Below are 144,179 nucleotides of genomic sequence, written 5' to 3' on the forward strand. Positions count from 1 at the left end.
CTTGGAATTTAAAAAATCCGGAGTGTCACTATTCATCTCAGCGACCCCGAAAAGTATGGATTCGACACTCTTTTAGATTAGTATTATATACCGCTACCCCCTCGGCCCCCACCCGGAAGGCGGCTGAATTCGGACTTAAAAACAATCCGCGGTGTCACTATTCATCTCAGCGACTCTCAAAAGTGTGGATTCGACACTATTTTGGATTGATTTTATACCTCACCCCTGCCCCTGCCCCTACATGGTGCTTCTCCTGATACTAAGTCGTATGTATACCATGTTTTATTGAAATCGCTCCAGTGCTTTAGGAGGAGATGTAATACATACATACATACATACATACATACATACATACATACATACATAAATACAGCGACATGTATATACATATAGATAGATTACATAGACACGCCTTTGCTGGTTGGGAATCCCTAGTTGCTCTTCGTTAGGAGTAGGTGATAACTCGTGTCATTCCACTGTTGATATTCTATATTTTTCACAGTTTCTTCAATATTGTACACATCTAATACACAGCTACATTCTTCAAACAGGGCAGACCTATCAAAGTTGGTCCTATAACGTGAAAGTAAATCTAGATCACGGCATGTTGGATTGCCATTTCCAATTAATAGGCATAAGAATGAACCTCCTATCAAGAAAGGTACTTGGTGAAACATGGCAGCTTGTTCCCATCCTCGCATATACTTTACAGCATTTTTAACGGGACTATCATGATATAGCGTAAGCTGCTACCTCCTAGCGGCAATCTGTTCATCAGTTCGATCCAATCTTGGTGCGGCTTTGCAATTTAATAAAATTACATAAAATTGCTCACAATAATAAAAGTACCTATTCTATTTTGTACAAATCACTTCATAAACACTCTCAGAACTAATAACTAATTTTGAAATTTTCAGCGAAATCGATCCAGTAGTTTTTGAGTCTATTCTCAAATATACCAACATACACTTATATATATATATATATTGTTATTCAGGTAATCTTTGTTATTGGGCAACCTGAAGCTGTTGCGAGAAGATTACATAATGATAACATGAAAATCGGTTTCTACTTACGAGTATACTTCTTCCTCTAATATCTCCTTCTGAACGAAGACTGCCCATCGTTAAGGCACTGTAATTTCTGTTCTGATCTGTTGTATTTTTTGAACTGTCCACTCTAGTAAATTACAGACTCAGGAAGTCCTTCTCCTGACTTTTGCTCTCCTTACGTTGTTCTTCCTTGATATTGTAAGCTGAGGCAATTCATATCCGTCATGCTAGGGACGTGGCCAAGATATGCTCTTTTTCTTCTCAGCGTGCTCTAAAGTAGTCCTTTATTTGATCCTACTTTGCATAGGAATGGCTGGTGTAACAGAGCTGTGAGCTTGCATTCGGGACGTAGTGGGTTCGAACCCCACTGTCGGTATTCTGAAGATAGTTTCCCATTTTCACACCATGAGGTTGAACTATAATTAATTCCATGGTCGCTTCCTACCAGTCCTGTCCCTTCGTCGTCATAAGATCTGTTTGCGATGGTGAGACGAAAGAAAACAGAAAAGAAAATTACTTCAAATGTGACGTCACAACAGGAATACATCCGCTATTTCCAGTCTTCTGTAGGATGCCAATATTACGGCTACATCATAGCTATCATGGAGCCCTCGCTAATCGGCTTAAAAATATAGAACCAATAAAACACAAAATTACCAAAAAGGTTAATCACCTGAAAATATCCACTTAAAACCTTTAGTAAATGCTTGATATAAATATCGGCTGGTTATCAATTTCTTTCTCAGCTATTAAGATTATTGTACGTTGGGATTAGTTCACAACGAATGACATGCCATGCTGGTCTGGTGGTCCTGGTTATGCGATATAATGTAATACACGAACTAGCTTCAGATGATTTTCTACTTCAGCGTGTCAGACTGCATCATAATACATCGATGTGCGGCTCCGTAGCTGAGTGGTCAGAGTTTTAGTGGTCGGTCCTCAGAGTTCCGGGTTCGGTTTCCAGCTGTGTCGGGTGATTTTTCTTGAATATTAATTTCCTCGATTTGCAGACTGAATGCTTATGCTGTCCTCAAATAACTGCAACTCACAAACCACATACAACACATATTTATTTTACAATTTTCTGTACGTCTCACCGGCAACGGTAAGTCTTATGGTGACGATAGGATAGGAAAGGGCTAGGGGTGAAGGAAGCGGCCGTAGCCTTAATTCAGGTACACCCCCAACATTTGCCCGGTGTGAAAATAGGAAACCACGGAATCACACAACACTATCATCCACCACAATAACATGCAGTTCTTTGTATACTGCAGATGCCTTCCACCCGCGTCCGAGGGTCCGCCTTACCAGTGCATTACAAGGCTACGAACAGCCACACGAAGTAATAGTAAGAAAAATAATAATGAGACCAAGAGTTGATTTACCATAAATAACAAACAAAGCTCATGGCGCTACAACTGTGAAGGGCCCTGGGCTACAAAGCGACAACTGCTAAGCCGGAAGGCCTGCAGAGTACTGAAGATAGTTTCCCATTTTCACACCATGAGGTTGAACTATAATTAATTCCACGTATCCTCTCATTCTTGTCCTCCTGCACCGGGGCGCGCTATCTCAGTCAGATAGTTCTTCAGATATTCTCAGGTGGACTTAGTGAACCTCGTGCTAGCCCTAGCCCTCAGGTAAAATGCAAAGCAAAGCAAAGTCACCTCCGCATAGGCCATGAAGGCCCTTGAAGTGGTGGAAGGTAAAGGCTTCCACTATCCTTAACCTCGGCACTTGATGGGGTACGGTAGTTAGCTCTACGCCCGGCCACCTTTGCCCCCAGTAATTAACCTGGCACTCATTTTTGGTGTAGGCTGAGTGAACCTCAGGGCCATATGCACCTCTGGAAGTGGAGATCTCGTTTCTTAAATTTTTCGACTTCCTGACGGGGATTCGAACCCACGTCCTTCCGGGTGAACCGAGCACGCCTTTACCGCCTCGGCCAGGCAGCCCCTCCTAGCCCTCAGATACAGATACAAATTCCTGATCTGGCCGAGAAACGAACCCTGGGATTCATGTGGCACTTTTGCTATCCCTAGACCTCGAGGTGAGTGCTGCTTCAACTATACCCGTGACATGAAAGGAAGAGTTTTGAAATGTAAGGCTGGAGGGGGGGGGGGGGCTTTGCATATACCGTCGCACTCTGTTGTCACATTCCTACACTCCTTTTTCCTTACCTTCACTTCTGGATCACTTGTTCGTTCATTCAGACCGCTGCGTTCTGTTGTACGTCGCTCAGAAGTGAGAGGTTTGACAACACCAATAAACACTAGCCGACCAGCAGTCATGTATCCATGGTAACCGCAGTGTGACCGCCCACGTTTCTATGGCAACCATACATACCGCATACTCTCTTCTCCCAACCCTAACAGGCAGTAAACGGACCTCTCTCTATGAACAGTCAGAACACATCTTTCAATAATACTACTGTAGTCGATTCCATATAGGTTGGTCTAGTGCCTCTCGCTTCTCATCTCCCGTAACGACCAACTTGGCGGTATGTATTTTTGACAAAATATTTCCACCAGATTTGATCTGAAAATTTGTGTAACGAAATAGTGTGATGCATGTGTGACGTGATGTTACCCAGCAATAGTACCTTGAGAGCTGTACAGGCCGTGGAGCTGTATGTCAAGGCCATCCACACATCACAGCCTGCACGGCTGCTAGTTAGCATCACGTCACACATTTTATTGAAGAACTTATGATAATTTTTACGAACGGATTTTTTTTTCATTTCCTCCCAGCAACGTAGCCTTGGGTACAATAGGGCACGCACTTTGTGGAATTCCCTCAATCACATTTCCACCATCCGGCACGTTGCACTTTTTTCATCCTTACTACGTAAATGTTTATGTACTTAAGAAACAACCCCTATGCGTTGCACGTACTAATGATATTGGTTGCTAAAATCTGAAAGCCAGACAATCTTTTTATCTGATGATACAAATATTTTCTACGTTGGAAATTCCTGTCTTGATCTTGAAAAGTAAATGCAGCACCATATAATTTTAATACAGTGTGACTGGATGAAAATAGATTAACAATCATCCTGGCGCAGACAATTTGTATTGCTTTCTCTCACACACCTTGATAACAGTCTTCCACACATCACACCCTGTTACACTACGGTAATATATAATTCGTGCAAAGTCTACGAAATTTCTTGGATCAATTGTGATTGAAACACACTCTTGGGATACTATGTTAAAGTGATTAGTGATAAGTTTATTCCTGGTATAGGTATCGTACAGCGGCTGAAATAGAAGGTAAGCGATGAATGTTTGAAGGGTTTTTATAATGTACTTATTGAGAACCATCTCACCTGCATAATCCATGTTTTCGCATGTGCAGGAAAGAACAATTTGAAAAGAAAGTAAATTGAATGTATGTAGTTCACGAATACGAGCTAAACCGCAGGTGTCCCTTGGACGAATAAATAAATACAAATAAAAGTACCCGAGCTGACTAGCTCGGACTATAGAGCGCTGGCCTTCTCAGTAAACTTGGCAGGTTTCATCCTGGTTCAGTCTGGTAGTATCTGAAAGGGCACTAGTACGTCAGCCTCGTGTCGGTAGATTTACTGCCATGTAAAGTAACTCCTTCGTGACACAATTCCGGTATCTCCGAAATCCGTAAAAGTACTTAGTGGGACGTAAAACCAATAACATATTGTAACGTGTTGGCGGCATAGATAAATGAACAAGAAAGTGGTAGCGTTAAACTTCTAAAATGTATTAAGTAATTACTTAATCTACACATAAATTCACAAAGGCCTATCACGATACTAGTCACAGTACAGATCACACAGTTACATACTTCGCGCTCTTTCCCACTCTCAATTCTTTCTGTTCATTCTCACTCTTCTTCGTCCACTAGCATGCAGAGTCTCCCCTGCGGAAATCCCCACCCCGATTAGGATTCGAGCCTGGAGCTTACTTGGACTTGGAACAAAGGAGCTCAAGTGTATAAGAGAAAAATTCGATGGCTAGCATCTTTGACTCTGCAGCCACTCAACTTCAAGAACTTGAAGTAGCTTTCTAAAGTTTTGTCCCTATGAATAAAGCACATGTATTAAGCCTTACACCATCTCCCTAGTCCTATCAGTACAATATGTAGCCGCCATCTTGTTTCAGCTTCAGCTTCAACCAACCTCAGCATTAAAGCCCTCTGTAAGGTTAAGCATAGGGTCGAATCCAGAGCCTGCGAGGTTAAGTTTGGAGTCGAATCCGTTCCTGTTAGTTTAAGCTTGCACACAGGAGGAGGAGGTAGTCATACGCCACTAAGTCTACGAGGAGGAGGAGCATTTTGCTCCTTTGCCAGGTGAATGAGGAGGAGGAGGAGGGCGTGGTCGCTCAGCTCGAAGACCTAAGGTTGCCTTTCAATGTTACGCCTCTATGAATAAAGCATATGTATTAAGTCTTACACCATCTCTCTAGTACCATGTGTAGCTGCCATCTTCACGGGTTAGATTTCCAGTCAGTTCGGTGATTTATTTTATCTCGAACGTTGGGTGTTTTTGACTTTCATTGACAATAATTTATGATACTCAGCAGTCCATGGGAAAGAGTGCTGAGTTCGATTCCCTATCATATGTTGCGCGACCTTTTTCGGTTCTGTCTTAGGGGTGCAGCCCCAAAGATGCATGCTAAATGTTAAGCCCCTATGAATAAAGTACATTTATTAAGCCTTACACCATCTCCCTAGTCCCACATGCAGCCGCCATATTGTTCCTAGTTCAGCTCTGAGCCCCCGAAGTCACCTACCGATATTACGCCCCTATCGCCATCTTGTTCCAAGTTCAGCTCCAAGACCTGGGAGGTTACGCGTGGTCAGCGTAACATAAGGCCTGCAGTTAGACCGGGTATCGAACTTGAAGGGTGGGTCGGGGAATTTATTCTTTATTGGTGAATCCTGATTAATACGCGAAATCCTGCTAAATTGAGACCTATTCAACCACGCTCTGCTACCACTTGTTACCGTGTTTTAGCGGTAGATAAGCATGAAAGAAGGTGCTGGGTGGTGAATAGGTCTCAAGCTACTAAAGAGAAATTAAATTTTAAAATTTAACAAGGTTATATTTTCTTTTCAAAATTAGGTAACAACAAATAGCACAGGTACTTAGTAGCCGAAATACAACTTGAAATGTACAATTACAGGGATTAAAGAATTTGGGCTTCGAGCCCTGAAAACATAATTCTTGAGCAACTAGCTCAACTTTACGATATACCAATTTCAACAAAAGGGGCAGAAGACCCCACTCAAACCCTGGAGCCCTTGCTCCAAATTACACAGCAAAGCCTCCCCGAGGCATACAACTCTCAGTTTTAGAAAAGAGCCACTCGCTCTTAAAGTTAAGCCTCTCCCAGGCCACACCAAACTCAACTTTCAAGTCGTCCTCAAAGGACATATACACAGGGGTAAAATACCCAACCTACTGAGGTCTATTAGGTGAGAAAAGATTAATACATGACCTCTAAAATACAACTTGAGAGGAGGCGAACTTGCACTCCTAATACACTTTGCTTTTAAAACCTAATCTGGCTCTGGGCCACTAACGCAAGGGCTAATCCCATACTACAGAGGTGACTTAGAGAAGAACACTTTACATTACATAAACGAAGAAAAGTTTGAGAAAATAAGTTCACCTCAAAACAAATGTGAGTGGGAGCTCGAGAGGGTTAGCACTCTCTATCCCAATATGTAACTTTACAAGAAAAGAAGAAAAGAGTAGTTACATTTTTAGGAAAAGGTTACATGATGGAAAACGCTTCGAACCCGCCGCGAGAGTTAAACTGCCGACCTAGCAAGAAAAGAAGATATTAATAGGCCATTACCTGGTAGTAGATCGCTGCCGAGGAAAGAGGCGCTTCCCGCCTCCTGCAATGTACTTAATACACTGAAAGATGGAACAGAAGTGGCCCGGAGACCCCAAAATCAGCAGTTTATATCCTCTCGCGGAAGATTCTAGGCGTTAGGGGAAATAAAACACCCTCCCACAAAATCTTTATTGGTTCGGGAAAAGAAACCCCTACATAGAGGAAAAAGAAACACATTATTGGTGGAAAATTAATTAAAGAAATTCGGGATTGGCTAGATCCAAAATAAGGGGAAAAAGAGGGGTATACAGCCAACTTAAACCATGACAGAAAGAAATTTAACAAAGAACAAACTTTTGAAATAAAAATTTCTCCAACAAAATAGTTCTTTGATTTCGCACTAGGTTGCACTATTGTAATTCTTCAGTAGTGTCCTCTAGAAGAGAAAGTTCACACTTCTTACTTCAAGCGAAACAAAAACACATCAAAAGTGACACAGTTCAAAAACTCAAAATTTTCCACGTGGTGACATCTTCTGAGAAAGTAGAGAATTAATAGAATAGATAAAGTTCAACCTTCCTCCAGAAGAGGAGTTTCAACTGGCGCAACTTTTAAATAAACAGAGTAGAGGTGTACCGCCCGGTACAGACCTCCCCCCCCAAAAGTTCCTCCAAGGGGTAACACAGAAGAACATAAGCTTTGTTTCCAAAATAAGGTCCAAGTTTTGATGTTGATATTAAGATTAATTGCGGAAGCATTTATAAGATTTTAGTAATTTGGTTGGTTGCAATTTCAAAATTTTGTTGTTGCCGGTGCAGTAAAGTTTTTATGTTTGTAGAAGTTGAATTTCTGAAGATAAACCTTTAATGCTTAAAAGGTGAAGAAAAGTTTTTGCAATGTCCACCAAATATTGTTGTTAAATTCCCAAATGTAGTTATCTCTTATAGTAACTGTCCATGTAGTTGATGTTGATGAAGTTGGATGGCCGGACCGGCCGTTGCAGCTTGCGTCCAAAAGGAGGCCGCTCGGACCCCTTAAGTACCCTGAGATACCGCTCGCCCGCACTATGAGGGGAGCAGAGGTGTTGAAGTACGCCGCGCCCGCGGTGAACAGATACAGGCTGCGGGCATGTAGCAGGTCGTGCGCCGCACATCAGCCTTGGCCGGGGGGAGAGCTCCGGCTCGCCGTGCACATGTCGTCCTCGCTGGAGAGGAGGGGGCCCATCCCCCTCCCCAGTCGCTGCACGGCGCTGCGCGGCTGCGGGGGCGCTGAAACATTAAAGCTAGGCGGCAGAATTGTGTTGGACTATCATCTTCTTTGAGGGTACAGGCTTGTGGAGAGGTTGAGGGGCCAGCGGCGTGTAGATATCCATGGCATTTACTATTATGAAGCCACAGTGTAAGGTGAAGCAGGAGACGGGAGCGTGGTAATGGCCGTGGCAAGAACAGGATGGCAGTTTAACGGATCGGGGTGGGTTTTACAAAAGGCTTACATCTAAAACCAAAATATTACAGAAGGGGCAGAATGCCTTAAAAGTGAAACTCAAAAAAAAAATATAACCTTCATATCCTTTCAAAATAATATGAAGCAAGTTAACACAAAATTACACCGGTTTCACCTGGGACAGGTGAACTCTAAATATCCTCTCGGTGGCTGGATTACTTAGCAATAAGGTAACCGGCGTAAGAAAATCGAGAATGATACAAGGCCCATGAAATCTGGGGGCAAGCTTGCCCGCGGGAACAAAATTTTTGACCATAACCTGGTCACCTACCTTCAAGGTGGTGGGTCTCCGTCCACGATCATACCTTTCCCTAACCTTTTCATGAGATACTTTAAGATTAGCTTTAGCCTTCTTCCAAAGATCTTTAATGTTGTCCGGATCTATTGTCTCGGGCAGAATGTCATTCAGAGACCAGAGGTTAGAGAGCGGCGTGTTGGGAACGAACTTAAACATCAAAGAAGCTGGAGTAAATTTGTGAGATTCATGAACCGCCGAATTCAAAGCAAAAGCTATCCAATGCAGGGACGTGTCCCACCTGGAAGGATCTTCATGATGATAGGCAATGAGTGCGGACCTGAGATTACGGTTAACCCGTTCAGCCAGAGATGGTTGAGGATAATAAGCAGATGTAGTTACATGAGAGATGGACAAGTCAAAACAGAATTTACGAAATAAATTAGATGTAAAAGCCTTAGCATTATCAGATACAATATATTGACACGGACCAAAAGAAGCAAAAATAGAATTTAAGCAAGTAATGGTTGACTGAGCGGTAGCCAGCTTAGTCGGAAATAACCAGGAAAATCTTGTAAAACCATCTACACACACAAGGATGAACTTGTTGGCATTGCCCTTTGACTGGGGGAAGGGTCCCACATAATCAATATACAGGCGTTCCATGGGGCGCGACGCTTGATGAGAAGACAAAAGGCCTACTTTAGTGGACATGGTGGGTTTACTGAGCAAACAAGATTTACAAGCTTTTACAAGTTCACGGATTTCACCGTCCATACCTTTCCAGATAAACATTTCACGAATCTTTTCACGAGTTTTAAAGATTCCAAGATGCCCCCCCAATGGGGTCTCATGATAGTATTTGAAGATCATAGGTACAAGAACCGCTGGAACAACAACTTTCATCAACTTATCATGCCTCGAAGGGCAACATAGAACACCATTCCTCAAAACATAAGGGACAACATGTTCCCCAGAAGAAAGGGTTTCCATTATAGGAGCCAGCGTCGGATCTTCACGTTGGTATTTCTCAATATCCCTAAAAAGCATGGGAGCACCTGTTAAGATGGCCTTAACACCAGATAGTATGGACTCGGAAGGTGATGAACTATCGACCGGTTCGTGGGTCTCGACGTCGTTATGAAACATACGGCTGAGTCCATCAGCAACAACATTTTCGGTACCTCTGATATGTCGTACATCAAATTGGAAGGCAGAAATACGGATGGCCCAACGGGCTATGCGACCAGTACGACGCGGCCTACCTAAGACCCAGCTTAAGGCTTGATTATCTGTCTCCAGGTCGAATTTGACATGTTCCAGATAGAGACGGAACTTTTCTAAGGCGAATAAGACTGCCAAACCTTCAAGCTCATATATGGAGTACTTTGCTTCTTGAGCTGACAATGTCCTAGACGCATAGGCGATGGGTCGCCTCCCTAGTTCAGTCTCTTGAAGAAGAACTGCGGCTACTGCTGACGACGATGCGTCGGTTTGGACGATGAATTTCTTCGAGAAATCAGGCATAGCAAGTACAGGGGCATTACAGAGAGCTAATTTAAGATCTTCGAAAGCGGCTTGTTGAGAAGGTCCCCACTCGAATTTGATGCCTTTCCTACGAAGAAGGTTTAAGGGCGCCGCTCTATTAGCGAAGTTAGGAATAAACTTCCTGAAGAAATTCACCATACCAATGAATCTAGCGATACCTTTGATGTCCTTAGGAGGTTTAAAATCACGGATGGCCTGTGTTCTAGAATGATCGACAGCTACACCATCAGGTGACACAATATGCCCTAGGAATGACATAGAGGGCTTAGCAAAGGCAACCTTGGACAACTTAACAGTTAACCCAGCCTTACGAAGGCGATTGAGAACTTCTCGCAAATGATCTAGATGTTCTTCAAAGGTTTCGGAAAATACGACGACATCATCCAAGTAGTGATATAAGTACTCAAATTTGATGTCGGAAAAGACCCTATCTAGTAGCCTAGTGAGCACAGCTGCCCCCGTGGGGAGCCCGAAAGGCACGCGGTTGTATTCATATAAATTCCAGTCCGTGGCAAACGCTGTAAGATGTTTAGACTCTTCGGCAAGGGGAATTTGATTATAGGCCTGATTCAAGTCCAAGATGGTGAAGAACTTGGCCTTACGAAACCATGAAAAGCAAGAATGAAGGTCGGGAAGGGGCACAGATTGCAACACCACCTTCCGATTGAGAGCCCTGTAATCAATGACAGGCCTGAAGCCTCCTTGGGGTTTCGGGACTAGAAAAATAGGCGAAGAATACGCTGACTTAGAGGGCCTAATAATACCATCCTTCAACATCTGATCGATGATTTCTTTCAGAGCCTTCATTTTAGGTGGAGATAGCCTATACGGTGGAAAACGGACAGGAATTGAATCCGTGACCTCAATTTTGTATTCAATAAGGTCAGTAACACCAAGAGTATCAGAGAACACCTCGGGAAACGACTGACACAGTTTCCGAATACTATCAGCCTGCTCCTCAGGTAGATGTCTAAGGTCTAACAACATCTCATCCTGGGTAGGCGAAATAGATGAACATGATACAGAATTACACTTTAACAAGGGAATTCTACAATTGGACGCAAATTTGAATATGCACGACCTACACTGGAGATCGAGCACAAGACCAGTGTGAGAAATGAAGTCCGCTCCCAATATGATGGGGCAAGACAAACGCTTGGCCACAAACAATTTGATCTTCCATGTAAACTTAAAAACCCGAATTTTGACATGTATGGAACCTAGAATTTCTAATGGAGATGAATTAGCCGAAACATATTGAACAGGAGAAGAGACATAGTCAGGGAGTTTACAAACAGATTTCAATTTAGAATACCAATCAGCCGAAATAATGGAACAAACACTGCCTGAATCTAAGAGAGCTGTTATAGGCTCGTTATTTAACTCAATCTTAAGAAAAGGAACAGGTGCGGGGGTATCCGCCGCAATCCTAAGACACTCTTTAGGGCATTCAAAAGATGAATTTGAAGGCTGGTCGTTCTCTGCATTTACAACCTGTTTACTAGGGGCTGAGTCTCGGGAAGATGGATTAGTCGGCTCAGCCGACGCCACTAGTCACTTTTTATTATTGGCATAGCTGGAATTTGCACCAGAAGTTGAGCAGGAGGGGGTGCTATTTGAGTTTGGGCAATTCTTGGCGATATGTGAGAAGGCCCCACACTTAAAACAGCCTTGTGATGACCCTGCTCCATTCCTTGTCCCACTTGACTTGATCAGAGGACACTTATTCCGCAGATGGTCAGGCGACCCGCAAGCATAACATTTACGGGGATTGACTGGTCGGCGAGGTGGAGGCCGAGTGTTACTAAAGGAAGGCGGGGGTTCTTTCGCGACACGCAAAGAATCGGCGTATCTAACTCCTTCCGCTGAGACTGCCAATGCTTCAAGTTCCGAGAACGTTTGCGGGCACGCCGCGAAACACAAATATGACCTATAGGATGGTGAAATACCTTCCACAATAGCTTGTACAATTTGATCCTCAGGGAAGTGAAGAGCAAACACCCTAGTATAAAACTTAATATCTTGGATGAAGTCTGCCAGGTTTTCATCCAAGCGCTGTACCCGATAATAGTATTTCTGAATAAGGGAGGACCTGGCCCTAGCCGGGATGAAGTTAGCTAGCAAATGGGCATGGAAATCCTCAATAGAAGATTGCTCAGCGATGGCTCTAACTATTTTGTCAGATAGAACACCAATAGCATAAGGATAGATAATTTGCAAAATTTGACATGGGGAAAGAGAAAACACAAGGGCATGATCCTGAAATTCCACTAGAAATCTTAAAAATGAAATTACGTCACTGGTGGTGTTGACGGAAAACTTAGAGATACCTCTAAGCAACATTGCCAATGGATGAGGCAAGCTGCTGAACCCAGGTGACATAGTCGTTAAAGGTTTCAATGGCAAAGAAGTTAATTCAGAGCGGATATTACTCAATGACGCACGGCGTTCAGATTCGTTGTTCGATGGGGCAGAGATAGTTTGAGCAGCAACGGTTATCCTATTGACTTCTCCCTGAGGAGGCTCTTCCTCGTTACCTACATTCACCGTGGCGGGTTGATCAGTTTTGGGAGGAGCTTCGCCGGTTAGCAATTGAGTGACCTTATTAGACAATTCAGAAATAGTTTCAAGGAGCGTATTAGCTTGCTTCCTCTGAACGTCATTCACCTTTAGAGACAACAGATCATTAACTCTATTTGCAAAGTGATACAGCCTGCCTTGCACACGCTTAATTTGATTAGGAGATGGATCGTTTTCATCAAAAAAGCTGACTACCGATGCTAGCCCAGTAATATTCTCGACAATCGTGGAAAGAGAGTCGTCAATTTCTTTCTCTCCCAAATTGGGGATGGAAATGGGCAAATCAAGGGACTCTCTAAGCTTGTTAGTGTCTATTGCAACCATGCCTCCAGATTGAACGTTTCTGATAGTTAACTCATATATCAACTCCTCTTTGCGCAAGTAGTTAAGGAGGAGAACATCGCGAGGGCCGGGCATGATGACAGAACAATTTTGAAAAACTCAAAAAATTCCAGCAACTGAGAAAATTGTTAGAGTTCGAATCAAAGCAATGTTTAGCCGTCAAAAGGGGCTAAATTGAGACCTATTCAACCACGCTCTGCTACCACTTGTTACCGTGTTTTAGCGGTAGATAAGCATGAAAGAAGGTGCTGGGTGGTGAATAGGTCTCAAGCTACTAAAGAGAAATTAAATTTTAAAATTTAACAAGGTTATATTTTCTTTTCAAAATTAGGTAACAACAAATAGCACAGGTACTTAGTAGCCGAAATACAACTTGAAATGTACAATTACAGGGATTAAAGAATTTGGGCTTCGAGCCCTGAAAACATAATTCTTGAGCAACTAGCTCAACTTTACGATATACCAATTTCAACAAAAGGGGCAGAAGACCCCACTCAAACCCTGGAGCCCTTGCTCCAAATTACACAGCAAAGCCTCCCCGAGGCATACAACTCTCAGTTTTAGAAAAGAGCCACTCGCTCTTAAAGTTAAGCCTCTCCCAGGCCACACCAAACTCAACTTTCAAGTCGTCCTCAAAGGACATATACACAGGGGTAAAATACCCAACCTACTGAGGTCTATTAGGTGAGAAAAGATTAATACATGACCTCTAAAATACAACTTGAGAGGAGGCGAACTTGCACTCCTAATACACTTTGCTTTTAAAACCTAATCTGGCTCTGGGCCACTAACGCAAGGGCTAATCCCATACTACAGAGGTGACTTAGAGAAGAACACTTTACATTACATAAACGAAGAAAAGTTTGAGAAAATAAGTTCACCTCAAAACAAATGTGAGTGGGAGCTCGAGAGGGTTAGCACTCTCTATCCCAATATGTAACTTTACAAGAAAAGAAGAAAAGAGTAGTTACATTTTTAGGAAAAGGTTACATGATGGAAAACGCTTCGAACCCGCCGCGAGAGTTAAACTGCCGACCTAGCAAGAAAAGAAGATATTAATAGGCCATTACCTGGTAGTAGATCGCTGCCGAGGAAAGAGGCGCTTCCCGCCTCCTGCAATGTACTTAATACACTGAAAGATGGAACAGAAGTGGCCCGGAGACCCCAAAATCAGCAGTTTATATCCTCTCGCGGAAGATTCTAGGCGTTAGGGGAAATAAAACACCCTCCCACAAAATCTTTATTGGTTCGGGAAAAGAAACCCCTACATAGAGGAAAAAGAAACACATTATTGGTGGAAAATTAATTAAAGAAATTCGGGATTGGCTAGATCCAAAATAAGGGGAAAAAGAGGGGTATACAGCCAACTTAAACCATGACAGAAAGAAATTTAACAAAGAACAAACTTTTGAAATAAAAATTTCTCCAACAAAATAGTTCTTTGATTTCGCACTAGGTTGCACTATTGTAATTCTTCAGTAGTGTCCTCTAGAAGAGAAAGTTCACACTTCTTACTTCAAGCGAAACAAAAACACATCAAAAGTGACACAGTTCAAAAACTCAAAATTTTCCACGTGGTGACATCTTCTGAGAAAGTAGAGAATTAATAGAATAGATAAAGTTCAACCTTCCTCCAGAAGAGGAGTTTCAACTGGCGCAACTTTTAAATAAACAGAGTAGAGGTGTACCGCCCGGTACAATTATTATTATTATTATGCGTGATTGCACCTAAGTCGCGAACTTGTGGAAACAATGAACTTTGTATTCCCTGTCTCAGCAAATAAGTTACTTCCAAAGGCAGTCGACTTGCTCGTACGGTCATGGACAATTTTTTTGGCTGACATGTGCATGCTTGGCTAAATGCGAAATACAATGAACTCGTTATTTCCTGTCTCAGCAAGTACTTCCAAGAATAATCAACTTGCTCTTGCAAACATTTTGTTGTAGTTGCTGAAATGTATTTCCTGTCACGAATTTACTTTTGCTGCATTCTCACTCTGTACTAAAACTCCACACTTAGTCTCCAGGATGGGGATTTCCCGCAGATCAAACGTTAAGTGTTTCGAATTAAACAATAGAACTTGAAATGTGTGTATATCCAAGTAAGCTCCAGGCTCGAAACACAACTCGGCGCGCCAGCAAGGCACCGTCTTGTTCCAAGTTCAGCTCTATGCTCCCTTAGGTCGCTTTCGAACCTTACGTCCTCTATGAACAAAGTTCATGTATTAAGCCTTTCACCATCTCCCTAGTCCCATACGCAACTGTCATCTTGTTCCTAGTTCGGCTTTGAGCCCCTGAAATCACCTTCCGATATTACGCCCCTATGAATAAAGCATACGTATTGAGCCCTATAACCGCCATTTTGTTCCAAGTTGAGCTCCAAGCTACCTTAAGTCGTTTTCCAATGTTACGCCTCTATGAATAAAGCATATGTATTAAGTCTTATAGCCGCCATCTTGTTCCAAGTTCAGCTCCAAGCTTCTTTAAGTCACTTTCCAATGTTACATCCCTATGAATAAAGCATGTGTATTAAGCCTTATAGCCGCCATCTTGTTCCAAGTTCAGCTCGAAGTCCTGAGAGGTTAAGTTAGGTTAACGCCTGGTCAGCGTGAGGCTAAGACTGCACATTTAGCTAGGGTATAATATTACGCCCAAGCGGGTGTAAGAAAGGGCAACCAGTTAGGCTAACGCCTGGTCAGCGTGAGCTTAAATCTGCACAATTAGTTACGGTGTAATGTTATGTCCGAGGTGGTGTAAAGAAGGGCAACCAGTCAGGTTAACGCCTGGTCAGCGTGAGCTGAAGCCTACACTGCTATGATGTTAGCCTCGGCATCTAACTCAGGTCTGCAAGGTTAACGCCCTTAAGCCTAGGGTCGAACCCGGGATCTGTGAGGTTAAGCTTGGATACGTGCTTCGAAGTAGGGTCTCTACGTTTAACGCCCTTGAACATCATGTAAGGTTAATCCTACACTGTTATGCGGTTAGCCTCTTCATCCAACGCCCTTAGGCCTGGCCCCGAACCCGGGGTCTTCGAGGTTAAGTCTAGACACGTCATGCCTGTTAGGTAAAGTTGCCCTCTTAGCCAAAATCACGTTGGCTGTTAGGCTAAGCTTGCACATTTTGCATCGAACTTGGTTCTGTAAGGTTAACGCCCTTAGGCCTGGAATCGAACCCAGTGTCTGCGAGAATAAATCTAGACACGTAGCCAGCGTCAGGTCATGTAAGGTTACGAGCACGCACTTAGACCACCGCTCTAGTGAGGTCATGTGAGGTTAAGCACGTTCTCTTTGTCAGCACATTCCGGGTGGAGGAGGCCTCTCTCAGGGGCCGGGTGGTAGTGGTGGCGGCCGAACTCTCATAAACTATACCACTGACGTACGCTGTCAACTCACTCCAGTTAAACTCCATTCACAATCCCATGCCGATACCCAGCGTTCTCTTCCACGCCGCTCCAGTACTCGTTCGCTACACTGTGGCTGGCTAAGTGTTACACACACGGCGACAGCCATACGGAGCAAAAACTCTGCAAGCTATCAACTCACTTTCAGACTATTGGCACTCAACTGACTCACAATGAAACCACAACACCAACTGTACCACTAATTCACTGTTGGCAAGTCTCGCGTGCGTTATATACATGCACGGCCCTTCGAGATACAACGGGCACTAGAAGCCAATGGATATGGAAGGCTCTCGGTTCGCGGTTCTCGTCCCTTCTGCACCCCTCGAGACTTCCAGCGACGTAGCTGCCAATGATGGCAATTGGAGCAGAGTCTGACCAATGCGGGCTGGCTCTCTCCAGTCAGATCGGCTGTGCGGCAAGTAGCTAGGCTCCAGCAAGGTGACTTCACTCGTGGCAGGGCCGTAATGGATCGCCCTCTTGATCTTTAAAACGGTGAACATACCACAATAAAACAAGCCCGTAAAATGGATCTGAAACGCATAACCTAGCGGGTCTGTTGTGGTTTGGTGACCACGACGTCCCTAGATGAGTCTGGCATTACTTCAATTTCCATTTATTTGTGCAGACGCCGCACTGTTGTCTTTCCTATCCGACCTCATTTTATTCTCTTCGTACCGTGGCAGTAGTTCGTTTGCGAGGCTTAGCGTGGGTGTTCGAGGTCCTTCCGTTTCCTTTGCCGATAGTGGACTGTCGTTCCTCTTCCTCTCTCATTACTGTTAAGAAAGGATGGTTGCCCAGTTGTACTTCCTCAGAAACAGTAAATACCACCACCTGCTAAAGATTCAAGTGCTAGTCACCGTCACAACGCATGACACACGGGCAGGGATGTTACGCCAACCATTTTCACCGTATTAAAGCGTTGGACTCCCCCACGTGTAAATATGCCCTCGTCCTGTGTCGCAGATTTGAACAGAGTTTTATTTGATTGTACAACGTACGATGCAGCAGGAATAGTGATGCCCTCACAAATAATTTAAATCGGAACTCCACTTCCAACAAGCGTGCCAGTTTTACTTTCTCCTGTCAACCAGAGTGTGTGAATAATTACAGCTGAATTCCCCAGAAATTGTGACTTTAAAAATATAATAAGTTATATTTTCTCAAATCTTACTCCTCTTATTTAGACAAGCATTTGTGCTGAATTTCTAACAAGAGAGAATACAGAATCGTGAACTGTGAATGTCAGAGCATCCAGGGTATGTGTGTTTGGGGAAGAAACTGTCGCAGATGATGCTTTCTATCTACATTCCTCAACGGCTTATTATAGAACTGTAATTTATTTCAGGTGTCTGCCATATGTATATATGCATTGTTATGTGAATTTGAAATATTCAGTAGTTGGCTGGCTGTATGGCTGGTAGGGCTAGAATACAAACAAAAATAAACTGTCCCTACAATGGGATACAGGAGCACCCAAGAAAATTTGTCAATCCCTAAAGATGTTCAATTTCGACAAGCGCACTGAAATGTGTGACGTTTTTCCGTACATCTCGAGCTATTCATATGAAGTAATTGTGTTGTTAGTGAGCTTCCTCTCTCTTTCCTAGCCTTTTTAAATGTGTATAAATGTTTTTGGGCTTGAAGTCTATCCACTTAGACATAGCGTCATCAATTATCCGACATCACTGTAACCATGGCAACGAGTGTTCGTCAGTAGCGTCACCTATTCACTGTATGCTTTGTTCCTTTAACTAAGAACTTGAGAAAATCTCGGAGCACGTGCATCCCTTTCTACTCCCCAGTCCGGAATTAAAAATCCTTGAACAGGCTGGAAAACGAACACAGTCCCTTTCGAATTCTCACTGTGCGTTTTCTTCCTCTAACTAACAGCTTGAGAATATCTCGAATCAAGTCAAACCCATTCTACTCCTTAGTTCAGAAATTAAATCCTTGACTGAATACAGGGCCTTCGAAATGTCGCTGTGTGTTTCCTTTCTCTAAGCATTCTAGAAAATGTATCAATTGAACGCCGTTCTCGTCCTCAGTTCAGAATTATAATCTATGAACAGGTGGAAAACGAGCCCATGGAATTGGAATAACAGGCAGGCACACTCTCCCTGCACTACAGGGCTGGTTGATGATGATATAAATAAAAACAGCATGATATTTACGAGATTTAGAATGTTTTAAATTTTTAATAATCCGTGAGACATACCCTTCTTTTGCGACTACAACTAGTTTTCTTTATCGGAACACTTTATCTGCCCTGTGGATTGATATCAACGGATGAATGATCTGTACCTCCTACATTTCGTAAGAGACTATTAAGAGAGGAACAACCAAGTATCTGTACTCGCCTTCTCATCTTCTAAAGAATAAATATCGCCTACCTATTTTATTATGTGTTTCAACCAATTGCCTACAACCGCTAACGAAATGACAGGGTAATTTGATAACAGTCCGAATGTGTGAAATAAGCTGGAATTCTAAACTTCCCCGTAGTACGTAGACAAGGGGATTGTATACTAATGAGTGATGGTTTCCAAACCATATTTCCCTTTCCCTTTCTCTGAACACGCACAGTGTAACAAATATCTTCTCATTAGACGAGGCATATGTTCCCTCTGCCTTGTGGATCGTTAGTTTCCATGAAATTCAGTTAGAATTCAAGCATAGATAAACTATAACTTGGATTAATGTTTCACGGTATGATAGACAATCTCGCCGAAATAGGATCAACTTTCTCTCAGTGCAGACCGCGATACTTTTCTCAAGTTCTGAAATTGAGGAGAACCTTAGAAGTAGAGATGAGATATTCTTTTTTACTTGTTTCCATGGACCGCTGAGAAAAGTCTGTACTCGTTTGTATTTTTATTTATTCGAGTCACAACAAACAAAATATGTAGATTAGACAAATGAAGTCACACCACGGTAGACCAGTGACGTGCAAACTCAACAGCGTTTGGTGTCGCAAGGAGAATATCTTCTACTGTACAAGATACCTGCCACAGGATATGTTAAATGGTCTGGGGTTCTCCGCAGTCTTAGTTAACTTGTCGATAGGGAAGTGCCATTTCTTGAGACTGCTTTTGTGTCTTCCAACTACAGAACGACTTGTCTCCGCTTGCATTCCGTTCACAACCAGCATATCCTTCGGGCTTTTCAACTGGTGCTGGAGTGCTAGGCATGTTTTCTGACTGAGTACAACATCAGTCCGGTCCCGCGGTGTAGTGGGCAACGCGTTCGATTGTCACCCGGTGGCACCGGGTTTGATTCCCAGTAGGGTCAGGGGTTTTTAATTTTAAATGATGAATATATCTGGCCTGAGGACTGGGTGTTTGTGTCGTCCTTAACGTTCCTTTCCTCACATTCATCACTTTACACCTGCGCAATTACAAATACACGCAGGTTCAAACATATGGTGCAAGTGGGGGCAAAAGATCTTTCAAGGTCGACGCCCGGAACTAATAGAACTTTCTTTAAAAAATTACCCCATCATTTGCATAGAGAAGCATCGAGGGGTGTAGTGACTGCATGTCAGCTGATTTTAGGATCAATACGGAAGACTAAAAGTGAAGCAGATAGCAGAGATCACTGAAAGAAGTGAAATAATGGTCAGCGAAATCGAACCATGGTTGTGATATCCTCACAGACAAACTGGACCCGGCTTACGCCACTGGGCCTCCATGGCAGCAAAGGCCTTACCAGATAAGGTCATGCGGTACTTGGTTTTGTGCTTGTAATAATTGGTAAGATAACATAATTGTGATTTACGTGCAATATCAATATAATAGAGTTAACTGATGTTCCATATATACAACTTCTTTGCTCATTAATGAAGTGTAAGGTTGAGCAGTATAATACACGGTGTAACTATAAGGTGGGCAACCAATGAGATGGTGCGTGGTTAGGGGCGCGCGGCTGTGAACTAGCATTCTGGAAATAGTGGCCTTAATTAAGCTACAGCCCCAGCATTTTGCTGGTGTGAAAATGGGAAACTTCATCGCTGCCGACAGTGGGGTTCGAATCCACTATCTTTAGAATGCAAGCTCACAAGTTGCGATTTTAACCGCACAGCCAACTCACCGAGTACATTTAATATTGTTAGATCCTGAATATGTATATGTACAGTATGCAGCCATATAGTCGCCATTCATGTAAAAGCACTTGTTTCAATGGTACATCAATGCATCGAGACCGGGATGGAAGGAATCTACTTCCAGTCTCTGAAGCCACGTTATGATGGCGTCTGGATAGGTCGTATCGACGTTGAGTCGCTTACCACCCAGGTACCGGAACTGGTCTGAAGAGATGGAAACCATCGGGTCGCCACTTTATGGTGGACGATCCAGTACTTCCCTCCAGAAGCGCCATAACAATTCACACGTGCTGTTGTCTACACTTGTTGGGAAACGTCTACGTCGTTGTCTGCAGATTACTGCCCGCAGGCACTTGAATGTGCCACTGTAAGTGGCAGGATCCACTATCGCTCCCCTAATGACGAAAGCAGCCGGCAATCATTGTGCACCAGAGAAATATCTGTTATCATTCTCTATACGCTAGCAAGGGGCTCAATCACTAAAAACCACGTGGTCCGTGAGATGAGCTAGAATGAAGTTATCGTCTTATTTCCTTGCGTGAAAAACATTGCTCCGAAACGAACTCTAAGTGGCAATCTCCTGGGAAGCCCGGGGACAGGCGTCGTTAACACGATGTTTCATGTAATTTTTACCCATCGCGCTGAAGTAAAATAAGGTGATGTAAGTATTCCATTAAAATTACGCTTTTATAAACGTGATCTGAGTAGTGATCACACTGGGATAAATATTGTAAATAATTGGTTAATTCCCGCTGTAGGTTGCCAATATTTATATCCAACTACCTACGTAGATGGTCCACAAGCAGTCTGTGACTTGGGGTGGACGAACGACATTATATGTGCAAGTGTCAGAATTAAATATTTGCTGTTAATAAAAGAGATACATCATATTTTCTGAGGTTCATACATTGAAATTAGGTAGTTCACAGTCGTGTACGCGTTGAATCATAGTAACTAAACGGTCATATACATGCTTTAGGCTAATTTCCATAGGCCGAGTTGCCGTTCAAGTTACTTAAACGAGATCGATTTGAAACATCCACAATGCAATCAATAGATGGTATCCTCTCATGTACAGGCAGTAAACTGTACACACCGATAATCAAGGTTAAATCTAACTCTATGAATGATTTTATTACGGAAAATGCCGCAGTCACTTATTTTGTTCAGTATACTACGTTAGCTTTGTAACTCGGGTTTTCATCCTTCACAGGACGCCGGTCTCCGTCGTGGTTGACTTTTTCCAAAAATTGAAGGGAATGTAGTAGGTGTTCAAATTCGCCGAGTTATATGAAGAATATAAGTATAATGAATATGTCCGTCGTTTCCTTCTTAACTTCTATTTAGTCATATTCTCCAACATATCACATATACTGCTATTCTGGGATAAAACTTACGAATGTGGCTGCGAAAAGAGGTTAGGAATCCAGCGTAGTGAAGCTCGTATGGCGTAGCAATACACTGCAAAATGTTTACCAATGTCGATGTGACACGACCTTCGGTCTGCTTCGGTTATGCTAGGTCCTAGATTTGTATGACAAAGAAGTAGTTCTGAGTACGTTAAGCGCCTACAATCCTCCAGTATCCCCTGGGAGAGCAGCGCATTCTTCCTTCGAGGGTAGACATAACTTGAGTTTATGAGAATTGACTAACATCGTGGTTTCCTTATTTTCATTGAATGTGGCAGCCCTGCGTCCAGACCCGATGCAAACTCAATTGGAGACAGTAGGAAACATAGAAAATGGTAACATTTCCATCATTTACGTAGTCTACCTTTCCCTCTTCTTTCTTTTCTACCGCTTTTCCCACACCTTGCAGGTTCGCGGGTGCGAACTCTACCGTACATGTGGATTTAGTCCCGTTTTACGGCTGGATGCCCTTCTTGACGCCAAACCTACGTGGTGAGATGCATTAACTGTAGCGAGTTTCTGTGGTTGTTGGCAGTTTTGTGTATTTTCTGAATATCAATAGGAGAGTGCTGGAACAAACACAAACAACCAGTTCCCGAGCCAGTAGAACTAATCACACGTGATTAAAATCTACAACCTGGTCGGGAATTGAACGCGGGATCCTCTTAACCGAAGTCGTCAACGCTGATCAATCAGCCAAGAATTCAGACACGTAAGCTCCGATCTAATATTTATATATAAGTAGCCGGGCTGAGTGGCTCAGACGGTTAAGGCGCTGGCCTTCTAACCCCAACTTGGCAGGTTCGATCGTGGCTCAGTCTGGTGGTATTTGAAGGTGCTCAAATACGACAGCCCCGTGTCGGTAGATTTACTGGGCACGTAAAAGAACTCCTGCGGGACTAAATTCCGGCACCTCGGCGTCTCCGAAGACCTTAAAAAGTAGTTAGTGGGACGTAAAGCTAATAACATTATTATTATTCTATATAAGTAAGAATACTTGTTGGGGTGGATTGGAGAGTTCTGCCAAGCATAAAGGATGGATCTCTACTCTCTGCTACTTCAGAAATGATTTTACATCGTATTGATATGATTTTTCTCATGCCTAAACATGTACCTGATACAAATGAATGGATTAATAAAATACTTTCATTACTTCAACACTTGATTTTCCTTACTTGCTCAGGTAGCTTGGAAATTTACTTAGCCTTTCAAACAAGCCTTAATGCTCATGTTGATTCCATTCATTTGAGAAGTTCCTATCAAGAAAACATTCTTATTTATAAATTCTTTCACCCTTCGAGTCCAATATTTTCACTAATTTTGGCGCAATTTTGGTACACACCTATTCACAGACACGTTAAACTAATTTACCTCTGTATGATTCATGTTTAAAGGAAGCTGGTCAGCTGACACTGAGGAATGCGCTACAGCTAATTGAATCTTGTTCGATGTGAACGTGATGCAATCCATCTAAAAGCAATGCGGTGGTTTATAAAACCACGCGGCAATAATTTAATAATGAGATTACCGCGATGATCGAACTACCGCGTCACACCGGATTAGCGAGGAAATGAACGATTAAATTGATCGCTTTTTAGTTACGTGGTTTCATATCGATTTCCAAAAAATGTAACTTTTATTTTGTTCCGCACCACTTGGCAAATAGAGGTACAGTTAATTACAGCGATTTGTCATTTGGTTGATGAAATACAAAAAAAGTAGCTGTAATGAAATGTGTGCTGTTTCTATTGGGTAAATGACCGAATAGCAGGACAGGAACTGATGTCTGCGAGTCTCATCTGCCTCGTAGTTCACCGTCCAACTTACTTCTGTTGGAATATTTCATTTCTATATCGTCGGTAAAGAAGCAATACCTCGTATTTCAGAATGCTCTTTCTATCCATTGTTTTCCTTAAGACTGCTCACGCCTCCACGACACACACAATACGTAGGCAAGTCAATAAATGTCTGCAATTTTGCTGTAATTATCTTTATGTTGGCTCTATGACGTGTGCTCAGCAGCCCCTAGATGGTACCGTTGTCTACGTCTGTGGTAGGTTTCAGTGTTATCAGATCAGTATAGCTCGCTCTGTTGCGACGTAAGATTGGCCGCACCAATCTCTGTTTGTACCAAAGAAGGACAGCGTTCTGTAATCCGTTTTATGTGGTCTGAGGATGTACCAGAAGCGGAAATTCGTAGAAGACTTTGAGCACATTACGAAGGCAATATTTTTTCACAGAGAAGTATTTATCAGTGGATTGAACAGTTCAAGAGACGTCACAGACGAGTGACTGTTATATGAATTTCAGCTCCTGGTACACCCTCAGACCACGACAAACGGATTACAGATCGTTATTCATGATTGGTGCAAACAGAGATTGGTGCGGCCACATTTACGTCGCAACAGCGCAAGCTGTACGGATCAGATAACGCTGAAACCTACCACAGACATAGACAATGGTACCATCTAGCGCTGGTGAGCACACAACGCCATAAAGCCAACCTAGAGACAATTAGAGAAAAATTGAAGATACTTCTTGACTTGCTCTCGCAGCACACAGAACAACGTACATTGTGTTCATTTTGCTATGCTCGTGTGTAATGGACAGCCAACCTTAAATACAGTACATCATACTGTAGGAATACGTCACAGAAATATACGGAAACATATATTTCTACAGTGTTGTTGAGTTTTATTTACACATATGGACAGGAAAATGAACACAACGAAAATTGTCTGATGGACTAACCAATCCATACGTGGCTGGGAAGCGTGACCTGCTTCAAGATAAATGGTGTATAGGAAGAGCATTGTGGCATACGAATTTTTTTCCTTGAACGACAATATTAATTTCTCGTGTCTTTATGTACCCACAAAACAGGCACTCCCGAGATCCCCCAGGGTCACCTAGTCTTGCGCTAGATATAGCGTCACTTCACTTTACCTTAAAGCAGCCTCAACAGTTTGTTTCCGAGAACCTACTACGCTAGCGTAGCAGGGGTAGAGGTGATACTCCCACGTGGCGCGTCCGAGGTGGCGGATATTGGGTTCCTAACCGGATTGCCGGCGGACATGAGCGAAATAAAATAGCTCTCGCGAACCAAACAGACATCCCCCTGTGGATGGGGGACGCAGACGAAGAATACACCAACGATATCCCCTGCCGGTCGTAAGAGGCAACTGAAAGGGGCGGCCAAGGGATAATCGAATTAGAACCATGAGACTACTTGTAATTGGTACTATCACGCAGGGAACACCATGGGTCGCTTTTACATGCCCGTAATACCACTAAGTTAGGTAGCGACACTGTAAGAATCCGGGTGGGTTTTACAGTATCTGTGATTAGTATCACTATATGAGCGACACCATGGGGTCTGCCTTGCCAATGATTGGTACCTGCTATGTGAGGAACACATGGGATGGTACGATTCCCTGTGATTAGTACACCCATGTGAGGAACACCATAGGTATATGTTACATGTGCGCATTACATTACCTGTGAGTAGTACGATAGTGTATGGAATACCGCGAGTCTACGCTACTTCTGATTGGTACCGCAACATGACAAATAGCATGGTTCTACTTTCCTAGCGATAAGTACCATTATGAGGGGTCGATGACCTGGATTTTGGACCCCTTTAGGGCCTATACTAAAAGTATCATCGACTCAGTATTGTGCTTTAGAAGCAGTCCCTTGGTCAGTAATACTATTGTTTAATGCTAGTTTCTGGGAATGTGGGGCATTGCGGGCGGATCCACTGATTAAAAAAATATATATATCCATTTATTCTTCATCATCACGTTTTGAAATCTGGTCAGTGGATGATTTGGGACTTTTAAATTGTCATTACATTTCGTCTCACTTCTTACCATTAAGGGCCGATGACATAGATATTATGCCCCTTTAAACAACAATCATCATCATCAACAATTCGTTTACATATTGTCTTAGGGCGTCCACTTTCTCCCTTCTGTTCTCCGATGGTTAGAACTTTCTGTACTAGATGACGTTAATCACGTCATTTCACGTGACCATACCAGTAGGGCTGTTTTTCTTCCATCTTGTCGCTGATGTGAACAACTTTTAAAGATCCTCATTGCGAGGTTAGCCGTGTAGATTGACGCCCACCGACCATCGCAAAGTATGTTACCTAGCAACCGGGTAGGCTGTGATGTGAAGTATTTTTGGATGGCCGTGACTGAGAGACATATAATACTTTCATTGATCTGAGGCCCCATCTCGTTATACTCCAGTGGACTGAAGATTTCATTCCTACTAGTTGCATAATCCCCGAGTAAATTTCCCTATTTTGATGCATTGAAGCTTACACTTGCCGACACCATATTTCATTATAGATTTCTCTAGAAAACGATTCGTTGGATGGAAATAAATTAATCGTTAGCAAATTCAGTTTATGTTTTGAAAGACATATTTATGAATTTTTTATTTTCTCAAAGGGAAGTTTTTGCCAAGGTCACACAGACAGTACGTCCAAGGTTAAGGGTTAACCGTATTGGTGCTTTTCTGTTTGGAGATTGCTTTGAATTGTTTTTTCTGTATGTTCCTTTTAAGGCAGAAACTCATCCTTCCTTCAGTGACGCTGATCGAAAGAGTTGGCCGTGCGGTTAAGTCTGCGCAGCTGTGACCTTGCATTTGAGAGACAGTGGTTTCGAGCTGCACAGTCGGCTGTCCTGAATGTGGTCTTCCATAGTTTCCCATTTTAACACCAGGCAAATACTGGGACTGTGCATTAATTAAGGCCACACCTGTTTCCTTCTCAAACCTAGACCTTTCCTGTCGCATCGTCGCCATAAAACCTCTGAGTATCGGTGCGGTGCAAAGAAAATTGTAATATCCTCTAAGCTGTCACGAAGAATCGTCGAGTCATCTTCATACAAGGCGATATTTTGTTGCTTCCTGTTGATCTTAATTCCTTTATCATGTTCGTCAAGGACAATTCGGAAAAGTATTTAGAATATAAAAATAATTGGAGATAAGTATAAAACCGCCAGCCCCATGGTGTAGAGGTAGTGTGCCTGCCTCTTACCCGGAGGCCCCAGGTTCGATTCCCGACCACGTCAGGTTTTTTACCTGGACCTCAGGGCTTGTTCGAGGTCCACTCAGCCTACGTGATTATAATTGAGGATCTATCTGACGGTGAGGTAGCGGCCCCGGTCTCGAAAGCCAAGAATAACGGCCGAGAGGATTTGTCGTGCTGACCACACGGCAGCTCGCAATCTGCAGGCCTTCGGGCTGAGCAGCGGTCGCTTGTTAGGCCAAGGTTCTTCAAGGGCTGTAGTGCCATGGGTTTTTTTTTGAGTATAAAAGCTTTTCGCCCCCGACCTCCTTTTTTTTTCTCTCTTAAGTAATAGTATTCATTCTAACAGCGGAATGGAGACAACAGTGATCACATGTAGCACGACAGTAGTCTTTGTTAAATGCTCTAGTCGAACAAATTATTAGGACAGTCTAGGAAGATTGACTGAGGATTAACGTATATGGACATACCAGGTGATTGAATATCATGGGGTTACCACTGTTTAATAAGATCATAATGAGATAAATTGTAAATAAAAAATTTGAATAACATTTGAGAGTTGGAGCAGGCGTAATACGATGGAAGGGAAAGTTTAATAATTGATTCAATACTGCTTGAACAACAAATGTTAGCAGAAAATGAGGTCAAATATCTCGATAGAAACTTTAGATTGTTTTAGTTTGTAATAACGAAGAAGGTCGTGGAAACTGATACAAATATTATTTCACCAAAAATAAGTTACCTTGAAACAGAGGTGAAGTACTTCATTAGAAAGTTTTAACATAATGAAGTAACGAAGAAGCGTCCACCGTGACTTGACCTGACACGAACTAGGAAGAACAGTTCACTAGTCGGTAAAATTTAGCGATAAAAGAAATTGACGCGTTAAGTCTAGCCGACAAGGCTTGAGTTGTATGTGTTTTTTTTTGCAAGGGGCTTTACGTCGCGCCGACACAGATAGGTCTTATGGCGACGATGGGATAGGAAAGGCATAGGAGTTGGAAGGAAGCGGCCGTGGCCTTAATTAAGGTACAGCCCCAGCATTTGCCTGGTGTGAAAATGGGAAACCACGGAAAACCATTTTCAGGGCTGCCGATAGTGGGATTCGAACCTACTATCTCCCGGATGCAAGCTCACAGCCGCGCGCCTCTACGCGCACGGCCAACTCGCCCGGTAAGTTGTATGTTGAGAAGGTTATTGTAGGTTGATGATTTGAGAAATAGCTAAATAAAGTCTCTGAAAGCTTGACCGATTAATTAATTTTGTTAAAGTACCAGTACTTAATGTATCAGGGGCTGAAGAGCACCGGGAATGTGTCGTTTAAATTTTGAAGTTAAAATTTACATGACGTCTTAAAGATCCAAGTTCGAGCGTCGAAGAATGGACCGCAGACGTGTTGTGCTTAAGCGATCGTCTGGCTGACGTACAGTTGATGACTAGTTGCACCAGGCAGCTAAGAATCGTGACGTCATTTACTTTATTGTGTCTGTGTTTCAGCCTTGGTGAGAGGTATCCATCTAGAGTGGTGGTCAGCTGTTATTGCTAGTGGTCTACTGCCTTTATCTTTACCTTGCAAATTGGTATTTTCTAAATTCCCTCCTTTTCACCTGAAAATGTGGCCACGGAAATGTAGGTAACACTCACTCACACGGGAAGATAGACGTTTCTTGGCACTTTACTCGTTTATAATGCAAAAAGTAGTCACGGAATATTTAGAATTCTCCGCCAACACCACTTCTCAAAGGCATCGATTCGATGTCTGCTATTAGCTTTCACGGTTCAGGCCTCACAGCCATATATAGTGACGGAGAACTCTAGTGATTCAACCTAGCACATCTTCGGGAGCTTTTGATATAGTCCGATTCTGTCAAATCTTAGTGAGTTTAACAAGTGAAGCTCGACCTAGTAAAATACGGGTTAAAACGAGAAAGATGAGCGGGGTATTTTGTGATAAGAAGGTGAACAACAGACTAAAAGGCAAGGCGTACAAGTCGGTAGAGCGCACCGCTATGATGTACTGCGTAGAAATGTGGCCCATTTCTAAGGCCGAAGAAGAGAAGTTGGAAGTAGCAGAGATGCGGGTGTTACGCTGGATATGTGGGATCACAGGTGATGATAAAATAAGAAAATAATGAACTCATTAAGGGAACAGTAGAAGTGGAATATCTAGGGGAGAAAGATTAGGAAAGGACACTCTGTTGGTTTGATCAGGTGCAGGGATGGTAGGCGGAGTAGGCTATGTTGAGAAAAAAGTCCAACATTTTGTGATGAATGGCAGAATAAATCAAGGAGGTCTAGGGTCGAGATGGAAGGACGAAATAACTGAGGATCTAAGACAGAAATATTGGAAACGAGAGAAAGGTGGGACAGGAAAACGTGGATGAAGAAAATTAAAGAATCAAACGCCAAGCCTGTATGACGAGGGATAAGACTGAGATAAAGATTGATAAAGGTTGATTTATACCCAACATTTCCCTATATCTCATAAAGAAGATACCCCACTCCCCCGTTTATCTTGTTTAGTGGCGCATTAATTTTCTCTGAATAATATAACGAGTTCAGAAACGCGGAACATATGCTGTAAGTAACATTACAACTCGCTCACACACGGCTGACTCCAGTCTGCCTCCGACGTACTGTACTTGTCGTAATAGCGTAGCTCATAATAAACAGATTACAAAGGGACGACGCAACTTCACCGTGACCAATATGACGCTAACTCCAAACTCTAAGTAACTTGCATTAGGAAATGTTCTAGCCGACCTGCGACCCCTAACCTGCCAGCCACAACGTGCGCAACACAAAGTTCACAATTGGCCGAGTGGAACAAGTACTCTAAACTCAACCGACATAATGTATGAGGTAATAGCCTTTCAAATATGAACTCTCCAGTTCACTAAACAATTCTCGTATATTAACCATAACGTTATGCTTCCAAACTCAATGTTATTTATTTATTTATTTATTTATTTATTTATTTATTTATTTATTTATTTATTTATTTATTTATTTATTTATTTATTTACTTATTTATTTATTTATTTATTTACTTTTTTGGTATGGCACATAACGATAACGGCACATATGAAACAGCATTTTTTTTACATCTGAGTGCAGAATAAGTAGCAAAGTAATTTAAGATAAATTTCCAAACAATAAAATATAAAATAATTACAATAATTAATCAGAATCACCAGAAAGCAAAAGATCGCCAGGCTGAGTGGCTCAGACGGTTAAGGCGCTGGATTTATGAGCACAACGTGGCAGGTTCGATCATGGCTCAGTCTGGTAATGTTTGAAGGTGGTCATATTTATCGACACATAAATGAACTCACACCTGAGAAAATTCCGGTGCGTTCGCGTCTCCGAACACTGTATAAGTAGTTAGTAATACTTAAAAGCAGTAACGTTATTATTAAGTAAAGTATCAATTTACCAACTTTTCTGACGAATGAGGGTCATGATTGTCACTAAGAGGTCCATGTTATGGATGAACATGGTTCCAACCGAGCCAGTTGGCCATACGGTTAGGGTCGCGTAGCTGTGAGCTTGCATTCGAGACATAGTTGGTTCTAATGCCACGGTCAGCAACTCTCAAGATGGTTTTCCGTGGTTTCCCATTTACCCACCAGGCATATTCTGGGGCTGTACTTTATTTATAGTCACGGCCGCTACCTTCCCATTCGTAGCCTTTTCCCATCCTTCCTTCGCCAAAACACTTCGATATGTTAGTACGAGGTTAAACAAGTAGCGAAAGAAAGGAAGAAAGATAACAACACTGTTCCAATAGATGTCTTGATTGTATTGCTCACAAGCAAGATTCTCGTGTGACATAATGTTCCTGATCCGACAATTCGTTATGAAGAACACTATACAAATCACTCTGCTCAAGTCGATCATGAGAGAAACAACGTTGATGAAGGGTGCGTTCTTTTCGTGAGAGAGAAATATGGGGAACGCTACGGGAGCCGTCAGTTTGTCGTTCACGGCCTTCTATTCGGCGCGCTAACAACTTCTTATCAATATGTGGCCCACGTACTCGCAACACTGGGTATTTCATGTCAAGATTTCCAGTTGATGATAGAGAACACCTTTACCGACAACGTGGTATCGTCTACCACCACATTTATGTGATAAAATAAGTTTTTAAAATAATTTACCATGTTTTATTAAATATAAATCAAAATATGCTTTTCTTTTTTTTTTGCCATTTGCTTTACGTCGCACCGACACAGATAGGTCTTATGGCGACGATGGGACAGGGAAGGGCTAGGAGTGGGGAAGGAAGCGGCCGTGGCCTTAATTAATTTACAGCCCAGCATGTGCCTGGTGTGTAAATCGGAAACCACGGAAAACCATCTTCAGAGCTGCCGACAGTGGGGTTCGAACCTGCTATCTCCCGAATACTGGATACTGGCCGCACTTAAGCGACTGCAGCTAGTCAAAATATGTTCACAGAGTATTTTCAGTGTGGATTGAATTTAAGTATACTCTGTCTTGTAACAAATAGATGAATATCTACCTCTTGAAATAAATATTCTCTCTCTCTCTCTCTCTCTCTCTATTGCTATTGCTTTAATGTCGCGCTGATACATACAAGGTTTCCGGCGACACAAGAATAGGAGTTGGATAGGACTGGGAAAGTAGCAGATCTGGCCTTAATTGGGGTACGGCCCCACCATTCGCCTGGTGAGAAGTTAGAAAAGCACAGAAAACCATATTCAGGGCTACCGATGGTGGGATTTGAAGCCACCATCTTCCGAATAAAGGCTCACAGGTACGGAAACTCAACCGCGTGCCATCTTGCTCGATCAATAGGCTACAAATATTTAAAAGTACCACTAAAATCTTCGTATAAAATTAGCACACTAAAGGACAAAAAATATATGCATGTGAAGAATGCCACGTAAAGAGGTTCTTTTAAATTTGGCAGACACATTTTTGCAAATATACAGGTTAGAGTTTATACGTAGCCTACCCAATAAGTCCCAAGGATCGGCATACAATATATTTTCACATTCTCCAGTGAAACTCGCACGAATACACTCTGTTACAGAACAAAACGTTAACCTATTCCTTGTCTTGTTATAGCCTACTCGGTAAGTAATTAACATGTTAGAGTTTTATATTTATCCCAATGCAATCGATCTTAACAGACACTGAGTGTTCTGTAATGTGCTTCCTTTTATGTTTTAAGTAAGTCCTGTCCTACTCGCTTAGGATTCATGAGATTCATTACATTCGTAAACTTAATTATGATTAACGATGTGAGATTCTGAAAATAGCCACAAATTAGAAGAAGAGGTTCTGACTAAAGTCTCAGGCTCCTTAGCGGAATGCTAATCAGGGAACAGGGCCATTCAGTCAGTTGAAAAATGAGCTCAGATGAATCAGTTGAGGTGAATTACGCGTATATACTCTACTAATTTTATTTCAAGAAAGATAAATATTTCGATTCAATGATTTTGATTGGGTCTACAGGCTAGAATATCCATCCCTAAATTATATTTTCTAATTTTTAAAACAGCCTTAGTTAAATACGGACACTAACCATCAGCTGCTTTAGTGTAACCGCGCTTCACAGTCTCTTGTAGTTCCGACCTTTAAATACTGTGACAGTGTACTACATGACCTAGTAACAAGCCGCAGTGCTAGAATACAATACAGTACAAAGGGAAGTAATGGTTACATTCAAACGACCATGGACAAACCTGCCATGATCCAAGTGTACCAGTTGCTTTATGCAAACAGCTCCACCTATCTATCGTCCAATTTATGCTTTTTTCTTCATGCATCGAAATCAATACTCATTCGAAATCACTGCTTAAAATAGTACCGCATCGAATAATTACCTACAGCTGTCCCTTCTTGGTCGACGTTGTGGAACATATTAAAAATTCTTCATCGTCTAAGATGTTTAAGCCAGCCTCTCAAGAATTCTTCCAGAGTTCATAGATGCAGTTGACTTGAAGGAATAATGAATTGATGATGCGTGAATGAAACGAAATATTACGCAAGTATCTTACGTCGGCAGCCCTGGACAGATTTCCTTAGATTCCCATTTTCACACTAGGCAAATACTGGGAATGTACCTTAATTTGGACCTGGGCTGCTTCCTTTCTACAGGGCGAGTTGGCCGTGCGGTTAGAGGCGCGCGGCTGTGAGCTTGCATCCCGGAGAGAGTGGGTTAGGATCCCACTGTCGGCAGCCCTGAAGATGGTTTTCTGTGGTTTCCCATTTTCATACCAGGCAAATGCTGGGGCTGTACCTTAATTAAGGCCATGGCAGCTTCCTTCCAAATCCTAGGCCTTTCCTATCCCATCTTCGCCATAAGACTTATTCTGTGTCGGCGCGACGTTAATCCAATAGATAAACATGCTCCCTTTTTACTCCTAGCCCTTTCATATCCCATTGTCGTCATAAGACCTGTCTGTGTCGGCGTGACATAAAGAAAATCTACGTTCAACTCTTCTTATTGAAGATAATATATAGGTGCCTAATAAAGTGATGTATTAGAATAGAGACATGGTTCCGGACTGAGTATCTAAGGAGGTAAGGTGTTGGACTCTTAAGCTAAAGTTGATGGGACAAATTTCGGAAGCTCGGCGTCTCGTAAAACAATAAAATCAGTTAGCGGGAGGTAAAGGAAATAAAACTGTAGTTAAATGGTTCTTAGTGAACTGAAATTGTAACATAGTATTACGTCGATCATTCCTTGGTAGCCCATATTCAATAGAATAAGTGTTACTTTAAGCTAGATAATAGTTATCGTAGTTAGGATACATTTGTTTTGTTATTAATTTTCCACCTCCGTAGCGTAATGTTTACTTGCCGTCCTCGGTGGCCTGGGTTTGATTCTGGGTACCAAAATTCCGGCACATCGGCGTCTCTGAAAATGTCAAATAGTCAATGAGACGTAAAAATAATAGCATTATTATTATTATTATTATTATTATTATTATTATTATTATTATTATTATTATTATTATTATTATTATTACTAATCCCGGTACCGCCAGAGATTTAACAATGGCAGAATGACTGGTATATGGCTTAAAACGTACATGCAGCTCACCATCTTTGGAGCTGCATCACCTCGCGACGAGTACACGAATAATTATTGTGCCGCCATCGAGAGAACCAAAACTGAGGGAAAAAAAAGAACATCGTGTATCCATCCGCGGTCTTCAGGGTGAGTGTAGAATGAACGGGCTACTTCCCGGGGTTGACCAGGAACTGTCATTACCTTGCCTGATTTAATGAAACTGGATGCCACTGATGTCAACATGTAGATGAAATGCAATGATGATACAATGGATTAAGAGATTCACTGTCCCGAGGAATAGACTACAAGCGAATTACGTCACATCCGGATATTTAACACCTCAGAAAGGAAATAGTCCGCCTCGGTGGTGGAGTGGTTAGTGTGATTAACTGCCACTCCCGGCTCTGCCACGAAGTTTGAAAAGAGGTACGAGGGCTGGAACGGGGTCCACTCAGCCACTCGGGAGGTCAACTGAGTAGAGGAGGGTTCGATTCCCATCTCAGCCATCCTGGAAGTGGTTTTCTATGGTTTCCCACTTCTCCTCCAGGCAAATGCCGGGATGGTACCTAACTTAAGGCCACGGCCGCTTCCTTCCCTCTTCCTTGTCTATCCCTTCCAATCTTTCCATCCCCCCGCAAGGCCCCTGTTCAGCATAGCAGGTGAGGCCGCCTGGGTGAGGTACTGGTCATCCTCCCCAGTTGTATGCCCAGGCCCAGTGTCGGAAGCTCCAGGACACTGCCCTTGAGGGGATAGAGGTGGGATCCCTCGCTGAGTCCGAGGGAAAAACCAACAATGGAGGTTAAACAGATTAAGAAGGAGAATAAAGGAAATAAATTACGGAAGGTTGATGGATTTGAGGTTATGCCCAATTTGTAAATACGTAATAAATCATTTACAACAGCACATATAAGTAAAAAATCACATTTCTGATGTTTAATATTTGAATTCAATTACATTCTTGAAGGGAAATATAATTTTGAAAAGGCAATGTGAAAGACACTTTAATAAAAAGCAGTTTACCTAATTGCAATCTGATACAGGACGAACTCCTTCGAAGTCGGAATTCTCTCTCTCTCTCTCTCTCTCCTCTTTCTTACTGCTGCTCGTATCATTCGGATTTATGGCAAGACGATCGACAGCCATATCGCACAGACCCTTCGATTCCCAGAAACTCGGCTCTTCCATTACCACGTGACAAAAGGCACGCCATATTACAGATGTTTCGCTCAGATGAATCTCGTTAATATTCTGACTTCTACGAGTTTTATTATTTCGCGCAACATGTACGTTTACCACGCTCCACATCAGCTCTATGGAGATGAAGTTTCCACCGAGATGTCATTGTGGTTAAAGATCCAAGACGGTGCGAACGAACGATGTCCTAGAGGCTAGAGATCTAACATGGTGGGTCAAGCATGAGGGCATGGGTCCCCGGCATCCTTCATATTCAATTACTTGCTTATATTAACGACAGTGAACCGGTTCTTGCATATTATTCTCACTGAAATTATTTGAGGAATTTTATTTTGGACATTGTGCATGTAGGATTGCATTATGCTAAGATCTGGCTAACGAACTACTTTGATGTCCCCGCGCAGGCGTCCTGAGGTAGCGTCAACCAATAAACGTTAACATAAACACGTGTTCATTGTTACAGCACGACTGGTTTTCTCGCTGACGGCTGTATAGTAATTAATTTGATACTTTTCTGGAATTGTTTCTATTTATAAATCTTATATTTTTCATTAATTGTAATCGTAATTAATTGTAATATTGATACTCCTTATTTGACTGATATGTTATTGCGATTATATATGAATACGTAATGAAGGAGTTGATAATGGATGACGGGTAGATTATTGGGTGGACAAATAAATAAGTGTCGGCGATATGTATTCCACTCACCAACCCGTAAGTCCCACTAGCTGAGATGATTCTTTCCCGTACGTGCCCGTACCTACACACCCAGGTAACAGTGCTAAGTACAGGTAGATGAAGCTTGATAATGATGATGATAATTTTGATTACTTTATTTTTATTATTAGTGGTTCCTTCGTTCGTAATCTACTTTCCCTCCACGGTCGGTTTTTCCCTCGGACTCAGCGAGGGATTCCACCTCTACTGCCTCAAGGGTAGTGTCCCGGATCTTCATACTCTGGGTCTGGGGATACAACTGGGGAGGATGACCAGTACCCCTCCCAGGCGGCCTCACCTGCTATGCTAAACAGGGGTCTTGTGGGGGGGATGGGAAGTTTGGAAAGGATAAACAAGGAAGAGAGAAGGAAGCGGCCGTGGCCTTAAGTTAGGTGCCATCCTGGCATTTGCCTGGAGGAGAAGTGGGAAACCATAAAAAACCACTTCCAGGATGGCTGAGGAGGGAATCGAACCTCCATCTACTCAGTTGACCTTCCGAGGCTGAGTGGACACCGTTTCAGCCCTCGTACCACTTTTCAAATTTCGTGGCAGAGCCGGGAATCGAACCCGGGCCTCTAACCCCTACACCACAGAGGCGGACATTAATAGTGGTATGAAATGGAATGTAATGTTAAGACCTGTCTGACATACGGTCATTAACCTCATTTTGCCTTCAACGTTGTTAATACAGGCACTTCGTCTGAAAACGTGCACATTTCACACTTTAGTAGACCCTCCTCCTTTTCGCCACTTCTACATGTCTGTTTGAAAATACTACATTCCTGAATGAGGCCTTCTACGAACAAATATGTACGTGGCAGTAATGACTATAAAGATCATTTTCTTTTAAAAAGGAACAATTTGGAATCGATGCCCTGGATCTTGGAATAATATACACTGACTGACAGAGCAAATGCAACACCAAGAAGGAGTGGTCAGAACTTTATGCCAATTGCAGGGTAGACTGACGTCACTGAGGTATGCTCATGATGTGAAATGCGCCGCTGTGCTGCGCACGTAGCGAACGATAAATGGGACACGGCGTTGGCGAATGGCCCACTTGGTACCGTGATTTCTCAGCCGACAGTCATTGTAGAACGTGTTGTCGTATGCCACAGGACACGTGTATAGCTAAGAATGCCAGGCCGCCGTCAACGGAGGCATTTCCAGCAGACAGACGACTTTACGAGGGGTGTGGTGATCGGGCTGAGAAGGGCAGGTTGGTCGCTTCGTCAAATTGCAGCCGATACCCATAGGGATGTGTCCACGGTGCAGCGCCTGTGGCGAAGATGGTTGGCGCAGGGACATGTGGCACGTGCGAGGGGTCCAGGCGCAGCCCGAGTGACGTCAGCACGCGAGGATCGGCACATCCGCCGCCAAGCGGTGAAAGCCCCGCACGCCACGTCAACCGCCATTCTTCAGCATGTGCAAGACACCCTGGCTGTTCCAATATCGACCAGAACAATTTCCCGTCGATTGGTTGAAGGAGGCCTGCATTCCCGGCGTCCGCTCAGAAGACTACCATTGACTCCACAGCATAGACGTGCACGCCTGGCATGGTGCCGGGCTAGAGCGACTTGGATGAGGGAATAGCGGAACGTCGTGTTCTCCGATGAGTCACGCTTCTGTTCTGTCAGTGATAGTCACCGCAGAGGAGTGTGGCGTCGGCGTGGAGAAAGGTCAAAACCGGCAGTAACTGTGGAGCGCCCTACCGCTAGACAACGCGGCATCATGGTTTGGGGCGCTATTGCGTATGATTCCACGTCACCTCTAGTGCGTATTCAAGGCACGTTAAATGCCCACCGCTACGTGCAGGTTGTGCTGCTGCCGGTGGCACTCCCGTACCTTCAGGGGCTGCCCAATGCTCTGTTTCAGCAGGATAATGCCCGCCCACACACTGCTCGCATCTCCCAACAGGCTCTACGAGGTGTACAGATGCTTCCGTGGCCAGAGTACTCTCCGGATCTCTCACCTATCGAACACGTGTGGATCTCCTTGGACGCCGTTTGCAAACTCTGCCCCAGCCTCGTACGGACGACCAACTGTGGCAAATGGTTGACAGAGAATGGAGAACCATCCCTCAGGACACCATCCGCACTCTTATTGACTCTGCACCTCGACGTGTTTCTGCGTGCATCGCCGCTCGCGGTGGTCCTACATCCTACTGAGTCGATGCCGTGCGCATTGTGTAACCTGCATATCGGTTTGAAATAAAGATCAATTATTCGTCCGTGCCGTCTCTGTTTTCCCCAACTTTCATCCCTTTTGAACCACTCCTTCTTGGTGTTGCATTTGCTCTGTCAGTCAGTGTAGAATATTCACATATCCTAGTTCCGAATCGCCTGGAATCATTCATTTCATGACAAATTATTTTATACATGCAAGATTTTCTTATTAAAATTCCCTTTCCTATTACAGTATTAATCATTACAATGACTATTTACACAAAAACTCCAAATTATAGCACTATAGAATTATATTTACTTATGTCCTAGACGTTGACAGTGTTACATAGTCCAGGACAACATGTATCTTGTCCCGCTCCATGGCTAAATGGATAGCGTGCTGGCCTTTGGTCACTGGGCTCCCGGATTCCATTCTCGGCAGGGTCGGGGATTTGAACGTCGTCTGGTTAAATTCTTCGGCTCGGGGGCCGGGTGTTTGTGTTCGTCTTAAATGTATAGGCTAAGTCCAATTCATTAAATCAACTCATAATTAATAATCAGAAATATACAAAATTGTAGTTAGCTAAATAGCCGTTAAGACCAAAAACCAAAATATGTTTTGAAAAGATGTATCTTTCTATTCTTTCTTAATCCGTTTACCGTCCAGGGTTCGTTTCTCCCTCGGACTCACCGAGGCATCCCAAATCTACGGCCTTAAAAGCAGTGTCCTGGAGCGTTAATATTCTGGGTCAGGGACACAAATGGGCAAGTGGACCAGTACCTCTCCCAGGCGGCTTCACCTACTACGCTGAAAAAGGGCCTCATGGACGGGGGATGAGAAAATAGGAACTGATAGACAAGGATGAGGGAAGAAAGTGGGCGTGGCCTTAAGATAGGTATTTTTCTGGAGAGGAAGTTAGAAATTACGGAAAACCCCTTTCGAGGATGGCTGAGTACGGAACTGAACACCAATATACTCAGTTGACCTCCCGAGGCTGAGTGGACCCCGTTCCAACCATCATACCGCATTTTCAAATTTCGTGGCAGAACCGGGAATCGAACTCGGGCCTCCGACAGTGCAGCTAATCACACTAACCACTACCCTACAGAGGCGGTCAACATGTATCATACCCTTATTAATTTGTATTAGCGCAAGTATTTATTTTGTCACGGGTCTGAACGGAGTTAACCTTAACTTACAATAGACATCATGAATTACCTGAATGACTGTATGAATGAATGAATGAATCAAATAATTAAGTAATGACTGAATGACAGAGTGAATTTCATGATTGCATTGTCTTCATACATGCATTAATGAATGCATGAAGAATGAAGGAATAATCACTAATCTCTCCCAGAAACGGATAGCCACCCACTGAGGAAATAGCATTCATTATGAATGAATAATACGAGGGCAAGTCAATAAGTATCGAAATATTGCTCTAATTGTCTTTAGGTTGGCTCTGTGGCGTTTTATGCTCACCATCCGATAGATAGGCCCGTTGTCTACGTATGTAGTAGGATTCAGCGTTATCAGATCGGTACTGTTTGCACTGTTGCGACGTAAAGATGGCCGCGTCACTCTCTGTTTGCACCAAGGAAGGACACGTTCCGTAATCCGTTTTTGTTGTCTGAGAGTGTACCAGGAGTGTAAATTAATAAAAGACTTTCAGCACAATACGAGGACAATGTTTTGCCACAGCGAAGTGTTTACCAGTGGATTGAACAATTCAAACAGGGTCGCACGAGCGTGAAGGATGAGGGAAGATGCGGGTAGCCATCTGCAGCCATAACTGATGCCAGTATTTAACAAGTGCGCGATATGATCCTGAATAACAGACGAGTGACTTTTGATGACGTGGCAAACCATATGCACATTAGCCATGGTTCAACAGGTGAAAGAAATAGTGCATACGTGGCTCTAAAATCCTGTTTTGCAGAGGGTATCAGAAAGCTTATGAATTGGTGGACTATGTGAATTGAAATGCGGGTGACTTTGTTGAAAAATTATATCAATAAATTTGTGTACTCTTTTGTAATAAATTATAAAAATTGTTTGCAGATACTTATTGACTTGATCTCGCAATTGAATGAACTGAATGGTCTCAGGCTACATCTACGAAACTCCAGCAGATAAGGTGAGAACATTTCAATTTCATTAAACCATCCTGTGAATCTAAACATTCCAAGGGACTAATGTTTTGTGCAGTACCTGTTCATGTTAATGTTAGTACGGTGAGATGATTCACAACAAAGCTTGTTCCTTAGACTATGCGTGTTTCCTCAGCCGTATCAAGAGTTAGCCGACTGTATCAGTTCCCGTAAGCCCAGAGTTTGTTCGAATGAACAGATGCAACTTTTGGTTATGAACCCCAAAGGGATTCATCGTTTCGCATGCGAAAGCACCTTCATGAAGGCTTTGCATTACACAGCCAACAATATGTATAATCCGGATCCAATTTCCATGCTCCATTTGCCAAAATAAGCCCATCTGGGAATGTAATAATTCCCTTCTGTACGGTCTTTGGAGTGGCCAACTTTCAATCAATAACACAGTTCGCAGACGATGAGCAAAGACACTGCTGCTGATGAAGATAATGGTTCTGAGATACGTCATCCTCCAACTCCAATACAGCACAAAGGCTTACAGAGCGCTCATTGCGGAATTTAATATCAGAAAAGGAAGATGATATCTCGGCCAATCCCAGAGGAGGGGTAACGAATGTACTGTATTAACCTGGTTTTAGATATATCAGTACAGTTTACGGTAGGTTCTCGAACTGTCTGCAGAAAACTTTGCATCTATTCCTATTATTACTGCTATTATTATCGAGAGAGCTGATCGGAAGGTTAGGGTCGCGCAGCTGTAAGCTTGCATTCGGGAGATAGTGAGTTTTAATCCCACACTCGGCAGCCCTGAAGATGATTTTCCGTGGTTTCCCATTTTCACACCAGGCAAATGCTCGGGCTGTACCCTAATTACGGCCACAGTCTCTAACTTCCCACTACTAGCATCTTCCTATCTGATCGTCACCGTTAAGACCTATCTGTGTCGGTGCGACGGTAAATATTTTTTAAAGATATTACTATTATTATTACTATTATTATTATTATTATTATTATTATTATTATTATTATTATTATTATTATTATTATTATTGCGTATTTCTGGGGTGGTGGGTAGAGTGAGGTGTTATATGTAGATGGAGGTATGTATATTAAGTAGGGCTCAAACGCTTAGTCTCCGAGCAGTGTTAAAATCCCAGGGCCGGCCAGAATTCGAAACTGAGGTCGCAAGAACTGACGCTGATCATTCAGGCAAAAAATCTGGACTGTCAAATTCATGTCCCACTGTATCCCCGTGGTGTGAAAGCAGCGTATCTACCTCTTATCCGTTGCACCGAATTCGTTTTTCGGCCAGGTCAGCGATTTTTAAGCGGTCTGAGAGTTGGATCCAGGTCGACTCTGTTTACATGATTAAAATTGAGGAGTTATTTGACAGTGATGTAGCGATCGCGGTCTAGGGAACCAGAAATAACGGCCGAGTTGATTCGTGGTGCCGACCACACTAAAACTGGTAATGCCTTCTGGCTCCGCAGTACTCGCTTGGTAAGCCAAGACAATTCGGAGCTGTTAGGCCATGGGGATTGGTTTGGTTTGGTAAATATCTGAAATCCTCATATATGCATTTGTTTTACCTGTTTACCCACATCCGTGTGGAACGCGGGTGCGAACTGTGTAGCACATGTAGATTTCGCCCTGTTTTACGGTCGGACGCCCTTCCTGACGCCAACCCTATCCGGAGGGATATAATCACTATTGCGTGTTTCAGTGGCGGTTGGCAGTATGCTGTGTTGTCTGAGTATGAAGGAGAGAGTGTTCGGACAAACACACACAGGCAATCCTCGAGCCAGAAAAATTAACCCCCTTTGGGTGCCAGGCTCCTCACTTTCACCTATACTGTCTGTTCTTCCTTGGCCAACTCTTGTTCTTTTCCGACCCCGATGGTATTAGAGCATTCGAAACCTAGGAAGTCTTTCGTTTTCACGCCCTTCGTGGCCCTTCCCTTTCTTCGTCCATTTTTTAAGTTTTCGAAGTGACGGTTCCCTTCCCTGTTTGTTTTTCTCTCTCTCTACCCACTTCGGGTGGGGTATGCAGACGAATAATACACCCACGGCATCCCCTGCCTGTCGTAAGAGGCAACTAAAAGGGGCGACCCAGGGATGATTGTATTAGAACCATGAAACTATTTGTGATTAGTGCCATCACGCGGGGAACACCATGGGTCACCTTTACTTGCGAGTAGTATCACTATGTTAAGTACAAAATAGGTTTTTGATTGGTAGCAACAGAGGGTGAATCAGTATGGGCTTTACAGTACCCTTGATTAGTACCATGGTGAGAAACACCACGAGTCTGGGCGTTGTCTGTGATTAATATCCACTATGTGAGATTCACCAAAGATCTGCGTTACCTGTGTCACGTACAATACTTATGAGTAATACCATAATATGTGGAATACCGTGACTCTACGCTGCTCTTGATTAGTACCGAAACATGACAAAATGCCATGGTTCTAATTTACTAGCGGTAACTACCATTATGAGGGGCCGTTGACCAATATTTAGGACCTCTTTAGACAACAAGCATTCTCGATTCAGGATTGTGCTTTAGAAGTAGTCCCTTGGTGAGTTTCTGTTTATGGTTTATGAGAGTTTCTGGGAAAGTGGAGTATTGCGTGTCGGCACCACTGATTGTTTTAAAATCATATCCATCCATTCATTCTTCAACAAAACGTTTTCTATTCTAGTCTATTCTTGAACTTTTAAATTCCCATTATATTTCGTCTCATTTTGTACCATTAGGGGCCGATGACGTAGATGTTAGGCCCCTTTAAACAAAAAGCATCATCATCATCACCACCACCAGAAGAGATTAATATATTCCATCCGGCCGGAAATCGTGCCTATGACATTCTGAACCGAAGGCCTGAACGCTGACCATTCAACCAAAGAGTCGGAAAAATCCCCTTTATTATATGGTTGAAATATTTTGATCTCTTCTGGCACCACCTTATTCATCTTCTTCTTCTGCTTCGGTTTCCGGCCGGATTGAGGATTTTATTACGTATGGAAAATTCCTTTACTCGGGGACTGGGTGTTTGTTTTATCTCAATACACTTCTCTTAATCTGAATTCAACACGTGACGCTGCTAACCACCATGACAACATACAATAATATATATAACCCTAAGCTTATGACTGGGGTCAGGACAGGCTATGTAAAACATGGCTTAATGGTAATTAATCTCGATATCGGATAACTGGAAAAATGTGAAAAACTGAAGAAGAATGTATCTATTGCGTATTTCTCAAAATACTGAAGAGAGTATATCGTTGTTGCGCCTGGAAAACCCGCTATGTAAGCATGTTGCGGGAGAAACACTGACCCGCAGCACATGGTAGCTAGAGCGGGAATTCTGTGACAATACTCGCACAATATTGAACCTTAGATGACAGAACCTCTCCGGCCAAGTTTCTAAGCTGAAATATTTTGTTTTTCACAAGCGCAACGAAGACATACAAATTTTCATCGTGGCTTCTTACTCTTCTTTATCTGCTTACCCTCCAGCGTCGGTTTTTCGCTCGGACTCAGCGAGTGAGCTTCAGACTCTGGGTCGGGGATACAACTGGGGAGAAGTACCAGTACCTCGCCCAGGCGGCTTCACCTGCTATGCTGAACAGGAGGCTTGCGGGGGGATGGGAAGTTTGGAAGAGATAGACAAGGAAGAGGGAAGGAAGCGGCCGTGAACTTAAGTTAGGGACCATCCCGGCATTTGCCTGGAGGAGAGGTGGGAAACCACAGAAAACCACTTCAAGGATGGCTGAGGTGGGAATCGAACCCGGTTCTCAGGGGGTGGCAGCTAATCACACTAACCACTACACCACAGAGGCGGTTCAATCACGGCTTCAAGCTAATAAAAACCTACCATTTAGAGAAGATCGTACAAAGTGTTCCTTACTCCTATGCTATGGTATCATATTTATCAGAAATGAAAATAATTATAGGTCAAGCAAACCTGATACCATTGGTATGGAAAGAGGGCAAGAGGTAGCCAAGAGAGGTTGGGTAGGAAAGAAGTAAGTGGGAAGGCTGGCTTACGTAAGCGGAAGAAAATCTAGGCTCAGCTTGGGTTCCGCAGATTTTTTGGCGGTAATAGGTTAGAATGCAAATTTGGTTATTTTAAAGTGCCATCTATTCCGTATTTTAGCAAGAGTAACAACAATTCTAGGGATTCTAGTAGGCTATACTCGTATAATTTACACAAATCTCATAGCACAACCGTTATGCGGTCTCGAGTATACTTGAATACTTGGATTCTAACACATTACTGCATAAATATCCGGACTTGACTCATCATTGTTCCAGGGGTACACCTTCCCAGGTTACGTAAACTGAGCGCCTTCTCTACGGCCATCTATGACAGCAGACATGAACTTTTAAAAACAGTCAAAACATCTCTTCTTCGACGGTTAGATGTCTCTTTTTTAAATGATATTTGTTCGTGGCGTCGACCTATGAAGATCTTTTACCCCTGCTTTCACTATTTGAGAGCAACCTACGTGTAAGTAGGATTGCGGAAGTGTAGAGTGTTGAATGTGAGGCAAGGAACGTTAAGGACGACATAAACACCCAGTCCCCAGGCCAGGGCTATTAATCAATTACAATTAAATACCCCTGAAACGGCCGGGGATCGAACTCGGGGCCGCCGGGTGACAGGTGGACGCGTTGCCCCCTTCTGCGCGGGACCATCTATTTGGTAGCGATATCTTATGGCTACACACGGACTAATAGCTTAGGAAATTTCGTTTTCGTTATTGGTAAACCTTTCTCTGAGGAGTGTTTTTTTAATTTACCGAAGTTGTCAACACTTCGGATGTTTCCTCCATTATTGTAATCTACCTATCACATGCTTGTTACTATGTTCCCTAGCCAATCAAACGAGGGGTGTGTATTGAAATTCAGGCTATCAACCTAATGTATTTTAATTTAGTCAGGAACTTCTCCTACGGAACTATACCAGGAGGGTATTTTAGGGCCGTTTTGTCTGAATTGCTCCAGTTCCTTAGAGTGCGACTTGTTGGAGGCCAGAAAGAGCAAGGGAGGCAAGGTGCGGCCGGCGCGAAGAAGATTCAGCGCTACAAGTGAATGGCAGAATTTACCTAAACATGTGATCGTGCCTGCGGGTATTTCGAAGGGAAATTTTCAGCCGTTTTCTTAATATAATTTTGTCTTTTGGTGGTTGATATGTAAGACCTTCTACTCAGTCTTCGAACACTATTTTTATTCCCTACTGGGAAATATTTAGTGTAAAGTGGTAAGAGTGTTGACCCTCAGATGTCTATCCTTCAACTTTGAGATGGGAGCCTAAAGTTTTCAACCTCTAAGTGTTGATAATCTTCTCTCGTCTTTAATTTTTCTACCTTTAGTCAGTCTTTTTAATATGATATTAGTCTGTGTGCCATTGGGCCTTAATTCCACTTAGGTGGGTAATTATGCCCCTGTGTATTCTTAATAATCCTCAGGGTAACTGTATCTTCATTTCGGTTCCCTTCGGGAACAATAAACTTATTGTGGAGCCTTACATAGATAAGTCCAATATGGGACAACTGGATATAAACACTTTGAAGTGGGGTCGCCCTATGGGTTGCCTAGTGTAATTAAGGGTGCCAAAAGGAACTGATTGCCTGGTCGACGCTAGACTCTTGAATATTGGATCTGAGACTCCTTCAAGTGTACCTGTTAGGAATAATTATGCTCTTTCGTATGTAATTCAACGACTGACAATTTTCTCCCAAGTTATTTTGTACCTAATTTAGGACTTCTAAGTCTAAGGCATTGTTAGAGTTGACGAGCTCGTTGTTAATATTTTTAATGTTCTTTGTGATACTGTTAAATTCCTATCTCTCAGTTTTAAGAAGGGAAAAAATATCAAAATTTGGTATACGAGAAGTTGCTCTAAGTAATCCCTTGCCCAGCCATTAAACTCAGGCTCTTCCTATTCCTCTGTGAGCCATCGAATTTCCGTATAAAGCATAAAAGGACAAAATCGTTTTTATAAACAGTGCTGATGATACACAGTTCGATAAAAGAATAAAAAACGTTTCATATCAGCACAAATTACTTTGTTATGTATCCGGGAAATAGTGAGTTCGAATCCCACTGTCGGCAGCCCTGAAGATGGTTATCCGTAGTTTCCCATTTTCACACCACTCAAATGCAGGGGCTTTAACTTAATTAAGGCCAAGCCCACTTCCTTCCAATTCCTAGATCTTTCTTATCCCATCGTCGCCATAAGACCTATCTGTGTCGGTGCGACGGAAAGGCACTAGCAAAAAAAAAACTACCACCTTTGTTATGTTTTCTTAACCTTTTACATTTAAAGATTTTAAGCAACGATATATTTTACGTAGATTTTTAGATATCTTATAAATTAACATTCGGTTGGTACCGTTCTTGCCTTGGAATGTAGAATCCGGTGGTTAGAACTTTAGAACCCGTGGACGTTGAAACGTAAATTATAATGTGGCGAATCTTGTAATTAGCCCTCTCAGTGTACTGGTCTGCATTATTTCGGCGATGAAGAACTCTTCTGGAATCTGCTGACCTAACTACAACATTTTTTCTTCTTATTCTTCTTCTTCTTTTTCAGGGAGTCCAAACATATACTATTACGTTCTCCAAAAGGAATGTCTCATTGACCATTACATAGTTATATCGTTCAGTTTTTCGAATATTTTCAAACATGAAAAATTCATTTCAGGATACCTAGTCTTTATATTTTCCATCGTTTTGTTCCTCAAGTCTTTACGTCGCAAAAACCCAGATAGGTCTTATGGCGAGGATGCGATAGGAAATGGTTAGGAGTGGAAAGGAAGTGGTCTTGGCCTTAATTAGAGTACAGTCGCAACATTTGTCTGGTGTGAGAATGGGAAACCAGGAAAAACTTGAGTGCTGCAGTCAGTGTGGTTCGAACACACAATCTCACGAATGCAAGCTCACAACTGCGTGGTCCTTACTGCATTTCCATCCTTCTTAGGTTTGCTACAGTCGGTTTATACCATATCAACTGTATACTCTGCAGCGGGGACGAATTTTTGCTTAAATAACATTGCCGTTGCGTGTGGTATCTATTGATAGGTCCTGCAACTTAGGGCTCACATACGTTGCTTAGAATACTTCTGTTGCTATTTTTCTCTACGTTCACTGTGAATGTTCAGTGATTTATAAATACATAAACTATGATAGAATTTCAAGTTGTTTACAGCCTGAACTGAACGCATCAATATTCGGCCGTTTTCTTCCTCTTCTCAATGTTATCACCTTTGTTTTAATACTTGAAAAATCAATCAGCCCGCCTCTGGAAGTTACTAAATGCTAACAACACGATGGTTCGGTCTCTGGAGAATAAAGCCATGCCATTATAATATTTACCTTTGTAATCTGAGTGCTCTGCTGTCGTCATGTTGAAGGCTCAATCGATCCCCTTGCTTTCGGGAGATACTGGAATCGAGCTCCACTGTCGGCAGGCCTGAGCTTTCCGTTGTTTCCCATTTTCACACGATGCAAATGCCGGGGTTGTACCTCACATAAGGCGAAGGTCTATTCCTTCCCACTTTTAGCCCTTTCCTATCCTATCTTCGCCATAAGACCTAGCTGTGTCGGTGCGACGTAAAGGAAACTAAAAAAAAAAGAAAGGGATCACTTTCTAGAAGTTCTATCGTCTGTGTTGGGATCGGTGTGCTAAGAATTCCATCGTTGATTTTCACGTAGATTACATTTAGTATGACTGTCATTATTTGCACTTCGTGATTCAAGTTTTTAAGTGTTCTCTTCTCTGACACCCGTGAAAGTAGTTACTGGAACGTGGAAACAACATTATTCAGTTTTTCTATAATTTTTAGTACGTAGTGTAGTGTGGATACTTCGAAAGTCTTGGCTCAGTCGATGAGCATGGCACGAAGAGAAATAAACGCTGTCCATGAGAGAGCAAGTTAAAGTAGTGCCCCTATTAACGAAAGCTTGACGCGGACCGCCGGCAAACAACTCTTCGCTCTCCGCTGGCTGCTGGTCATCCACTGGAGATAATTCTATTATCACGGTCTGCTGCTCCCGATTTCGTTATCTCCTGGGATATAAGTTATTTTATAGCCTCCGCGCATAGACGATCGTCGCAGGTGGGAAATGTTTATTTTTCTGTTTGATTTAATTCGGTCCTCATTTTTCGTTCCCATTCACGAATTCAATTTCGTTTTTTATATACTCTACCAACGATTTACTCGTTGAAAATATTCTTAACAGATGTCGGTTATGTAATAATACTCCATCCCGTATATTTACGCATCAGTTTCTTGGTTTTATATTGCTTCTGTTCCAGATCGTAGCACACAATCCGGTTTGCGAGATAACATCGGAGTGAAATTTACTTGATGGAACTTCTGTTAAGCAAACAAGAATCCATTAAGTTTAGTGGTGGTCGTAGATTTAGAGCAAAATATACCAGAATATATGAAATAGTCCCCACAGTTCGTTTTGAAATCTCCGCAGACCAGTCAGAGTGCGTTGATAGGGAAATAAGCTGATCTATGAACCTGATCATATGAATATATATATGATTATAGATACATTACAATTGTTGGATTAAATATAGCGGCTCGAAGGACGATTACTCAACTCACATGAGTATAAATTTTGTTTCTGAAGTCGATTTAATTTGGAATTCTGAAAGCTTGAACTCCTATATCTATACCTGTCCGCCATACTGTCGTGTAAATGGGTTTGCTAACAGTCGCAAGACTTGAGCAAAGAGAAACGCCCAGCTTGTTTACGAGCTTAAGTATGATGTTTACGTCCTCTTGTCATATGTTCATCAGGAAGATGGATATGAAATAAAGAAGAAGAAACCTGAAGTGGACATAAAAGTAACAACAGAAAGATGAAATAACGATCACTCGAAGAGTGAGAGGAAAAATATAGTGTTAATTTCCTTTTAGGAATATCAAGTGATCACATATCATAAATACTTCTCATATGCCTCTCAGTGGTGACCATCCATCAACGGTTGCAAGGTAACATGACGTTACACAATCCTTATCGCTAACTGCAATGTGGCGTAGTGTCAGTGTGATTAGCTGCCACAGTGCCACCAGTGTTCCATTTCCGCTCTGCCACTAAATTTGAAAATTGATACTCGAACTGCCTCGGGAGGTCAACAGAGCAGAGGGGTTTAGATTCCTACCTCAGCCTTCTCCGAAGTGATATTTTATTTATTTATTTACTGCGCACTACAGGATTTCTAATCCCAATTACAGTAGCAAATGTTTACACGTGTTTTTAGTGTTTCAATCAGTCTAATATCATAATATCTAAACTATTTTAATATTATATTTTCGTTGAGAAATAAATAATATTACATATCTAATCCTTACAAGAAACAAGTATATAAAACATAATTTCGTATCTAAACCACTCTAATAACCTAATACCTAAACTATTCAAATATTATATTTACAATGAGAAAGGAACACTAGTTAACATCTAGTCTAATTTAATCTTTACATAAAAAAAATCGTAATTTCATATCTAAACTATTATTTTTTCTAGTTCTAAATTTATAATTACATTTATGGGACAGGGCTTAATGTAGAATGTTTATAATACATTTTTTGGTTCAAATCAGCATTACAGAGTTTTCCCACTCCTCCAGGCAATTGGTGGATGGTACCTAACTTAGGGCAACGGCCGCTTCATTCCCTCTCCCTTCCGATCTTCCCATACCCCCAACAAGGTCCCTGTCCGGCATAGAGGTGAGGCCGCCTGTGTGAGGTACTGATCCTCCACCGCAGATGTATTCCCGAGAGGTGGGATCCCTCGCTGCATCTGGAGGAAAAAACCAACCCTGGAACGTAAACGGATTAATTAATTATATCGCTTCAATGACCCCTATGGGTGCCCGGCTCCATGGTTAAATGATTAGCGTGCTGGCCTTTGGTCGCAGGGATCCCGGGTTCAATTCCCGGCAGGATCGGGAATTTTAACCGTAATTGCTTAATTCCTCTGGCACAGGGAATGGGTGTATGTGTCGTCTTCATCATCATTTCATCCTCATCACGAAGCGCAGGTCGCCTGTGAGTGTCAAATAGAAAAACCTGCACCAGACCTCTCCGGAAGCCACACGCCATTTATTTTGTTTACCCCGATCAATAAAACACAGCCTGCACGGTGCTAAGTACACTGCGTTGCACATTTTGTATCGATAATTTCATTTGACCCCTAGGCATAACACATAATATTGGCAAACTGGGTTGGAGAGGATTGAAAGTTTAGGCCTCAAATAGCCAAATATTTCCGAACTGGAGAAATCAAGATGTGATAGCCAACAATGTCCCAAGATTATCAAGAATATTTCTGTTCGTGAAAATTGGAGTCTGGTGATTAGTCCTCGCAAGAGAAATACTTGACTAACACTGCTCGAAAATGATCTGTTACTACGGCAACGATCACAACGATGCCATATTTTAAGGATGATATCGCCATATGGCTTGACTTGGCTTGTTCTCAGTCATTTTTTAAACATCATTCGGAGTACTGTGTTAGTTTTATTGCTTGTTTTGCGAACATTGTTTTTGTCGTTAGTTTAGTTTTTCAGATATTCAGTGGTTAGTTTGCAGTTTTCTTACATTTTTTAAGTGTACCCTTAACAGACGGTATTAAATAATAGAAATATCAATGTGTCAAGTGTTCTGTTTCGCATTATGACATAAATTCGTCATGCGAGTGGTTATAATACGTAGATGGGTGGTAGTTATTGTCTTATGTATCAGAACGGAATTTTTAAAATTGAGAAAAAATAGAGGTATTCCTCATCATTCAGTGCGCATCATCCTTTATTAACTACCGGGCAAGTTGGTCGTGCGGTTAGGAGCGCGCAGCTGTGAGCTTGGATCCTGGAGATAGTGGGTTCGAACCCCACTGTCGGCAATCCTGAAGATGCTTTCCCGTGGTTTCCCATTTTCACGCCAGGAAAATGCTGGGACTGCACCTTAATTAAGGCCACGCCTGCTTCCTTCCCATTCCTAGGCTTTTCCTGTCCCATCGTCGCCATAAGACCTATCTGTGTCGGTGCGACGTAAAGCAAAATAGCAAGCAGCAACCTTTATTAACTCTAATCGGAGAGAAAATACTGGGGCGTCCGACACTTTGTGAAATGAAGGAATCGGTAAAAGAAAGACAAGGGCCATGAAGGACATAAAAATTAAAGACTATATATACCTCAAAAGATATAGACTGGCAGCAATATTTTATATGTTTTTCAATTGTTGACCTCATTATCAGCGGTTGGTATACATAATTTAGTCCAGCTATTCCTAGCCTGGTGCAGAACTTGTAAAGCAGAACCTCCAATGAGGGTGAGCGTCATCTGGCGTGTATGGGAACTATATGTTTTGAGCAAAATATGTCTTATGGCTTGAGGTCACCCAAAAATTTGTGTAACGTGACGCCACAAAACGTGTGACGGGAGTGTAACCATAGCAACCGTGCAGGTAGTGCGGACAATGTTACCTAGCAACCGTGCAGGCTATGTCTTTTAGTTCGTGGTCATCTGAAATTAGCAGCCGTTTAAGAAGGCCATGAGCGGGAGACATATTTACGATCATCTGATTTTCGCAAAGTGATTTATTTTCTGTTAATACCAGTAGGCACATTTTCACATTACATATTCCAATAATTATTAAAATCTGTGTATGGACTACAATTATGAACCCTTGTTTACACTTCATTTCCGTGAAAACCGCACATCACCAGTACATATCATTTCAGAAATACAGTATTTGGTGTGCAAGTTTGGTTGATTCACCTGTAAACATATATATAAGAAAACGTCGAGGTCCAGTAACACTGGCCTGTGGGGAAACCCCACCTTTATCATAACAGATTCAGATACTCTAATACTCTGAGAATTATTTTATAGATGGTCAGTCACCCACTGAAGCACTCTTTTTGTAGTGGTGATGATAGTATGTGTGAGGTGCAGGAATATTGAAAATAGTACAAAAACCCAGTCCCTGAGCCAAGGGAAATTACCATTTAAAGTTCAAATCTCCGACCCAGCCGGGAATTGAACCCAGGGACCTATGAATAGAAGGCGACTATGCTGATCATTTCATCCAAGGAGCCTGACATCAGCAGTTGATCATACTGTTATTGATTACAAAATCTGTCATTTACTGGAAGAAAGCCTCCGTGGCTCAGGCGGCAGCGCGCGGCTTCTCACCTGTAACTCAGTGTGAGTTCTTCCTGTCATCCTTCATTCCAACAAAACTCTCCAATTTAATTTAATTTATTTTAATTTAATTTATGTTAATTTAATTTAATTTCATGTAGGGTAAGGTGGTACCATGTCGATCACTAAAGGCAAATTTCGCTGCCACGGAAAAAATACATAAGCTAGAGTGAATTTCAATAGTGTTACAAATACTCTGAAATGTAGTGAATGTATTCCTACATGTATTATTAGATTACAGTGGTTAGTTTAGATACAAGATTAAGAAACATACTTTAATGTAATTGATCGAAAATGTACCTCGCTGGGTACAATTATGATCATCTACTGGTACAATTTCGATCACTGGCATGTTCCACATACGAAGTGTTTTTTTCCTGTTGCACCAACACATATTTCATGATACCAAACATTACATTTCTGGCAACGAATCCCGTCACCTTTTTTCATTGACTGTACACTGTAATAGTTCATCAAACGAAATCCACACTCATCGTCGTTTGCTGGCGATCTTCTGCTTCGAATATTACTTTCGTCTACACTGGCAGACCCGCGTTTACCCTTATCGTTACTTTTCTTCTGTGTCTGTTGAAAAAGACGTCTCTTGCTTCTGATTTTTTCCAGATTTTCGTCTGAAGTCAGTCGCACTGATGTCTGTGTTTTCCGTTTACGTAATGACACTTTCTTCTCTGGCGTTGGCAGAATAACTCTGACAGCATCTTGGGGTGAGCTCTTGTTTGATGCTGGCGTTATGGTGTCGATCTTGTCTTCATTTACTTCGTTTGATGTTGTGATATGTCCCGTTTCCGAAGTGCTCATACTGCTGGCAGTAGTTGGAATGGTAGTGGATGAAGAAGCTGGAGTTTCAAATGAACTGCTCGCACTGCTGAAAGAGCTGAAATAGATGAGATAATAGGGGACTGAAATAACGCAGCAGGAGCAAACTTTTCTTCTGGAACAGCGTCCTTAGAAAATGGCATTATTCCTGTACACTGAAAACCTTTGATAGCAGATCCAGCTGACGCCGATTGATACCAGGCACTAGAGAAAATAGGGCAGAATCTTGATTTTGTAAGATTGTCATTGGGGTTACGATGAATCCACTCGGTTACATTTCTGTGGTAATGAGCCTTCAGGGACTTAAAGAATGTTCTGTCTAACGGCTGTAGAGCATGGGTACTGTGTGGGGGCAGTCCCAAAAGTTCTATCTCGTTCTCCCGACAGTATTCTATAGGTTGCAGGCTCGTATGGCTCCCGTGATTATCGAGAATGATTAGAACTTTTCCTGACATTTTATATTTCTTGAAGTGTCGAAGCCAGGTCATGAAGAGTTCTTCGTTAATGTACGCCGAATCGCTCATCTCCACGATGGAACCAGGAGGTAGTCCATCATGGAATTCAGGGCGCTTCCTAACTCCCTTAAAAATGACCATTGGTGGAATGTACGAAGCTGATGCACTCACACACGCAACCACTGTCACATTTTCTCCTCTTTCTACATTTGTTAATGAAACAACCTCGCGTTTGCCCTTCCGACTGACTTTTTTAGGAGGTCTGTTGTTGAGAGGAAAGCCGGTCTCGTCCATATTGTATATGCGCTCAGGTTTATCAAACATGTCATTTTCTTCCAGAATATTTTCCAAGTTTTGGAAGTAATGATTTACCTCCTTTTTATTTAACCCTTCAGCTCTGGCTCGTGATAGACCTTCAGGTTTTCGCAGGCTTAAATTTGGATATCTTTTCAAAAAGGCTCGAAACCAATCAATCCCTGCAATCTTATTATCTAAGCTCCAGGGATGTTTGACATTGTTCGTTTCAGGTAAATCAAATGCAGCTTTCCTCACCTGAACAGGCGTCAGACCCAATCCTCGTTGCTCTAGTGATAGAAGCCTCTCGACTAAGGCCCCTTCCATTTCAAGTGTGAGTACCGTTGGGTGACCAATTTTGTCCCCAACTCGTGGGTTTAATCCAGCTTGTATTTTCTTTTTAATTTTTATTTTTCCATGTAGCGTACTGAAAGGAATGTCGTATAATTCTGATGCACCTCGAATGCTTAGATGCCCATTAATTACACTATTCACTGCCGCTCCCATCCCTATCTGATTCCACTTATTATAAATTTTATTTTCTGGTCTTTTCCGCGGCAGCTGAAATAAACGAATACATTCGGGTGAGAATGTGCAGAATACAGCCCTCTCAATAAATTAACCTAATGCTTAGGCTATTTTATTTTATTTTGTGAGTGAAAACGAATAAAATTCCAAACATCGTTCGACCTATGAGTTCATAAAGGCAGTGTTTCTTCTGAATACCATGAAATCATAAATGTGAATTTGAGTTAGGAACCATATTGTTTGTTTCTCAGAGAGTAGGAAGTTAAAACATTCCTTTTTTAAGTCAGTAGAAAATTAGATTCTGAAATCCTTAAATAACAACATCATCCACTTTTGCTTCATAATAAGACGTTTTTGTTTTATCTGATTGTGCCCTCATCCCGAGGTGGTGCAGCTCTTTTCAGGCACACCCCCAATGGAGGTGAGCTGCATGTACTATTTTTACCACATACCAGCTCTCCTGCCATGTATAAATCTCTGGCAGTACCGGGAATCGAATCTAGGCTCCCCGAGGAGGGCAGCTAATAGCGCTAACCGTTACGCTACGGAGGCGGACAAGACTTTTATTGTAACACAATATTGCTATTTATCTGCTTAAACCAATATATTTCCTCTGATTGAAATTGTACTAGTGTATCGAAATTGTACCTGTCTGCTGATCGAAAATGTACTGTTGGTATTACTTTATCTATCGTCACATACTACCCCTGCATGCCAACAGATGGCAGCACATGTCACAGAGGAGTTCCCTGTGGTAGTGCCAGCACACGCAGAAATAAACAGCATGGTTCTAACCTCACAATATCATTGTCTGCCAGCGTATGAAAACAAGGCAGTTTTATAACAGAGCACAAAACTAAGTAAGTCAACTCACCTTGCTACAAGAGAAATATGTATCTCTGAAGCACAAACTGCTGTATTCCTGACACAACCACTAGCAACGCAGTACACCTTCCGCACTGTAACGCCACACTTAGGCAAGTACTACCAACACTCCGAAGTGGAAAATATATGCTAAACCTTAGTTTGATCGAAATTGTACCTATATCTAAATTGTACCACCTTACCCTATCATTCATTAAACATTGGCCCAGAGTATTGCGACAGGCTTTGGCTCCCGACACATTTCCTATTCTCGCTGCGAGATGGGGGCTTCATTCATTTCATTCCTGACCTGGTCAAATGACTGGAAACAGGGTGTGGATTTTAATTGTATTTATTGGCAACTAGCGAATGTACCCGTGCTTCGCTACGGTATTCTACATTGTATTCGGTTATCGAAGTAAATAGTGTACATGCAGTAAATAAGATTGTTTTAAAATTGCATGTCTCTTAGCGTTATCCGAGAAAGAGCATGGGGAGTTCCCCGTACGTTGTTTCCAATGTAAAGTGTTTGTTACGGATTTGTGATATAACGGCAAGCTCACTTACCTACTGACATTCACAATCGAGTTGGGATGATTACGTTATAATTGCAGGCCCCATTGCCTACTACGCGGGCAGAATCGATTTGGGGAGTTTTCGTTAATATGGCAGCCCCCTTTCCTACTTCCAGACAGATTACAGTTGAGGAGTTTCTATTATAATGGCAGGCAATTACCCTACTATCACTCGAAATTGAGTTGTGCAGTTATCATTTTAATGCCAGGCCCATTTTCCTACTGCCAGCCAGCTTACTGCCAGTCACACCAAGTTGGTGAGTTTCCATCAAAATAGCAGGCCACTATGCCTAAAGCCAGTCACATTTTAGATGAGGACATTTCTTTATAATGATAGGCACCCTTGCCTACTGCCAAACACAATCGGGTAGGGGAGTTTTAAACAAAACTGCATGCTCACTTGCCTTCTGCAAGTCAAATCGAGAAGGGAACTATTCATTACAATTGTAGGCTTTCCTTACTAATGACAGTTACACAGGAGTTGGAGAAGGAACCCTTTCCTACTGCCAGTCAAAGTCGGTGTGGGTAGTACTGATTACAATAGCAGACCCACCCTTTCTCGATCGCTAAAAATCGACATCAGTTAATATATATAGATCGACATACGAAAGTATATGCGTGTTTAAAATATTGAAGACCTACATTTACAGATTAACTGCTATTAAACGTACGTCATATAGACAAAGGATTATACCATAAGACACGCCGGATTTAGTGGCCTAAATGGCTGGTCCTATGATATGTCATCTATTCTTGGGTCAGATTGAGTTAGAAACGTGGAACAGGGTAAAGATTTTGTAAGATTATCTCACATTACATTACTTTTCGGATACATACATAGCATTTGGCTCACATATGGCTACTGGATGGGCCAATTTTCGTGAAGAGTTTAATGATTCTGTATTTCATATAAGTAATTGAAAGTATGAATTATGCATGTGAAAATTCCAAATTGACTTAACATCGATTAAAGAGAAAAATCAAACGTAAAAGGGATACAGATACGGCAAAAAGTCATAAGACCACGGTTGTAGATCATTCCAAATTGAACGGAGATTGTGCAATCCGTTATGTGATAGGAATTTCCGAAGGTCTGCACCATCATTAAAATTGCCTGCATATTTCGATATTCTTCGGGGATAAAAAGTGAAAAATTTAATGATCTAGGATGTTTTCCGTTCGTTACAGGCTAAAACGTATAATTTTTTCAAATTTCAATTATATTCTTTTTCTTCTGGCAGATTATGGCGCAATTTGGATTTTGGGCGAGGCGGGTAAAAATTAGTACTTTCAGGAAACTAAACCAAAAATTATGGAGATGGTTTTATTACCCCTTAAACGGAAAGCTGTACGAAAATTTCGCCAAAATAGTCAGTGTAGAGGCACACAGTCGTTACGATTTGATTTATATAGATAAGGAATCTGCTCCATGTAAAACACCTTTTGGGCTATGTCCGCTGGACTTAACCTGCAAAAGTGACCATTCATGATATCTCCCTTAGCAATCCTCCTAACGAAAGAATGCACATGAAAAAAAGGTTTAGAGGTGGAATTCCATCACGTTTGGTCGATTTCCAGTCAGGTTGGTCTTGTTCTGTATATGTTGTGGAAGAGTAAAATCACCATTTCGGTTCCCTATAAACCGCCAGTCCATTCCGGAACATGAAATGTTATTTACGTTTAAAACCTACCTTTGGACAGGTGGATGCTAAATATAAATTTTGGTTCCAATGTCTTCAGTAGTTTTCAAATTGTAAGGAGTGCGCTTTACACGCACCCGCTCGGGAGTTAAGTCCGATGGGACTTGTACAGAAAAACGGTCCGTTAATGATATCTCCCTTATTAATCCTCGTATCGAAATGATGCACATGAGAAAAAAAGGTTTAGAAATAATTATCTACCAAGGTAGGTAGATTTCCATTAAGTTTGGTTGTGTATATTTTGTGAAAGTGCAAAATCACTGTTTCGGTTTCGTATAAACCCCCAGTCAATTCAGGGATTTAGAAACAATATTTGCCCTAAAACCTATCAAGGACAGGTGTATTCTAAATATGAGTCTTGGTGGAAATACATCCAGTAGTTTGTAGCCCTCGCGTACATACGGCGTAATTAAGGAAGAAATAATACAGTTAAGAAAGTTGAAATTAATAGAAAATGGATTATAACTGAGGACAGCCGGATAACGACAAATATGTAAATGCCAAGTGAATGTATTGGAAAATCAAATGCCCCTCAATAAATTATGCTAGTGTGAGTAATGGATATAATAAAGCGGTAACAGAGGAGAAATTTAGGTCAGTGATTCTTAGGTAAACAAATAATAAGAAGATGACTAATGGTGTTATTACTTAATCTATTCGAGGGCGGTTATAATATCCAACGATATTCCGCCAATATCCCGCAGATAGGCCGATTGACGCCTCTCTTGCCTTCTACCCAAGGAACAACCACGAATTTAAAAGCATGATGAGAAAAATGGCAATACGTTACTTCCCTGCTGGCATGCAGTCAGAGACGTTGCCATGGTAACCTGTAGGTTCGTTGTCGGTCTGTCGGTCACTCAATGCAGAGCATGATGCCAGCGGAAAATTGTAAATTTCTCCGTCATGTGAAGAGTAAGGTAAATTATGAACATAACGAAAGTTGTTTATAATGAAGAGACGTTTCACGTACGGTAAACGAAGTTTACAGAAAATCAATAGTATAAGAGAAAATGGAGGAAAACCATTCTGGTTTTCCTATAAACCACCCGTTTATTCAAAGATTTTAAAATAATATGCATATAGAAACCTTCCCCGAGATGAGTATACTCTAAATATGAAGTTTGGTTGAGATCTATCCAGCCGTTTCGAAGTTATGGTGGAAAGACCATTCAGGTTTTCCTATAAACCCCCCGTCTATTCAAAGATTTTAAAATGATATGCATATGAAAGCCTTCCCCGGGATGAGTATACTCTAAATATGATGTTTGGTTGAGATCTATCCAGCCGTTTCGAAGTGATGGTGGAAAAACCATTCTGGTTTTCCTATAAACCCCCGGTCTATTCAAAGATTTTAAAATAATATGCATATCGAAACCTTCCCCGAGATGATTATACTCTAGATATGAAGTTTAGTTGAGATCTATCTAGCCGTTTCAACGTGATGGTGGAAAAACCATTCTGGTTTTCCTATAAACCCCCCGAGTATTGAAAGATTTTAAAATGATATGCATATCGAAACCATCCCCGGGATGAGTTTACTCTAAATATGAAGTTTGGTTGAGATCTATCCAGCCGTTTCGACGTGATGGTGGAACAGACAAACAAACAGACAGACAAACAGACAAACAGACAAACAAACAGACACGAAACGTAAAAACCACCGATTCGGTCTTGAGTTGACCTAAAACGGATAAATATCTGAAAAATTGGCAAAACAAAAGAAATTACAGACAGCGGACCCCCTACAATTTTATTTATATAGATGACGGATAAACATGAGCACGTTGAAAAGTGCAGACTTCCACTCCGAGATTCATATCTCCTAAACGGTTTATGATATTAAGAAACGGTTTGCGCCATCAGACGCGTCATTTATTGCTCTAAATGTTTCTTGCTAAACCATATCCTCATATCTCCCATATTAAGGGGGTAAATTGAGTTCAAATTTTGAATAGGGTGAAATTTGGGTGCATTTTTAACATTTTACATTACATTTTGCCTACTTATGTCTAAGCTAGAATCATGAAATTTGGTACACATATGTCCCTTAATCGTGCCAATGTGCGCACCTAACGTGATGATCCTATCATTCTTATAAGTGTGTCAAACAATGAAATATACTTGTAAAAATCACCCAATTTACGAACAATCCAGAAATACGGCCAAATTTAACGTATAAGGGAGAGAGATACGACAAAATGTCACGGTACCAAAGTTGTAGATCACTCCGAATTGAAGGGACATTGTGCCATCCGTTTTGTGATACGACTTACCGTTTAGCCAAAAAATAGCTCAAAAGGAATGTCTGCACAGTCATTAAAATTGCCTCCATATTTCGATATCTTTGGGGGGTAAAAAGTGAAAAATTTGAACATCTTGGAATTTTCCCGTCGGTTAGGGACCAAAAGCTATAATTTCACCAAATTTCAATTGTCTACTTCGTCTGGCAGGTTGTGCCGCCATTTTGATTTGGGGGGATAGGGGATAAAAATGAGGAAATTCTCGAAAATTTTTAAGCCCACGAAACCTATAGGTTATCGTTTTGGATATACTATACGACTGTGTTCATATGCTGAGCCCAAAATTTGAGCCCCCCCAGCGTGCCCCCTTCAGGGAATTTTGAGAATTTCCGATTTTTCTAGGGATCCTGGGGGCATCAGTTTCCACCGTACCAAGTTTCAAATTTCTGAGATTTATGGAAGTGCCTCATTAATTCACGTCTTTTTTCATTTTTAAATATTTATATATACATCGCTCCAGCCCGACTTGCTTTTATATATATAGATGACAGGTAAGCATGAGCACGTTGAAAAGTGCAGACTTCCACTTTGAGATTCATATCTCCTAAACGGTTTATGATATTAAGAAACGGTTTGCGCCATCAGACGCCTCATTTATCGCTCTACATGTTTGTTTCTAAACCATTTCCTCGTATCTCCCATATTAAGGGGGTAAATTGAGATCAAATTTTGAATAGGGTGAAATTTGGGTGCATTTTTCACATTTTACATTACTTTTTGCCTACTTATGTATAAGCTAGAATCATGAAATTTGGTACACATATGTCCCTTAATCGTGCCAATGTGCGCACACAACGTGATGATCCTATCATTCTTATAAGTGTGTCAAACAATGAAATATACTTGTAAAAATCACCCAATTTACGAACAATCCAGAAATACGGCCAAATTTAAGGTATAAGGGAGAGAGATACGTCAAAATGTCACAGGACCAAAGTTGTAGATCACTCCGAATTGAAAGGACATTGTGCCATCCGTTTTGTGATACGACTTACCGTTTAGCCAAAAAATAGCTCAAAAGGAATGTCTGCACAGTCATTAAAATTGCCTCCATATTTCGATATCTTTGGGTGGTAAAAAGTGAAAAATTTGAACATCTTGGAATTTTCCCGTCGGTTAGGGACCAAAAGCTATAATTTCACCAAATTTCAATTGTCTACTTCGTCTGGCAGGTTGTGCCGCCATTTTGATTTGGGGGGATAGGGGATAAAAATGAGGAAATTCTCGAAAATTTTTAAGCCCACGAAACCTATAGGTTATCGTTTTGGATATACTATACGACTGTGTTCTTATGCTGAGCCCAAAATTTGAGCCCCCCCAGCGTGCCCCCTTCAGGGAATTTTGAGAATTTCCGATTTTTCTAGGGATCCTGGGGGCATCAGTTTCCACCGTACCAAGTTTCAAATTTCTGAGATTTCTGGAAGTGCCTCATTAATTCACGTCTTTTTTCATTTTTAAATATTTATATATACATCGCTCCAGCCCGACTTGCTTTTATATATATAGATGACAGGTAAGCATGAGCACGTTGAAAAGTGGAGACTTCCACTTCGAGATTCATATCTCCTAAACGGTTTATGATATTAAGAAACGGTTTGCGCCATCAGACGCCTCATTTATCGCTCTACATGTTTGTTTCTAAACCATTTCCTCGTATCTCCCATATTAAGGGGGTAAATTGAGATCAAATTTTGAATAGGGTGAAATTTGGGTGCATTTTTAACATTTTACATTACTTTTTGCCTACTTATGTATAAGCTAGAATCATGAAATTTGGTACACATATGTCCCTTAATCGTGCCAATGTGCGCACACAACGTGATGATCCTATCATTCTTATAAGTGTGTCAAACAATGAAATATACTTGTAAAAATCACCCAATTTACGAACAATCCAGAAATACGGCCAAATTTAACGTATAAGGGAGAGAGATACGACAAAATGTCACAGGACCAAAGTTGTAGATCACTCCGAATTGAAGGGACATTGTGCCATCCGTTTTGTGATACGACTTACCGTTTAGCCAAAAAATAGCTCAAAAGGAATGTCTGCACAGTCATTAAAATTGCCTCCATATTTCGATATCTTTGGTGGGTAAAAAGTGAAAAATTTGAACATCTTGGAATTTTCCCGTCGGTTAGGGACCAAAAGCTATAATTTCACCAAATTTCAATTGTCTACTTCGTCTGGCAGGTTGTGCCGCCATTTTGATTTGGGGGGATAGGGGATAAAAATGAGGAAATTCTCGAAAATTTTTAAGCCCACGAAACCTATAGGTTATCGTTTTGGATATACTATACGACTGTGTTCTTATGCTGAGCCCAAAATTTGAGCCCCCCCAGCGTGCCCCCTTCAGGGAATTTTGAGAATTTCCGATTTTTCTAGGGATCCTGGGGGCATCAGTTTCCACCGTACCAAGTTTCAAATTTCTGAGATTTCTGGAAGTGCCTCATTAATTCACGTCTTTTTTCATTTTTAAATATTTATATATACATCGCTCCAGCCCGACTTGCTTTTATATATATAGATGACAGGTAAGCATGAGCACGTTGAAAAGTGCAGACTTCCACTTCGAGATTCATATCTCCTAAACGGTTTATGATATTAAGAAACGGGTTGCGCCATCAGACGCCTCATTTATCGCTCTACATGTTTGTTTCTAAACCATTTCCTCGTATCTCCCATATTAAGGGGGTAAATTGAGATCAAATTTTGAATAGGGTGAAATTTGGGTGCATTTTTCACATTTTACATTACTTTTTGCCTACTTATGTATAAGCTAGAATCATGAAATTTGGTACACATATGTCCCTTAATCGTGCCAATGTGCGCACACAACGTGATGATCCTATCATTCGTATAAGTGTGTCAAACAATGAAATATACTTGTAAAAATCACCCAATTTACGAACAATCCAGAAATACGGCCAAATTTAACGTATAAGGGAGAGAGATACGACAAAATGTCACAGGACCAAAGTTGTAGATCACTCCGAATTGAAGGGACATTGTGCCATCCGTTTTGTGATACGACTTACCGTTTAGCCAAAAAATAGCTCAAAAGGAATGTCTGCACAGTCATTAAAATTGCCTCCATATTTCGATATCTTTGGTGGGTAAAAAGTGAAAAATTTGAACATCTTGGAATTTTCCCGTCGGTTAGGGACCAAAAGCTATAATTTCACCAAATTTCAATTGTCTACTTCGTCTGGCAGGTTGTGCCGCCATTTTGATTTGGGGGGATAGGGGATAAAAATGAGGAAATTCTCGAAAATTTTTAAGCCCACGAAACCTATAGGTTATCGTTTTGGATATACTATACGACTGTGTTCTTATGCTGAGCCCAAAATTTGAGCCCCCCCAGCGTGCCCCCTTCAGGGAATTTTGAGAATTTCCGATTTTTCTAGGGATCCTGGGGGCATCAGTTTCCACCGTACCAAGTTTCAAATTTCTGAGATTTCTGGAAGTGCCTCATTAATTCACGTCTTTTTTCATTTTTAAATATTTATATATACATCGCTCCAGCCCGACTTGCTTTTATATATATAGATGACAGGTAAGCATGAGCACGTTGAAAAGTGCAGACTTCCACTTCGAGATTCATATCTCCTAAACGGTTTATGATATTAAGAAACGGTTTGCGCCATCAGACGCCTCATTTATCGCTCTACATGTTTGTTTCTAAACCATTTCCTCGTATCTCCCATATTAAGGGGGTAAATTGAGATCAAATTTTGAATAGGGTGAAATTTGGGTGCATTTTTCACATTTTACATTACTTTTTGCCTACTTATGTATAAGCTAGAATCATGAAATTTGGTACACATATGTCCCTTAATCGTGCCAATGTGCGCACACAACGTGATGATCCTATCATTCGTATAAGTGTGTCAAACAATGAAATATACTTGTAAAAATCACCCAATTTACGAACAATCCAGAAATACGGCCAAATTTAACGTATAAGGGAGAGAGATACGACAAAATGTCACAGGACCAAAGTTGTAGATCACTCCGAATTGAAGGGACATTGTGCCATCCGTTTTGTGATACGACTTACCGTTTAGCCAAAAAATAGCTCAAAAGGAATGTCTGCACAGTCATTAAAATTGCCTCCATATTTCGATATCTTTGGGGGGTAAAAAGTGAAAAATTTGAACATCTTGGAATTTTCCCGTCGGTTAGGGACCAAAAGCTATAATTTCACCAAATTTCAATTGTCTACTTCGTCTGGCAGGTTGTGCCGCCATTTTGATTTGGGGGGATAGGGGATAAAAATGAGGAAATTCTCGAAAATTTTTAAGCCCACGAAACCTATAGGTTATCGTTTTGGATATACTATACGACTGTGTTCTTATGCTGAGCCCAAAATTTGAGCCCCCCCAGCGTGCCCCCTTCAGGGAATTTTGAGAATTTCCGATTTTTCTAGGGATCCTGGGGGCATCAGTTTCCACCGTACCAAGTTTCAAATTTCTGAGATTTCTGGAAGTGCCTCATTAATTCACGTCTTTTTTCATTTTTAAATATATATATATACATCGCTCCAGCCCGACTTGCTTTTATATATATAGATGACAGGTAAGCATGAGCACGTTGAAAAGTGCAGACTTCCACTTCGAGATTCATATCTCCTAAACGGTTTATGATATTAAGAAACGGTTTGCGCCATCAGACGCCACATTTATCGCTCTACATGTTTGTTTCTAAACCATTTCCTCGTATCTCCCATATTAAGGGGGTAAATTGAGATCAAATTTTGAATAGGGTGAAATTTGGGTGCATTTTTCACATTTTACATTACTTTTTGCCTACTTATGTATAAGCTAGAATCATGAAATTTGGTACACATATGTCCCTTAATCGTGCCAATGTGCGCACACAACGTGATGATCCTATCATTCGTATAAGTGTGTCAAACAATGAAATATACTTGTAAAAATCACCCAATTTACGAACAATCCAGAAATACGGCCAAATTTAACGTATAAGGGAGAGAGATACGACAAAATGTCACAGGACCAAAGTTGTAGATCACTCCGAATTGAAGGGACATTGTGCCATCCGTTTTGTGATACGACTTACCGTTTAGCCAAAAAATAGCTCAAAAGGAATGTCTGCACAGTCATTAAAATTGCCTCCATATTTCGATATCTTTGGTGGGTAAAAAGTGAAAAATTTGAACATCTTGGAATTTTCCCGTCGGTTAGGGACCAAAAGCTATAATTTCACCAAATTTCAATTGTCTACTTCGTCTGGCAGGTTGTGCCGCCATTTTGATTTGGGGGGATAGGGGATAAAAATGAGGAAATTCTCGAAAATTTTTAAGCCCACGAAACCTATAGGTTATCGTTTTGGATATACTATACGACTGTGTTCTTATGCTGAGCCCAAAATTTGAGCCCCCCAGCGTGCCCCCTTCAGGGAATTTTGAGAATTTCCGATTTTTCTAGGGATCCTGGGGGCATCAGTTTCCACCGTACCAAGTTTCAAATTTCTGAGATTTCTGGAAGTGCCTCATTAATTCACGTCTTTTTTCATTTTTAAATATTTATATATACATCGCTCCAGCCCGACTTGCTTTTATATATATAGATGGCATGTTCTGTCTTAAATGCTGAAATAATTAGAAATAATTAGCATGAACTTAGAAAATGTTAGACCTACATATATTATTAAATACTCAGCCTGTATTTACGATTGATGTATCGCTGGCGGATTTAACTATGGCAGTAGTATAATTGGATGGTTCTGGCGCCTCCTCCTCCTCCGGCTCTCGGGAGAGGCCTCCTCCTCCCGCGGGAAATTTGAATTTTGGCGGGAGATTTGAATTTGTAAACAAAGCCACGTGCTTTTTGACAGCTGTCATCGACAACAACGCATCGCTAACCTCAGTACTGCCATCTTGACGGGCCTAAACCTCACTAGTGCCAACTTAACCTAACTAGCATGAGGTAAACAAACCCACGTGTTTTTTGACAGCCACGTGCTTTTTGACAGACAACAACGCATCGCAAACCTCAGTACTGCCATCATGACGGGCCTAAACCTCAGTAGTGCCAACTTAACCTAACTAGCATGAGGTAAACAAAGCCACGTGTTTTTTGACAGCCACGTGCTTTTTGACAGATTTGTAAACAAAGCCACGTGCTTTTTGACAGACAACAACGCATCGCTAACCTCAGTACTGCCATCTTGACGGGAATAAACCTCGGTGGTACCAATTTAACCTAACTAGCGAGAGGTAAACAAAGCCACGTGCTTTTTGACAGCCACATGCTTTTTGACAGCTGCCATCCGCCATCTTTGAGCACCGTGCTGCCCTCTTTCGTCACCTGTCATTGGCAGTGCTGCCATCTTGACGGGTCTAAACCTTAGTGCTACCAACTTAACCTAACTAGCGCGAGGTAAACAAAGCCACGTGCAGCCGTCATCCGCCATCTTTGAGCACAGTGCTGCCCTCTTTAGCTACTTACCTTTGAAATGTGGTGGCGGATAATTTGAAAAATGCTTTTTGATAGCAGCCATCTTGCATCGCAAACCTCAGTGCTGCCCTCTTTAGCTAGATACCTGTGGTGGCAGGCAATTCCACGTGACAGCAGCCATCTTTAATCAAGAGAGCACCGTGCTGCCCTCTATGTGGTGGCGGCAAATTGAAACATTCCACGTGCTCTTGTTTGGAAACAAACTCACGTGCTTTTTTGACAGCTACCATCCACCATCTTTAATCAACAGAGCACAGTGCTGTACTCTTTAGCTAGATACCTTTGAAATGTGGTGGCGGCAATTTGAAAAATTCTATGTGCTCTTGTTGGGAAACAAAGCTACGTGCTTTTTTTGACAGCTGTCATCCGCCATCTTTAATCAATAGAGCACTGTGCTGCTATCATGCGGGCAATTTCGTTAGCTGTCATCCGCCATCTTTAATCCAGAGAGAACAGTGCTGCCCTCTATGTGGTGGCGGCAAATTGAAAAATTCCACGTGCTCTTGTTTGAAAACATACTCACGTGCTTTTTTGACAGCTGTCATCCGCCATCTTTAATCCAGAGAGAACAGTGCTGCACTCTATGTGGTGGCGGTAAATTCCATGTGCTTTACAAACCTATGTGCTTTTCTGACAGCTGTCATCCGCCATCTTTGAGCATAGTGCTACCCTCTTTAGCTACTTACCTTTGAAATGTGGTACGTCATCCGCCATCATGCATCGCAAACCTCAGTGCCGCCCTCTATGTGGTGGCAGGACAATTCCACGTGACAGCAGCCATCTTTGAGCACAGCGCTACCCCTCTTTGTGGCGGCGGGAAATTCCACGTGCTTTACAAACCTATATGCTTTTCTGACAGCTGTCATCCGCCATCTTTCATCCAGAGAGAACAGTGCTGCCCTCTATGTGGTGGCGGTAAATTCCACGTGCTTTACAAACCTATATGCTTTTCTGACAGCTGTCATCCGCCATCTTTAATCCAGAGAGAAGAGTGCTGCCCTCTATGTGGTGACGGTAAATTCCACGTGCTCTTGTTTGGAAACAAAGCCATGTGCAGCTGTCATCCGCCATCTTTAATCACCACGCTGCCCTCTATGTGGTGACGGCAAATTCCACGTGCTCTTGTTTGGAAACAAAGCTATGTGCTTTTTTGACAGCTGTCATCCGCCATCTTTAATCACCGCGCTGCCCTCTATGTGGTGACGGCAAATTCCACGTGCTTTACAAACCCATGTGCTTTTTTGACAGCTGTCATCCGCCATCTTTAATCCAGAGAGAACAGCACTGCCCTCTATGTGGTGACGGCAAATTCCACGTGCTCTTGTTTGGAAACAAAGCTATGTGCTTTTTTGACAGCTGTCATCCGCCATCTTTAATCACCGCGCTGCCCTCTATGTGGTGACGGCAAATTCCACGTGCTTTACAAACCCATGTGCTTTTCTGACAGCTGTCATCCGCCATCTTTAATCCAGAGAGAACAGTGCTGCCCTCTATATGGTGACGGCAAATTCCACGTGGAAACAAAGCCATGTGCAGCTGTCATCCGTCATCTTTAATCACCGTGCTGCCCCGTGACGGCAAATTCTACGTGCTCTTATTTGGAAACAAAGCCATGTGCTTTTTTGACAGCTGTCATCCGCCATCTTTAATCACCGTGCTACACTCTATGTGGTGGCGACAAATTCTAAATGCTTTACAAACCCATGTGCTTTTCTGACAGAGCTGTCATCCACCATCTTTAATCACCGTGCTGCCCCGGTGACGGCAAATTCCACGTGCTCTTGTTTGGAAACAAAGCTTTTAATCCAGAGAGAACAGTGCTACCCTGGTAGCGGTAAATTCCACGTGCTCTTGTTTGGAAACAAAGCTTTTAATCCAGAGAGAACAGTGCTACCCTGGTGGCGGTAAATTCCACGTGCTCTTGTTAGTTCGTGATTTAAAATCTAAGCTAGCTGTAAATCCCCGATTCTCGACAGATTCTTAATCCGAGTTGTCAGGAAGGGCAACCAAGAGCTTAGATACTACTAGTTTTGCATCAGGGAGGGCGACTAGTCTTAAAACAAATTCTTGCGATTTAAAATCTTAGTTTTGCGTCAGGAAGGACATCCGGCCGTAAAACAATAGTTCGTGATTTAAAATCTAAGAAGTGCATCTAGCTGTAAATCCCCGATTCCCCGTGTTAGACGTTGTAAAACAGATTCTTAATCCGAGTTGTCAGGAAGGGCAACCGGTCGTAAAACTATGGTGTATGAGGTTAGATACTGCTAGTTTTGCATCAGGAAGGACAACTCAACACATTCATGTGATTTAAACACATTTTTATCCCCAAGAGAATCGAACCCGAGACTACCGGGTGAGAGGCATGCATACTGTAGGCTATAGATTTGTTCTACAGTCCTCGAAGTATCGGCACAGTCATTCTGAGCGAGTTGTGTGGAATGTGTGTGTTAGCTGAAATTGTACACGTATCTTCCGGCTCGACCTTGAGCGAGGACACTGATAAGCGGCTTGTAACTCGCGAACGTCTTCTTAGCTGAGTACCATTCAAGCTCTTAAAACACAGTACTAATTAAGGTTGTAAAATATTCTGAAATAGTCCTCCTCTGTAGTGCAGTAGTTAGCTGCTACCCTCGGAGGTCCGAGTTCGATTCCTGGCTCTGCCACGGAATGTGTAGCATTTAGCCTATGTAAGTTCCTAACGTAAACTATCATGATTGTACGGAGAGGTTAAAACACACACAGTGCCTACTCCTATCGAAAGAACCTGCACGGTACCGGCATGTAGGCTTCTCCTGGTGAAGGAGCTTGCACATGGTTTAACGCCTCCTATCAACAGCCCTTACTTAATGCTGGCTTTTTTGCACACCCCGCCTCACACCATAGTTTTATACGACCGGCTGCCCTTCCTGACTAGGATTTTAAATCGCAGTATACGTGATAAATTTGTTGTAGCGGGTTTTATAACTAGATATCCCGGTACCGATACATAGCCTACTCCACTGAAGAAGCCTGCACAAGGCTTATTGCCTCCATCCGACAAATGAATCAGCATCAACACTCTTGTACTCAAAAAATCATTTTCGAAGGAGTCTGCACAAGGTTTAACGTCCCCATCAACAGCCCTTACTTATTGCTAGCTTTTTTGCACACCCCGCCTCACACCATAGTTTTATACGACCAGCTGCCCTTCCTGACTAGGATTTTAAATCGCAGTATACGTGATAAATTTGTTGTAGCGGGTTTTATAACTAGATATCCCGGTACCGATACATAGCCTACTCGACTGAAGAAGCCTGCACAAGGCTTACTGCCTCCATCCGACAAATGAATCAGCATCAACACTCTTGTACTCAAAAAAATCATTTTCGAAGGAGTCTGCACAAGGTTTAACGTCCCCATCAACAGCCCTTACTTATTGCTAGCTTTTTTGCACACCCCGCCTCACACCATAGTTTTATACGACCGGCTGCCCTTCCTGACTAGGATTTTAAATCGCAGTATACGTGATAAATTTGTTGTAGCGGGTTTTATAACTAGATATCCCGGTACCGATACATAGCCTACTCGACTGAAGAAGCCTGCACAAGGCTTATTGCCTCCATCCGACAAATGAATCAGCATCAACACTCTTGTACTCAAAAAATCATTTTCGAAGGAGTCTGCACAAGGTTTAACGTCCCCATCAACAGCCCTTACTTATTGCTAGCTTTTTTTCTGCACACCCCGCCTCACACCATAGTTTTATACGACCGGCTGCCCTTCCCGACTAGGATTTTAAATCGATATCCCGACATAGCCTACTCCTACCGAAGAAGGCAGCTTAACGCCTCCATCCAACAATGAATCACACTCAAACACTCTTCAATCATTCTCGCTACTTCGGAAGATAGCGGGTTCGAACTGGAAGCCGTAAATGCTAGGCGAGGGGCCTGCGCGATCGTCATTACATGATCTAGCTTTAGCTCAATACCTACAGGTAAGGAATACCGCGTATGTACCCTCGAGAAGTCGAGGATCACACGCTAACTTTCCAAGGATCGAACTCTTAAATTCTGACACCTCGGTATCAACAGGAGGTTTGAATACGTCAGCCTGCAGGTAGGAGCTCTTGTTTGCATTCGTTCCGACTGTACCGCAGTTGTCAGCTCAGCGATTATCATATCCGCTTGGTAACAAGCAGAATATTTAGCCGCTGCAGTCTGCGCGAAGTGCTCACAGTTCTCTGTATGCGTTTATTACGTACACACACATCTCCCGTCTGCAGTGAATATTATTCTTCAGCCTTTATCTTAAGGTAAGGTAGAACTGTTAATTACCTTTTTTTTATTTGCAAAGCAACTTCTACGCTAGACATCTACATTCATATATGTTTGTTCTTTTTTTTAGGTACCGTTCGAAAGTACGCAACAATTTTATTCATCCGAGTAACAGTCTGCAGCACGTGCATTTTTTAAAAAGGTATGTTTTCGAACTTTGAGTTGTAAAGATAACTAGGTTAGATGATGCACCCTACACTACATTCATATATGTTTCTTCTTTTTCTTTTAGGTACGGCTAGAATATTATCATTCGAGTTTCAGGCTTGAACGCACGCATTTTATACATCTGAGTAACAGTTTGCAGCGCGAAGATTTTAAGGTATGTCTGACCTCTATTCGTTGAAACTTGGTTTCTTCTAAAACATCGTAACTTTAAGCTAATCATAAATAGTTGTTCTCTTTAATCTACATACTATAGACGAGGTGCGTACATAGCTATGTCTGCCCTCAACAGGCTTAAACTTGGTTTCTTCTATAACTTTAAGCTATTCATAAATAATTGTTCTCTTCAACCTACATACTATAGACGTGGTATAATTTCAAACACGCACACATAGCTATGTCCGTCCTCAACAGGCTTAAACTTGGTTTCTTCCGAACATCGTAACTTTAGTCTATTGATAAATAGTTGTTCTCTTTAATCAACATACTATAGACGTGGTATGATTTCAAACACGTACACATAGCTATGTCTGCCCTCAACGGGCTGAAAGTTGGTTTCTTCTGTAACTTTAAGCTAATCATAAATAGTTGTTCTCTTTAATCTACATACTATAGACGTGGTATAATTTCAAATACGTACACATAGCTATGTCCGTCCTCAACGGGCTTAAACTTGGTTTCTTCTGTAACTTTAAGCTAATCATAAATAGTTGTTCTCTTTAATCTACATACTATAGACGTAGTATAATTTCAAACACGCACACATAGCTATGTCCGTCCTCAACAGGCTTAAACTTGGTTTCTTCTATAACTTTAAGCTATTCATAAATAATTGTTCTCTTCAACCTACATACTATAGACGAGGTGCGTCCTAAACAGGCTTAAACTTGGTTTCTTCCGAACATCGTAACTTTAGTCTATTGATAAATAGTTGTTCTCTTTAATCTACATACTATAGACGTGGTATAATTTCAAACACGTACACATAGCTATGTCTGCCCTCAACAGGTTGAAAGTTGGTTTCTTCCGAACATCGTAACTTTAAGCTAATCATAAATAGTTGTTCTCTTTAATCAACATACTATAGACGTGGTATGATTTCAAACACGTACACATAGCTATGTCTGCCCTCAACGGGCTGAAAGTTGGTTTCTTCCGAACATCGTAACTTTAAGCTAATCATAAATAGTTGTTCTCTTTAATCTACATACTATAGACGAGGTGCGTACATAGCTATGTCCGTCCTCAACAGGCTTAAACTTGGTTTCTTCCGAACATCGTAACTTTAGTCTATTGATAAATAGTTGTTCTCTTTAATCTACATACTATAGACGTGGTATAATTTCAAACACACACACATAGCTATGTCCGTCCTCAACAGGCTTAAACTTGGTTTCTTCTGTAACTTTAAGCTAATCATAAATAGTTGTTCTCTTTAATCTACATACTATAGACGTGGTATAATTTCAAACACGTACACATAGCTATGTCCGTCCTCAACAGGCTGAAACTTGGTTTCTTCTGTAACTTTAAGCTAATCATAAATAGTTGTTCTCTTTAATCTACATACTATAGACGTGGTATAATTTCAAACACACACACATAGCTATGTCCATCCTCAACAGGCTTAAACTTGGTTTCTTCTGTAACTTTAAGCTAATCATAAATAGTTGTTCTCTTTAATCTACATACTATAGACGTAGTATAATTTCAAACACGCACACATAGCTATGTCTGCCCTCAACAGGTTGAAAGTTGGTTTCTTCCGAACATCGTAACTTTAAGCTAATCATAAATAGTTGTTCTCTTTAATCCTCATACTATAGACGTGGTATAATTTCAAACACGCACACGTAGCTATGTCTATCCTCAACAGGTTGAAACTTGGTTTCTTCCGAACATAGCAACTTTAGTCTATAGATAAATAGTTATTCTCTTCAATCTTTCACGCTGTAGAAGGGGTTAATCTTATAATTTCAAACTCACAGCCATGTCTGACCTCTATAGGTTGAAACTTGCTTTCTTCCGAACATAGCAACTTTAGTCTATAGATAAATAGTTATTCTCTTCAATCTTTCATGCTGTAGAAGAGGTTAATCTTATAATTTCAAACTCACAGCCATGTCTGACCTCTATAGGTTGAAACTTGCTTTCTTCCGAACATCGTAACTCTAGGCTAGCACACTTACCCTTTTATATCCTATTATTACTATGTGTGATGCAAGTGCTAACGCTACATTTATTCTTTTTAGAAAAACCATGGAGAAGATTAACCAGCTAGGTCATATTTCAACTCCAACTACCAAGCCGTTAACAAGTCTACCGCTAAATGAGCAATTTAAAGTAATTTCACTACGAAGATTAAAAACGAAATTTGGAGAAAGAATTTTATGTGTCTGCGAAGACTTTCAAGTTTTTTTACCTAATAGATTTAGCGTGCTAACTGATTTAGAAATAGAAGAACTAAATCAACGTTCTATTTTCATTATATATCACGGCATAGAGAACAAATCTTGTGTTATTAGTTTTACTGATGCGTAAAAGCATGTGCATACAAGAATTACATCGAGAAAGCAAAAGTATGCAAACATCACTACAAGTAAAATCATTAATGATAAAACTAGTACATACAAGATGTGAATAAATACTGTAGAATTGGCACATTCTTTTATTTTAGATTAGGTATTACCTTCTCCTCCTACTCCTTCCTCTCGAAGAAGAATAAGAGCAAGAAAGAAGATGTTGATTAAATTCGTAAGTATGTTATCGTCTAGCACAGTAAGTATGTTGAGAAGAGATTTTTTTCCTAAACTGTGCTTGATTCTAGTCATGTAATATAGTGTACTACAACATCGCACTATAGTATGTGTATATATGTTTTTTTGAACAGTGGTATGTATTCAAGTCTAAACTTGCACACTCTCGCTTTGCGATGCATGTTCGATAAAGATGTACCTTGACAGAGTAAGTAAAGGTAAAGGAAGTTATACACATCAATTAATGTTCTGATCACATGTTAAGGTTAACGACATCGAGTGCAGTGTTTGATTCTAGTCTTGTTATGTTTTACAATCTTGTTTCTTTTTTGCAATGCATGTTCGATAGAGGTGCACCTTGAAAGAGTAGGAAGAGTTCGATTCTAGTCCTGCTATGTTTGAACCTGATTTAATGTTCTAATCACATGTTTGAAGTTAACATCAAGTGCAGTGTTCGATTCTAGTCTTGTTATGTTTTACAATCTTGCTTTTGCAATGCACGTTCGATAGAGATGTACCTTCACTGAGCAGGAAGAGCAGCTCAGTAAGTATGTTGAGAAGAGAATTTTTTGTTTTTCTAAACAGTGCTTGATTCTAGTCTCGCAATGCTGTGTTCTGCAACATCGAGCACTAGTATGCAGTTCAAGTTGTAATAAGTTTTGAACAGTAGTATATGTGTGTTCAAGTCTAAACATGTGTCACTGCGGGTATGTGAGCGGATAACAGCTGACGAAATTGTCCCGCATAGGGCAGCACGGTGCTCTGTTCATTAAAAGATAGCAGATGACAGCTAACGAAATTGCCTACATGATAGCAGCATAGTGCTCTGTTGGTTAAAGATGGCAGATGTCACCTGTCAAAAAGCACATGGATTTGTAAAGCACGTGGAATTTGCCGTCACCACATAGAGGGCAGCACGGTGATTAAAGATGGCGGATGACAGCTGTCAAAAAAGCACATAGCTTTGTTTCCAAACAAGAGCACGTGGAATTTGCCGTCACCACATAGAGGGCAGTGCTGTTCTCTCTGGATTAAAGATGGCGGATGACAGCTGTCAAAAAAGCACATGGGTTTGTAAAGCACGTGGAATTTGCCGTCACCACATAGAGGGCAGCGCGGTGATTAAAGATGGCGGATGACAGCTGTCAAAAAAGCACATAGCTTTGTTTCCAAACAAGAGCACGTGGAATTTGCCGTCACCACATAGAGGGCAGCGTGGTGATTAAAGATGGCGGATGACAGCTGCACATGGCTTTGTTTCCAAACAAGAGCACGTGGAATTTACCGTCACCACATAGAGGGCAGCACTCTTCTCTCTGGATTAAAGATGGCGGATGACAGCTGTCAGAAAAGCATATAGGTTTGTAAAGCACGTGGAATTTACCGCCACCACATAGAGGGCAGCACTGTTCTCTCTGGATGAAAGATGGCGGATGACAGCTGTCAGAAAAGCATATAGGTTTGTAAAGCACGTGGAATTTCCCGCCGCCACAAAGAGGGGTAGCGCTGTGCTCAAAGATGGCTGCTGTCACGTGGAATTGTCCTGCCACCACATAGAGGGCGGCACTGAGGTTTGCGATGCATGATGGCGGATGACGTACCACATTTCAAAGGTAAGTAGCTAAAGAGGGTAGCACTATGCTCAAAGATGGCGGATGACAGCTGTCAGAAAAGCACATAGGTTTGTAAAGCACATGGAATTTACCGCCACCACATAGAGTGCAGCACTGTTCTCTCTGGATTAAAGATGGCGGATGACAGCTGTCAAAAAAGCACGTGAGTATGTTTTCAAACAAGAGCACGTGGAATTTTTCAATTTGCCGCCACCACATAGAGGGCAGCACTGTTCTCTCTGGATTAAAGATGGCGGATGACAGCTAACGAAATTGCCCGCATGATAGCAGCACAGTGCTCTATTGATTAAAGATGGCGGATGACAGCTGTCAAAAAAAGCACGTAGCTTTGTTTCCCAACAAGAGCACATAGAATTTTTCAAATTGCCGCCACCACATTTCAAAGGTATCTAGCTAAAGAGTACAGCACTGTGCTCTGTTGATTAAAGATGGTGGATGGTAGCTGTCAAAAAAGCACGTGAGTTTGTTTCCAAACAAGAGCACGTGGAATGTTTCAATTTGCCGCCACCACATAGAGGGCAGCACGGTGCTCTCTTGATTAAAGATGGCTGCTGTCACGTGGAATTGCCTGCCACCACAGGTATCTAGCTAAAGAGGGCAGCACTGAGGTTTGCGATGCAAGATGGCTGCTATCAAAAAGCATTTTTCAAATTATCCGCCACCACATTTCAAAGGTAAGTAGCTAAAGAGGGCAGCACTGTGCTCAAAGATGGCGGATGACGGCTGCACGTGGCTTTGTTTACCTCGCGCTAGTTAGGTTAAGTTGGTAGCACTAAGGTTTAGACCCGTCAAGATGGCAGCACTGCCGATGACAGGTGACGAAAGAGGGCAGCACGGTGCTCAAAGATGGCGGATGGCAGCTGTCAAAAAGCATGTGTCTGTCAAAAAGCACGTGGCTTTGTTTACCTCTCGCTAGTTAGGTTAAATTGGTACCACCGAGGTTTATTCCCGTCAAGATGGCAGTACTGAGGTTAGCGATGCGTTGTTGTCTGTCAAAAAGCACGTGGCTTTGTTTACAAATCTGTCAAAAAGCACGTGGCTGTCAAAAAACACGTGGCTTTGTTTACCTCATGCTAGTTAGGTTAAGTTGGCACTACTGAGGTTTAGGCCCGTCATGATGGCAGTACTGAGGTTTGCGATGCGTTGTTGTCTGTCAAAAAGCACGTGGCTTTGTTTACAAATCTGTCAAAAAGCACGTGGTTGTCAAAAAGCACGTGGCTTTGTTTATCTCGAGCTAGTTAGGTTAAGTTGGCACTACTGAGGTTTAGGCCCGTCAAGATAGCAGTACTGAGGTTAGCGATGCGTTGTTGTCGATGTCAGCTGTCAAAAAGCACGTGGCTTTGTTTACAAATTCAAATTTCGCGCTAGTTAGGTTAAGTTGGCAGCACTGGAAGAGGCCTCTGGCTGAGGTGGAGGTGGCCACTGGGAGGCCTCTGGCTGAGGTGGAGGTGGAGGTGGCCACTGGGAGCCGGAGGTGGCGGTGGCCGCCGAACTCTCCCATTATACTACTTATGGCAATGCCGCGCAGTTGGTGCTTAGTTGAGGTGCGCCTTGTAAGTATATTTACAGAGAAACTCAATGAATTTCCGGACATTTTGGATTGCCACGGAGACAAATTTAACTACATTAAATAATAACAAAATTAAATTCGAATAATTAATAACGCCCCTACAATCTATAGCATTAAACATTTGGAAATATAAACAAATGTGAAAAATAGTGTTACTGCTCCAATTCAACAACGAGTTTTCCACAGTTAGTGTCAATACAAACACCGTGATACTAGTAATTATATTATGCTCGGTTGGAAGACGTTCGACGACACACACGACACTAAAGGATTTAGTTAAATTGTAAGTGGCAAAACGTTGCGGTGGTGATGTAGTTAGATCAGATAGCATCTGTTTGCGCTCGCCATTCAATTTAGCCGGTGCGTGTAGGCCGCACAATAACCCCATCTGGTGATAGATTGCGGGAACAGCGGATATCCGACTTGATCATGCAATACATCACAGCTAACTGGGAGGGGTGCTTAATTCTCCCCAGTCATAAACACATGCTACAAACAGTCCCATTGCTGCCATTCACACACCGCCAGCTGATGGAGCACTGATTACTCTCAGAGGATCATCTTACGTTCGAAATATACTCCGAAAATGTCGCTCTAATAAGATTCCATCAGCAGTTATTGGAGCATTTTCACAGCCTGTTTCTACGCGATCTTTCGCAGTAACTTAACGTAAGTAATAATAATAATAATAATAATAATAATAATAATAATAATAATAATAATAATAATAATAAAAATAATTGTACTGTCATTCATTTAAAGTGGGCGCATTTTAGAAGGCCTTCTCTAATACAATCAGTGTTCTGTCTAGCTGAAGAAACTTCGAACTTTACCTTCAGATGTCTCTACTGTCGACTTATGTGCCCCATCTGGTGAGAGGATGGACAATTAATTTTCAAGAGAATTTTGGTATTTATTAGTTTCCTAAACTGAGGCGTTTGTGGATTGTTTTTGTGTTCTTACGTTACTAGCACTGCTATCCTTTTTTTAAATTTTCTACCAATCAGGCATTTTGGATTATTAAATTAACCAATAATAGTCGAGGGTGTGTACAGGCTTCGGCCCCGATAATAATGGAACCTTCCTCACCGGTACAAAAGCTGGGACTTTTTGGGCCATGTTGTCTATTCTGTCGCCCCAGTCAAGAGGTTTAGAGTGTGGTGAGGAGGCAGGGGCAAGCCTTGCCCATCTCAGGAAGGCTCACCAGCTCAAGGTAATGGCAGGCATCTTTTAATCATGTAACTGTTTCAGAAAGCTAACTTGAGGGGAAGGTTTCAACATTCTTTCTTAATGAAAAACTCAGTCTTTCAATGTAAACTTTCAAACAAGTCTATCGTTTTTCCTAACATAGGAAATAAACAGTGTGAACCCATTTTAATTCCCATTCATCGCGGTATTGGGGTGACTATGATTTCGTAAATGGAATGTAAATGTTTCTCTCTAACTAGTCACCTCTGTAGTTAAGGCTTATTCTCTGTGTCTTCGGGTCATAAGCCCACATAGGGTTATTAAGAATTTTCAGGTGGATTTCAGAGGAGTGCAAGAGTTCACCTGCGTGCATTTTAGTTTTCGGCCGATAACGTAAATCTTTTCTGTTGATCAATAAGGCCACGCAGAATGTGCACTTATTGCCTCTATTAAAGTTTATCTTCCTATTTAAATGTATCTTAGGCTGTCGACAGTTAAAACTGTTTATAGTTTATCTAAGATAAAATTTACGTTGCGCCTTGGAGAGGTTTGATTGTAATACGCTTTGGAGAGTAGTCTCCTAGAGAGTTAATTGTGTGGACCAAAGACGCTCTTTTTTAAATTTGTAACTTGGGGGCTTCAAGCTCATTCAGCACCTGATTATTCTTGGGTTTTCTAATACTGTTACTAGAGCTGACAAGCTAACCTTCATCAAGCCAATTGTTATTTGGTGTTGTTTATCTAAGTCAATTCAGGAAAAAAAGGGAAAGAAACAAATTTCAAATTTGAGATCTTTAAATTATACTGTGATCTTTTTCTCTGTCCACACATTCATGCAAACACCTTACACCTCTGTGCTCCACGTAAAGCCCGTAACAACAACAACAACAACAATAACAATAAAAATAATAATAATACGCAAGGGGCGATTAATAATTTTTGGACTTTTATACGGAATGGATGACAACAGGTTAACGTGATTTAAACCTCCGTAGGTTCACGTAGCCCTGAGGCTGATTCAGCCTACACAGAGTAGCAGGTTAATTCCTGGGGAAAAGGATAGTCGAAGCATTTACCTTCCACACTACCAGGGGCCTTCATGGCCTGTATGGAGATGATTGCTCTATTCGTTGGCCTGTTGTAAAGCTACAGTATATTTGCCTTGATGTTTTTCTCTTGTCAGCCTGTGTGGTGTAGTGATTACTGCGATTAGCTGCCACCTCCGGAGGCCCGGTTTGATTCCCGGCTCTTCCACGAAATTTTAAGAGTGGTACGAGGGCTGGAACGGGGTCCACTCAGCCTCGGTAGGTAGAGGTAGAGGTGGGTTCGATTCCCACCTCAGCCATCCTGGAAGTGGTTTTTCGTGGTTTCCCAATTCTCCTCCAGGCAAATACCAGGATGGTACCTAACTTATGCCATGGCTGCTTCCTTCCCTCTTCCTTGTCTATCCCTTTCAATCTTCCCATACCCGCGCAAGCCCTTCTTCGGCATAGCAGGTGTGGCCGCCTGGGCAAGTTACTGGTCATCCTCCCCAGTTGTATCCCCCGACCCAGAGTCTGAAGCACCAGGACACTGCCCTTGAGGCGGTAGAGATGGGATCCCTCGCGGAGTCCGAGCGAAAAACCGACCCTCGACGGTAAACAGATAAAGAGTATAAGAAGACATTTTCTCTTTAATTCCAGCTTTATATTGGTACTAGCAAATGTACCCGTGCTTCGCTACGGTGTTCAACATTGTATTCGAATATCGAAGTAAACAGTGTACATGCAGTAAATAAGATTGTTTTAAAATTGCATGTCTCTTAGCGTTATCCGAGGAAGAGCATGGGGATGTCCCCATACGTTGTTTCCAATGTAAAGTGTTTGTTACGGATTTGTGATATAACGGCAGGCTCACTTGCCTACTGCCACTCACAATCGAGTTGGGAAGTTTACATTATAATTGGAGGCCCCATTGCCTACTGCGCGGTCACAATCAAGTTGGGAGTGTTCGTTACAATGGCAGGCCCCATTTCCTACTCCCAAACAGATTACAGTCGAAGAGATTTTATTATAATGGCAGGCAAATTCCCTACCACCATTCAAAATTGAGTTGTGCCGTTATCATTATAATGTCAGGCCGATTTTCCTACTGCCAGCCAGCTTACTGCCAGTCACACCAAGTTGGTGAGTTTCCATCAAAATAGCAGGCCACTATGCCTAATGCCAGTCACATTTTAGATGAGAACATTTCTTTATAATGGCGGGCACCCTTGCCTTCTGCCAAACACAATCGGGTAGGGAAGTTTTACACAAAACTGCATGCTCACTTGCCTTCTGCAAGTCAAATCGAGAAGCGAACTATTCATTACAATTGTAGACCTTCCTTACTAATGACAGTTACACAGGAGTTGGAGAAGGGCCCTTTCATACAGCCAGTCAAAGTCGGTGTGGGAGGTACTGATTACATTAGCAGACCCACCCTTTCTCGATCGCTACAAATCGACATCAGTGAATATATATAGATCGACATACGAAAGTATATGCGTGTTTACAATATTGAAGACCTTCATTTACAGATTAACTGCTACTAAACGTACGTCATATCGACAAAGAATTATACTATAAGACACGCCGGATTTAGTGCCCTAAATGGCTGGTCCTATGATATGTCATCTATTCTAGGGTCAGACTGAGTTAGAAACTTGGAACAGGGTAAAGGTTTTGTAATATTATCTCACATTACATTACTCTTCGGATAATTATGTGACAGCTACATACATAGCATTGGCTCACATATGGCTACTGGGTGGGCCAATTTTCGTGAAGAGTTTGATGATTCTGTATTTCATATAAGTAATCGAAAGTATGAATTATGCTTGTGAAAATTCCAAACTGGCTTAACATCGATTAATAGAGAAAAATCAAGCGTAAAAGGGATACAGATACGGCAAAAAGTCATAAGACCAAGGTTGTAGATCATTCCAAATTGAACGGAGATTGTGCAATCTGTTATGTGATAGGAATTTCCGAAGGTCTGCACCATCATTAAAATTGCCTGCATATTTTTATATTCTTCGGGGATAAAAAGTGAAAAATGTAATAATCTAGGATGTTTTCCTTTCGTTACAGGCTAAAACGTATAATTTTGTCAAATTTCAATTATCTTCTTTTTTTCTTCAGGCAGATTATGCCGCAATCTGGATTTTGGGGAAGGCGGTTAAAAATTAGGACTTTCAGGAAACTAAACCAAAAATTGTGCAGATGGTCATTATTACCCCTTAAACGGAAAGCTGTACGAAAATTTCGCCAAAATAGTCAGTGTTACACAGTCGTTACGATTTGATTTATATAAATAAGGAATCTGCTCCATGTAAAACACCTTTGTGGCTATGTCCGCTGGACTTAACCTGCAAAACTGACCATTCATGGTATCTCCCTTATTAATCCTCCTGACGAAAAAATGCACATGAAGAAAAGGTTTAGAGGTGGAATTCCATCACGTTTGGTCGATTTCCAGTCAGGTTGGTCTTGTTCTGTATATATTGTGGAAGAGTAAAATCACCATTTCGGTTCCCTATAAACCGCCAGTCTATTCCGGAACATGAAATGTTATTTACGTTTAAAACCTACCTTTGGACAGGTGGATGCTAAATATAAATTTTGGTTCGAATGTATTCAGTAGTTTTCAAGTTGTAAGGAATACGCTTTACACGCACCCGCTCGTGAGTTAAGTCCGATGGGACTTGTACAGAAAAACGGTCCGTTAATGATATCTCCCTTATTAATCCTCGTATCGAAATGATGCACATGAGAAAAAAGGTTTAGAAATTAATTTCTACCAAGGCAGGTAGATTTAAATTAACGTTGGTTGTGTATATTGTGTGGAAGTGCAAAATCCTGCTTCTGTTTCGTATAAACCCCCAGTCAGTTCAGGGATTTAGAAACAATATTTGCCCTAAAACCTGTCAAGGACAGGCGTATTCTAAATATGAGTCTTGGTGGAAATACATCCAGTAGTTTCTAGCACTCGCGTACATACGGCGTAATTAAGGAAGAAAATAATACTGTTAAGAAAGTTGAAACTAATAGAAAATGGATTATAACTGAGGACAGCCGGATAACGACAAATATGTAAATGCCAAGTGAATGTATTGGAAAACCAAATGCCCCTCAATAAATTATGCTAGTGTGAGTTATGGATATAATAAAGCGGTAACAGAGGAGAAATTTAGGTCCAGTGATTCCTAGGTAAACAAATAAGAAGAAGATGACTAATGGTGTTATTACTTAATCTATTCGAGGGCGGTTATAACAACCAACGATATTCCGCCAATATCACGCAGGTAGGCCGATTGACGCCTCTCTTGTCTTCTACCCAAGGAACAACCACGAATTTAAAAGCATGATGAGAAAAATTGCAAAACGTTACTTCCCTGCTGGCATGCAGTCAGAAACTTGGCCATGGTAACCTGTAGGTTCGTTGTCGGTCTGTCTGTCACTCAATGCAGAGCATGACACCAGCGGAAAATTGTAAATTTCTCCGTCATGTGAAGAGTAAGGTAAATTATGAGCATAACGAAAGTTGTTTATAATGAAGAGACGTTTCACGTACGGTAAACGAAGTTTACAGAAAATCAATTTTCAAAGATTTTAAAATGATATGCATATCGAAACCTTCCACGGGATGAGTATACTCCAAATATGAAGTTTGATTGAGATCTATCTAGCCGTTTCGACGTGATGGTGGAAAAACCATTCTGATTTTCCTATAAACCCCCGTATATTCAAATATTTTAAAATGATATGCATATCGAAACCTTTCCCGGGATGAGTATACTCTAAATATGAAGTTTGGTTGAGATCTATCTAGCCGTTTCGACGTGATGGTGGAAAAACCATTCTGGTTTTCTTATAAACCCCCCGTATATTCAGAGATTTTAAAATGATATGCATATCAAAACCTTCCCCGGGATGAGTATACTCTAAATATGAAGTTTGGTTGACATCTATCCAGCCGTTTCGACGTGATGGTGGAAAAACCATTCTGATTTTCTTATAAACCCCCGTCTATTCAAAGATTTTAAAATGATATGCATGTCGAACCTTCCCCTGGATGAGTATACTCTAAATATGAAGTTTGGTTGAGATCTATCTAGCCGTTTCGACGTGATGGTGGAAAAACCATTCTGGTTTTCTTATAAACCCCCCGTATATTCAAAGATTTTAAAATGATATGCATATCAAAACCTTCCCCGGGATGAGTATACTCTAAATATGAAGTTTGGTTGAGATCTATCCAGCCGTTTCGACGTGATGGTGGAAAGACCATTCTGATTTTCCTATAAACCCCCCGTCTATTCAAAGATTTTAAAATGATATGCATATCGAACCTTCCCCGGGATGAGTATACTCTAAATATGAAGTTTGGTTGAGATCTAACTAGCCGTTTCGACGTGATGGTGGAAAAACCACTCTGGTTTTCCTATAAACCCCCCGTATATTCAAAGATTTTAAAATGATATGCATATCAAAACCTTCCCCGGGATGAGTATACTCTAAATATGAAGTTTGGTCGAGATCTATCCAGCCGTTTCGACGTGATGGTGGAAAACCCATTCTGGTTTTCCTATAAAAGATTCCTATTCAAAGATTTTAAAATGATATGCATATCGAAACCTTCCCCGGGATGAGTATACTCTAAATATGAAGTTTGGTTGAAATCTATCCAGCCGTTTCGACGTGATGTTGGAACAGACAATCAGACAGACAAACAGACAAACAGACAGACACGAAACGTAAAAACCACCGATTCGGTCTTGAGTTGACCTAAAACGGATAAATATCTGAAAAATTGGCAAAACAAAAGAAATTACAGACAGCGGACCCCCTACAATTTTATTTATATTGATTACGATATTTCTTGCTCATGAAATCTCCAATCAAGCTTATTTGTCTAAAATTATCATTCCACGCTATCCCTCCACCGACATCTTCGAAATGAAATGGCGTATGGCTTTTAGTGCCGGGAGTGTTCGAGGATAAATTCGGCACGTCAGGTGCAGGTCTTTTGATTTGACTCCCGTAGGCGACCTGCGTGTCATGATGAGGATGAAATTATGATGTATAACAGACATATACCTAGCCCCCGTGCCAGGGATATTAACGAAAGTTGGATAAAATTCCCGACCCTGCGGGGAATCAAATTCTGCGGACAACATCTTGGAACATACCGCTTAGTGGGATAGCTCGTCTTTTCTGCCCTAAGCTTGCAACATTATCGTGACACTACACTACACCGCACTACACGCAAAGTCTTCGTAAAAGCGTTTGTTTGGAGCTTGCATCTCTACAGGAGAGTGATTGATGAATATAAAGAATGATTATTTTGCAGAATATTAGACTTACGATCACGAAATAAATTGTACCTTGTAGAGTAATTTTTTTGCTGCATTCGCACCAAAATACTGTGCATGGACGCAGATTTCCACAATTCCCCAAATTATATTCCGGTATAGAAGCATAAATATTTTATAAACAATTCCATTTCTTAGATTATTTTCAAAATAAAAAAGTACCTAATTCTTACCACTTTATTATAGTTTTTACAGAAACGAATTGCGTAGATAACGTGATTGCGTTAAATATGCACATATTTGGCTCTTACACGTCGCTTCCCTTCCCCTTTATAAAACCATTGCCTATTAGCTGCTGAGAATATGCCTGCGACTCAATAATTTATTGTATTCCTTGTCCAGCAACTTTCATCTCGCTTTCTGGTGGAGTCGACTGGGTAGGATCCCCTGTCAGTGAACACAAGACCTATATGCCTCTCCATAAGTGGAAATGTTAAAAAGTGCATGTACTGTACTCTCTTCGTGACAGGGTATCGAACCCTCGTGCCTTCGACTGAATAGAGCTCGTTTTCACCACCGCTAGGCAGACTGTATTAAATTCAATCACCCGTTCACAAATGTTTCAGAATAGGAGTGTGGTATCGTTTCAAGAACGTCTAACGACGTTCAGATATACTGACATATCGATATTTCATTCTGTGTGGATATTTAATGAAATTATCGATATGTCGACATTATCGCAAAAATTTACGATATTTCTGGAGACCATATAGCACCTTTTTAAAATACGAGTATTCGAATTTATATTGAATTGCGATAAATTTGCGATCACGACAGTTCCATGAGTAACAATAAAATTACGAAAAATAAATATACGGGTCAAAATATTATGTGTAAAATCATGATCAAATATTTGTTGTATTTCCATTGAACTTTACATATTTAGAACATAGTTTACGCACGGTAGTCTACTACCCGAAGGAGCCACTTTCGCAATTGAAACTAACACTCTCGAGAATACACCAACGTAGGAACATTGTATGCGATGAAAAATTCTGATTTACCCGCAAAATAAATGTCAGCAACGTGAAAGAGGCGAAGAGCAAGCAAACTTACGCATGATACACGCGGAATACAAATAACTGAATAGAAGACGAAGAATATAGGGACAAAATTCTTTGTTATTAGTCACTACACTTTTTCTATATTAAATACTTCGTGCCTTTTTTTGCGGTAATATACTACTCATGAAATTTACTTTTAATGATCATTTTGTAAGCATTGTTCGAATAATACGACTATTTCTTATGTTTTCAAACGATGTTTTCGATATCGGCAATGTTATAACATAGTATCGACACAAAAATATCGAAAGAAAATGTCGATCTTAAAATATCTAATATCTATAGATAGTTATCGATATTTACTCATATCGATAACGTTGCGATATCCCTATGCATCCCCGTGTCATGTTCAAAACGTCTTGCAGGCTACGACAATCCCACAGCCCCATATTAGGCCGTAGACGAAGAATCTGTAGTGCCATTGGGTCTGCTCCACTTAGTTCGTTCCTTTCCGCGTTATAATCTTCATCAATTTCTTTCATGTAAAACGTTTATCTGATAAATGAAACTGTTCAATGAACTAGTAAATGAAAAATAAAGTTGACTGCATTTTATCAATTAAATTCTTTCCATTCTACATATCCATTAAATGGTCAAAGTTGGCTTAAAATTAATTAACCTGTTCAGAAATTGAAATGGTTACTATTATAACAAACTTCGTAATTAAACTGATGTCCACTAATTCAAGCATTATTCAATTATGAATTGAATTAATAATCAAACAAATTTATGACACGACTGTGGTAAAGCGCATTGTGTTCAGTGGCTAGGCCTCAAAATCTGCCCTGCAGTGGAGAAGCAAGTGTCTTCACACTCCACTAGATGCTGCAGCTCTTTTCAATGAAGTACCAGCGTCCATGAAAGAATTAAGTCTCTTAAATGAAACCCGAGAGAGTAGCTAAGAGCGTTAAGCGTATTACAAGCGACGAGTTATACAAATTTCCTCCAGGATTATAGATATAGAGTTAAGGGAAATCTTTTCTAAAATTCCTGAAGAAACCTGACGGTTAATTTCTCAGATACGTGATGTCCATGATCATGAATATTGTAATTCAATGGTTGTACGCTGGGCCTATCATAATATCATGTCAGGAGTCATTGCACGTAAATATTCCAAAATACTCGTAGTTTTGAACACTCGTGGCATTATGTATATCACCTTGCGAGAAGGCACACTTCCATCATTTTCTATGGAATTACATATCTCAGAAATGAACCATCGGATTTCCTGAAATATTCGGAAGAGCCCTTTCCCGAGACTGTATTTCAATAATGTGATACTTTTTAAGTGGCTGAAAGAGTTAATGGGCTTCCGTCTGCTTTCCTGTGAGAACAAATCAGATTCAACAAATAGAATTATAAATGTTGTGCTGACTAAATGTTTGTAAGACCCTGAGTGTGATTACGTGCATAACCAATGACGTGCATATACCACTGTCTCCAGTTTCCTCGATTTTAATTCACGCAGAACCTGGTAAAAAGTAATTTGAAATGCATTAATGTGGGCGGTAATTCCGGTAGGTACATAATGCTTTGTCATTTCAAATACCGGTCAGCGGGTTCTATAGAGATTTAAACTCTAATTACATTTCGCTTCAGTACAAATCCATTTGGCTCTAAATTACTTCAAATTGTATTTCAACTCATGTACGTATTTCAACTACGGCATTTAGTCATATTAAATAGGTATTCAGAGTACAGTGATTACACGTTCATTAATTCTTTTAAAACTACAATACAATATGACATTTAATTATATACTAATTCTAATATCCTTCGCTTTTTAGATACGATTTTAATTCGGAATAACCATTTCTTTTAACATTATAAGCATGAAACTTTTAGCATTATATTAGGTCAGTCTATTCAAACCCGGGGAATATTTGAGCTATATTTGTAGTAATTTAATTCAGATGAACGAAGATCACACTGCATACCGCTATAAAATCATTATGATCATGTTCAATACCGATTTCGTGATGGTCATAGTTTATTTCATTTATTTATACACTACTACAGTCAATAAATTCGTGGACTTGCGCCTACAGTGCAGGCAACACAGTGTACACCTGCATATTTTGTACAGTCAATATTTTTGTGGACTGGCGCTAACAGTTCAAGGATCACATAGTCCTTTGACCTGCCTTTTCGAGACTTACTCCCGTCGTGGTGATTAACGCAATTTAGATCGTCATTATACACGTTTCTGTAGGGATTTCGCCTAAGTTTTAGCAGAACATGAAATTTGCCCGTTGCTCAAACTACATACGAAAGTTCCGCCGCTGACATTCAACTACCCTTCACAACAGAGATCGTAGTTCTGCTCATTCTGTATGCACGTTACTGCCTCCTGCTGGGACTAGGGAAGAACTGTCACGGCAACATCCGTTGGGTCAAACTCTCCGCTGTACTGCACCACAGCGACACTAGACGGCCAGTCCTCGAACTTAATTACTCTACTACATACAGGATGTATCTGTGATGATGTTACAAATTTTTCTTGATAATGTAGGACGGGAAATGGATCATTTTGAGATAAGGAACCGTATTAGAGAAATAATCGAGTCAAAAATGAGGAAAATTCTAGTTATTTATGTCCATCTACCTGCACAAGTTTCCCAATCTGCTCGATTTAAAACAAATGTTCAAAATGGCGTCGCCCTGCGTCAAAGCGGTCATGGTATCGTCGCACAAAGTTCTGTCGCGCCCGTTTGAATACCCCGGTGTCGTTTGAACAGCGTTGGAGGCAGCGAGAATTCTTGACAAGAGATCCTCTTCAGTTTCCACAGGTGTCTCCTACACAAGGCTTTCCACATGGTCCCACAAGAGGAAATCGAGTGGGGTGAGATCAGGTGAATGAGCGGGCCACGAAACAGGATGTCCTATTGCTACCCACTGTGCAGGGAATATTTGATACTGGTGTTCACGAACCCTTAGTCCAAAGTTCGGTGGGATGCCATCATGTTGGAACCACAACCGTTGACGAAGGAGAGGCAGGATGTGTTCTAGTAACGTGGGTATCACATCTATGAGCATCAATGCATTTAGGCGTAGAAGAAAAATAAAAGGGCCTACTACGTAATTATTGACTATGCCTGACCACACGTTGAATGAAAGTTTGTGCTAATGGCTCTTCACAACTGCAGCGTGGGGATTCTCCTGGGCCAAAGCATGACTATTGTGACTATTCAACATTCCGTCTCTGGTGAAACAGGTTTCATTTATGAAAAGCTCATAAGCAAGAAAGTGAGGATCGACTGAAAGGCGCTGCGAGACTAATTGGCTGAACACGACTCGAAGTGCGAAGTCAGCGGGATCATAGCCGGCTCTTTCTGTGGATGGTAGGCTTGGAGCTGCATTTCTCGTAAACTCGCCACATAGTCATATGCGAAACATTCAGTTCACGCGCAACTGCTCGAGTACTGATTGCAGGCTCCTCATCCACGCGAGCAAGCACTAAATCTTCTAAGTCGGGAGTCCGTGTTATTCTTCGTCCTCTTCGGTCATTGTCTTGTGGTACCAATTGCCGTGTTTCACTTAATCCTTGGAACAGTCGTGAAAACATGGTGTGAGCCGGATGTCTCTTACGTGCATGTTTAGTCCTGTACAATCATTCGGCTTATCTGCTGCTTCTATTTGCTTACCGATACACTAACACCATATCTGCAATTTCCGTAACCGGGTACAACTCTATTTGAGTAGGGCTGACCAACGTACCAGTTCAATCCGTAAACACAGACTGAAGTCTACATTACACGTATCGAACACCGATCACGTCTGTACACAGTACGCCATCTTCATTGCAGTCGCTGAGGTATTATATTAGACTCTTCTGCTCGTCGGAATTGTCTCTCCCATTGCACGCTTAGCACATGTAGTGTACAGTACAATCGGGGGAATCAGACCGATTTTTGCTTTAATTTTGACTGCAGGGTACAGTGATGTAGTGGATACGGCATTGGTCTACTAATCACAAGTTAACGGCCAACGGGCATACCATGTTAAATACACCGGTTCTTGTCCGATCACCGCAGTTAAGCAACATTGGGCGTGGTCAGTACTTGGCTGGGTGACCACAAGTTAACGGTTTCAAACCCGACAGAGGTCGGTGGCTTATAAGGGTGTTTAAAAGTGACAACGCCAATTCACTGGTTTCTGGCACGTTAAAGAACTACTGCGGGACGAAATTCCGGCACTCCGGCGTCTGTTAACAACGGATGGACGTTAAACAACTTGGATTATTAATAACGTTTGGCTCGAACGTTTCCGGACTACGGTTCCTGATCTCAAATTGATCCATTTGCCGCCTGCCATCATCCCAGAAAGTTTGTAACCTCATCACGGATACACCCGGTATATCGTGTCAGAAGCAAATTCCTCTAAAAGGATGAGAAAAATAAACGGTGCATCATAGGTTCAGATTGTGTTGCACCAGAAATTAGCGACGTCGAGTGCATTCCTTGTTGCCTCAAGCAAATACTGCTCCGTACATGTGGCAGGAGAGTGATGACATTCTAGAAGATGAGCTGTAGTCTGCAACTCAACATAACCACCGGAATTGTTTTAATAAGAAGTAAAACGAGGTGTTAATATGAATCAGATCGATAAATGGATGAGGTCAGATGTTTCAAGAAATGAAGTTAGGAGTGAAAGAAAGGCAAGAAAAAGGACTCCCTAGGCCTCGCAGTCACAGTACCACCAGAATCGGAAGATAGAATAGGACGGATGAAAGTGAGGAGCTTGACACTAGTGTGTACCAGACTTATCTAGGAAAACCGTGATCGTCAAACAACGCTTCCACATTTATAGCCTCTGTTCGTCCTTTTCGTCTTCTCATATGACAATCAGGGGATAGCGCGGGGGAACCACCGGTATCCACAGGGAGTTATAAAGGTTTCAAGTAAGAACATCCTAGTACTTGTATAATTGTACTGTAAGGGAAATTAAGTAGAATCAATTTTAAATATCTAAATGAGCTGTTCACTGGTCTCACAAGAGCATAACAAGTAACAACTGACGGACTACCCCTCCTCTATTTTGTGCTAAATTGAAATTCGCCTATTTTTATATATGATAATAGTAATAATAATAATAATAATAATAATAATAATAATAATAATAATAACAGAGCGGAAACATTTGCAAGGAAGCAGCCTCAGATTTTAGAAAATGGGGAAAGAAAATTTCTTCGAAACGTCGTGGGTCCAAAAAATTCTCAAAATAACCACGAGCTCTATAACACCTTCGAATGAGTTACGACGACGATAGGGAAAAGGAGATTGAATCTTTTAGACACATTAAAAGTATAAATAAAGAAATCCGCTTGTTACAAGAAAATAAGGAAACAGAGCCTTACAGGACAGAATAGCATTTAGGAGATAGATTGCAAGAGTGAGGGCCAATCCACAGTAAATCTCGGTGGAACAGCGAGGTAGAAGAAGACAAATACTTAAGGATCAGAGAAGGACATTAGTCTGCGTGAGAGAACGGCAGGTAGATTGTGTCAACGCGACCCACAGGATCATATCGATAAATGAGTGAATAATAATATTAATAATGTCCGACTTCTTTGATGGTCATAGTCGACGTTTTTGGTCCTGAACTGCATGTGTTCTGCGTAACAAGGCAAGAGCCCTCATATTACTAATACAAATGTTTGAATGATTTTCACGAGAACATCAGTGTAGAACACACATTTCTCTGGACAATAAAACGGCGCAAACTTGTAAATGCTTATAATATTTTATTATCCGACTTCACTTTCTCCTTTTTAGAGCAATTCTCACCTATCCCAAGCATTAACTGACAAAAGGTAAAAAAAATCACAGGTTACTGTTTGAAAGAAATGTAAGGATTTTTCTGTAAATTAAATGTATGTAAATCACATATTCATTACACTGCATCCGCGTGGTGAAGTGAATATCTCCCCCTGCCCCTCTTTCTCTGTAATATGTCATAACTATTATTTTACAGCGTGTTCATAATTACTCCTAAAATAGTTAATCCACCGAGCTCGATAGCTGCAGTCGCTTAAGTGCGGCTAGTATCCAGTAATCTGGAGATAGTGGATTCGAGCCCCACTGTCGGCAGCCCTGAAGATGGTTTTCCGTGGTTTCCCATGTTCACACCAGGCAAATGCCGGGGCTGCACCTTAATTAAGGCCACGGACGCTTCCTTCCAATTCCTAGGCCTTTCCTATTTCATCGTCGCCGTCAGACGTATCTATGCCGGTGCGACGTAAAGCAAATATCAAAAAAATAAAAATAGTTCATCTAATACCAAGACAGTTGGCCGTGCGGTTAGGGTCGCATAGCTGAGAGCTTGCAATCGACAAATGGTGAGTTCGAATCCCACCGTCGGCAGCCCTGAAGATTTTTTCTCGTGGTTTGCCACGTTAGCGCCTGGCAATTGCTGGGGCCCTTTTCCATCGTTGCGTCTCCAAGGACCTTCAATGTGTTAGTGTGGCGTTAAACCATTAGCAAAAAAATATTTAAAGTACATTCCCAGATTCGAACAAGTAACTTTTAATTTTTAAATGCGATAATCCCCTCTTCTCTCTCCATGTGAAATTAAGTTTTAATGTAATATTGGTCTAATCAAGAATAGTGCATTAAGCAACAAGCCTATAATGGCAATAATTAAGACACGACGATGTTTATTAAACGAGTGAAGCGAGTTTTATAATTTCCACACGAGTGTCTGAATTACCATTATAGGCGAGTTGCATACGACTGTTTATGGTCGACGATAATATTATAATTCTATTTTTAAATATTCACAAATTTCTGTCGAGACGTCGCTTGACGGTTGAGTTTACTGAACAGAGCTCAGAGCGCATGCGCCGGGTTATTGATTTTCCGTGAGTGGATCAGAGACCTTGACAATGTCATATGTTTTCAGGACATTGTATTTCAAATAAAAATTGTTTATTGAACAGTTGGTGAAGTGAATTTGCGGTAATGTGCCGTGTGGTTGTGGAACATTGGAAGTAGAAGGTGCATTGATGTTAATAGGTGTGTCCGTCATGTTTGATTTTGGAAACAATTGCGAAGCTAGTGCGTTGAGTGCAGGTGCGATGCTGTCTTTACCTAATTTATCAAACAGTCGTATCATGATGAAAATATGACCTCTGGGGCAGAAGCTGTATCATAATGAAGATCTGAACTCTGATTGGTGGAGAACCTTTATCATAATGAATCTTGAACTATAGAGAGCCTCATTGAGATTCAGTTTTCTGGCATATAATATTTATATTTCGGCATCGTCGAGCATAAAATTTGTTATAGGATCTTCAGCAAAGAGCTATAAGATCTCCTTAACTTCGTAAGAGTAGGCTATGCAATATTTTAATTATGTCGCCCAGGCATCGAAAAACACCCTTCTCCGTTCATTCCCATTCAAATTAATATTCAGCCCATTATACATTCTAAAATACCTTCATTGTGTAACAAATTGGTTGAGTATCAACATTTAAACTGACATGGCTCTGTTCATACTCATTTAAAATGTTAGCGATTTCACACCCACATATTTCTTGCTATTTGCTTTACGTCGCACCGACACGTATGTCTTATGGCGACTATGGGATCGGAAATGCGTAGGAATGGGAAGGAAGCGGCCATGGCCTGAATTAAGGTACACTCCCAGCATTTTCCCGGTGTGAAAATGGGAAACCACGGAAAACTATCTTCAGGGCTGCCAACAGTGGGGTTCGAACCCACTATCTCCCGATTACTGGATATTGGCCGCACTTAAGCGACTGAAGCTCTCGAGCTCAGTCCACATATTTCGGCATTGAATTAATACACAGATGAACCTCGGTGGCATATGAAATTAAAAGGATAGTTTTACAAATGCTCCACAGATAACTTTGTTTCATTTACTTCAATAAGGTCGGCTGTGAAATGTATGATATATTGAGGTGAATTTACTTTAAGTCAGGGCGTCTCAGGGTGCATGCGCCCGTGCACTGCACGGTGCAAGGTGCAGGAGACGACTTCACTAGGTTGACCAGGATACAAACTCCCACTCCACTTCCCCTACACCTGTCTCGCCCGTTCGGCAGTCTTCGCCTTCTCCACCTTCCCCGCTGAACCTCCCCTCACTGTGACATGTTTATGTGCGGTGAGCGGTGACACTGTTGTATAGGACAATGCTACCGGTGTTAAAGCACGCTTCTTTCAATTTGGTTTGAGCAGACAATTCATCGTCTCTAGCCCTTCTTTTCCTTTACAATGATACCATTTATGCCTGGAACAAGGGACCGGGTGACAGCAATTCTGAGAACCTCCTTTAAATGACAATCAGAATAGGCCTACTCGCACGCAATCTAGTTTTCGTACCAGTCAAAACAGAAAAAAATACCTTTCACATACTCATGTGGAACCAAACATAGAAATAACCTTAGGTGCTTCTCGATGCAACTTAGGAAAATCTTCCTTCGACAAATTCTCGTAGAATTTGAGCAAAGACTTTGTATTGGAAAATAGATCTTTTTGATTAACTTATCACATAATTATTGACCCACGGATTAAGCATTTGGCTTTATCATCACGACTGACAAAAATTTACGAATGTTCCCAGTTCCATTGAAATGGAGTTTCAGAAGTCTTTCCTCTCTTCGAAACAGGTTGCTCCATTATTATGTTATTGTGTTGCGCTTACCTGATTCACTAATAAACAAGCCGTCAATCACCGAACGCTTGGTGGCTCTTAGCGCACTACACCATCCGAATCAAGCCGAGTTGAGCCGAGTCGGACTGATGGACAGTGCACGGAGTCTCTGCGCCTTGATTTGCACGCGTGAGATTTTGGGAGTTGGAGAGGCCCTGCTTTAAGTGCTTCATCAAACGAGGAAGGAATAATAAAAGTAAGTTCGCGTCCTGCCAATTCAGCAGGTCGACGCACTCTGTTGAAGCACTCAATTCGGATTAACGGCCAAAATATATTTGTCAGCAAAAACAGAACCTCTGGTGCACAAGGAACCACCAGACATACTCCAATTCTCAAAAAATGGATCAATGAGGTCTCAAAGGTTGTCGTGTCAAGGTGAAACCACTATGCAGTACAAGAATTTATCACGTGTCAGATATTAATGCTATTAGTATCATTATGTATATGATTTTACACGTTTTACTTACACATATTCAGCAAATAGAGTGGGTTTATTGTTGCTATTATGTCTTTTGTTAACCTATTAATTATTAGTGTTTCTTTGGAAATAATGAGATCCAAAACAATAAATCAGCCTCATCCTGGTCTATTCTTAATGAGCACTAACTCTGCTTGGTGTAATATGCAAGAAAGCAGTTCTTGGCCTCACCGAGACGAAGTGCAACTATACACGTGCTGTAAGCCCGTTTTATGCGGTGTGGATTATTTCTTGTGCTACACTGAAGAATAATTTGTCTTCTGGTTACCATACTGCATGGAAAATAAGTATACATTTTCTTAAATTATAACAAACATCTGCCGTCATAGTGGTTTTGTATTGAAACCACGTATATACGTTCGTGCTGATACTAGCATTACCCACAGGGAAATACTCCTACCGTTCTAATGTGTCCTACAGTTACTGTAACTGACAATCAAAATAACTGAACTCCCCTGAAGTTGTTATATTGCAAAAGAACAAGAATAATAGCACACGCGCTATCATTACTCTAAACATTATAGACTTAAATAATTACCGTATTAGTTTATGCAGGCTGCCCATGACATAATTTTTAAATGAGTTTTCCTACCATTTCCGATGGTCAGTGAATGTATCAAGATGTCAATAAGTTGAAATCACTATGTTGGTTGCGCAAAAATGACACTAAAATGGTGGTTGCTCCTTGTGACCACTATACTCTAAAGGGTTAAAGGAGAAAAAGAAGTTAAACTCTTAATGTTTCCCTCTGTAGGCAATTTTGTTAAAATATAAAACAAATTAACTGAAAAAATGACTGAACAGTAAATATACTGACGAGAAAACAAATGATTATATCAGTTGCTTTACAACCTTGAAGTTTTTATATAAATTTTGTTAAAAGACCTATAAAGACTATATAACGTCTAAATAAAGATCTATAAACGTCGTCCTTCCGCCAGACTATTCCGCGTCAAGGTCACTTCACTAAATCCTTATAAATTTAAGAATATTCATGACCTTTTGAAATCTGTTCGTGTCTTTCAACGAATATATTGCATTTTCAGAAGACTGAAAAAGCTCAGATAGAAAATATCGAGGAAGAAGTAAGCCCTTTTGTATTACATGATTATGAATAGCTCGGTACTTAGGATGTAAACTAAAACTTGTGCACAAGTGTTATGAGCAAATAGTAGTCTATTATTTTAGGTTCTAAATGGCCGGATTTTATACAAGTTCTTTTTTCTAGTGGCTTAAAGTCGCGCCAATACATCGAAGGTTTTTGGCAATAGGATGATGCGAAAGGTGAAGGAATGGAAAGGTAGCAGTTGTGGCTTTAAATAAGGTACAGCCCCACAGGATGTATTTAACCTCTCCATTATATGCAAATACGTTTCAGTGTAACAATGGTCCAACCAAGAAAACGTGTATAAGAATCGTCATAAAGAGCTATAAGACCTCAATAACTGTTTCATAGTAAGCTACGTAGTAGAGTCATTAAGTTTGTGAATTGGCCGGCTCGTGCCGCTGTGGTGCATTACAGCGGGGAGTTTGCACCACAGGCACGAGGCTGACGTATTTGAGCACCTTTACATACTATCGGACTGAGCCTGGATCTAACCTGCCAAGTTGGGTTCAGAAGGTCAGAGCCTCAGCACTCTGACCCACTCAGCCCGGCATGAGAGGCAGTTGCGTGCATACAGTATGGAGGGTAGTTGAATGTCAGCGGTGGAACTTGAGAATGTCATAGTCTGAGCAACGGGCAAATCTCAAGTCTTGCCAAAAATTAGGCACATTAGCTAGCAAAACGTTTGACATGATGAAGTCGAAATCGCCCGGATCACCAAAATGGAAAAGAATCGCGAAAAGGCAGGTTAAACAGTGTGTGATCTTTGACCTGTTAGCGCCAGTCCATAAACATATTATTCACTATAGTACATAGGTGTGCACTGTGTTGTCTGCACTGTAGGCGCCAGTCCATGAACATATTCACTATAGTACACAGGTGTACACTGTGTTGTCTGCACTGTAGGCGCCAGTCCATGAACATATTCACTATAGTGCACAGGTGTACACTGTGTTGTCTGCACTGTAGGCGCCAGTCCATGAACATATTCACTATAGTGCACAGGTGTACACTGTGATGTCTACATTGTAGGCGCCAGTCCATGAACATATTCACTATAGTACACAGGTGTACAGTGTGTTGTCTGTACTGTAGGCGCCAGTCCATGAACATATTGACTATAGTGCACAGGTGTACACTGTGATGTCTGCACTGTAGGCGCCAGTCCAAGAAGTTGTTAACAAAAGTACGTATGTGTACGGCGTGTTGGTACAGGGCAGCCGCCAGGTCACGAACGTATGGACTGTAGTAGTATATAACACTTAATTTAAAGTGACCAGGATCACAGAATATACCTTTCCGAAGTAACTGGATTCGTTTCATTCCCAGGAAAACCTTACTTGTGTAACTTTATGACCTTTCACAAATTTTAAAACGCGAGCTCATTTTGTGATTCCGGCCGCGTTTTCTGAAAACTCTCTTCACTATGTCATACATTTCACAGCCATTCTTATTGAATTTAATTCAGCATACCACAGTGCGGAGAATTTTTAAAACTCGCGCTCTAAATACAAATACCGCCTAATGTATGGTGATATGTGTATTAATTACTTCAACAACGTAAAATGCGGGTCTATAAAAACCAAATTTTAAATGCATATGTATTGATCTATGACAGCTGTAATGTTGATATCCAGTGCGATCAAGTACCTCCCTTAATAAACCAATTTATTTCAGCATGGAGGTGTTTTAGAAATGTATAATGGGCTGAAATTAATTTGAATGTTTGCATAGGATTATTTTTATTGGATATTGGATGAATTGTTTATAGAATGTGTATGCTTGATGAGTATTTTATTTGGTACAGTAGGAAATAATATCGATAATGAGCACCATCGACTGGAATTTGTGATGGCCCTTTATAAGTGATATTACCCTCTTTTCATTCAGCCATGCTCAAAAGGCTTTTCCATCGGTTATTTCTGCATTTCGTAGCCCAACTCATCAGGTGAATGGTCAGCGTTGAGGCCTACGGTTGAGAGAGTCTCGATTTAGATTCCTGGCCGGGTCGGGGGTTTTAATCTGTCAGATTAATTCCTCTGGCTCGGGGACTGGGTGTTTGTGTTTGTTCGAACACTTTCCTCTTCATATTCAGACAACACACCACACTACCAAACACCACAGAAAGACGCAATAGTGATTACATTCTTCCATACAAGGTTGGCATCAGTAAGGGCATCCAGCCGTAAAACAGGTCCAAATCCACATATGCGACACAGTAAATACCCGCGACCCCACAGGTGTGGGAAAACGGTAGAAGAAGAAGATGAAGATTTACGTATTTCGTAGACATCTTGTGGACGCCACATAGACGCCTTGCATACTGTTCTGCGTATATGGTAACTGAAAATTATATTTCCTACTTGTTTTAATGTCAGACTAATTTAATATATCCTGATTATAATTTTATCTCTAGGTCATTTCATTTCAAGTTCTCTTCTTCCCTATATGTTTAGTAAATATGTATATGTTGCTTAGTTCAAACAAAAAATCCCATGGCACTACAGCCCTTGAAGTGCCTTGGCCTACCAAGCGACCGCTGCTCAGCCCGAAAGTCTGCATATTACGAGGTGTCGTGTGGTCATAACGGCGATTCCTCTCGGCCGTTATTGTTGGCTTTCTGGACCGGGTTGCTTAGTTAATATTATAATTCTTTCCTTCTTTTTTTCTTTCTTTCTTTCTTTCCTAATCTGTTTACACTCCAGGGTCGGTTTTTCCTCGGACTGTGCGGGCGACCCCACCTCTACTACCTCAAGGGCAGTGTTCTGGAGCGCGAGACACTGGTTCGGGGATACAACTAGGGAGGAGGACCAGACGGCCTCACCTGCTATGTTGAACAGGGGCTTTCTGGGGGGATGGCAAGACTGGAAGGCATAGACAAGGAAGAGGGAATGAAGCGGCCGTACAGGCAGAAACAGGTTCCAAGAAGGACATTCCAGGAACCATTAATCAACAAGGGGAGTGTGTATGCGAGGATCTTCAAAAGGCAGAAATATTCAGTTAGCAGTACGTATTGTTGGTTACAAGGATAATGTCCAGATATAGGACGTGACTAATACTAAATAGGTATTCAAATTTACCTATGATAACAATGACATTTACAGTAAGATACGAAAGTTGAAAACTAGAAAAGAGGCTAGAATTGATCAGACTTCTGGGGATATACTCACGACAATTGGTTGGGATATAGTACCATATCTGAAGTACTTATTGTTTGCATGAAGGAGCTATACCAAACGAATGGAGAGTTGCTATAGTAGCCCATGTGTATAAAGGAAAGGGTGATAGACATAAAGCTGAAAATTTCAGGACAGTAAGTTTTACGTGCATTGTATGTAAGCTTTGGGAAGGCATTCTTTCTGATTGTGTTAGACATGTTTGCGAAATTAATAACTGGTTCGGTAGGAGGCAGTTCGGTTTTACGAAAGGTTATTCCTCTGAAGCTCAACTTGTAGGATTTCAGCAAGAAATAGCAGGTATCTTGGATTCAGGAGGTCAAATGGACTGTATCGCAATTGACCTGTCTAAGGCATTTGATAGGGTGGATCATGGGAGACTACTGGCAAAAATGAGTACAATTATCCGAGACAAAAGAGTGACTGAATGGGTGGCTCTATTTATAGTAAATAGAACTCAGAGAATTAGAGTAAGTGAAGCTTTACCAGTCCCTATAATAATTAATAGGGGATTTCCTCAAGTCAGTATTATTGTACCTTTATATTTTCTTATATATACGTATATCAATGATAAGTGTAAAGAAGTGGAATCAGAGATATTCTGTACAGAGTAATAAATAAGTTACAAGATTGTGAGCAACTGCGAAATGACCTCGGTAATGTTGTTGTGAGATGGACAGCAGGCAAAGGTGTGGTATGTTGATAAACGGCGTTAAAAGTCAGGTTGTGAGTTTCACAAATAGGAAAAGTCCTCTCAGTTTTAATTACTGCGTTGATATATGGAAAGATCCTCATTGGGGTAATCACATAAATATGATTGTAAATAAAGGATACAGATCTCTGCACACGGTTATGAGGGCATTTAGGAGTTCTAGTAAAGATGTAAAGGACAGGGCATATAAGTCCCTGGTAAGACCCCAACTAGCGTATGGTTCCAGTGTATGGGACCCTCACCAGTATTACTTGATTTAAGAACTGGAAAAAATCCAAAGAAAAGCAGATCGATTTGTTCTGGGTGATTCCCGACAGAAGAATAGCGTTATAAAAATGTTGCAAAGTTAGGGCTAGGAAGACTTTGGTGAAAGGAGAAGATTTGCTCGATTAAGTGGTATCTTCCGAACTGTCAGCGGGGAGACGGTGTGGAATGACATCAGTAGGCGAATACGTTTGAAAGATGTCGTTAAAAGTAGGAAAGATCACAATATGAAGATAAAGATGGAATTCAAGAGGACACATTGGGGCAAATATTCGTTTATAGGAAATGGAGTTACGAATTGAAATAACTTACCAAGGGAGACGTTCAATAAATTTCCAATTTCTTTGAAATAATTTATGAAAAGCTAGGAAAACAACAGATAGGGAATCTGCCACCTGGGCGACTGCCCTAAAGGCGTATCAGTATTGATTGATTGATTGATTGATTGATTGATTGATTGATTGATTGATTGATTGATTGATTGATTGATTGATTGATTGATTGATTGATTGATTGATTGATTGATTGATTGATTGATTGATTGATTGATTGATTGATTGATTGATTGATTGATTGATTGATTGATTGATTGATTGAAGTTAGGTACCATCCCTGAGTTTGCCTGGAGGAGACGTGGGAAAATACAGTTCGAGGATGGCTGAGGTGGGAATCGTACCCATCTCTACTCAGTATACCTCCCGAGACTGAGTAAACCCCGTTCCAGCCCTCGTACCACTTTTTTAATTACGTGGCATAGCCGGGAATCGAACCCGAGCCTCTGTGGGTGCAGATAGTCACACTGACCACTACACCGCAGAGGCGGCATTATTATTATTATTTTTATTATTTGTTAGCATAGTTAATATTTGAATTTATTATTTCATCTGTAATACGTTGGAGAATTATCGACTGTGTTCACGATAAATAAACAAATAAAATCATATCAAATCAAAACAGTTTTAGGATCAAAACATCGTAATGCTGAAGTGGAATGCGACTAGGATCTTACTAAATATGTACATTTCATTTGGACTTCGGTAGACTACCTTCGTTATTCATATAAGATACTACCGAGCTAGATAGCTGCAGTCGCTTCAGTGTGGCCAGTATACAGTATTCTGGAGACAGTGGGTTCAAACTCCACTGTCGGCAGCCCTAAGGTGTTTTTCTGTGGTTTCCCACTTTCACACCAGGCAAATGTTGGGGCTGTACCTTCATTAAGGCCACGGCCCCTTCCTTCCCAGTCATAGTCCTTTCGTCCCCCATCGTCACCAAAGGACATATCTGTGTCGGTGCGACGTAAAACCAATAGCAAAAGAAGATGCTGTATATGTATTCGGAAAGCACTACGCTACATACAGCTATGTTGTTCACTTCTAACTTGTACTTCAGCAAATGAATTTACGAATGCAATCCTTGAAAACAGAATATTATAACATGTACATGCTATTGGCCGTGAGGTTAGGGTCGCGCATATGTGAGCTTGCATTCGGGAGATAGTTAGAAGCCCGTTCTCGGCAGCCTTGAGTATATTTTCCCGTGGTTTTCCATTTTCACACCAAGAAAATCTTATCCCATCGTTGCCATATGAGCTATCTGAGACCGTGCGACGTAAGGAAGATGGTAAATATTATTATTATTATTATTATTATTATTATTATTATTATTATTATTATTATTATTATTAATATTATTATTATTATTATTATTATTATTATTATTATTATTATTATTATTATTTCCGTTTACAAGGCGTGGCTCAGGCTAGCAAGCCTGCTGTTTTGACAAACCATATTATACACACTACATTGTACATCTACGGAGTGTCTTAATATTCTTAATTGTATATCTAATTACGTAAATGGAAGTGGCCTAATCATTAACTAAAAGCATTTATTTGTGACCCCGTTAGTAAACAGGATTTGACAGAATTAGAAAGGCTCAATGGAGTATACCATGAAAGATGTATAATTCTATCCAAATTCACACCTTCTCGTTTTATTATGAAATGGCAACTGAGACCTCTTTCTAGACAACCTACGTCTCCAAATGTCGCTGCCAAATACAGCAAGCTACAAATAACTCTTCGAGGAAATGAAGTGGAAAAAAATGAAATACGGGACGGCTTCTATTCAACTGCTGCAGTATCACAAGGAAGTGGACATATAGCTTGTACAAACTGAGGCATTCAATGACTCGTTTCGCCATACATGGATTGACCAAAAAATGTGTCAAATTAATAAGTAGGCCACCTTTAACCAGATATAAACTTCGTGTGCAGATGGTGTGACCATCTGTGTGACAGACATCAAATTCTTCACTGCAAGAAAAGGAAGTTAACTTTAACTGAACTTAGCGCAGAATAAAATAATGTACGTTCTTTTTCCAAACTTCCCTCCTATCTAAATACAATGAGGTATCATTGGCCTTTCTTTCATTATATCTGTGGCCATGTGCTTCAATAAAGACTAACGATTAATGACTAATTAAAAACTAAAAATCGAAAAACTACATTCTTGAATTATTTTAAAGTCAATGCACCGTCTCTTAAAAAATTACTAGATACGTATTTATTAACGGCAATAAGGGAATTATAATAGCGTATTATTACAAGCATGAATAATCTACCAAAATCTGCCGTGGTGTAGATTGGGAAACTCATCGGGAAAGTGGTTTCTTTTGTAGGGAGAGGATTATAATTTGCGATCTATTCTCAAATGGCGTGGTGGATGTACTTTTGCGGAGAATGTTGTGAACAAGGGATATCGAGTGTAAATTTCTTCTCCCTGTAAAATATAACCAGTCAAAGACAAATGATATATGACAATTACTGGATTTAGTAAGTAAAAAATTTGGATGGGTAAACCAGACGAAGGGAGACTGGGACTAAGCCTTCCGGCTGACTCACTAGCACCTTCCAGGAAATATCGAAGTTGGTTCATATAAATACATGAACAACATTAAAAAAGAAGGCTTTCACTGCCGCGAATCTAAAATTCACAGGAGCAGGACCAGCTTTAGGGTGGTTAGGCCTTGTGCGTTTGCAGAATTTTGTACAGACCTGCGGTTTGGGCTCGTCGGTTGGATCGGAACACCTCTCCAAGAATCTGCTTAGCAGTGGCAGGGTGACTGCGAGGTCCCACCGTATTAGTAGGCCTAAATAGGGATTGTTAACCTGCTTAAGGAGAAGTAAATTCTCCGTGTCCCTCCATGGAGAAACAATTACAAAATCTTATGCAGGTTAGCAATCCCTATTTCCTAACTAGGCGTGACCGCGCAGTCGGTCTGCCACTGCTAAGCACTGTCTTTGAGGGTCGTGCCAGTCCAATTGACGAGGACAAATTTCTGAAAATGCACACAGCGTTACCACCTAAAAGCTGCTTCTATTAATTTGATTTTTAAGTATAACTTCTGTCCAAATTGAACGCCGTGGGAATGGCCATATTCCAATCCAAGTCGCTCTATGCCGAGAAAGCGGTAAACCACTTCGCATTAACTTTTTAAAATATATTGTTTACTTTGTTTTCAAATATAACTTTAAATAGTTTTTAAAAAACTGCGATTTATCGACAGAGAAAAGATATTATCAATACTAGAGAACCCGTTCCACTCCGCAGCAGTCGCTATAGACAAGTCACATAGCTCGTCTTGATACGCCTGTCTTAGTCATATTGTTTATCTGCCATTTTAAATGGGCTTATGAACATTTAGTAAGAAACGCGTTAGTCATGCCACAGTCTGCAGTCAGAATTCATCCATTCTGACGTCATCATACCGTCTGTTGGTTAAAAACTATATCAATGTATTCACCCTTTTTTATCTTGCAGTTCTTGCTGTAAAGGATATTATTATGTCGCAGAAAGCAATAGTATTTTTAATCGCACATCTTCTATATAGAAGCTCATAGGATAGCCTATAATGAGCGCTTTTTTTGCAAGGCAGAGGACTTTTTTAAGAGATATGGCATTCACACTTTCTAGTGTAGCTAGGTTAACTTTCGATAGGTGTTTCCAGAAAATGTCTAAGGCGTATGTCATGATGGAGTCTGTCTGTACGTATACTTTTTTATCTTCGCAGCACATAAGTTATTAGGAACTGGGAAAAGCTGGAGAATCAGAGTATTTAGCAGGGAATAGTATTCTTCCGTGATCAGAGGAAATGGTACTCTTTTGCCTTTACAGGTAGTAATCAAACATGGCTGCATACAATATCATTACTAAAGATGGGAGTTATAGGCACGAATAAGTTAGAATGCAAAATGTTTGAACAAGGCGCAAATGTTTTCTACCCGCACGACGGTCCTGCAATTAGATTTGCATAAATATTAGCGATCTGAACTATCAGAACCCCTAAAATATATGCAACTCATCATAAATAAGTGTTGAGCGGCTTGATGATACTTGCAGCTTGTTCAAACACTTTGCATTCTAACCTATTCGTGCCTATAATTCCCATCTCTAGTCATTACTAAGGATGAAAATCACGTACATCAGAATATTAATTAAAGTGTTAGTTGCTAAGGCACCCGGTAAATACAGAAAGTATTGCGGGACAGGCTAAGACTTCGCCTGCAATTATTGGAGGGATCATTTAATGACTTATTTTATGATTACTCAAATTTGGCAGATCTTAGAGACCTATCAATGTCTCACGATTCATCAGCAGGTACTTTCGGAGAGAATAAAACAAAAATGAATCAAATCGGTCCAGTAGATTTCCGAAATCTGTTTTTAGTAAACTCTTTTAATATGTAGATTCTAGCAGATTTTACTGTGTTCAAGAACATGAATTTCCAGTTTTGATTCTCGCTAGTTGTCACTATGCTTACATGTTTCATAGGCATCGTACGTTGGTAAAGAATCCGATATCGGAAAGTTGTGTTCACACTCGATTGTTTTCATTGTTAGATAATCAGTTCTATATCCACTCTCAAAACAGCAGGTGTTTGCGTGAGTTTTGGGTGAATCTACTCGAAGTTAAATCAGTGCAATCATTATTCAAATTGATTAAAATAAGGAGAATGCGATGCTGTAAAACACAAAACTAGCACCAAAAATGTAAGAAGATGACGAAGGCCTGAAGTCAATGGATTAGAAAACGGAAGCAGATTGGCAACAGCTTTGGACAGTTTCAGAAAAACAAAATTCTTCGGAGGATAGGAGTAGATGATGACGAGGAGGTTATATCGGAGTTTATGTTAGAAGTGTGGAGGTTTCTGCACCTCTTTTTCCAGAAAAAAAGCACTACCTTTACTTGGTGGTATGTCAGAGTCGTGTCTTTTGCGTAGGAAGATACAACAGTTTTTTATTATTTTTTATTTCATGGCTTCTGCTACCTTCTAAGTTATAACATCACATGAGGGCGACTGGTATCCACTGTTTATAGAAAACAGTGCGTTTGTATAGTCTATTACTTGCAGGAATGTTTGGGAACAGCACAAGCAGTCACTCTCCGGATCAAGGGAATTAACCCTGCAAGACCGAAAACGCTCTACCCGGAAAAGGATGTGATTTTAATAAATGAAGATAATTTTTTACCTGCTGGATTCATAGAGAGTTAGTGTTTTAAGCCATGCTGGCTACTTTGAAGATATTATAGGACAACATGTGGGCGTCCATTCTCTAGAGGTGTCGCTAGAATGCCAGTCGTTTTCTTCTGATGATATATGAGAGAGTTTTTTGGTATTAGTAGAGATCACGGTTTGGTTTGTACCATCGAATTCTGTCTGGTAAGATCCTTTGTCCTACTACTGTATCTTTATCACGAACTAGTTGCCTTTTTCCATTTCTTCCATCGTCCCAAATACGTTTTTGAATTTGTATGACTTTAAAATATGTACGACAGTCTGCTATTAATTCTATTACCTGGTGCATAGGCTGATCATTTCCCACGACATAACCTCAGCTCATAGAACGTTCGAACGCGGGGTCTAAGGTCAGGGGACACTCAATAGTAGTTCACCAGCGAGCGTCAGGTCATGGCTCCACACGCAACGTCAAATTTGTTCAGGTATAAATTTGTGTGATCATTTGGATAAACGAGTAATTGTATGACACGCCATACATTTCTGTTTCAGGTCTGAAGCCGATGAAGCCTTCTGTGTGACGGAATACTGCGTCAATCCATGGTGAGTAATTGCATTGACAGAATTTGTGATGTTTATTGGGAGTGATGAAGTGTAATGATATAATGAACATATTTAATACTGTTTTGCCTGCACATACGGTACTTTATCGAATGAATGTCGTGATAACCCGTGGCTCATCATAGTGAAACTGAGATAACACACGAGCATTCACTTTGACCATCAACGCGAAGAATTAGGCTAATAACGTGAAGAGTATTATATATTCAACAACAGGAATACAATTTGGATCTACAACAGGAGTACTTACGAATTCTTCGTAATTAGTACCAATGATAAACTGAAAAATTCCCTTTAATGACGTATTCATTTGTTTATCTATCTACCTACCTACCTACCTACCTAGTTTATTTACTTATTTATTCATTTATTTATTTATTTATTTAATTTATTTAGCGTGCAACCTCCAGGTGACAACCTGCAGAAGCACCGCCAGCACGCTCCGGCCCGGCCCACCACAGTCGCCGCAATTGAATGTAAGGAATACATCTGCTGAGTCGCGCACTAATATTTAAGTTTAATTTTGGCGTAGTGCCCCATGCTCCGGAAGGGTCCAATTAAATTTATTTATTTATTTATTTATTTATTTATTTATTTATTTATTTATTTATTTACTTATTTATTTTTAGTTTCGTTGTGGCCCTCTATGTACCACGTGGTTCTTATCTCTAGCAGCTTTCTTCTTTGACCAGTAAATTACTCCTTCATTCTTGCACTGTGAATGTGAGTCCATTTCACACCTCCTCCCGGACGTACTGATTTTTTCTGTTAGTGACTGGAGAGAGTTTGATGTTCTGATCAACGTTCTGTACCTATTCCTGTCATATATTTCTCTGGGAGCAATGTCCAATTCTTGGAGGTCTTTTCTGACAAGTCTTGTCCACTTGGCATTAGTCACTTTCCCTCTAGAGATGGTGTGGAAGATACTGGAGGTGAGCCTCTGATTGTCCATTCTCATGACATGACCATAGAAGTTCAATCTCCTCTTCCTCATAGACGTTGTAATGCTCTCTAATTGTTGGTACAGTTCATTGTTGTGCCAGATTCTGTACTTGCCTTCTGCTTTAATAGTGACTATGATTTTTCACAGGATCTCCTTTTCCTTTAGCTCCAGTTTTCTAAGTTGCCCTTTTCTTACCATGTTCAGGCATTCTGAGGCGTATAGTACTGACGGCCTCACTACAGTAGTGTAATGACTGAATTCGAGGTTAAGGGAGAGGGATTTGGATTTGTACATACTCTTACATAGGTGGTAGGCGTTTTCCAATTTGATGCATCTGCTGTTATATATTTATTTATTTATTTATTTATTTATTTTCTCTCAGGAAAACTAGAAACTTCTACACTTGCTCTAGTTTTACAGTAGTGCTATATGGTTGTGATACTTGGTCAACTCCACATACGCCTAAAGAGCGAATTTGTGCATTTGAAACGAAGATTTTAAGGAACATGGATGGTCAGATCTGCCACACAGATTTCAAATTTCTCTTTGAGAAAATGAAACGATTATAAGCACGTCTTTCAATAAGTGAAACTCAAATTCATAACAATTTGTTTACTTCCATTTAACGACTAGTTTTCGAGAGAGATTTGTACGGAGTTTGGAGTCGACAAGTGTAGAATTCAGTGCATCGTAAAGAAGTAACTGACTCAGGCCCTATGAAAATACCACGAAAGCAATAATAAGTTCTCTAGAGTAAGAGGAGATGAGGGTTATTTGATAAAAGAGCTTTCTATATGTCTCTCATTCATGACCATCCACCACTACTTAACATGTCCGACTCGTTGGCTCAATGGTCAGTGTACTGGCCTTCGGTTCATAGGGTCCCGGGTTCGATTCCCGGCCGGGTAGGGAATTTTAACCTTCATTGGTTACTTCCAATGCCCCCCGAGGCTGGCTGTTTGTGCTATCCCGAACATCCCTGCAACTCACACACCACACATAACACCATCCTACACCACAATAACACGCGGTTACCTACACTTGGCAGATGTTGCCCACCCTCATGGGAGGGTCTGTCTTACAAGGGCTGCACTCGGCTAGATATAGCCACACGAAATTGTTATACTACTTAACATCACAGCCTGCAATATCAGATCGACCACCTTGTCCCTGCGGGAGCAATACCGTGTATCTGACATTGAACTTCCTATCTATTATTTTATCTACCACTCGTCACGCCTCCCAGCCACATAATAACATGCAGTCCATTAGAACAATTTTCGTTGAGTTCATTTTCCTATGTCGATTATCATAGTAAAAGCAAAGCAAAGCAAAGTCATCTCCGTACAGACCATGAAGGCCCTTGGAGGAGTGTAAGGTAAAGGCTTCCACTATCCGTAACCTCGACACATGATGGAGTAGAGTGGTTAGCTCGACGTCCGGCCTCCTTTACCCCTAGGAGTCAAACTCTTATCCATGTGCACCTCCGAAAGTGGAAATTTCTTTTCTTAAATTTTACGACTTCTGACGTGGATTCGAACCCACGTCCTTCCGGGCGAACCGAGCACGCCTTTACCGCCTCGGCCAGGCAGCCTTCGATTATCATAGTAGAAAAGGAAAATTGAACTCAACGAAAATTCATTCACCCCGAGGAAAAAAACAGCTAAATCATTTTTCCATTTCTTAAATTGTTGCAGTAACCTACTAAGGTCTATGTTCGCTATCGTCATAATACTAAAGAGATAGCCAAATTTTATACCCAGATTATTCGAGAATACTAAATGGTCACCAGTAAGTACCGGATAAGTTGTGTTATTTTGGTAATATTGTTAATAAAAGTGTTTTCAACCAGGTAAGTCAGAGTGTCTTGTGTATAATAAATGTTCTGTGATTATTGTGGACGTGAACATTACTATCTTGTAAATTAATTATTGGCAATAAATTAACACAGCTGCTTCTTTTAAAAAGAACTATTAAATCTTACTAGCTAACAGTACAAATATATAACTTACACGCTTTGATTTTACTGGTCCACATAAGAAGATGGCACCTGGTCAACATAGCACAAGTCATCGAAATCGGGTTTCAGTCTATTAGGTCGTGTTACACGAACATAGTACGTGTTGAAGTCTTGTCACACCTCCCAGCCACATATGAATATTCAGTCCATTACAAAAACTCGCTCATCCCGCGGAATAAGAAGGTACGTTAAAAAATATAAAGTTCTCAGGGGAAGAACTTTTTTTGAACAATACGAAATCACTGATTCACCAAATGTTGGAAAACCATTCTGCAACACCTACTATGTACGTATAAGACGACCTAATAACTTGAAAGCCGATTTCGATTACAACGTGGTCGTGAAAATGCAATATTCATAGGACAAGTCGGTTTTATTCACAATCCAAAGCAGATAATTCATTCATTTTTTAATCAAACAAAATCTAATAAAAACAATTATTTAAAAAGTTATTTCGTTGCGGAGAATGATTTGACAACATTTGCTGAATCGGTGATTTCGTGTTGCTTAAAAAAATAAATTCTTCCCCTGAGAACTTAAATTGCTTTTACTTATCTTTTTATTTCGTGGGATGAGTGAATTGTTCTAATCGACTCCATGTTAATATGTGGCTGGGAGGCGTGACCAGTCGCAAGGAAAAAAAATGAATAAGAAGAGTATTGTTAGATAAGCGGTACTGTTCGCGCAGCGGCGATATTCAACGTGTGGCGAATGAGGTAAATTGTCACTCCAATTTCCCTTTTAGTGGTGGTTATACACAAGCGATTCATTTTGTAGATATTAATTGTTGAGCTGAGTTTTCGTTGGTCTCTGATTGAAGCTAGTGTTTTCTCATCCTCTGTTCTGAACACTTTCGGAAGTCTCTTGCAGAGCAAGTAGCTGAAATGCAAGCCTGAGGAGCGGTCTAACTCCATGATTCCATAAAACATGGTGTGTATCCCTGGGGAACGCCTCGACTTGATCGATGTTTCTCGTCACGAGGCTCGCGTAATCCGAGGCAGGTAGGTCAGTCGAGATGTCAAACTGCTCTTATTACTTGTAGCCTCATTCTCAAATATTGGGGCGTCAGATTTATGGCGGGATATTACACTTTCCCCATCTCCTGTGACACACACATGTCATCCGTCATTATTCGAGCTAGGATTTCCTTCAGCTTGCTCATAACGAATGAACGTGCCGCACTTTTGCTATGACCGTAGCCACAACTTAAAGGAGAGGGGGAGGGATGTTCCAGTAGAAAGCGTCATTTTGTATTATTGCAGTAATACCTCCACTTTCAGACTACCAAGTCGCGTCAGTTGGGACGCCAAAGCAAACCTTTATTATTATTTTTACACTAGAATCCGTCTCTAGTTTATTATGTATACTTGGGCTGGTTAGACTTACATAAATATGGATTTTTTAAAAATAGAAAGAATTTCTAGATGACTTATATCTTCTATTGATTGTCGCCGCTCCTAGAAAAGCCGCAATGGTTTAGTATTTCAGCTTAGAACTCTGACCAGAAACCTTCGGCTTTGCATGAACTGTATCAACGAATTTGCGTTCTAAATGATACTTGTGCTGCGGGTCGGTATTTCTCCCCTTAGAATTGTCAACACTGGTATTTCGAGGCGGTGTGGTGTTAAGAAATTATCAAAAATATTGTCGAATCCATAGGTTCCGGGGTCGATGAGATTAATAGTGACACTCCAGATATCGGTTAAGTCCAAGTTCAGATTCATAGACACGGGGTTAGAAGGGATGAAAAAGAAAATATACAAAAGAAACGAGATTACAGATGATAGCTCTCAACTAACATAGTGTGCCTTACTATCCGAAAAAAAATGGCTGTGTGGGCAGGACTCCCGTAACTCCGTGACACACTGGATGCCGTTTAAGTTATAGTTCAGCCCCAGTTGCAATGCAAGTTGAGAAGGGGTGTAAAGGAATGTCCAGAATGGCCACGATTATGGATGTATGTGTTATATTCCAGCATTGCTGTCAACTAAACTTGGTCAACACATGACTAACTATACTATATGGAGAAATATTATGTGGATTAAGACACATCTAGAAACACCAGCGGAAGGGTTGACATTAAGAATAATCGATAACGACGAATATTACTGACGAGTCCATCGTTTTCAGGATAAGTGCCCGTGCAACTCCGGGTATTATAGGTAGTACTGTATAAAGCAGAATGTCTCTCTGTCCTTTCCTTATGCGAATTTATACTGTTCCAATATTTTGAGCATAAATTTTGTGCACTTATCTTTTAGAACCGTGTGGGTAACCCTGAGTACAATAAATTAGGACAGCCCTCTCCATTCCCTAGATTCAGGCCCTTTGGTAAATTAACATAGTCTAATATAGGAGAAACCCGCCTAGAAGCCAAGAAAAACAGCTGAGAGCATTTGTCGTGATGACCACACGACACCTCGTAATCTGCAGGCCTTCGGGCTGAGCAGCGGTCGCCTAGTATGCCAAGGCCCTTCAGGGATGTAGTGCCATGGGGTTAACATACGAGAAATACCGAATTTATCATACAAGAACGAGACAAAACTCATTTTAAGCCTTACGGCAAGATAAAAACTCTGTGTCCCTGTGAGGCACCAAAAATCACGTCTTAAGGCTATAAACTAATTGTTTCCATGATATTAGCATCACGCTATCCCCGCTGTAGGAATCGGGTGAGGAAGTGACGGGATTGTGTAGTAGAATACAGGCCTGATGTTCGAAGTAATCATGTGCCTGAGTGTACACAGGCCCAAGGAGAGATTCTCTTTCAACATTTTAAACTCATAACTACAGTTAACATGACGAGATACATATTGTGTCTGCAATCACATTTGCAAATTCATACCAGTATAATTATTTTGAATAACACAAAAGTAATTCTGCTATTTACAAGACCGATTTCTAACTAGTGTTATTCTACTCACACACTTATAGTTGTTAATTTCCATACTCTTATGACCATAAGGATTGTGAATAGCACCCAATTGTTGATTTCACTATTACAGGGCGAATAAGAAGGAATCCATTCGTCATTATCATTAATGTATGAATAGGAGTTTTATTCTATGTTGTGGCAGTTCATTGCCTCCATCCGTTTTGATCTTCTTCTGTCTGTTCCTACCTTAATTATTACCATATGACCCCGTGACATAGGCCTATTATTTTGAAGTCCATTATGAGGCTACCCTCTGACGTCGAGGAGTTGAGTCTGTTCCGTCCAGCTACTGTGGAGTGAGCGATTGTATCTGATGCAGATTGAGGGAGGTCGGCGAGGGACCAGCAAAACTGTAGTGAGTGTACGGAAAGTGTACGATGTACATATTTTTGAAACTGTGAACTAAGATACTGCGACAGCGTACAGTGCGTATAGACGTAGAACTGCCTTTGAATGTATGTGACAGTATTGGAATAGTATAAATGTGGAGTGATAGTGTTTTAAGCGGTAGATTAATCAACCAGTGTAACTGAGTTAGCGAGAGTAGAGACCGCAGACTGGCATACGTGCGTATCTGTGTAATGTGTAAACATTAGTTCGCTGATAATCATTAGTCTTAGAATTTGAACGGTACCAGTTGTGCCTGTATTTACCACCACCTTCACGTTATAAATATATTACATGCGGGTTAATTCAGAAGTCATGGCAACGATGTTTTAATTTTCCGAAACGGTGCCAGTGCCAGACATATAATGTACTGTATGCATTTGAAGGTATGTTACATACACTTCGTTAAGTTGCCAGCAGATGGGGTTCTTCAGCATGGACCTAATCACGTTCCCTATGTCAGTTGTCAGATGACAGTGGTGGATAATTGATGCAACCGAAGAGGAGCGGCTTTCGTATATCTTAATCCGTGTGACTTCGATCATATTCCCAAAGTGAAGTACCTATTGCGTTGGAAACGCTTCGCCAACAAATAAGACCTCGTACTAGCATTGCAACGTGAGGTAGTGCACATTAGCGAATCTCATGCATAAAAATAAAGCCTATGGTATATTCGGTCGTCGTCGTCGATGGCAACGAACTATAGACACCCTAGGGGATGAGTCTGAAGGGTATTAAAAATCTTTTAGGATGCGTGCAAACGTATACAGCTTGTACGAGAATTACATACATACATACATTACATACATACATACATACATACATACATACATACATACATACATACATACATACATACGTACATACATACATTATAGACTGTTGTGCCTTGCAGCGTTCAGTCTGCAAGCCTCAGTGAATTTACTAAACGTCACCACAATCCTCGATTTGCAACTAGTGTTGTGGCCTCATTTAGTTCTATACCTCTTATCTTTAAATCGTTAGAAACCGAGTCTAACCATCGTCTTCTTGGTCTACCTCTACTTCTCTTAGCCTCCATAACAGAGTCCATTATTCTCCTAGTAACCTATCCTCCTCCATTCGCCTCACATTACCCCACCACCGAAGCCGGTTTATGCGTACAGCTTCATCTATCGAGTTAATTCCTAAATTAGCCTTTATCTCCTCATTCCGAGTACCATCCCGCCATTGCTCCCACCGGTTTGTACCAGCAATCATTCTTGCTACTTTCATGTCTGTTACTTCTAACTTATGAATAAGATATCCTGAGTCCACCCAGCTTTCGCTCCCGTAAAGCAAAGTTGGTCTGAAAACAGACCGATGTAAAGATAGTTTCGTCTGGGAGCTGACTTCCTTCTTACAGAATACTGTTGATCGCAACTGCGAGCTAACTGCATTAGCTTTCTACACCTTGATTCAATCTCACTTACTATATTACCATCCTGGGAGAACACACAACCTAAATACTTGAAATTATCGACATGTTCTAGCTTTGTATCATAAATCGGACATTCAGTTCTGTTGAATTTCTTACCTACTGACATCAATTTAGTCTTCCAGAGGCTAATGTTCATACCATAATCATTGCACCTATTTTCAAGTTCCAAGATATTAGACTGCAGGCTTTCGGCACAATCTGCCATTAAGGCCAAGTCGTCAGCATAAGCCAGACTGCTTATTACATTTTCACCTAACTGAATCCCTTCCTGCCATTTTATACCTTTCAGCAGATGATCCATGTAAACTACGAACAGCAAAGGTGAAAGATTACAGTCTTGTCTAACCCCTGTATTACCCTGAACCAAGAACTCATTCTACCATCAATTCTCACTGAAGCCCAATTGTCCACATAAATACCTTTAATTGATTTTAATAATCTACCTTTAATTCCATAGTCCCCCAATATAGTGAACATCTTTTCCCTCGGTACCCTGTCATATGCTTTCTCTAGATGTACGAAATATAAACAGAACTGCCTATTCCTCTCTGTACGAGAATTAAACAAGAGAATTAAATTAAAGAGAATTAAACAAAGAAAATAATTAATTAAAATCCCATATTTTTACTTTCCCCTGCATTACTACAGCATTAAAATATAAGACTGAGTTAGTTGAGTTTTATTGCTGCTAGAGCGAATTACTCGTATTTAATTAAAATCGGGTAAATATGAAATAACCAACTCAATAAATAATTGAAATGATTAATAATAATATAAATAATTAATGAAAGCCAGTATTTTATTTTTCAATTGGCTTTACGTCACACAGACACATATAGGTCTGACGGCGACGATGGGATAGGAAACGCCTAGGTGTGGGAAGGAAGAGGCCGTGGCGTTAATTAAGATACAGCCCCAGCATTTACCGTGTGTGAAAAAAGGGAAATTACGGAAAATGATATTCAAGGCTGCTGACAGTGGGGTTTGAAGCCACTATCTCCCGGGTTCAAGCTCGCAGCTTAGGCCAACTCGCACGGCTAAGCAGGTCATTTCCGATATAAAGATTCGTTTAACAATGAGCCCATTTTAAATATTTGATATTGATATTTCTTCGTGCCGTAGATCTGGTTGGGCATCGCATACATACACACAAAGAGTTCCGATTATTGCGGACTGAATATGACTCCTCGTGTTGGGAACCAAAAATGGCTTCGTACGCCGTGGACTTTAAATGAATCCTTGCCTATCGAAAATGTGAATCTATGCATTTAATCCTGGTGACAGCACGTTGGACTGTCGTATTCAAACACAAGTTTTCCATCGAATTTTCGTTCGCAACAAATCAACGAACGAGAATATAAAAATCTGGCTTCGAGATTCATTTGGAACCTCTTCCTTCTAGTTATGTTAAAAAAGTTCAGATCTCTGCGTGTCGTATATTTGGTTGGGCATCGCTCAATCTACACACACACGTACACACACCTCCTTCTATTAATATTTATGGTCGTAAGTTCTTGGGAAATTATGTTACTAAGAAATAAATGGAATTTTCTTCATGTTGTATGAAGGCCAGAATACTTCTTACCAGTACTGCACATGGGCATTTACCAACAAATCTGTTTAAGTAGTGGGAATAATTCTCCTTAACCGGATTTAAACGGGAAAGTATATTCTATAAAGAAAAAAAGTGAATAATGAAAGTAGGACCGATTTGAATGTCAATAAGTGATAATACTGAGAACATCTCGTAAAGAGATATAACCAGGTGGAAGGTCAAAGAGTCTACTAGATAATGCTGGAGATGACTTGGAGTCAGACGATAATAAACGAGATGTATTCTGGTATTTTTATTTCCAACAGTAAAAGTTAAGTATTCCTCTAGATCCCTGGAGACGTGAATAATGTGTACTGGCAGACAGAGAAGAATAATTTTTGCGTTCGTGCGCTACCCTAAACTTCATGCAGCTCGCCTTGGGGAATCTATGTTGGAACTTGAGCATGTGAGGCCTCAAGCTAGTGGTTGGTTGTAAACTTTGTTCTCTACTGCAAGACAAGAAACTTTTACTTGTCGAATTGATTTACTTTTGAAAACGGACATGCAAACTTTGAGTCCAGACAGTTCCTTCCGCTTGAAGGATCAAATCTATATTAGAACATAACGGAGTTGTATATTACATGTAAATATGGGAGAGTACATATTTATGAAAAGATCGAATTTGATATTCTACTCATGCTGGATATTGTAACTGCGTCAATTTTTGCGTAAATGTCATCATCATCAACATCATCATCATCATCATTATCATCATCATCATCATCAATGTCTAAAGACCCAGCTCCTAGTTTCATTTTGTGATGGAAACAATAATGAAGATTCTGTGCCATTTTTTTAAGGAATTCTTTCCGCGATCGTAGTCATCCTTTTTTTCCCGTGATTTTCCCTTCCATCACATTGGTAAGAAAGTATTATGTCGCAAGGTGCGACCAGTAAATTTAGCTATTATTCTCTGTATCGTTGGCATCAGTTCCCTATTCCCTTATTTTTCTTGCAAAACGCTACTTTAATTCAGTTTTCAGTCCATTTAATCCATATCATTCGTCTCCAGCACCACATCTCAAACGCTTCCAGTCGTTTCCAAGTCCTAAGATTCGTCTACACACAATAGCTCAATCCATACGAAAGACATCACAAATTTCTTCTTAATTTCAAAATCTGAATTTGCACCGATGAAAAAATTTCTCTTATTTCTAAACGCGTGTTTGGCAAACGTAATTCGCCGTCTGATCTGCTTGCTGCACCTGTTGTCCTTTGTGTTCAGACTTTCCATATAAGGGAAAGTGGTGACTTGTTCTATAATTTTATCAGTAAGCTTGATGTTGGTGTGGTTTCGTTCAAGCTGTTTACTCACAACTAATACCTTAGTCTTCTTAACATTAATGTTTTAAGTGTGAATCTGGCTATGCTCATGTCAATACTCCCTCTGGGAGTCTGCTAAAGCTGTTATATCACTGCAAATCGAATGCATTTGATATGATGCCCATTTATTTTAGCACCTTTTGTATTTGCCTCAAAAGTATTTATGGCTTCTTCAATGAACATATTAACGTGGTATGGTGAGGGAGAGCAGCCTGCATCACATCTTTTCTGATTTTTGCTGTCCGAATACTCCCTTTATAGTGTCGCAGCATCACTCTGCTCTCTTTCCAGTCCATATATGTAGCATTAAGAATTCTGAATAGTTCGTCCCAACTTATGTTATCAAAAAATGATCATCAATATCTATAAACGCTACATAGGTGTATCTACTCGTCTCCAAACTTCTTTGAAATGTTTTTACAAGTTATTTTATATCGCACCGATGCGGACAGGTCATACGGTGACGACAGGATAGGAAAGGGCTAGGAATGCGAATCGAGAGAACGTGATCTTAATGAAGGTTCAGTCACAGTATTGGCCTGGTGTGAAAATGGGAAACCACGGAAAACCATCTTCAGGGCTGCCGGCAGTGGAGTTCACACCCACTATGTCTCGACTGAAAGTTCAGAGCTGCGTGCCCCTAACCGATCGGCCAACGCGCTTGGTAATCCTAAAACTCTTCGGAGAGCTAAGACATATATTATTAAAATACTGTAGTTTTACTATTCCTTATTACTTCCGTACTATATCACGTTAACTGCCACCATATAAATAATGACATCATTGCAGAGGTGCTAATGAAAGAAGAGGGTAAATAAGTAACAAAGAGATCGCAAAAGTTCCAGAACTGCCCATTAGATGGCAGTTTCATATCTATGGTATTATTAGACATGCTCTGTGTGCCATATTGCAAGCAGAAGGAGTTACTGATCTGCCCCAACATACTACGTTCCATTAAATATTTTTCGACGTGAGAGTCCACTGTCTTCCTCGTTGCAAACAGAGGAACTTTGTCTAAGGATTACCGATGATCCTCATGGCAGCTAACGTGATATACACTCTTAGTGAAAAAAAACTCTCCCATCAAGAAGGAATGGTCTAAATATCATTAAACCTGATAATGGGTGATCGTAACGTTGGTGTATGTGATGAAATATCAAAGCAAGAGTAATGCTTATTACAGGATACTGAATATTAGCTTGGGTTTATAAGATATGATAGGAGTTGGCATGGAGGTGTACAGATTCCGTGTTGTTAAAAATTTCAAAATAACTGTCTCTTTTATCGAAATACCTTAATTCGGGATGACACATACAATTATATCCCACCATGAACGACCATACTCCACTAATTGTTCTCTTTAAAAGTCTCACACAGTAGTACTCCCGCTGTGCAGTCCTTACCTGGTACGGGATATAATCCTTAGTGTTAGGCTTCACCGTTCTCTTCCACTCCGCACACTCCGTCACTGCACACACAACAGCTGCACGCAGACAGGGCTGTTGAGCCGCACTACACAAGACGGCTGTCCGTTGGCTCGACTCCAGAGGAAGACAACACAGTCAATTAATCTGACTGCTTCACACAGTGAACTACTCAAAACAGACAACTAAACAGCGGTCACGTGACAGCAACGAGCACTGCGATACTCCTGACTTGCTCGGTTTAGGTGAGGTAGCTCTCATATATTTTAAAGGTACAATCAAAGCTTCCACCTTTACATTACCAAATTTATGTTTAATTAGGGTGACTTTAACAAGTATCGGAACATGTTCCGTCCTTTTTTGGACATCATTAGCCGGAAATATTTTTAAGATAAGTAAAGTTGACACTGTCACAAATACACATGAAAATACATGACCGAAAAGTACATAATAAAATCCGAAGTATGTTCTTAAAATGCAGGAGCTCAATTGATGTTTGTTCTGTTGAAAAGAAAATGAAATTTTTGAACACATGTAATACTTCCATTAAAAGTTCGATGATCGAGTTCTTCTTATGTTGGAGTGATGATATGGTGTTAATAACTCTTAGTTAAGAGATTATGAGGCAGGCGGAATATTTCACTGTAAGTGCACACAAGGAGAAAGGTTGTGCCATAGATGAATATTCCCAGAACGAAAACGATGGTTATTAGGAACGATAAAACCGGGTAAATTTTCAACAATTCCTTTACTTTTAATGGTAAATCCTATAAGCAATAAAGTCTTCATATGGGCGCAGCAGTTTCAGGGATAATGGCAAAAATTTATTTGGAGCATTTGTAAAATACCAAGGTTCGTAACAAAATCGAAGGAACTGTGTCCTGGACGCATTATGTCAACGACACATTTGCTATAATGGATCATAGCAACACCAGCGGCGATGGCATCCTTGAACAATTAAATGCAGTTGACCCATGTATTGAGGTCACTTCCGAAGTTAAAAACCAGCAACTCGTTAAACATTTTTGAACTCGCCATTAATATCAGCTCGAACACACTTTTAATAATATCTAAAAGATCCTACCCAAGCCACAAACACAATTCGTCAACATTCTATGCACCCGGACTCTCAAAAAGAGTGACTTTTATGGTCTAACTCATAGAACTTTTAACGTCCCTTTATCTGACGCGAATGGCACGAAAGAACTCAACACCATCTAATTTATCGCGAGTAAAAACTGTTTTGGCAGATATTTCAGAGATAGGATTGTCAGTAAAACTGAAAACAAATCAACCTCAACTATGCTCAGAGATACTAAAAAGAAAGCAGACAACTATTCCACCTTCACTTCCACCAACAGAAATATTTATGAAGTCATTAATATTCTTAAAAAAGCGTAATGCCAACATTGCCTACAAAACAGTTAATATCAATGCTTATCTCTTCAGTAACGAGTTCAAAGTCAATAACACCAATAAAAAATACCACAAATCAGGTGTATACACATTACATTATAACCTATATCCAGCGGGTTACGTGGGTAAAACTAAAATAAATGTTTCTGTTAGGTAAAGAGAATACGTCAATGCTACCAGGCACAACAGATATTTTACCATGAGTACCCATGTAACAGAATTGAACCACCATTTCACTTCCATAGAACAGAACCTAACAATTCTTTGCTTCAATAATAAGGGCAATTTACTTAACATCTTAGAAAACATTTTCATTAACATAGACCAAGAATATAATCCTGCTCACAATCTAAATGAAATTCAGGAAACTTTAAATTTGCTTTTAGAGGTATTGTTCAACAAATTCCCCATGAACAAGCAACACTAGAAACCCCCACCCACTGGATCGAACCCTCCCCCGCTCTCATTCCAAACTAGCTTTTATCACACACGGCCCCCACAGTCCACAATCAGTAAGCCGTAACACACGCAACGAGGCTCACCTCTCTGGGAGCAGACGAGGACGTAAGTAGTCAGATGTGTCGTCCATTAGTTAAATTCTACTTGTCATTATAAGACGCTTCAACCTTGCATAATTTTAACGTTGCTGATAGTCGTCGTTTTCGGTCTAGGAATATTCAACTACGGCACAAATTTTCTCCTTGTGTGCGCTTACAGTCAAATATTCCGCCTTCCTCATAACCCCTTAACTAAGAATTATTAAGAACACATCATCACGCAAACAGTCCGGATCGATGGCTAAGTGGTTAGCGTGCTGTCCTTTGGCCACAGAGGTCCCGGGTTCGATTACCGGCAGGGTCGGGAATTTTATCCATCATTGGTCAATTTCGCTGGCATAGGGTCTAGGTATCTGTTGTCTTCTTCATCATTTCATCTTCATCACGACACGCAGGTCGCCTACGGGAGTCAAATCAAATGACCTGCACCTGGCGAGCCGAACATGTCCTCGCACACTCCCGGCAGCGAAAGCCATACGCCATTTCATTTATTTCACGCCAACGTAAATATAACTTTTAATTGAACTATAACGTTTGTTCGGCAATTTTATCCTCATTTCAACAGAACAAAAAAACAATTGAGCTCCAGCATTTTGAGAACATTCTTTTAATTTCATCATGTATTTTAACTTGACGTATTCGGTAACCCGAATCATATTTTAATATGTATTTGTGACCTTGTCTATTTTTCTTATCTTACAAGAATTTTCAGCTGATGATGTCCAAAAGAGAAGGACGAAGCATGTCCCGAAATTTGTTAATGTCACCCTAATTAAGCATAACTTATTTGTTTCGTAAAGTTGGAACCTTTGATTGTACCCCTACAATAAGGGCTTTGGAATGAAATTAATTTTATGCAGTAAGTAGCTATCAGCTTGCATCCGATGGATAGTGAGTTTGAAATCCTGAATATGGTTTCCGGTTTTCAGACCAGGCAAATGCTGGAGCTGTATCTTAATAAATGGCATGGTCGCTTCCTTCCAACTCCTAGCCGTCTACTATCCCATCGTAGCCGTTAGACTTATGTGTGTCGGTGTGACTTAAAGGAAAATTTTGGACATCAAACGTAATCATCTTAAATGCAGAAATGACTATTTTGAGGATTTTATCGCACGTGACTTGTTTTGGACGAGTGTCTTATGGGTGCACTATTGGACGTGTATGTTTCGCAGTAATAAAGATAAGCTATGTGTTACTATTCTATTGATTTTTATGGCTACTTTATGTAATTACGAATGTATTCCAGCTTAAACTCTAGTTAAGTGACTAAAAATGTACATGCTTCGTTCCTCTGATTTGGAAAATCTTCCGCTATAAACGTGTAAAAAGATAAAAATTATTATTTTAATTTCGTGTGGCTATTTCTAGCCGAGTGCAGCCCTTGTAAGGCAGACCCTCCGATGAGGGAGGGCGGCATCTGCCACGCGTAGGTAACTGCGTGTTATTTTGTTGGAGGGTAGTGTTATGTGTGGTGTGCGAGTTGTAGGGATGTTGGGGACAGCACGAACACCCAACCTTTGGAATTGACCAATGAAGGTTAAAAGCCCCGACCCGGCCGGTAATCGAATCCGGGACCCTCTGGACCAAAGGCCAGCACGCTAACCATTTAGCTATGGAGCCAGGCAGAATAAAAATAATTGGCACATACGAAATACTTATGACGATGAGATAAAATATTCCTTCATACTGAGTTAAAACACTCCACAATTCAACATTCAAAATTCGTGATAAAATCTGTGTGCGTAAGAGATTCTAGAAAGTGATCCACTTTCTTCAAAATGATATAGAATTTGCTATAGTTTTTCAGTATGCATTTAAATATCTTATGCATCCAGTAGGTAGTGGGTTCGAAATCCTGAAGATAGTTTTCTATGGTTTCCGATCGCGGAAGAGCGGCCTGGTCGACACTTCGCATTCTAACCTTTAATTGTATAAAAGTCCGTAGTCCAGTGATCATAAAACAGTTCACCATTATGCCGTCCGCCGCACTACTTATCGTATTGGCTTTTATGATAGTTCATCACGGTCAGAACTGTCAATTAATCCTGCCTTAAAGGTGATAAAATATGCGCCTCAGCAGCTACTTTCTGCTCTATTAGTGACATCTTACCTACGATAGTTTACCTCTGCTGTCCGTACTTACAAAGGTTTGTAGAAAATGACTCCTAACATGAAAATAAGCGTGTCTTGACTCACGTCCATATCGTCCCCACTATTACACATGAGCGGAAGTGACGAATAAGGGAAACTGTATTTCAACATTTTGGTCCAGGTTTTATTATTTATATAATATCTACCCTCTGAAAGTCTCACATCTGCAGCTCATTCTGTATGGCTAACACATAAAAACAATCAATAAATTTAAAAATTGATTTGACATGAGTAATCACAATTTCTTTCACCTCTCCTAATTTTTTTACAATTTGCAAATTCGGTAGCTTGCCAGAGGAGGGACGATGTATAATACTCTCTTCTTCCACGTGTGACGAATGTATCCTGAAAGTTAGACCTACCAAGTTGTTATACTCTGTATATCATAAACGTCTATCTAATAATTTCCATTTCGTCATTTCCCGCTCTGCCAATTTTATACTTTGATACACTATTAACTAAGACAATCTGTGGGCGGGGGACGCAGATGAATAATACACCCACGGTAACCCCTGCCGGTCGTAAGAGACGACCAAAAGGGATGACTGAATTAGAACCACGAAACTACTTTTGAATTACAGCATCACGCGGAGAACACCATGGATCGCCTTTACTTGCGAGTAGTACCACTATGTTAGGTACGCAATAGGTTTGTGATTTGTAGCAGCAGAGAGAGGTTCACTATGGGATTCTAGTACCTGTGATTATTATCACTATATGCAGAACAACATGGGCTAACGTTGCCCGTGATTAGTACCTTTTCATGTGAAACACCACGGGTCTGGGCGTTGCCTGTGATTAGTACCACTATATGAGCGACACAGTGGGTCTGCGTTGCCTGTTGTTTGTGCCCACTATGTGAGGAACACCGCGGGATAGGTCGAGTCCTTCTGATTAGTACATTATGTGGCGCCATTCTGGGAGAAACACCACAGATCTGCGTTATCTGTGTGACGTTCAATACTTGTGAGTAGCACCGTAATGTGTGGAACACCATGAGTCTACGCTACTTTTGATTAGAACCCCAACTTTAGAAATACCATGGCTCTACTTTACTAGCGATACGTAACATTATGAAGGACCGTACCTGGATTTTGAATCCCTTTAGCGCACAGCTCTGAGTAGAGAGTGGGTTCGAATCCCACGGTCGGCAGCCCTGAAGATGGTTTTCCATGGTTTCCCATTCTCACACCAGGCAAATGCTGGGTATGTACCTTAATTAAGACCACGGTCGATTCCTTCCAACTCCATGGCCTTTCCTATCCCATCGTCGCCAAAATACCTATCTCTGTCGGTGCCGCCAGCAAAAAATAAATGAACCCCTTTACACAGCAAGCATCATCGATTCAGGATTGTGCTTTGGAAGCAGTCCCTTAGTCTGTTGGCAGGTGAGGAATGGCGGGTCGGATCCACTGATTATTTTAAATTCATATTTATCCATTCAGCTTTCATCATCACGTCTTGAGTTCTGGTCACTGGATGAATTTTGAACTTTTAAATTTTCATTGAATTTCTTCTCATTTCGTGCCATTAGGGGCCAACGACCGGGATGTTAGGCCACTTTAAACAACAAGCATCATCATCATCATCATCATACTTAGTTCAGAACAATGCGATCACCTGACAAACATCGTGGAGCGTCATTTCTATGAAACTTTCTGTGATATTCGATGGCCGAAATTACATCTGCAATACTGCGGCCGGGAAAACGCAAAGTATGTTCTTCTACGTCCGGATAAATGAATAAAAATTAATTTACACTCATCACAGTTGAATGTATATGAACTATTCAGTACACTTACACCAGAAATACCCTAACTTATTTTTCTTATACTCTACAAGGTTTATCTACGGAGATATATAATATGAAACAGTGGACACAATGTGTACAGCAACAAACACCGTGGATGACTAACGCTGAGAAATGTTATCGACTTTCCCTGATACATAAAGTTAATCAATACAAAAATGGTTATTGTTTCATTGTCCCCTACAAGAGCCCTTTCTCCATTTCACAAAGGTTGAAGATGAAGTTCAATTAATTCATTTAACTGAGAGTTCAAACAATGTTATATTCTCACAGGCCTACTATAGATGTTTAGGGAGACTTTAAAGGGATCAACATATCATATATCGCTATACACATAACAAAGTACACTTCAGTGCACATGGAATTTTGAGAAAGAACATTTCCCTTTGTCACTTACCATTCACATTCTGAAAGTATAGCAATTAAAACGTATTCAGCATACTAGTACTTACAATTCCTTCTTCTTTTCTTAGTCCGTTTACCCTCCGTGGTTGGTTTTCCCCTCGAAATGAGCGAGGGACCCCACCTCTACCCCCACAAGGGCAGTATCCCGGAGCGTGAGACTTCGGGTCTGGGGATAAAGCTAGGGAGGCGGACCAGTACCTCGACCAGGTTGCCTAACCTGCTAAGCTGAACATGGACCGTGTAGGGGGATGGAAAGTTTGTAAAAGATAGACAAGGAAGAGGGAAGGAAGCGGCCGAGTCCTTAAGTTAGGTACCATCCAAGCATTTGCCTGCAGGAGAAGTGGAGAAACCACGGGAAACCCCTTCGAGCATAGCTCAGGTGGGAATCGAACACCCCTCTACTGAGTTGGCCTCCAGAGGCAGAGTGGACCCCGTTCCAGCGCTCGCATCACTTTTTAACATTTCTAGCAGAGTCGGGAATCGCAGCCGGGCCTCAGGGGGTGGCAGATTACAAATATTTTCCAGCAAAGGAACTCGAAGTGTCTAACCACGAGATATGAAGCCTTAACGATTATGGCCACCAGGTGACAGAGTGTTCCCCAACAAACACGCGTGTTAAAGATACTCCAAACTTTTCGGACAGTCAAAATATATTGTTAAAAGGGCATATGTCCTCTTCTCCATCCTCAGTAAAACAAATTCTTCTTGAAATAACGGCAGCAGTAAAATAGTGTTCACTACGAGGTAGCAGGTTCGATAAGCGGCTCTGCGGGGATATGAATGCTGTTACACACTCCACGGCCATACTCAACAGTGTGCAGTCAGTTGTGAAACCACTCGCCAGAGTTGGAGATCACTTATGCACGAAGCCTGTCTAGGAGCCCTTAGGCTGAAGTTAAGCGAAAAGTACTAATGAGATTGCCGATATATTCTGGAACGTTATAAACTTAGTGGCATTAGCCTCTCAATTTTTAAGAGAGCAAGAGAAAGAACATGTAATTAGAAGTGATCTCGTTCTTCGACAATAGAACCTGAAATTTCCGGACTGCCTCAAGGTAGCAGCACAAGAATAAATATGTAGTGCTTATACAGGGTGTATCCATGATGATGATGAAAACTTTCAGGGATGATGGAGGATGGCAAAAGGATCGATTTGAGATAAGGAACCATATTCCGCAAAATTAAGCCATCTGCATTGAAGTCGTTGAGTTATTATTATACTCGTCGGGATTGTCTCCACTATTGTACTCTTAGCACATGTAGTGTGCGGTAGAGTCGGAGGTATCAGGACGAATTTTGCTTTTACTTTTGAATGCCGGCCGCAGTGGTGTAGTGGATACTGCGTTGGTCTACTAATTCCAAGATAACCTGTTCAAACCCGACCGAGGTCGGTGGCTTTTAAATGTATTTAAAGGTGAGAACCCCACGTCATTGGCTTGCGTACGTTAATTAACTATTGCAGGTACGCGGTGGGTTTTGCAACTCGTAATACATTAATTTTAAGTTAAATTTATTTGTAGACAGCTGAAGATGGCCTAATGTGGCCGAAACCTGAACTTTTGTTGTAATATGATGTTTTTACAACTTTTAATTTTCAGTAAACTTATATTTATTGACTAGTTTGTTGTTGTTGTTGTTGATCTCCGTACAGGCTATGGAGGCTCAGGAAGGTGGAAGGTAAAGGCTTCTACTGTCCGAAACCTCAGCACTTGATGGGGTAGAGTGGTTAGTTTTACGCCCGGCCGTCTTTACCCCCAGAAATTAACCTGGTACTCATTTCTGGTGTAGACCATGTGCGCCTCCTGAAGTGGAAACCTCTTTCTTAAATTTTACGATTTCCTGACGGGGAATCGAGCCCACGTCCTTCCTGGTGAATCGAGCACACTTTTACAGCCTCGGTAAACTTTTAAACTTATATAACATAATTGTCAATAGGGATCCTAAATGAAATGCATTTCATGTATTGTTTGTCGATATATTTTCGTGGCAATCTTGAGGGAATCGTTTGTGTAAAAGTTGATTAGACGTTCTTCTTCTTCTTTGCGCACCTTCTCCATTAGGGATGATTGGCTGCAATTTTGGTAAAGATAGTTCCATCTTCTGTTGTTGTCATCAATTATTCTGAATCCATTTTAGAACAGTGTCCTAAGTTTCTAAGCCAAGAGAGTGTACTCGGAGAGCAATTTAGTTTTCTAATACCAATTTTACGAGTAAGTTTTGATTGTTAACCGAGTGAATTGGTCGTGCTGTTAGGAAATGAAATGTCGTATGGCTTTTAGTGCCGGGATATCCCAGGACGGGTTCGGCTCACCAAGTGCAGGTCTTTCTATTTGACACCCGTAGGCGACCTGCGCGTCGTGATGAGGATGAAATGATGATGAAGACAACACATACACCCAGCCCCCGTGTCATTGGAATTAACCAATTAAGGTTAAAATCCCCCACCCGGCCGGGAATCGAACCCGAGACCCTCTGAACCGAAGGACAGTACGCTGACCGTTCAGCCGACGAGTCGGACGTGCTGTTAGGGTCTAATAACTATGAGCTTGCATTCGGGAGGTTGTGGGTTCGAATCCCACCGTCGACAATACCGAAGATGGTTGCTAGTGATTTCCCACGTTCGCGCAAGGCAAATACTTGGACTATACCTTTATTTATTTATTTATTTATTTATTTATTTATTTATTTATTTATTTATTTATTTATTTATTTATTTATTTATTTATTTATTTATTTATTTATTTATTTACTGCGCACTACAGGATTTCTAATCCCAATTACAGTGGCAAATGTTTACACGTGTTTTTAATGTTTCAATCAGTCTAATATCATAATATCTAAACTATTCTAATATTATATTTACGTTGAGAAATAAATAATATTGCATATCTAATCCTTGCAAGAAACAAGTATATAAAAACATATTTTCATATCTAAACCAGTCTAATAACCTAATACCTAAACTATTCTAATATTATATTTACAATGAGAAAGGAACAATATTTAACATCTTATCTCATTTAATCTTTACATGAAAGAGGAAAAAATATAAAAAATAAATAAAAAATCGTAATTTCATATTTAAACTATTATTTGTTTTTAGTTCTAACACTTATAATTACATTTGTGGGATGGGGCTTAATGTAGAATGTTTATAATACATTTTTGGTTCAGCATTACAGAGTTTTCACGGAGATGGTGAATTGTTGTAAAAACAGGCCTAGAGGTACACAGAAGTCTAAAGAATTATTTTTCTGAACTGCACTGTTGTAGACATTGCATAGCCTGTAAAGTGGGGAATTTTTGTGAGCGGTTGTTCTGACATTTTTATTGTGAAAAGTTACATTTGTCCTCGCATTAAAGCGGGGCACGTGGAAGTTCAAGAGGCATAAAAAGTCAGGGTTGTCAATAATAGAGTTTACAGTTTTGTACGGAAACTTCATATCATCCTTTTTTCTCCTCAGTTCCAAGCTTTCTATTTCAAAATTTAGGAGAAGTTCGCTGTATGCTATGTGTGGATAATTACCGGTTTTTTTGAAATGTAAGTATTTTAAATATCTCTTTTGGATTTTTTCGATCTGTGCAATATATATTTTGTTTGCTGGATTCCATATAACGCTTGCGTATTCTACCTTGGGCCTGACGAGAGAGCTGTAGAGGTGTTATACAGGTTTTTTGGAGTTTAAAGGGTTTGACATTCCTCATCACAAATCCTAATGCCCTGTATGACTCAGCAACTACCCGCTGTATAATTAAGGCCACGGCTGCGACATCCTCGATCCTGCCACTTTCCATCCTTTTGTCGCCGTAAACCTTCGATGTTAGTGCGCCTTTGAACCAGTAGCACATACTACGTGGGCTGTCATTCTCTTCTTGATCATGTTAACTAGCTCTGAACACTTCATCGTGCACTTCCTTACCACTGAATTGCAGGTATGATCTGTCATAAAATCCCCAACATCCTGAAGATGATCCACATCTTGAAGGCTTCCACATTGTTTGTGGTGCCGCACTTCGGTGTCCATGTTTGAGCGATGTGCATTGAATACCCATAACACTTCACAATTTTGTATCGTACCTGCAAGCTTTTGTCACACAGAACGTCGCTCTGCTAACAGTTTGCATCCTCACACGGATCTCTAAGTCTTAGTATAGATCTTCAGTGACACAACAGCCAAGATACTTAAATGAGGGTACCTGTTCAACGTGTTTACAATGAATGTTCAAATTGACTCGTATGTCATGAATTCTACTGACAGCCATGACCTTTGTCTTTGGGGTATTGATACAAAGTCCAAGTGCATCACTTTCTGCATTTAGTTTTTCCATCTTTGTTGTAGATCCTCAGGACTGCCGGCAACAACGACTGTTTCATTTGCATACCTTCACCTATTTCGCAGTCTATCGTTAAACTTTATTCCACCTTCCACCCCATTCAGTGCTATTGCGAAGTTCTGCTCACAATACAACTTGAACAGTAGCGGAGATAAGGCTTTTTGCAGATGATGTTATACTATATGGAGTAACAAATAAGTTACAAGATTGCGAGCAACTGAAAAATGACCTCAGTGATGTTGTGAGACGGACATCAGGTAATGGTATGATGATAAATCGGGTTAAAAGTCAGATTGTGAGTTTTACTAATAGGAAATGCCCTCTCAGACTGTGTTGATGGTGTGCAATTCCCTTACGGGGATCACTGTAAGTACCTACTGAGCTGGAATTAAGTATAGACACCCGAGTTAATACGTTAATAAAAGTTTATCCTTTTGTCCCACATAGAATCAAGTTACACAAGCATTTAGCTTATTTTACCGTACCCAGTTAAAATTTTAACGCAGATTGGACCAAAAAGTGTCGGTATCTTTTCCATTTCCAAAGTAGCGCTCATTTTGAAGATTCATAACTTTAAAAGTATTGATCTGATCATTACAAAACTTAAATACGTCTTAAAGTAACATATTATTGATCTGTATACAAAGGTTTTATTTCGTATGTTATATGTGGAAACGGCAGTTCTAAATTTTGAGAAATAACATTTTCTCGTTAGTGGGTTTTCACAGACGTAAAGAAATAGGGTTCTTATAAAGCTAATGAGAATGGCAGGCTAAAATTAAAACTGCTCTTTCAATGCATGAAATTGTTGATTTTTCATTTATGTTTATATCGTGTCGGAAGCATTCATAAGTTTAAAATGAAATATGAGGAACAAATATAAATACTTCAATGACGAAGAGCCACATTAAACTATATGAGCCCAAAACCTTGCGACATCAAGTGCATTTGGCTTCGCCTTAACCAGGTCTTTGTTGCGCAGCTAAATGTGCATGAACCACATTGCAGCAAATGGGCTGTGGTCTGCTCTTCTCCACATACACCCAAGGTACTCTCCACTTCGAAACCCCATTTCTTCTGGTTTTTCCTGCACCCCGTAACACCAGAGCGCAGTCTATTCAGTGATCTCCAATTCACCCAATCTGAGACATGGCCAGAAGGGAAGTTTTCTTCAAGCTAAAACGAACACTTTAAACAACGCAGATCAAATGTGACATACATAAAATTCCAAGACAAAAAACGTACTCTGAAAAAAAGAACCAACAAACACATAAAGAAACCTGTAATAAAATCATGAATATAAACACTTCTTGAGTGTTATTATTGTGAATCGACATCCAATAAACGTAATCGTAGGCTTGTGTCTTCACCAGACACACAAAAAGTCGTCCTCTTTCACACACCACGTGGTTTGGCATCAGCTGTTGCGCTGGAAAACGTCATACAATTTAGCGAAGGATTTCAGTGTCTAACGGAAACTTACGGTCTATTCTGGGGACAATATTCACTTGATGGAGAGGGTGAGAACGGTCAGCTGCTTTTACCTGCACTCGGGGATCAATACTGTCAGTTCTTAAGCCTGATCTTTCTTATACTAACACCTCAATGTCTGCTATCTCGTACATTCATCAGCTGTCTCATAATATCACAAAACTCTGATTCCTGCAGATACAAACGGCCTCGTTCCCATCTTATATAAACGTAGCCTCGCAAACTATTCCTCGGCAACTCAGGCCTCGCTATTAACAGCTCCAGGGATCGATTCACCCCTTTTTAACATATAGGAAACTCAGGCCTTTCGACTGAGAGCTCCATGGGAGGATTGTCACCTTTATTTAACAAATAGGCAATTCAGGCCTTTCTACTGACAGCTCCAGAATCAAAATTTCCCCTATTATCATCTCATAGGCCTCTCTAGCCTCCTTCCAAATACATCCGTAATTTGACTCTTCCCGTATAGAACCTGCTTTCCTTGCATTTTATAAGACCCTAACTTACTCAACGGCGTAAACATTTTCGTGGTTCACTTCTAATCATCACCTGAAAAGCATACAGTGTGCACAGATACAACGTCATGAGCTACTGCTATAAAATTATATAACCCCATCGATATTAAGGGCGTGCAGTCTATTTGAATAATAGGGACGCTATCCTGCATCTCTCTGACAGAACATACAAAAAATGGAATACACTAAAATAATATGAAAATATAACACACCTATTTCACATCCTAATGTCTCCCTTCATCCCATCTATCTAATATATACACAGATACAGGTCATAAGAAGGACTCGAGCATGCAGTTAGCCCTGAACGAGATATACGTTAACCACAAGAAAATAAACAAACAAACAATTGCCACTCTGGCTGACATTTAAGCTTAATCCTACTCTAATAAAATGATCCTGTCTAATGTTATGCCTTCCACTAACATGCTAAAAATTGGGCATAGAAACTTAACTTGGTCGATTCTCAGCCATCAGCGGCGTTCACAAGGCCGCTACTGTCACAAAACTTAGGCAATCATGACGACGAAATTCAGGGTTTTAGTGGTTACTCTATCGACTTTGGGTGCTGTCATAATCGTCCTTGTAATACTGAAAACCCCTGCAATACATATGATTTATTAGGCGTCTGCTTCACCGCTCATATTAGTACACGTGTACTCGATCTTGCCCTCATTGATTGGCTGACACACGACTACAGCCTGTGTACGGATATGAGTCCAATTCGAACAACATTAATGTAAAGGGAGTTGTATCTAGGCAATATCAGTACTTCTCGGCGGCAATTAATGATACGCGCACTTCCTTCATCACGTTGCGCGAGCGCGATCCGAACATTTTACTGCTACTCACTGATTTTAATAAACCTGCGGGATTACGCACGTCGATAAAGAATACCGTTCATACCGTCTTTTAACCCGCACCTTGGCGTCACTTCAATATTTACCGACTAGATAGAGGTAACTATCCTTCTTTACGTGTACTGTTATTCACCAGCGAATAAATCGGCTTACACAGCACACACATTGTGCAATTTAATATTCACAGTCAAAAAATTGAAAGTTCGCGTCTAGCGCTAAGTTCAAATACATTAAACGGAAAGAGCGTCCTAAATAAAAACACTGCATCTGTAGGCGGTCAAATACGACTGACGATCACAACAGGAATGAGAAATCTTCCCTCTCTCTGCGTTATTCTAAAGCCTCCCAGATTTCGGTCTCTCTCCAGCGGCTACTCATGTTCAAATGGTTTCTGTTAAAAATATAGAACGCTCTCAGCAAATACAAGTAGTCAATATTTTCGCACCCAGGTAATTATAAATTCTCATCTACCTTCTTGAATAAGACAAACTGTGGAATATCCGCGTGGACACGGATTCTTCACGTAATATTTGATGATTCTCCAGCGGTAACGAGGTTGGTAAACCTGGTTGCGTTATCTGGTGACTCTCAGTCTTCAAATATTTCCCCTACCAGCTTTTGGTTGGTTGAATTCGAACTCGACGGACAAAGAGCGATGCGGCGACACTCCCTCAACGACCCACTCTGCATCCGACTTAAATCTTAACTCAGAGAACATACTAAAATATAGTCAATACTTCCTGGCATACCAGTGAATACACATTTGAAATCCAAGTTTAAATCCTAGAAAACAGTTCAAAATTATCTCATACATAAGTATACCTGATTCCAAACGTTAACAAAAAAAGAGTAGGCACTTTTGTAGAAGAATACAGAACTGTATAAGAAAGGAACTTCTTAAGAAAAACGAAAATGCAGATGTATGCTACCTATAGGAAGTATGTGTACTTGAGAATAAAATCACGTCCCACTGGACTGAGTAGCTCAAGCAGTCGACCGTTGGCCTTCTGAGCTGAAGCGAGTAGATTCGATCCTGACTCAGTCTGGTGCTATTTGAAGGTGATCATATATGTCAGCCGTGTTAGTATATTTATGGACATGTAAGAGAACTCCTACGCAACAAAATTCTGGCATCCGTGTGTCTCCGGAAACAGTAAAAGTAGCTAGTGGGACATTATCTATATAAATAAAACCGTGACCGTGTGTCTGTACATTGATTATTTTGGCGAAATTTTGATCCAGGTATCCGTTTCAGGTGTAATAATGAAGATCTACATATTATTTTTAGCTTGGTGTCTGTTTGTTGGCCTGAGTGTTTATAACTTGAAAGCTACTGGATATATTCACACCCAACTTCATATTTAGAATTCACCTGCCCTTGGGTAGGTTTTAGGGCCAATATTGTTTCTAAATCCCGGAATTCACTGCGGGTATATAGGGATCCGAAACCGTAATTTTGCACTCCCTCAAAATATACAAATCCAAACTTAACGGAAAACTACCTGCCTTAATGGAAATCAATTTTTAAACCTTATTTTATCATGTTCATCATTTTGCTACCAGGATTAATAAGGGAGGTATTATTTTCAGTCTAAGTTCGAGCATACGTTTTTGTCAATTTGTCTGTTCGTCAGTTTGTTGAGTTCTTATAAGTGGGAGACTGCTCTACATATTTGTACCAAACTTTGTCTGCCCTTGGGTAGGTATTAGGGATAATATTATTTATAAATCCCAGATTGATTTGGGGTTTTATAGGAATTAGAAACAGTGATTTTACCCTCCCACAAAATATACATGACCAATGTTAATGGTAATCTACCTGCCTTAATGGAAATCAATTCGTATTTTTTTTTCTCATGGGCACTTTTCGATAGGTGGATAACAAGAGAGTTATCATTAATGGACTGTTTTACAGGCTGTCATGTGATTTCAAGTTGGGTTAAACGGTTTAACTAAAGAGCCGTTTACTCCATTCGGTAGAACAAATAATACGGGAGGTTATCGTCAACGATTAGTTTCATGAGTCTTCAGGCACACTATCACTCTCGGTTTCAGATTAACAATATGTAACCGAGGAATAGAAAGTATTACGCACGACTTTGGACCAGGAACTGTATTGTCCAATAAACGCTGTGATCTACCCCATACTGTCCCCACTTTCTTCAGCTTTATCGTACTTCAAGTTACTGCCACGTGTAGAAGAATATCAGTTTAACATGCCGTATTAAACGTTTGAATACATGCACGTAACTTCACATAAATTCATGAAAGTATCGTGAAATCGTTTACCAATTCCCGTGCGTAAAACGGGTACATATGTTAGTCATTACGATAATAACGCCTTTTTGAATGTTGAATGTACAGGGTGTTAGGTGTATACGTGCAGATATTTATTGTAGCAATAGAGAACGATGTGACGAACCACTATATATCAAACTTTTAGTAATCCTCGGAAGTTATTTTCGAGAGCAAAGGGGTACGATGTTTTTAGAATAGGTAGTATGCCTTGTTCATGTGAATGAATAGCTTTCCTTTGATAACAGGCAAGTCACGCGCCATCCCTGCCAAACTGGTTTCTGTTCTGTTTATGTTTAAGAGCAAATGTACTACTGTGACAGCTGAGCGCTCCCTATTCCATGCCACGAGATGTTACATAATATACTTGCCAAACTGGTTTTATGTTTACGAGCAACTGACCTACGGTAACAGCTGAAGACTACCAGTCTACAACATGTTATGTTACATTATCGCCAGACTGGTTTGTTGTTGTTAGTTTTAGTTTCCGTCTTAGGGGTTTCAGACAACACTAGTTATCGGTTTCGGACCCTGGAGATGTATTGAATTCTCAGCGTTAATACTGGTTCATTTGCTGTTACGTCCTTTAGGGGATAGGGATATCTGTGGTCGTCAGCCCTGTGGTCTAGTGAGTATGGAAATGACCTGAAAACCTGTGCCGGTGCGCGACCTGTACGAGCGTGTGATATAATTATTGGTTGGGATACGCACGCCGGGACGTGAAATGCGGTACGATCGCCGTTGTGCATTGCGTAAAGGTAGAAGAAGGAAGACAGTTCCTTGCGCCAACGAACAAATGCATGGCATAGGATATCCATATGAGTAGAATCAGAATTGAATTATCGAAGCACATCGAACGTTTTGTTTCAAACGAAAAATGGACATATTATACAACTAAGTAAATTAAACGTACCTACATTTCATGCTTCCTGCCTGGTTGAGTGGCTAAAACGGTTGAGGTGCCAGCCTTTTGACTCCAACTTCGCATGTTCAAACCTGGCCCCGTGCAGTGGTATTTGAAGGTGCTCAAATACGTCAGCCTCGTGTCGGTATATTTACTGGAACACCGAGCTCGATAGCTGCAGTCGCTTAAGTGCTACCAGTATCCAGTATTCGGGAGATAGTGGGTTCGTACCCCACTGTCGGTAGCCCTTAAGATGGTTTTCCGTGGTTTCCCATTTTCACACGAGGCAAATGCTGGGGCTGTACCTTAATTAAGGCCATGGTTGCTTCCTTCCCACTCCTAACCCTTACCTGCCCCGTCATCGCTATAATACCTATCTGTGTCGGTGCGACGTAAAGCAACTTGTCATTCGAGCCAAGACACCACTGTGGTTCAGAATATCCTCTGGTGCTTAAACATACGTTCACGGAGATCATCCGAAGTGGTTACCTCAGTTCGGTATACTTTGTTTCTCATGTCCCCCCAGGCATAACAATCCACTGGAATAAGGGCTGGCCAATTGATAGTTCCACATCGTCCTGTCTACCGTTGAGGAAATGTCTGCACCATCGTGTAAAATCCACGTGGTTCGGCGTAGTCGAAGCGACACGTCCTCTGAAAGCTCCAGTAACGTACTGTATCTTCTGTACAGGAGCAAGATAACATTAATAAAAAGATGTAACCGACCTCCAACTACACCCATCCTGATATTAATTAGAACCGGTGCTGGAAACTGCCTTGTCCTATTGAATGGGGATATTCCACAGCTCATGAGTGGGATATAGTGGGTTCCAACCCCTCTGTCGGCAGCCCTAAAGGTGGTTTACCGTGGTTTTCCATGTTCACACCAGGCAAATGCTGGGGCTGTAACGTCATGAATGCCACGATCGCTTCCTTTCCCGTCCCATCGTCACCATAAGGAAAGCTACACCGATCAAATTTATGCAAGTAAGGTGATTGGTACCGGTCTGAGTGTCTGAGACCGTTGAGGTCCTTATCTTCCGACCTCCAACTTGGCAGGTTCAATCTTGGCTCAGTCTGATGATATTTGATGGGGCACACATACGTCAGTCTCGTGTCGTAGAAATACTGGCACGTAAATGAACTCCTGCGATATGAAATTTCGTCACCTCAGCGTCTCAGAAAACGGTATAAATAGTATGTGGGACGTAAAGCAAAATAACGCTAATAAAAAGACGATTGGTCAAAGAGACAGACTTCCCACTGCATCCATCCAGATATTAATTGAGAGCCGGTGCTAGAGGTTGCCTTGGTATACTAAATATTAAACACTCCTTCTATAAAAATTGCCTCATGTGTCACTAATATACTTGACAGAAATTCTGGATTGAGTGCTTGAGCGGCAGAAATCCACTCTTAAATCATCACCGAGCTTGATAGTAGCAGTTGCTGAAGTTCGAACAGTATCCAATATTCGGGATGTACTGGCTTCGAATCCCTCTGTCGGCAGCTTTAAAGATGATTTTCCGTGGTTTTTCATGTTCACACCAGGCAAATGCTAGGGCTGTACCTTAATTAAGGCCACGGCCGCCTCCTTCCAACTCCTAGGCCTTTGCTATCCCATCGTCCTATAAGACCTACCTGTGTCGGTGCTGGGCTGCCGAGAGTGGGATTCGAACCCATTATCTCCGGGATGCAAGCTCTCAGCCATGCGTCTCTAACCGCACGGCCAACTCGCCCGGTAATAATAATAATAATAATAATAATAATAATAATAATAATAATAATAATATATTTTGCTGCCGGGCAGAGTGGCTCAGACGGTTGAGGCGCTGGCCTTCTGACCCCAACTTGGCAGGCTCGATCTTGGCTTAGTCCGATGGTATTCGAAGATGCTCAAATAAGTCAGCCTCGTGTCGGTAGATTTACTGGCGCGTAAAAAGAACTCCTGCGAGACTAAATTACAGCACCTCAGCGCCTCCAGAAACAGTAAGAGTAGTTAGTGGGACGTAAAGCAAATAACATTACCGGTATTATTATTAACAAGTCATTAGAAGCTGAAAGGCAGGGAAGAAAATAGTAAAATATGCGTGGTGTAGGAGGAAACAAGATGAAATGTACTTCACCCGTGCCTACATCGCTCGCAGTAGTTTACTACAGGATAGTATGCGTAAGACCAGAACCAGGTCTCTTTGCGATGAGTCAGGTGTATCTTCGTATTGTGGTTAGCACTAGAGGACAAAGTGTGACAAACAGGTTTTGTGTATAAACATCAAACAAGCACATCAACAGACACACACACGCAATGTACCCAAACCAGTACAGTGTAGAATGAAGAACTGCCATGCTGTGTTCAAGGTCAGTATCTAGCGTTTTAACAAGCACGTCTTCCGTGTGTTGTGTTCAGCTTGCGCCACGTACAAGGCAATCGCGAACTGAAACTCTAGATTTATAATTTTTGTTACCGGTACTTCAATTTTTCTGCTCGGATTTATAAGAATATCGAATTATCGAGACTCAAAATACTACATCGATTGAGAACTGAACTCCCAACTCAATACGCTGCAGAAATGGTGTAACATCTGACATACCAATGTGAAACACGTAGCAATTGTTCAAGTGACCTCCCTGGACTACTCTGCAGGCTTCACTTCTCCGTACCCGGCGAGTTGGCCATACGGTTAGGAGCGCACAGCTGTGAGCTCGCATCCGGGAGATTGGGGCTTCGAACCCCAATGTCGGCAGCCCTGAAGATGGTTTTCCGTGGTTTCCCAAGTTCACACCAGGCATTGCGGGGGTTGAACCTTAATTAAGGCCACGACCACCTTCTTACCACTCCTAGGCCTTTCTTGTCCGATTGTCGCCATAAGACCTCTCTGTGTTGGTGCGACGTAAAGCAACTAACAAAAGAAAATCACTTCTCCGAATCCAGTCTTCCGTAATATCCATTGGAGATCTGGCGGGGCAATTGATGGGTCCATGTCGTCCTATTCGCCATAGGCCAAAGGACTGATCCAAATGATCACACAGTAAGCGGCTTATATCAGGTGGTGGACCATCGTGTGAAACCCACATGTTTCGGCGTAGTCGAAACGGAGCGTCCTCTGAAAGCTCTAATGACGTACCTATGAGGAACTCCAGGTAAGATACCCCTATGAACTGTGCAGGTAAGATGATGATAATAATGTCATTGGCTTTACGTCCCACTAACTACTTTTCACGGTTTTCGGAGACGCGGATTTGCAGGAATTTAGTACCATAGGAGTTCTTCACGTACCAGTAAATCTACTGACACAAGGCTGACGTATTTGAGCACCTTGTTAAGACTGGACTCAGAAGGCCAGTGCCTCAACCGTCTGAGCCACTCAGCCCGGCAAGATGATTGGTGCAGCACTGCGTAAAGTGCTGGCCTTCTGAACCCAACTTGGGAGGCTTGGTCTTGGCTCAGTCCGGTGGTATTTGAAGGTGCTCAAATACGTCAGTCTCGTGTCTGTAGATTTATTTGCATTAAAAAATACTGCGATAAAAAAATTCTGGCATTTCAGCGTCTCCGAAAACCGTGCAAATTAGTTAGTGGAACGTAAAGATATTATTATTATTATTATTATTATTATTATTATTATTATTATTATTATTATTATTATTATTAGTAGTAGTAGTAGTAGTAGTAGTAATATTATTTTTACGGAAGTTCTAATTAAACGGGTCCATTACAGTCATCATTTTACCTATCGGTACTTACTGTTCAGTAATAAGCCTTCCGTCCGCCTCTGTGGTGCAGTGGTTAGTGTGATTAGCTGCCACCCCCGAAGCTCGGATTCGATTTCCAGCTCTGACAAGAAATTTGAAAAGTGGTACGAGGGCTGGAACGGGGTCCACTTAGCCTCGGGAGGTCAAATGAGTAGAGGTGGTCCGATTCCCAACTCAGCCATCCTGAAAGTTGTTTCCCGTAGTTTCCCCTTCTCCAGGCAAATGCCGGGATGGTACCTAACTTAAGGCCACGGCCGCTTCCTTCCCTCTTCCTTGTCTATCCTTTCCAATCTTCCCATACCCCCGCAAGGCCCCTGTTCAGCATAGCAGGTGAGGCCGCCTGGGTGAGGTACTGGTCATTCTCCCCAGTTGTATCCCCGATCCAATGTCTCACGCTCCAGGACACTACCCTTGAGGCGGTAGAGGTGGGATCCCTTGCTGAGTCCCATGAAAAACCAACCCTGGAGGGTAAACAGATTAGGAAAAAGAAGAATAAGCCTTCTATTAGAAATGCCCGGCGGCAATTCCACAGTAGGTCTTTTTCCTTCGAGCAATGTTCACGATGGATGCAACTACGGTTTTTGATATTTGTCTCATTAATAACAATTTCACTGAATACTTATAGCCTTTTCTTTCAGTGTCCACCATCCTTTCAATGACCTAAAAAGTTTATGAATAAGCATAGACAACCCGCATTGTCTATTGTCAGAAATTCATCGTAGACTGTCGCAATAACAGCACAGAAATGTTGCGCCCATATTTCATTTACTTATTAACCATTTCCTTTCATTTTGTCAGCTTGGATCACTGAGTAATGCCATTGACGTCTTAAAAATCGTACACAAATACACAACACTTGATTGGCACGTATGTGCTTGTACGGATCTTCGACGTCACTGTAAGGATTCTGTGTACTTTTCACACAGAGTACCCTACACCAGTTTTCGAGTACAGCAAGTGACCTGGCACGTGAGTCATCCTCTTCTACTAGCCAAGCCTTTAGGGGAAGTGCACAACAACATGTGTTGGCCTGCGATAAGAAACAGGTTCAACAAGCCCTATACTCGGCTACTGTACTTCCGCTACGCGTGGACAGAATGACATCACCGGCGTATCCTGCTACGGCCGTTCAAAACACATTAGGTCCTGAAATATTTGGCTCAGTTATGGGCAAACTAATAGGACAAGGTAAAAAGCACATAGCATATATTATGAGATGTATTTTTCTTAGCCGACTAGCTTAATATCTGCACGTATACACCTAACACCCTGTATATATCTGAGCAGACAATGTGGCGGTCCACATATTGCGAAAAACGTAAATTTAAACAAATTTCCTCAATTGTGCCGAATATTGAAGAGCTAAAGGGCCGGAAAAGCTTTCCAATTTTGAGTCTTTGAATAGCTCCATCAAACTAAAAAGAAAATTCGAAAATCACTTTCGGCCTAATTGAACTTCTAGAAAACAGCTTTAAATCGCTTATTTCTTTACCCGTTTTATATTTCATTAAAATTTTAGGCAAATTAACTCATTTAAATATAATTTTGTTATGTCTTCTTTGGTTCAATACCTTCAGACGATTTTTTTAAATGTCTACACCGAATGTAGTTATAAAGGCTTAAGTGAAACTCTGGGTTAACTCACATTAGCGTTCGTAGGGGTAGAAAACTGCAAACTGCTAATAAAACTGGCCGGATAACAATGATTAAGGAAAAGATCGTAATATTTCGGAATAAATAATGAAAATCGTCGTTGCCGGGACAAAACCTTCTATGTGATAATATTTTTGGAGATATACTGACCCGCAGCACATACGTTATGAAAAGCGAGAATGCCTTGGCAATATTCACACAACATTGCACCTTAGATGGTAGAACCTTACCGGCCAAAGTTCTAAGCTAAAATGTTTCACATAGGAGGTTTTGTCCCGGAAGCGACGATATATTCTCATACTTCATTGCATTTTATTTACCTAAAATTCGTAGCTCATATTGCCAGAATATTTACAACATTGAGTTTCCAGCCTGAAGGGCTAATACTGTGGATTTTCCCAAAATATTATAGATTTGCCGCCCGCACAATTGGATAAAGTTTAATATGGCAGGCAGGTTATGATTTAACAAATAAACGGATACGAATGTTTGCTTCGGAAAAGAAAATTGAGTAAATTTCGCTGCTTACATTTTTTCTTAACAGAGCCATGCTGTGTAAAATTTAATCAAATTCCTTTTTCTCGCCAAGTTTACACCTGAAAAGAGATGAATGCGAGGGAACATTTAATAAGAAGTTGGGGAGCTGTAGAGAAGGCGAATACATTAGCGTATTCATATGAGGAAGAGGAGAAAACTAATTGAGAACTCTTCAATCTCAGTCTTTCATTTGCCCTTTCAGAGACGCTCACATTACACGGACGGGAAAATACGTAAGCCTCACCTGTAAATCTCCCCTCATTCTGAAATACTTCTTATTGCACAGAGAGGTAACATTCTGCCTCTTTTCTGTCTGTGTGCTAATATTTTATATTCATCTCCATAGGAATTGTGTGGAGTAAGCACGCAGTTCTTTTTAGGTCTCCATTAAAATTATTAAAAATAGAAAACGAAATTGAACTGTTAAATTCACCATATTTTCCAGTGCTCTTTGGAACATGTTCTCTATTATTATTATTATTATTATTATTATTATTTTCTTTACGTTTAGGCCATATGTGGACCACGGTGCTTGTGTTCTAGCTGTGTTCTTGTCGTCGTCTGCCCTTTTTCGCATACTGGATTGTGTTCTTAGCGGCCTCCTGAGCCTTCCTGTTGGCCCAGTATTCCTTCACTTTCTCGCTTAATTCTTTCCTGCGCTCCTCTGACCAATTCCCCGCTCCTTTGTGGCTAGCCGATGTCAGGGATGTTAGGAAAGGTTTAGTTTTGACCATTAAGCGGTATGCATTCCTGTCAGTTATGGCAGCTTGATTAATATTCAGCTCACTATTATTATTATTATTATTATTATTATTATTATTATTATTATTATTATTAACTTCCGATTCCGTAACTAATTGATTAGCATTGGAAACTTCCATTCAGAGGATTCCAGGTTCGATTCCCGGCCGTGTCGCGGAATTTAGTTTCGTCTGATTCTGGCTGTCTCTGTTTGTCCCAATACTCTCTTCTTCATATTCAGATAACACATCACACTATCAACCACCGCAGAAATACGCAATAGCGATTACATCTCTCCAAATATGGTTGGTGTCTGGAAGGGCATCTCGCCATAAAACAGGGCCAAATTCCCATACGTGTGTCTCCGTTAACAGCCGCTCTTCCACAGGTTGACATAGAATGAGAAGTAAAACAACAACTACAACGAGATTATTATTATTATTATTATTATTATTATTATTCGTTACGCCCGAGTAAGAAGCGCGATTTAACTTAGTTTTTATTTGTTTCTCTGTGGGTACGTTGCTAGGAAAGTTGTAAGAGATGTGGTCATGGAGTTTTGTGGTAATGAAACATCAAAACAAATGTAATTTGAAACCGTGAACTCTCCACTACGCTACCAGAATCGCAGACATGTCATCTGGTCCTAGTTTGATGAAGGTATTACCAAATACCTTATATATATGAGACGTATAGTTTCAAACATGCCATGTCCGTTGAGCTGTTTATTTTTTCACGAGAATCAAAAAACTCGTTTAGGTTATTAATTCATATATATTCAGACACTTTAATCATTATGTTGCTTAGCAGAGGCTTCTGATTCATTACCATACAATTTTTACAGTCTAAATATATTACATGAATTGAAAAATGTATTTAAAATTTGGACTTGACCATGTTTGAAACTAACTGTGGGACTGGACCGATTTTGAAACTTACGTAAGAGTACTTGGCCAGCTTTGAAACTTAGATTAGAAAATTTGGCCTAATACCTAAAGAAAAAAATCTAGATTAGGCCTATTTACCAACTGTGTTCATCTTGACTTTATTTAGAATAAATATGATTAAAAATGATATACGATTTAGTGATAAATCTTTAAAGATTATTATTTTAAACATTATGTTTGTGTAAAATTATCCAATACTGTAACCAATGCAGAGGCTAATTAACATTTAAATAGTGTATATTTTGCAAATATATGGATTCATGTAGCTACTTCAATGTATATTCTTCATATTATACCTATTCAATACCATCGCGCCTTCGAAACTTATCAAGGACCCTTGATTAAATTCTTCACTAACAACACGTTGTTGATTGTACTCATCTCAGCTGTTTTCCCTCGTGCGCTTCAAGGTGGAAAGATCACGTTGCCGCTTTCTGGTATGGCGTTCAGTAATTTCCTTCATTTTATTGCACAGCAAATATGAATACTATTAAAAACGACCAATTAATTACGTATATATTTATAATTTATAAAATATTTATTAAAATACACGCAAACAAAACCACCACATGTGACTCGAACAAACGTCAGGCCGTCATATTACCGGAAGAAAACCGTGACTGGATAGCCCAGGATTATTGGCCCGTGCGGGTTAACAGGGACTTGGCCGACTTTGATATGAAACCCCATTCTTTGCTGCAATTTTAAAGGTTATCTGACCGGATTTGAAACCCACTTTCTTTCCCGTTGTACTCATCTTGTAAAGAGGAATCCATGGAAGTCAGAACATCAGAACGTGAAAAAGATGGACTTGGTCGTGTTTCAAACTATACGCCTCATATGCTTAATTCCGTCTGTCATTCACAGTGATATTTTGAAAAAGAAAATTTTCAACAGCTGAAATTGCTACCAATTATATATTTCTATGCCTTTCTTACAAGAAAAGTACAAGGAACCTCCCGCGAGCACGACTTTTTAATTTTTTAAATAAAAAAATGGTCTCTGTCAGGGAAGTTATTGTCTGATCGCCATGATGACGTAAGCACACAGATATATATCGTCGTTGTTCGGGAAGAAGGTTATATCTCACGATACTCTTACCATCCATTATATTTTCCATAAGATATTTAGTCCGTCGGAACAATGTTCGTTGTGTTCACTTTCCTTTGCTGTCGTGTAAAGTATAATGAACTTTACCGTACGGCACTCTAGGAATGTATGTTTGCATGACTTATTTACGCACTCCTATAGTATAATGCACTTAAGGTTCATTTTGCTTTACACCTTAGCATACGAAAATGAACACAACGAAAATTGTTCTGATTGACAGCATATCCATATGTGGCTGGAGGGAGTGATCAGTCTTAAGGAAAATAATGGATAGAAAGAGCATTGTGAGATATAAACTTTTTCCCGAACAGCTACGATATATCGGCAAGGGTTGGAAAGACGTACATCCTGACTTCTGTTGCCTTCCAGCTGGTACCAGATATGAGTTATAGGAATAATGCAATGTTGAACCTCATACTGCTTAGTGAAA

This window comes from Anabrus simplex, chromosome 7, assembly GCF_040414725.1.
Source record: "Anabrus simplex isolate iqAnaSimp1 chromosome 7, ASM4041472v1, whole genome shotgun sequence".
NCBI classification, from domain to species: domain Eukaryota; kingdom Metazoa; phylum Arthropoda; class Insecta; order Orthoptera; family Tettigoniidae; genus Anabrus; species Anabrus simplex.